The sequence below is a fragment of the Cydia amplana genome, chromosome 14 (genome assembly GCF_948474715.1).
Source record: "Cydia amplana chromosome 14, ilCydAmpl1.1, whole genome shotgun sequence".
In the NCBI taxonomy this organism is placed as follows: Eukaryota; Metazoa; Arthropoda; class Insecta; order Lepidoptera; family Tortricidae; genus Cydia; species Cydia amplana.
In genome coordinates, this window is record NC_086082.1 from 13,110,967 (window position 1) to 13,232,862 (window position 121,896).

Genomic DNA, 121,896 nt, shown 5'->3' on the forward strand with positions numbered 1-121,896 from the left:
GGTCCCTCATTGCTGTTACGCCGCCAAAGAATTCGGTTAACTTGACGATTCTGCAATAACAAAATAAGATAATATCCCGTAATAAGGGATTCGTTTAGGGGCAGGCGTGGCTCTAAATGGCGCTAAATGTACCAACAAGTAGTACATGCGGCCCACACCAATTTTGGTGTTTAGCCATAGTAGTTGCCGCGCACCGCTACGGAACGGACGCCTGATCGCGCTTGCGCCACCTAAGAGTGGTCATATCTGTTCTATCGTAATAAACGCGTTTTGTTAGAGAGTGAATCTTCTGTACCTAGTACTATTATTTATTCTGTGATAGGGGGTGCGAGCACGTACTGCTTTAGAGTTGGTCAAAGGCGCCTAGCCTTTTTAAAATGCATATACTCGACAATTTGTGACTGAGTGGCCTAGTGGCAGGGCGTTAGCCGCGTAAAGTGCATGAACACACCCGTTCGATTGCTCCATTCCTCGGCCACGTCTGTGGTCGTTGATCACTTTTTCTTTAGCATTATGACATCTATTTCAGTTTATCATTTACTAGCGACCCGCCCCGGCTTCGCATAACAAATTATATATATAATATAATATAATTCATTTATTTCGAGTAACGAGGACTCATAATCACAATAATATACAATTAAATTAAAATTACATTAAACAAAATAAATAACATTAAACATACACTATTCTAAATACTACGCACAACACAACAAAAATTATTTTAAAACATGCCGGTCGCAACAATGCCGCATGTAGGGGCAGTCGACTCTGTCGGCAATCATGGCCAGGACGGCGTTGGGGCTAGCTCGCACTCTACGGACCAAGGCGGCGCCGCGCGCGCGCATGCTCGCGGAGAAACACGCCGCGCGCGCCTCCGCGAACATGCCCGACGCGCTGCAGTAGCGAGGCAGCCCCATCACCGCCCTGAACGCATTGTTAAACTGCACACGGAGGGTGTTGTAGGCTTTCTGAGTGTAGTTCGCCCACAGGCTGCACGTGTACAGAGACGTGCAGTACGCTCTAAAAAGCGTTACTTTCACGTCCCAGGAACACCTTGCAAACCTCCGGGCAATCATGTTAGCTCTAACACATAAGGCCCTCCGCTCACGCTCGATGTCAGCACTGTCCTTGAGGTCGGTCGTAACGATATGGCCAAGATATTTAAATTGTTGTACTCTTTCCAGAGGTACGCCATTCAGATATATAGGGGGCACGTCCAGTACTCGTTTAGACCCAACCTCAAAGACCATATACTGGCTTTTAACGGCATTGTACATTAAACCGTGGTCACTAACGTACTCCTCACAGGTTTTAAGTAAGGTGCGAAGGCCACATATTGACGCACTCAGCAGGACCATATCGTCTGCATAACTCAAGTTATTTACGCAAATACCATCCACATGACAGCCGATATGCCGACCGCTGAGCTCGACAATAAGTGCAATCATGTACAGGTTGAAGAGTGAGGGAGACGTTAGACCTCCCTGTCTCACACCACACTCCAGCCTGTACTCCTCCGACATCTCTCCTGCCCATCTGACGCTGTTGACCTGGTGTCCGTACCAGTGCCTGAAAATGTTAACTAGTTCCTCCTGAATCACTCTATCTATTAAAAATCCGCATCAAAATTCGTTGTGTAGTTTTAAAGATCTAAGCATACATAGGGACAGACAGCGGGAAGCGACTTTGTTTTATACTATGTAGTGATTTAGCACTTTAGGAAGAACTCAAAATCTCGAACATACTTGTCGCCCGCGAAGACCTTAGTGCTCATGTATCTCGGATACTTCGGACAGGTGTAGAGGATCCTAGGGTCCAGCGGCAGTAGGTCCACGTCGTGGAATATGAAACACTCCCAATAGTCCTTGAGCTGGTCGAAACCAGCGTTGAGCAGCCGGCCCTTGTTGAATTTCTCTGTCCCTGTGAATACAATATTTGTTAAATAGCTTTAAATAGTATAAATAATTAATAAATATCTTAATTAGAATTCGTAAATAAACATTATAACTCCTTCGACATCTTGACAATTCCTCCAAATGTAAGTGTTTGGGGTATATACTCGTAGTCTCTAATATATGATTTCATTTTCGCCAATAGAATCAATAAGCCGTTAAAATACTGTTTCATTTGAATAAACATTTCTAGAATTTTGATCAAACACTATTTTCTTAGTATCTGAAAAACATTGTAGCATCGATATTTTAATTCGCTTTCCCTCCACGTAGCACTGGCTGCCAGCTGCGTAGCATAAATATATTGAAACGAACCGTAGCAGCTACGACGTGCTACGAACTTTATTTCGAAATCGCTACGAATTTATATAAACATAAACAATAATGTTGAAGTTATTACGAAACGAACCTGTAATATTTAGACAAGCTAACTTACGAACGAGTCGAACGTACACTAAGGGGCTACCGCGAAAACCGAATTTCGCAAATAGCGTGCATTTTTCTCTGTCACTCTAATTACGCCTTCATTGGAGTAAAAGAGAAAGATCCCCGCAATTTGCGAAATTCGGTTTTCGCGGTAGCCCCTCTGATATCAGAATGACGTCTAAAGGGGCCCACTGATTAACAGTCCGCCGGACGGTATCGGCCTGTCAGTTAGAACAAAAAGTTGACGGTTCCGAGCAACTGACAGGCCGGGGTGTCATTCTGAATCCCTAACAACGTTTGTCCTAAAGTCACTTGCCGATATTATCATGCCGCGATCAGAAAGGGATTAGAAATAACAGATTTCCATACACTTACGTCAAAATCAATATGGATTGACAGCTATCTCAATCCCTTTCTAATCGCGATTCAGTAATACCGTCCAGCGGACTGTTAATCAGTGGGCCCCTTAAGTGATCTCCTTGTCCATACATAATTATGTTTTGGCGCGGGTGAAACGCACGATAATTATCATTCTTATGTTGAGTCTCTGGCGGCACAATTCCTGTGGAGTCATAAGATCTAGTCAGATTTCCATAGTTATTCTAGTTAGTTGTATAAAAGCGACTCAAAGCGCCCAATGGCAGTAGGGCGGTACGGCAATAATACAATCCCCAGACAACGCAGGACGTGTTAATGCATAATATTATTGTCAGATACTCAGGTCGGCAATAGTCAGCTATTGCTCCTGTCGGGTTACACTTGCTTGAGTCAAGGTATTCCCAGGCCAATTTGTGGTTCCTATTTCGATTCGACACAAACATATAGAGCGAAGTATACGAATACAAAACCGGCCAAGTGCGAGTCGGACTCGCGTTCCAGGGCGTTTTTTTTTTGTTGTCCCCTACACTTTTTTTTTCAAATTTGGGATTTTTTATGTTATTTCTACTCAGAATCACGAGCTCTTTCTATCCTAACAGGAGAAAAAATGTGTCCCAAAATTTCCATACATTTTTCGATCTTTCCATTCCGCGACCGCCATACAAAGTCTATGAAAAATGGTGACGCGTAATCGAAATAAAAACCTTAGGACACTTTTTTTCTCCTATTAGGATAGAAAGAGCTCGTGATTCTGAGTAGAAATAACATAAAAAATCCCAAATTTGAAAAAAAGTGTAGGAGATAAAAAAAAAGCCCTCCAAGGGTCGCGTACATTAAGTCCGACTCACGCTTGACTGCACATTTCTGGGGAAAATGATCGGACAGACAGACAGACAGACGCACGAGTGATCCTATAGGGGTTCCGTTTTTTCCTTTTAAGGTACGGAACCCTAAATATTAGAAGTTTGGTCTTCTACTCGCTCTATTTTCTTTGTGTAACATTTTTTACAAAGAAAACTAATACCTTAATATAGCGTAACTTTGGTACGGGAGCGGCTTTTGGCGGTTGGTTCGTGTGAAAGAGTTCTCGGCGTTCATCAAAACTTACCACTTTGTTCGATAACGAAGATTCGGTATTCTATCTGTTGGTTCATCAAAAACTCGTGGATGTTTGTGAGAAATATTGCCAAATTTTCTTCACGGTGCCTGAAAATATAAACGAATAACTTATTATGAAATATAATATACTTATTATAAAAGATATAATTTTCTTTCAATATCATTTATTTCATGTCAAACAAGGATCAACTTACAAATATTAACATACATAATTACATACGTAACTACTAGTCAAACCCGTTCCTATTATAAAATAGTAGTTTATCTGACTCTACATAGTAACAATAATAGTTATTTGTTTTACAAGGGGGCAAAGTTGTTGTTTAACCGCTAATATTGAAACCCGAGCAAGCGAAAGATTCCAAAATTGAACCACGAGCGTAGCGAGTGGTTCGAACAATGGAATCTTGAGCGTTTCGAGGGTTTCAAAGCACAGTGAAACACAAAATTGTTCACCACACCAACCCGAAGCAAATATTAAATGTAATATATCAAACAAAATCAAATCCAAATGAATGTTATTAAACATCTATCATCCAAAATCATCATTTAAAAGTCACTTCTACCAGCAAACATAAGAAAACAACTCAAAATTTGCATTTGATTACTTTGCCTCACATGTGAATAAAATGCAACTTTGCTATCAGTTTTTGAAGTGCAAAGTAAGCCTTAGTTATCGAGCTGGTGTAGTGAAAAGGATATTACCTACCTATACGGAACGAGGATGGCAATCCTCTGCCTTGTCTGACATTTGGAAGGTTTGTAGTAACCCCCCACAGCAATGTGAGGGTTCTGGAGAAACGCCGCTTCCTCGGTCACGTTGTAGTTTATTGTAAGGTTGCCTGCTAAAAAGTCTATGAATATGAACACAGTTTATGTGAATAATGAAAGACAGTAAAACACGAAACTATTTTTTTTCAAGCGGATATTATAGGGTAAAGGCACCAGTAGTCAGCCTTATAACGACTTTTTTAAGTTTGAACGTTCGGCATTTCTACAGGATTAGTCGGATAATTAAACAAATGACATGGTTAGATCAATTGTTTATCATAGTTTTAAAACAAAATATTTAAAAAAATAACAACCCTCTTTATAATATCTCTAATTAAGTTTAAACAAAAAGTGGCACTTTTCTCCAGTAGTCAGCCTCCAAAATCCAGTAAGCAGCCTCAGTGTACCCAGTACTCAGCCTGCATAAGCTATTCATAATAATTAGATCAAAATCACTAATATTTATATCAAAATCAACGATATTATAATATTTATTTTTTCTTTATAATTTTTGTTATCGTTATTGTAGTTAGTTGTAGTTTTTAATTTTAGTTTATAATTTTTTGCATATATCAAAATCAACGATGTTATACAAATATCTATTTTTTATTACTATTTTAGTTATTGTTATTGTAGTTTTTAATTTTAGTTTATAATTTTTTGCATATACATATGTATTACTTACCTACTTGTTTACTTATTTAATAAATAAAAAATCTTATAGGTACATACAATTCTTATGACACGAAATTTGTTGGCCATAGGTACTTAATTATTCTTGCAAACTAGGAATCGCAATATTTATTTTCTATTAATTAATCCATCAAAAATTAATGAGGTAAATCTGGTAATATATAATTACGTTCCTAGTAGGTATTCGGTAAAAAATAATTAATCGAGTCTATGCAGATCTAATTATCATTAATAAACAAAGTCAGATACCGACCAGGAAAAAGCAAAATGATAGTTATGTATAGTTAACGTCAAAAATATGTATACACTTTTGAACCTTATTTCAATGAGATAGGGTTTAAAATTTGTGGTCATATTTTTGGCGGCGACGTACCAAGCAAGGTCAATGGCTGAGTACTGGATCCGCGAAACCCAGTGCTCAGCCGCATTAAAACGTTATTTCAAATGCGGCTGACTACTGGGTTTTACTTTAAATTGACTAGGGCATGCCTAACTAAATTTGAAAATGTAAATTTAACGGTCCTAACGGTCGCATTGGCTCGAAAATAATAAAATAAACGAATAACCCAAAGGTCAGCCGTGGGGGGCTGGGCACTGGATTCTTTGGAAAAAAGTGTTATCCAGTGGCCAGCCCCGTCAATTTATAAGTGAAAAATTGATATTTTCATTCATATATAATGCAATTTAATAGATACACTAATAAATAAACCAATCATTAACAAAAACATTAACTTTTAACATTAAAACATAGTTTTTCTTGCCTGTTAAGAGAACACCACGTGCAGTAAAAAATATGGCGGACATGACACTATTGCACTCGTCGACAAACAGCACCTGTATGAACGAGTATATTTCTTCCCCCCGTTCCCTCACCGCACCTGTCGTGTGACGTATTAACCAATAAGGAATCAAAGCTCCTATTTGAGTACTCGCGATTTGTTTAAACGAATATACCAGATATTTATGACCAATAAACGGCTCAAAAGGCTGACCACTGGTACCCGGCTGGCCACTGGTGCCGTTACCCTACGTCTTCGAGCGATAAGTACTACACATTTGATACATAAAGCAAGGAATGGAAAGATTTGCGCGCTTCAAGTAGGCTTCCATAGCTCAGTTGTTTAAGACCAAGCTAAGAGCGATGCACGGATTGCAGAGTGCGCGGGTTCAAGTCCTGCCGGAAACAATGAATCTTTAAACTTTTCATGTAAAATCAAATTGAAATAAAAGTGTAGATTCAAGGTTTTCTTTAATAAAAAAAATTGTATCGCTCGCAGACGCATCTGCTTGATAAAAATTAGTTAAACTACAGCAAAACCATAAGTAAGAACATCCATTTTATTTATTCTGTATCCGGATATCGGTAAACGATCACTAGCACTTGTAGGTATATTTTGTCGCAGAAAAACTGGGCTATGGAAGTACATGTTTGTGATACAGGATGGTCCAAAAATACGTTGAAACTGTTTTTATAATTATTTTATTAAGTACTTAATAAAAATTAAAACTACACTGTTTTTTTGCAACAAAAATTAATTGTCTTCAAAATAAGAAAAAAAAATCCTTTCGCTTTGATACACAAACGAAAAAGTTTGTTAAAATTTTCAACGAAAGAAATGCCGCAGCTCCTCCAAGGACATTTTGAAGACAATTAATTTTTGTTGCATAAAAAGAGTGTAGTTTTAATGTTTAACTTATTTTGTACTAGTTATGTAAGTACATACTTAAGAAAATAATTAGGAAAAAACGTTGTCAACGTATTTTTGGGCCATCCTGTATATTAAAGTAGAATTTAATACTCTTTACTTACCTTTGGTGTCCGCAGAATTAATCTCACATTCTGGCATACCACGTGGTAGAATTCCTGAAATATTTAACTTAGAGTTGTCCAAGCCAGTATCTGTAAATAATACATTATTATTATGTAAATACATGCTCAAATGTGACGTTCCACGGGAAAAGGTACCTTATGGCACTTGGCGCTTACGTCGCATAGCACCGCAATTGTATCGGAGCGGCGTTAATAATAGCGTAGGCGCCAACCGCCATAAGGTACCTTTACCCGTGGGACGTCACAAATAGTAAATACTGAAGTAGGTAATTAAAAAATAGGTTGTTAATTATTACCTTCAGTCGCATCCTCAAATACTTCGCTGCTGTCGTTGAGGTCATCACCTGTAAAGAAATAAATTAATTATTCATAACACCCCGTTATTAATGTTGCATCAATTCATTGCAAAAAACGATTAGCAAAACTACGTTCAGTCAAAAGACCTGTCCGCCCTCGGAATACCCAACTGGCGCGAAGTGGCGCAGAATAGGGCAGAGTGGCGTCTCGTGTCAGAGGCCTACTGCCGTATTCGTACTTCAAGATATTCACAAGAGACGACACGTACTAGATCCATATTCTAGATACGTTATAGTTTAGATCTCAACTAGTTCTCTTTTGCAGCGCAATTCGGGTAACCAATGTCACATTTACGTTAGTTAGAGTTATATATCTATTAGATGTGAATTGGATCTCTAAGCCATATCTTGTGGAAATCGTTCAAGAGTATCTCCAGAACCGCGCAAATGTCAAATTTGACAGGTTAGATCCAAAGAGTATTAAATCACTACGTTTTAAGAGTCGGCACTCTCGAACAAGCCTTAAACCGAATTAAGAACGTACATTATGCCAACACACCAAATACATGTCAATACTGCCAACACAAAAAAAAACAACGCTAGGGCTCGACACTTCCGGTACCTACTGTTTATCGATATCGATAAATGTGTGATACGTGCTGTTGTACTGTACTACTGTAAAAGTAAATATTGAGAATCAGGTGGAATAATAAAATAAATGCAAAATATAAAAGTAATTTTATTTTACATAATAAAGATAAGATATAGATAGTTTTATATTTACGTAGGCATATTACAATACGCTTATGAACGTAACTAAAGCTACAATCTACTTTTAGATCACTCATGCAAACACTGAGTCTTGCCTGTAAAGGCTGTGAACTCCAACTTCCCACAAAGGGAAAAAGCTGTCAGGCTTATTTACATTCACTTGTAGATATTCAGAGGTTAGAGTTTCATTCAGCCTTTGTATAGGTAAATATTCCAAATCCTCATTACCTGTTACCTTTACCCATAGTCGATATCTGAAATAAAGGGATTATCGATAAGTTGATCGCACACTATTCGTGTCTTAGGTTACCTAGTTTTTTACAAGAAGAATCTATTCACAGAATGTTTTCGTTTTAATCAGGGATTGTAAACGATAAAAACTACTCCAAACGAATTAAATTAGTATCTGGTAACGACTCAAAATGAAAATATCGCACAAAAACATCAGTTTACCGACCTGTTCGAATCAAGGGGAAATCTTGCCAAAAATATATCAGAAGTAAGTTTCCTTACACGCCTGACCCCACAAACTTCACATTTTCTTAAAGATTTGCCCCCCATTTAAACAAAAGCTAAAGTTATTTAGTCTAAACACAAAAATAAACACGTAACATTACCGCTTTCACGACAATTTAGAATGACGGTAGACGTTTTACCGATCATACCAACCTAAAGAAAAGTAGGTATAATACGTCTATGTTTGAAAGCAAGTATGGTATGTGCTACCAAAATGCAACAGCAGTCATTTTAATTCGATAAGATTATTTACTATGCCTCAACGTTGGTAACAAGTACGTTCCTAAGTTATCATAGTATGGGGTGTCGATGGGCTGGTTAGATCTTAAAACATATCATTATCGTATCTTGGCGATGTCTAAAAGATATCTAACAGATGTCTATTTCATAATCCGAATTGGACCCCAAGATCCTCTTTGGGTCACTGAGCCAGTGATGATGATGATGATGATGACGTACAGTCAAGGTATGAAGTATGAACCAAGGTAGGTGTTATATATGTTACCGTAAAATTGTAAACACTCGTCGGTATTTTAGGGGTTTTTATCAATAAATCTGAGGGCCTACCAAGAATTATGAAAACAGAAATTTCGTTATCTGCTCTTTATCACTCTTGCATATGGGAGCGAGTGAGGCAGGTAACGAAATTTCTATTTTAAGCTAAAGTATTCATGATACCTAATTGATAAACATGTTATAATTATAATCACCTGTTTTATTTGTGGGCGCCTGAAAGCTATTCAAACTGGCATCTGTAAAATAAAATTTCGTGTGTGTTTAAAAAACGAAGGATTTATTTATTATATTTATGTATTATTATCATTTATAATTATCACCAACGTATATATTTTTACCTTTATCAAATACTTCCATAGTTTTATCGGTAGGATCGATACGACCTGCAAGTCCTGCAACGTCGGATATTATTAGGTACCTATAGCTACTTAACCCTTAAATGCATGATTTTTTGTATAATTTCCTAATAAATTGAAATGATTTTTTTATTTATTTTTCCCACAATATACAACATTACCCATCTAATGTTGTATATTGTGGGAAAAATAAATAAAAAAATCATAGTAAGTAATTAAAAAATAATATATGCACATTGAGCCACGGGCCATCAATATATACGATGTAGATCTACATCATAATGCATTTAAGGGTTAAATACCGCATAATAATAACTAATTATAAATAGTAGTAAGCAAAAAGTAGAATAAACTACCCCATGATTGGCTCCTAATTTTACAGGTTGAAAGGGCCAATCATTGGAGGGGGGGACCGTCATTAGAACAGTTTAATCCTGTTTATCACACCATTGTCATATATTATAGAGTCTGTGCGGAAAGAGAAGAGTCGTAGAATGTATGGGGCCCAATACATTCCACGACTCTTCTCTTTCCGAACAGACTCTAACAATGACATTTAAGTATTTAGTGAAACTAAACAAGTGACTGTCAAAAAAAGATTTCGGAGACACACTTTTATTGCTGATTGTACTTCTTCTCATTTGCAAAGTCTATCAAGAACTTCTCTACACCTTTCTAATTAATCCAAATTTTGATTTCCCAACTAGCCCAAGCCGTGCAAGTGTTATTTAAAAACATCATAATTTCATAGAAGTTTGACATTTAAAATAACACACTTGCACGGTCTGGGCTATCAAAACCGTTGCCGACTTAGCTTGGTCTAAGTCTATTTAAGATTAGAATAAATTTAAAATTGGAAATATACTGTCTTGGGTGAGACTTGAAACCCACGGCCTCTGGATCGATACTCCAGCGCTCTGCCATCACAGCCTAGGTACTTGTTTTGAAGTCGGGTTTTTTTGGAGGCAGTAGGTATATATTGCCGATTGTATATTAACCTTTTAACCGCCAGCAATTTTTGATCGAGCGTGCTCGTGTCGCCACCGACAGTAATTGTACCACGCAGAGTAAGGTTGGCATAGTTACGGGAGTTATAAATGTGCTGTAAAAACCAAATCAGATCTTTGTCTTATTTATCAGACTGTGGCGAAATGAGCTGGATATGTAATGTCTTATATATCAGACTCTGGGGTTAGACAACTTACCCTTTGTCTGTTTAACTACATGCGTATTATTTAACGACAAAACAACTCTTTTATCAGCATTCATCCGATACTCCGTCCCGTTAATGCGGTAGAAGTAGAAGACTAGAGGCAGAAAGAAGATAAGCACTATAATTGGTCGGTAATAGCATGTGCTCGGTGCTGGGCTCTCGATGCAGTCGTGTAGGGAGCTGGGTAGTCGGGTGTATTCTGAAAAAGACATTAAATTGCTTTGTACCGAGCTCAAAAATATCTGAACGCGAAATGTAGGCATCGGTTGTAAAACGGTCGTAAAGAAAAACCATATTTCCTTCACTATGAATTTCAGATACAATTATTTTTTAGTGTTCTGTACAAAACTTTGTTCACGTTTTACACTTATAGGCATATGGGATCACTTCAGTGACTTCAGTCTTGCAAATCAGTTAAGACGAAACAGGAGCTGAGATTTAAATATTTTAGGTAAATATACCCGTCTCGCTAACGGAAGCGGCTTCTAAAACTAGTGCGATAAAGACAAGGCGAAAAATCCTGCGTAAAAATCTCAAAAATCGAGGTTTCGTACTCGACTGTTTCCTCCTCCAAAACTTAACCAATTGTAACCAAATTTGGAAATCTAAATGATTATGAAATTATCTGTGTCGGACCGTTTTGCTTTTTTGGCTAATTGATATCAGTTTTGAATACCACGCCTCTCATTGCGGCATAGTCAATTAGGCCATTTTGGCCATTTTTGAAGGGCTCTAGCCACTGACTTAATATAAAAGAAATAGACACACAAAGCAGAACAAAAACGTCAAGAAATGTGGATCCCAATGACGTTTCGCACCATTTGCATTGATGATAAAAACGCTTACGTAAATTTTGAGTCAAGATAAATGTTTCGTACAGAAAAGAGCTTAATGTCGTAAGCATTAAGTGTCAAATTTGCAAACATAAGTACCAACACTGTTAAAAAATTTAGTCCGATGGCACTAAACGTAACGTATTTACGTCAAACAACGTCAAACGAGAATAATGAACGAATGGAGTCACTTTGGTACACTTTAATATGTATTACTGTACAGGAAAACCAATTGAAGTAATAAATAAAACAAATTTAATTTAATCGGGAGCTCAAATAAAATTAATTCGTGGTTCAAATTCAAACAAATTAAATTTTTAATTCGTAAGTATACGTCTTTAAATATTAATTTCCTTGAAATAAATTCTACTTATTAAATAACTGTGTATCTAAGATCTACATTTACTCATAGCGCGGGTGTACGGGGACATTTAGATACTGATTGGATTTTTTTTATAAAGTCTACCTATACTTTATAAAAAAAATCCTGTGGTTGTCACTGTGTTCCGACAAGTTTAGCATTTACAGTTAGTCGATATAAGCCCTTATTGGTGGTGTATATGTCGGAAACAGGGAAATGGCCCGAACACACAAGTGCCGTTTTGCCTTGCTTAAAACTGCATCACCCCTATCTCTTGCTATAATTAAATAGCAGTCCACTTTGCACGTCGCATAGGTTTTCTTGGAAATCTTGAATTTAAACATAATATTATTTCTTATGAATTCCATATAAAAATATAAAAAAATATTGACCTCACATCGACTCATTAGATTTTTGTTCCTTAACATCCCTTCTTTGGTACTAACAAATTAATTTATTCAAAACCATAAAATTACCACCAGATTACATAAATTATGTAATGCTATCCAAAGAACTAACCGAAAGAAATACATTCCATCCTTTTTCCTTGTTTTATCATTGTTATTTTTACATATTTTAACGGCACATTTCGTAATTGTTGACAACTTCACATTTGAGCGTTTCAAACAAGACTAAACGAAAAAGTAATGCATGATCTGTTTTGACATCACTTTTGTGGGGCCATTTTTGGCGGCTGATTGGGTATCCAGTTCTTTATACTATATCAATGGCTCTAGCGCCTTAAAAAAAAATATCAAAAAAAGCAAAACGGTCCGACACGGATATTGACAATATCTGTGTTGAAAAAATCATTGCTCTAGCTTCAAAACCCACGGAGGAAACAGTCGAGTACTACGTTTGTATGGAGATATGAGCACTCCTGTTGGCTCTTAAATGCGTTTTTCTCAGAGACCGTTTGAGACGTAGATACCTATAGCAATTACCACCACTAATACTTTTGTATAAAAAAATATCTTAACATGCGCCCTGAGGTTTCACCTCAACCTACATTCAAAATTTCAAAAAATGACCAATACTTACTTTTATGAGGCTTCAATAATAAGAAAGGAGACACTTTCCTTAATGGGAACAAAGCACCCAAGGAATAATTGAAAGTGCCCATCGCCGCTTCCAGCTGCGAACTAACACTGTATGGCACAATGAGATGTTGACTGTTAGAAAATGAGAAATTTTGTTGTTGAATTCTTTTACTGCCTCCAAGATATTGAGGAATGTTCGATAATCAACATGGGAAAGAATGAATATATATTATGTTAACCACATGCTCTGAGATGTTAACGGATTGGGTAAATTTCAAAATTGAATCGAATCTACGGATCGTGTGTCAAATTCACCTCTTTTATAGGAGCTTTTGCTGATTAAAAATCATTTAAGAGCGAAAAAATATATTTGTTTTCGTATAGTGACAGCCAAAATGCCGAAATATAACGCATACATCCATCTAAAGTATCATTCTATGGAACTTGCTATGTAAACATGATGTAAACAAACCGCCATATTGAATGAAACATTTAAAACTGTCAAAAAACATGAATTTATTAGTGACTTTTGTTTATATATGTCACCGTAAAATTGTAAACACTCGTCATATTATAATCTCGCTAGTTACATTATAAACTGATGGTAGGGAGATTATAATCTAACCTAACCTAACCTACGTTAGATTATAAACTAACGGGTTCAAAATCTTACGGTGTCATATACCTACTTGGTCAAGCAGAGGGCCTACCGCGAACCACGTTAGACGTGTTGCCTCTCCGTCGCACTTAAGTCGTCGTACGTAAGTGTGACAGGGAGGTAACAAACACGTCGAACGTGGTTCGCGGTAGGCCCTCAGATCTTGTCAGTAGAAAAGGGCGGCAAATTTGAAAAATGTAGGCGCAAAGGGATATCGTCCCATACACTGACTTAATATAAAAGAAATAGACACACAAAGCAGAACAAAAACGTCAAGAAATGTGGATCCCAATGACGTTTCGCACCATTTGCATTGATGATAAAAACGCTTACGTAAATTTTGAGTCAAGATAAATGTTTCGTACAGAAAAGAGCTTAATGTCGTAAGCATTAAGTGTCAAATTTGCAAACATAAGTACCAACACTGTTAAAAAATTTAGTCCGATGGCACTAAACGTAACGTATTTACGTCAAACAACGTCAAACGAGAATAATGAACGAATGGAGTCACTTTGGTACACTTTAATATGTATTACTGTACAGGAAAACCAATTGAAGTAATAAATAAAACAAATTTAATTTAATCGGGAGCTCAAATAAAATTAATTCGTGGTTCAAATTCAAACAAATTAAATTTTTAATTCGTAAGTATACGTCTTTAAATATTAATTTCCTTGAAATAAATTCTACTTATTAAATAACTGTGTATCTAAGATCTACATTTACTCATAGCGCGGGTGTACGGGGACATTTAGATACTGATTGGATTTTTTTTATAAAGTCTACCTATACTTTATAAAAAAAATCCTGTGGTTGTCACTGTGTTCCGACAAGTTTAGCATTTACAGTTAGTCGATATAAGCCCTTATTGGTGGTGTATATGTCGGAAACAGGGAAATGGCCCGAACACACAAGTGCCGTTTTGCCTTGCTTAAAACTGCATCACCCCTATCTCTTGCTATAATTAAATAGCAGTCCACTTTGCACGTCGCATAGGTTTTCTTGGAAATCTTGAATTTAAACATAATATTATTTCTTATGAATTCCATATAAAAATATAAAAAAATATTGACCTCACATCGACTCATTAGATTTTTGTTCCTTAACATCCCTTCTTTGGTACTAACAAATTAATTTATTCAAAACCATAAAATTACCACCAGATTACATAAATTATGTAATGCTATCCAAAGAACTAACCGAAAGAAATACATTCCATCCTTTTTCCTTGTTTTATCATTGTTATTTTTACATATTTTAACGGCACATTTCGTAATTGTTGACAACTTCACATTTGAGCGTTTCAAACAAGACTAAACGAAAAAGTAATGCATGATCTGTTTTGACATCACTTTTGTGGGGCCATTTTTGGCGGCTGATTGGGTATCCAGTTCTTTATACTATATCAATGGTCCCATAAATTACTTGAATTTCGCGCCTTTTTTTACTGACAAGATTTGCTTGACCATCTATAGTTAGCCAGTTCCATAGAATGACACTTTAGATTCCTTTGGTGTGTTGCAAAGAGTAGTAATTTGAGTACAGCACCAGATTTATTTAACCTAAGACACAAACAGCCCAAGTAGGCAGTGTAGTTGCAAATAATCAAATCATATATCATATAGGTACCCGTACCCGCCTTTGTATTAATTACATTAAAACAATACTCAAACCCAGATTAACATTACACGGTAAATCCAATCTCAAATATCTCGAGCAAGACAATTTAAACATTTCCGTAATTTGTTCCTACAGAGCAAAGGCTTTATATAGGCTGATAATAAATTACAGTGATTAGCTGAATGCGCAAATCTGAAATTTAGACGAATTTCGCACTGATATTAAACAATACAGTTAAAAACCAGAATATCTTGGTATCTACCTCTCAGTAAAACTAAGGGGATCTCACGGTAAAATCGTAATGGTTGTGTTTGAACCATTATCTATTGTGACGGTAACAATAGAGAGGTGGCTAGAAATTATTTGCAAATGTTATTATTTGCTAAAAGGTTTCCTTGAAATGTGATTATATTTCAAACGGATATGAAATAACTACGAAAAATTTAATGTAATGTATTCAGAATAAGAAAGATAAAATAAATGTTAAGTCAGCGATGTTTTACATTGGTCTTACATAGTTTATACATATATCCTGCATATATCAAATAAGACCAATCATAAATATGTAAACAATACGAGTAACTGCAGCCGTGTTGCTAAATGTTTTCAAACTCAGAACTCAAAAATACTCTTTAAAATTCTGTTAAGTAAGTATATTTTTACCTACTTACCTCTGAAAATTATAATTGTATTACAATACCATTTTACGCACTTCTTCCAGCAAGCTCATAGCTGTGAATTTTTTCGCTTTATGCAATAATTTGCAAATGACCGGTTCTTTGAGGAAATGGACGACATAGATGTCTCCATTGTCCGTCTCCACTTCGAGACGCTCCAAGATTTCCCGCACTTGATCCTTGTATGGAGTTACCTTTTCTTCAGGAAGCAGAACGAAGTGCCAAGGCAAACAAATCTCTAGCACATTCCAGATCACTTTCTGGCTCACGGCGTACGCTATATTAGGATCTTCCTCAGGCAACATCTTTTCTTCCTCTTCGACTTTTAATTCCTGTGGTTTCTCGTCCACGGGCTCATCCTCTTGACAAGGTGGACATATATACGTGTATCGCACTTCAACCGCTGATTGCACTTTGGCTGTACTCGCTATGTTTAGGTTATTTTCTTTGGACAAACGAGCGCTTTGCGACGTACTTTGTTCACCTTTCTTTAATTTTGAGGCCGATCCCTTTTCCTTTCCTCCTTTTTTACCTTTCTTACTTTCAACTACAGGGTCATACTGCAACTCTGTTATAGTAGTGCCCACGCATATATCAATTACATTGGATATAATTTTATCTAGTAGACGATTGGTGCATTCTAGAGCGCATGCGCGACAAGCATCTCGATATTTTTTATCTTTAATTAAATGGCAAACGATTTCGTTGCATTCTTCATACGAGTGACAAACCTTTTTTCCAACTGCCACAGATAGAGCTGCAGCAAAACCCTCAATTGGATCGGGACTTTTGCATAAAGCTAACAGAAGTGCTGAATAATTCATCGTATCTTTTGAGGTTTCATAAAGGCTAAATAGAAACTCTTTGATTAGGTTCTTTCTCAGTTGCTCACATGGGTCTTGTGTGTCAAAGTCTCGTTCGAACCATAGTTCTGTCGTAATGAAACCTTCTTTTTTGATAAGCTCTGTCGAATCCCGATCAATACAGCGGAATTCATGGCGCAAATCGAGTAGTTCTTCTACAGATGGAAATCTTAAATTTGTACAGTAAATCAGGAAATCTCTCCAATCCACGTAAGCAGTGTCTCCGAACATCTGGAATACCAATTTTGGCACTTGTTCGGGATCTAACCGCTTCCATTTTTGTGGAACTAGTGAGCCGTCACATGTTTCGTGGCCAAATATTAGAAAGTCTTGTACGAGATATATAAATGCCTGCTGTAGTGCAATTCCTGATGGAGCGACAATCTTGAATTGAGACCTCAAACGCTCCAATTGAGCAACTTTAAATTCCATGTCAGACACGTAGTCATCAATTGGAGGCGTAGCAGGCGGTGCCGGAGGTGGAAACTGCAGAAGATTAGGATCAATAATGAATGTGTCATGCTCCAAAATAAGACTTTCTGGAATTCTCCTACTATCTTCAACAGCTAGTTGAATATATTTACAAAGGCGATCTACGGATTCAATTTCGTTCAAATAATATGTATTGATTTCGTTTTGCACTAGCATAAACGTTTTGTAAATTATGTCATTGAATAACTTCATGTCCTGGTAGCATTTATACTGGAGGGCTAGTATGCGTAAGCTGGCCCTGTACATTTCACCATTGATACCCATTGTCCATTCATCAATACATTTTAGTACATTAGCCTTGAATATTTCCTCTGATGTTACTGATTGGTCGGAAGATGACTCTTCTTTTTTCTTAGGAGCTGACACTAGCTTAGCAAGTTCAGTATATTCCTTACTAATGAGAGAGCGATAAGAATCATTAGTCTCTTTGATCACTTTTAACGCAAACTTGGCATTATTGTCCAAGATAATATTAAATGGATTGTTACTATAATCAATTTGGATATTCTTTATCTGTAGGTCAAGAAATGCTGTTCTTAACTGTCTGAAAACTTTGTCTTCTCCACTGGATTTCTTGGTTGCTGCGGATTCGGCTTCATCCGATAGGTCATAATTTATTTTAGTTAACTCTTTGCTTGACAGCCGTTCGTTCGGAGGCAATTTTTTGAGTTGAGCAAAGTAAAAGTCATGAAGAGCTTGGAAAGATAATATTGACCTGGAATTAAAACATGGTTATGGTAGAGTCAGACCAAGACAAGTCTGCATCGATTTTGATAGTACACGCAGTGCGTGTTATTTTAAACGTCATACTTCTATGAAATTATGACGTATAGGTAAATAACACACAGTGCAACTGAGTGTGCTATCAAAATCGATGCAGCCTTGTAGGTATTGGTCTTTGGTCTGACTGTAATTAGGTACAATTTTACATGCAGCTTCGTAGCTGCATTTAATAATGCATTTAATGTTATCTTGCCTTGGCAATGACAAAATACTAGCTTTAAGAAAAAATCTTAAGTACGATTCCCACCGACCGGGCGGAGTCGAAACGCATTTCACATTTGTATAGTTCCGCGCGGACGCGGACGGCTCCGGAGTCCGGACGGCCTCCATCGCTTCCGCCATACTTGTACATAATGCATAGGCAATTAGGCACATTAAAAATGCGATCCGGTGCAACCCAACTCCAGCCAGTCGGTGAATTGTAAATTATGGGAATCGCACGGGCAATACTTATAAGGTACCTTCTTAACCTTAGTAGGTACCTATTGTCTTAGGGCTTACCTATTTACTTCCGCTTGCATGCACGAGATGTACGAATTAGCCATAGCAGTAAGCTCTTCCATTGCCCAATTATCCAAAATAAAGGTATGTCTTTTTTGTTCCGCGTGTAATTTTCTTTCATCGCAAATATGGTAAAGTTTACTCTGTAAATCTTTCACTCTGCAGTGCCATTCATTTTTTGTAACACCGACGGTTCTCCAATCGCTTTCAAATTCATTATACTCCTTTTGAAATTGGCTTACTATATCCTGTTTGTTTGACGGCAGTGTGATGATTTGAGTCATCTTATCTTTGATGAATCTGACGTAAAGCGCTAAACTATTCATCTGCAGGCGAATAGCAAAGAATAGCTGTTTTATGTCGTTGAGATATATTTTTTCTACTTCTTCCCAACAGGTAGCTAACGCTGTTCCGATTGATTGTGAAAAGGGTATATTACCGTAGTCCCAGTCTTCCTCTCCAGCCAAAACTGTTACTTCTTCCGCAAGTTCATCATTTTCGGATTCTACTGAGACTGGCTCTTCAGCTTCAATCGCAATTAAAGTATCTTCTTGCGAAATGTTTGCAGAAGACGGGTTTTTGACCACGTTCAGGCCTGATTGTGATATTGACTGTTTTGAATGATTCGTTTTAGATTTACCTGCTAAGTCTCTTGATTTGCCTCCGGCTATCTCGGGTTTTAGAATTTTTGATTTCGTTCTTTTATCAGTAGAAGACGGAAAATTGAGATTACTTAATACATTTTCACCAAATAATATATCAGAGTTTGACGTCACAGACGCAATACAGTCCCCTATTATGTATTTGCAGATTTGTGCCAAAAAATCTTTTTCGATGAATTCATAGTACATACTGTAATTAATCCCTAAAACAGAGTAAAATCTTTCTATTAGCTCCGAATTTTCTTCGATTAAATCCCAAATAACTAGCTCTTGAAGAATATCTTCTGTTTCTTTTAATTGGATATAACATGTAAAGTAGCTTTCAAATGGTTTTTCATTCTGTCTTTTATGGGGATTATTTACAAGCATCGATTTACGTATCTCTTTATATTGATCCTTTTCAACTTTGCGATGGTTTGCAATCGCTTCCTCTAAGTAAATGTCATCTTTATCTGTTAAGCTTTCTTCACCTGGAGGAGCACATCCGGAAAACGTCTCTTCTAGAATTTGGGCTGTTCTATATGAATTAGGGTAGTTTATTATAACAAACCCCTTTATATCATCTTGGGCTTTTATATATTCCACAATCATAGCGGCCAACAAGTAATCTGTTAATGCGTCACCACCGCTTAAAACCTGGTAAGCATATTTTCCTAATTCCGCAGGTGTAGATAATACTATTTCTTCCTCGGGTAGTGTCTTTGGTGTTTGTGTTTGTTTAGTGTTAGGAGGTGGGGTACCAATGACAGGAAGAGGTTCTAGACTTTTACTCGTTCTTTCATCATCCGATTTCATTAACCTGATTAGCTCTTTCTCGGGCTCTTCTTGAGCGGCGAGGACAAATTTATCGAATGATAGCTCAATATCTGTGCACCCTACCATTTCAGTTTTAAATTGTTTTAGACAGTAGTTAATAGCAGCCTCGATACGAACTACATGTATACGCCTATAGTCCAGTAATGTTTGCATTGCAGTGGTTATGGCTCTGTCAGGTAGGTTACGCAAAATAGCCTTAGATGTAAACTCCGGCAGATCGGCAGGAAGTCTGGGTGGCGGGTAAGGGTACTTTATCTCCAGTAATGTATACACAACGTGACCTAGTACACGCGTGCCGAGGTATTCAAATTTTCTTTCCTCGGACTCTGGGTCAAAATTAGGAATCAAATGGTCCAAATTCCAAGGTCCAGTATAATTATGATACTCCAAGAATTCGCCATCGTTCATTGCCTCTTGCCTGTCCAATTCTAGCCTTATGATTTCTTCAACTTCTGGAAGCACCTCCTCTTCAAGGGCAGGTTCGTTAAGAAGGTCTTCTGTGGGTTCTAATATTTCAAAAATAGGTTGTTTTTTTAAATACAGCATTTTCCACTCATGAATGTAGTGTTCAGGAATATCATCACCAATAAGTTTTTTGAAATAAGCATACCTGGTCGCATAATCAACAATTGATAGCATAGTTTCATAGCATATCTCGTAATAGTGTTGTCGTTTTCTTTTCATTTTTTCTGCATATAGTCTCTTATGCAGCATATCTTGTCGAGATTTCTCAAAACCTATTTCGTCTAGGGCCGAATTAATGTGCTCTTTGATATTGTCAAGATACTGATCAAATTGTTTTTTCCTTTGCTCGGCAAACTCATTTTGAGCTCTGACCCTGTTTTGAAACAAATTACGAGCTTGTTGCTTAGTCTCCATTATTTGTGTACACATTTGTTTTTCAAACTGCGACAGTTTCAATACTTTCTTAGCGAGTTCTGTATCAAGGCTGGTTTCTTCTTCGTTGATCGTCTGGTTCCACATTGAGCTGCTGAGCGCGCTGGTCATTTGTTTTTGGAATTCCTCAGAGTCAGCTTTTCTGTGCATCCTAGTATAAAGATTTTCCATGTAATTTTGAGCCCATTCAGAACTCATCAGCGATTTACTTTCTTCAGCAGCCTTATTTTCCATTTCTAAAAGTTCCTCGTACGTATAGTTTTTGGTTTCACAAGGAAATTTCTTTGAAAATATTTCCATATCTTTTTTGTCTTTTTCAGTAAGCTTTTTGGGTTTTGATGTGGGGTAATAACATGGCGTCTTCTTTTCTTCTATATTCTGCAGTGCCTTAACATATTTATGACGTAAATATGCAAAGGTCTCCTTTACTTCTTCGGCTTTCTTTCTCTGCCACTCAATAAAATGCTTCTCGTTTAGTAAAGGTTTTGACAAAAAATCGACGGTAGGCCCCTCTTCTTTTTCCTCAATTTTATCAACTTTGAATCTAGTGTCCATTTTTTTCACCAAATCGGAAACCATTTTTCTTTCGCGTTTGATAAAATCAATACGGTCCATTTTATCCAAATGAAGAAACAGTTGGTAGAAAAGCCTTAATAAAACGGTTCCTTTGCCTTCCTTCACATTCGCAAGATCAGTTGCGGTCAAATTAATTTCTAGTTCATGTAACCATTCCTGTAAATATTTCCAGTTGTTATCGATGTCTACCGGGGCGTTACTAGACCTGATGAGGTAATGTTTCTCCTCATTGATAATATTGTAGCTGAGCAGAACGCTTGCAATGATGTGTCCATTTTTCATCATGTTACCAAATTCTTCCGCTTTCCACACAATCTCCCGTTGCAGCCTCTCCGTCAGCCATTCTTTAAGTATTTCTGCCATTATTATAATTATGTTTGATAAAATATTATTAGTGCATTGTATCAGAACTCAATAAAAAATCGTCAATTGTCAACAACAAATCGATAAATAGTCAGTTAGGCAGAGAACTGTCAATTACTTTATGGCCATATTTACCTTTTCTCTAGCCCTCGAGCCTTTTTTATTTACAGAATACATTTTTACACTTTTCCGCCTTTTTTATATACATAGTAACGGAAGAGTAAGTACCTACCTATACCTAGAAAGTATATTAGGTAAGCCGAGGGCATGACAAGCAATGACGAGGGCCTCAGAGGGCCTACCGCGAACCACGTTCGACGTGTTGCCTCATACATGTCACACTTTACGTACGAATTTACAAGTACGACAAAGAGGCAACACGTTTGCCAGAGTATAGTATAACTTAATTTTGACATATAGATGGTCAAGCAAATCTTGGCAGTAGAAAAAGGCGCGAAATTCAAATTTTCTATGGGACGATATCCATTCGCGCCTACATTTTTTTTAAATTGCCGCCTTTTTCTACTGACAAGATCTGCTTGACCATCTATAGTTTGGCAAGCCATTTCCGTTACCTAGTAGAAAAAGGCGCCAAATTTAAAAAATGTAAGCGCAAAGGGTTGTGCTCCCATAGAAAAAAAATAGACAATGTGATGTTCGCGCCTCTTCCTACTGAGAAAGTGGGTTTGCCAGAGTATATCTCGTAGTTTAGTTTGTGAAAGGACTGTCTCATTTCAAACATAGACAGAGAGAATCAACCTATCTTTGTCTTACACTAGTACTAGCACCCAAAGGAAAGGGATGAGTTGTTGTTGTCTTATTTAAGTACTGATAAATTGGGTTTGCCAGACTATACATCATACTCACAAAAAAACAACATTCAAAACTTTATAGTATCGACTTACATAAATAAAAAAATAATTCAAAATATCATAACGCAGATTTTCTATCCTCTAGCCCATACGTCAAACGTTGCCAAGTAAAATGAAATTTTAATTTGTCAACACAAAGTTCAAATTAGAATGGAACAGGAGACCTTTTTTAGGGTTCCGTACCCAAAGGGTAAAAACGGGACCCTATTACTAAGACTCCGCTGTCCGTCCGTCCGTCCGTCCGTCCGTCCGTCCGTCTGTCACCAGGCTGTATCTCACGAACCGTGATAGCTAGACAGTTGAAATTTTCACAGATGATGTATTTCTGTTGCCGCTATAACAACAAATACTAAAAACAGAATAAAATAAAGATTTAAGTGGGGCCCCCATACAACAAACGTGATTTTTGACCGAAGTTAAGCAACGTCGGGCGGGGTCAGTACTTGGATGGGTGACCGTTTTTTTGCTTGTTTTGCTCTAATTTTTGTTGATGGTGCGGAACCCTCCGTGCGCGAGTCCGACTCGCACTTGGCCGGTTTTTATAGGTCTCTGGGGGGGCTAGAGGCTATACATAAATTCGTAGATAGAATGCGGGATTTGAAATTTGCTTTTCTCTATTCTTATTTCTGTAAATTTCCTTTGCCTTTCGTCCTTGGTGGTGGCGTGGACCTTTCGGCCACGTCACCAACCTTCTCCAAAAAAAAAGTAGTCGCTGGTCATAATGTCGACCAAACCACGGATTTAGAGTTAATAAACTGGATCGAGTACATTGACCAAAAAGTGTGTCCACATGAGAAGTCAAACTAGAGCCCTGCATCTCGTTCTAATTAGGGTGACCATAAGACATCTGTATGTGGGATATTAGGATAACATAACATGGAATATATCAGTAGGGTGTGTCATTTTGTAAATAAAGTGAAATTGTAAGTAGTCAGGGTTTTTTTTCATTTGTAGTCGGCCTCTTTCGCACTCACTCATGGTATGTTCATAAAGGTAGGCTTCCCTTTTGTCCACTTCAGCTTTTTGAAGTGAAAACTTCTTTAGCGGCACTGGGCACTTTTTGAGGTGAGGAAAAAATGATAAACTCGAGACAGCGTACGGCGATCACGTGACCGTAAGGGGCGTAAGGCGATCACGTGACCGGAAGCCCCGTAAGGTGGCCACTTATAATTTAAATTGCATTTAAATCAATAAAGAAAAACTCAATGTTATTTGACATTTATGTTGCGGACTCCTTTTCAAGACTCTTTACCTATGTTCAAATAATTTGACGTTGTCATGGCAGTATGTAAATAAACATGTCAATGAAAAAAGTGTGATCTTATTTGAGAATGATAATAATATATAATAAATAAATAGAATACCTCCGCTAAACGTATGTATCGTTTTACCGGGCGTCGGTAACATAGTGAGGTGAGTTTTCATTTCTATCGGCACTCCCGGAGTGCAACCGTTGTTGCTTGTTTTAAGTGTAAGCGTCATTGAAGATCTGTTTAGCAAATATGACGTTTTTTTAAAGTTGGTGCCTTTTTTCTATTGACGGAAATGTATCCTATCTATAAAGAATCGATTGCATATATTATATTAATTATATAAACAATTTGACACACCTTTTCCGTAACAAAATATTATGTATAAATGAGAGTCTGTAATATTTAAGGAGTTATGCACTTTGGTTTTAAATTTTGGCAATTTATTCTATAACAAATCTTAAATTAAACATGCCGAAATAAAGACATAATACCTATTAAGTTAAACTTACTTTTACATTACCTACGTTAATAATAAGAATTCGGTGAGACCGATTCACAACGTGCCGACATCATAGTCACCCTAATGAGTTTGACAATGTTGTCTTGTATTTTTATAGTAAAATGTAATAATTGTGGCTTTCTTGTGAAACAATATTCCACAATTAGCAATTATTTCACTCCAACAACCTTTAACACAACATTTCTTCACAATTTTTAAGAAATTTCGCATTCACGTGTTTTGAAGAAATGTTATCAAGTTGGGGATACCAATTAATATTTAAAGTTACTACAAATTCTACCATACTAAAATTTAGGTTTTTTTTGCTGTGTATGCGCTTGGTTTAATCAGTTAATAATATTGGCATCATAATTATTTACAAATTACTTAAAAGATATCAGAACTGTAATCTGAATAAAGCACTAAAATTGTATAAGAAGGTAATTATACTTGGTCAACCAGATCTTGACAGTAGAAAAAGGCGGCAAATTTGAAAAATGTAGGCGCGAAGGGATATCGTCCCATAGAAAATTTGAATTTCGCGCCTTTTTTTACTGACAAGATTTGGTTGACCAACTATAAATTCAGTAGTTTATTGATATAATTTCTACCACTATGGTATCTTTTTAACATTGGCAACATGTGCGAGTGAGACACAGGGCTCGGGTTTTTCTATCTCAAGTGGACCGTTTTCTCTAGTCTGGTACGAACAACTTTCTGTCTCGGTGATAAGGTTCAAATTAGTATGGCAAAAAAAGTGACAACTCGCTCCAGTTTAAAAAATATAACTTCATGGACCAAACCGTGTACTAATTAAAAAAAAAAGGGATTTGAAATCCCTGGCATGGCAGCCCCATTAATATTATTTTACTTGCAACATTGCCTTTTTATTGTCATTCAGTCGTTATTTATTATGACTTTTTTGTGATGTTTATTTTGTAAAAAGTAATTATAAATGTATATGTTACGCCATTGAAAAACTGAAAAACAGTATGAAATACGAAGGCATTGAAAAAAGTGTGTGTAAAAGTACATAGCTGGGATTAAGATAACCTTGTCGCCAACAGCCTTGGTAATATTGCTGCGTCGTTTAGAGAATCCTCGCTGCCACATGAATCTAGACAACTTGGATAAGGCGCTGCACGATTTGGGCATGCTGAGCGCTATAACGGAGGCCCGGCGGGACTACTTACACGAGTCCAAATCTAATTACGGTATGATGCGACTGAACACGCGCTACGTCTCTAACGTCACCGTGGGGTATTGTATGAAGCGAGTTACCAACAAAAACAGACTATGTCCTTACGTGTTGCCGATGCGACATAGAACGAAGAGCGAAAACTCGGACGCGATCGCCACCGATATGGCTGACAGCGGGCGCGATTACTTAAACACCCTTCTGGAGCCTTCTACGAGTGGATGCAGCACCACGTTCGACAGCACCAAGTGGTCCGCGAAGCGCTGCCAGTCCCTCGAGAACCTTAACATCTCCGTGGAACCCCAGCCTAGTCCGGACACCCCAGAACTGGATGGAATGTCAACACGCATTCAGAAGCTTCAAGTTGATGAATGACACACCTCCCCGCCACATTGTCGTGTGACGCCACTTAATTGTAACATAAAATAAGTCGGAATGACCGTGGGTAGCAAATAGTATTTACAAGTAGTATGAAGTGATGCAAGTAATTAATGTTAAATTGTATTTTCAGTGTATTTGTATGATAGCATGGATGAGTAGTGGATGTTGTTAATGTTCCTAGTAATTTCTTGGTGTAATTGGTTAATTTTGCATGGTATTGCCTCAATGAGTTTATTATATTGTCAAGGAAGTCTGTTTGAGTCCTCTCTCGTAAGCCATTTAACTTAAATTTGCTCAAATAATTGGAATGGGTACAAATTATAGGGATATGAAATGTAAATTATTTTGTATCCACTTTTAGGTAATTGTTTGATAAAAGTTATTGAGTTTGTTGACTTTGGGAGTTTGTGATGTATTCTAACAGTTTATGGTTACCTTCAATAAGTACCACCTATGAGAGTTGTTAAGAACAAATATTTTGTGTTCTTTCTAAGTCACAGATGCACTTCCTACTACCATGCACTTGCAGCTTATTTTATTATAAAGATGGGTTTGGTGTAGTGTTAAATCTAGAGATACATATATTAGAAATATTATTTTTTGGCTTATACTATAAACAAAGTAGTATTTTCTAAATAATCTGATTATACCATAAGTAACCAAGTCTATGTCTATGAATTTCACATTTTTTGTGAACCCACATTGCATTCTTTGACCAGTGTTATTATTTCTTCAGTCCTTATGTCATAATTCAGTCTTTTGTTAATAAACAAAAGCATTGTGATAATGACTATGGCGCATCTGAAAAGTACAAATTTAGTACATTTTTTCACTTTTCATCACAATAAAGAAAGCCTACTGTTAAGATGCTCTAACAATGGATATAATATTACAGAGTGGAAGGGAATGTGTCAAATAAAGAACTTTCGCCTGTATAAAGGTTTTAATGCTGCCTTTCCAGGCAGAGATGAGAGGAGACATGCGAAAGTCAACCAAAGGTGTTGATTGTAATCCAGCCGAGCGGAGAAGACAACCAATATGACTATACAACATGTAATATGAATTATTATGAATATACGAATATGAATATTAATGCTATTGGTTGATTCCCGCATGTCTTCTCTCATCTCTACCTCAGTGGAAAAGCAATGTAATGTCTGTATTGATTAGTTATTATTCTCGCAAGCTAGGCCGAGTCAATAGCAGTGCATTCATAGTCTCGGGATACTTGCTGACGAATCTCTGAGGGGCTACCGCGAAAACCGAAATTCGCAAATTGCGGGGATCTTTCTCTTTTACTCTAACGAAGGTGTAACAAGAGTGACAGAAAGATGCTCGAAATTTGCGAACTTCGATTTTAACGATTATGGCACTCTTTAAATGCAAAAATAAAGAACACAATATCCAAATTATTTTAACAAAGCGGAGTTTTATTATAAGACTGTGTAGATCTCATTTTGTTACACAATCTTTAAAACATTATTAGCTAAGGCATAACTTGTGTGAATATTTTATATACATAGATACCCACATTGCTTTTGTGACTTAGAGATACTTAACTTTGTTAACAAATTTTGTTATTTTTTTCTTATTTAATATTTGAATAAATATTGCTTTAAATAATTTATATGCATTTTCATTAAAATTTTTGTGATTTTCAGATAATAATAGGTAGGTAGTTGACAGTAAACAATTTTTGCATTTCTAACTTGGCGTGTCTTGGACTTAACTCCCAAATTAAATAGATAATTATAAATTATGATGATTGATTAGTTAAGTTATCGTATTTGTCTTTAAAGAAAGAGAAATCAAATCTTACTTCCCTATAATTGCTACCTATTTCATTGCATATTCCGTCTGCCATTTCGAAAAGTTTCTGATTGATTGATAAATTGATCATCTATAGGTAGACTAACAATGAGCAATGTCTAGGTAGGTAGTTTCGCAAATGTTAAACTAATTTTATTATAGATATGGATAGCGTGCGAACTAAGGGGCCAAGCATACAACACGCATCGCTCAAACTAGATGGCAGATGGTAGATGGCTCTTGAAATAAATCTTAGAAATGTCAGTAAAAAGGGTAATAAAAGATAAACAACAATATAATTGCAACTTAAATTCATTTAATCGAGCTCACTGAGTAGGTAAGTAACACTTAGAGGTAAATAAATAACGAAAATGTACAGTCAACCACAAATAAGTACTTTTACATTGAATATGATCAATTGATCAGACCGATGGGGTTAGTTATATTTCTAGATAAAAGTACCTACTGGCCATAGTCCAACGACCTCTGAAGCTGACTGAACTTTAAATAATATTGCATTTGACACATCACATCGGTAATACTCGTGTTTGAGAAACACTACAATACTTCCACACAAACCAATTTGCCATTTCAATTTTTAATGAATAATAAAATACTTATTAACAATTATTTATATGACTTCATTTAATATGCAGAATAAAAAATGATTAAAATAACTAGAAGTACCATAATAATTAGAAATTCTTTTTTCGCTTATGAATTAACAGTCCCAAAAGGGTTAATAATTTTTTTTTAACAAGACAATAACCTACGAGTGTATTGCTCTTAAGGCCCCTGTACACAATGGGCCAGCGTGGGTCATTCTGGGGGACGCATTTATGCGTTAGAGGGAGCAAGTGATATTGCTATATCATTCTACCGCATGGCTGCGTCCCTTGGACTGGCCGGCGATGGCCCATTGTGTACAGGGGCCTTTACAAGTCGCGTGAATGAAAATTGACACAATAAAGGCCTGTGCACACCGGCTGCGTGTGCATGACGTGCACTGTTGGATGTTGGAGCCGCACACGCACACGTCACGCAAGCGGTGTGCCGTCTCTCATAAGGATCTGTATACTACAACGCCGCACGGGCACGTGCACGTCACGCACACGCAGCCGGTGTGCACAGGCCTTGAAATAACATTTTGGTCAACACACTCAATCAAAATGCTTATTCGAGAAAGTTTTAATCACATTTATTATCGATGACAAAAAAGAGGTGGCAAAGAATTTTACGGTCTACATATTCTGTTCCTTAAACAATTTACAAAAAAAATCACAATAAGTTACATACATTGATCATTTATTTACAGATACTGTCCATTTCATTTGTAGATAGCGATATGGTAAAGACACTGAAGTACAGATATAGTGCATAATTATTTTCCATCGTTTTTTCGCGGGAACGTACGAACGTGTCTTGCTATTTCAGTCAGTTTCAGTACAAAAAGTACTGGTTGATTGAAGTAGCATGACAAATACGAATGTTTCCGAAAAAATACGATACTAGTTGCACTCCATACTAAAATTTGATCGAAATGGCAAAGCGGGGGTAAAGATATCGCGGTTGAAAGGGTTGCAGTCCTGGCTCGTAATAAGCAACACTCAAGACCAAACTCATACACGGCGACTTAATATTGTTTGTATGCTTACTATAGTTCGTTTTTTTAGCAATAAATAGAAGATAAGCGATCTTGACGGTTATTTAAATTGAAAAACGCTTTTTAAAAATCAGTAACTATTACTTATGAAAGCAAAATAATGTAAATAACCGTATACGTATATGATTAATAATTGTTACATATATTATTTGCGGTGACTTATTTTTCGAAAGTGTTTTTCAATTAAAAGACACGTCAAGATTGTTTACCTTTTTTCTAATGTAAAAAAACGAACTATAGCAAAGATAGATTTGATCGTTTAAGATGTGTAAAATCTAAGTCAAATTCGTGATTCGATTTTGATGGCCGATGTATATGACGCTGTACACAGAGCTGTAAAATTGACTGGAAACATTATAAATTAGTTCATTCATAAAGTGGCTACGCAATTTTGCGGCTGGGTGTACCTACGAGCTACGGCTCCGTGTAACTCTGTTTGTCAAAACGTTTGACAATCCAGCCATCACGAAACGTATGGCGCAGTACAATACCAAACTATACTCTGGCATACCCATTGTCAGTAGAAAAAGGCGGCAAATTAAGAAAATGTAGTCGTGAAGAGTTCTCATAGAAAATTTGAATTTCGCGCCTTTTTCTAATGACGTGGAAGTGTTTGAGTATAGAACGCACGATTTGTTCTTAGTTCTCTTTTACAATCATTACAAACAATAACCGTTATGCTTAGTGTAAGGCCTGAGTGGACGCTCGGAGCGGAGCGTTCGGCGGGGCGTGCAGCGTGGCGTCGGGCTCACGAGTGATGTGAGCAGCGTGCACTAAGGCCGCTCCTATACGCTTGCATTTGTTTAACATGCACGCCGCACGCCCCGCCCCGCTGCACGCCCAACTCGAGCGTCCACTCAGGCCTCACACTTAGAGTTGTATTCCGTCTGTCCAATATGTTTGTCCAATTTCATGGCGTCTCACTCTCTCTCAAGCAAAATGTGAGTCAAAATACACACTGGACAAAGAAATTGGTCACGTGGAATATAACCCTAACCCCAAAATTCGACTTGTATTGTATCTGGAGTGTATATTAGTACGGGCTTAGAGCGCCTTGACTTTGAGTTGCTTCATCTTGGGGGTCTTGCGCTTCTGTTGGCGTTTCTGCTCCTTCAGCTCCCATCGCCGCTGCTTTTCTGGGTCGTCCTCCTGTGTATTAGTAATAATAAATAAATAAATATTATAACCTCTAGCCGCCCATACGTCAAACCTTGCCAAGCAAAATGAAATTTTATTTTGTCAACACAAAGTTCAAATTAGAATGGAACAGGAGACCTTTTTATAGGTATCTGGGCGGCTAGAGGATAGGACATTCTTACACAGATTGACTAAGTCCCACAGTAAGCTCAAGAAGGCTTGTGTTGTGGGTACTCAGACAACGATATATAATTAATTATATGTATATAATATACAAATACATAAATACATAGAAAACACCCAAGACTCAGGCACAAATATCTGTGTTAATCACACAAATAAATGCCCTTACCAGGATTCGAACCCAGGACCGCGGCTTAACAGGCAGGGTCACTACCCACTAGGCCAGACCAGTCGTCGATGAAGTCAATAAAGCATACATTAATATTATAAATGTATCAATCAGAAAACTTTACAAAACACAATACTTCAGTCTTCATCTGGATCGTATAGTCAGCAGCAGAAGTTGCTAAGCGGGCGAGGTGTTCAAAACTACCTTGACGCGCTCTTATTCTCTGAACAATAAAGTCGCGTCAAGATCATTTTGAACACCTCGCCCGCTTAGCAACTATTGCTGCTCACTGTATGTCGCTGTTACCGAGAGGAAATGCACAAGTTACTATAAAACATCGGTTTCCAGATAGGTTAAGTTAAACCATTCGCGAGAAATTGGGGATGATCAAAGTAAAGTAAGCAAAATGCCATTTGGGTATTTATTACAGTTCATTTACTTTTAGTTACTGTAAATAGTTATTTGTTTTACAAGGGGGCAGAGTTGTTGTTTAACCGCTCGTGCTAGGATTGATACTCGAGCAAGCGAAAGATTCCAAAATTGAACCACGAGCGTTGCGAGTGGTTCGAAAAATGGAATCTTGAGCGTTACGAGTGTTCCAAAGCACGAGGTTAAACAAAATTTGCCCCCGAGTGAAACAAAAATATTCACCACACCAACCCGAAGAAAATATTAACTGTAAGATATCAAATATTTATGATTCAAAATCATCATTTATAAGTCAATCCCATCAGCTAAAATAACGAAAACAACCAAAAATTTGCCTCACATGTGAATAAAATGTAACTTTGCTATCAGTTTTTGAACAATCAAGAGCTTTTACCAGTTGATGTAGTGAAATAGTTATTTACGATACAAGTGCGGAAAAGAGGAAATTCGAAACGAGTGGCGATAAATTAAAACACGACTGAGGGGAGTGTTTTAAATCGACACGAGTTGCGAATTACCAGTTCGCACGTGTATCGTACAACGTTTTACAGTATATATGCATATGCCCCTTTAAATATTTTACATAGCAACGAAAAGTGCTTATTTACGCACTAGTGCGGGAAAGTAGCACCATATGTACTGTAACAGTTATTTACGATACAAGTGCGGAAAAGAGGAAATTAGAAACGAGTGGCGACACGAGTTGCGAATTACCTATACGCACGTGTATCGTACAACGTTTTACAGTACTGATGGCACATTAAATAAATAAATAGGCACGGAAAGTGCTTATTCCCGCACAAGTGCGGGAAAATAGCACCATATGTAAGATAAGATAAGATAAAAGATAGTTTATTCAAGTAGGCATAATTACAATGCGCTTATGAACGTCAAATAAAGCTAGGTAGACCGGCTCCAACCCTACACCTCTGCCCCGAGAAGATTTAAATCCCCCCTCAATTGGAGAAGGGTATCCCAATATGGGACCGGCAACAAACTCGGCGGGACACATCTTTTCTAAAATAATTACATCTTATAATTAACATGCATTACGAGAAAATAAGGGAAAAAATACAATTTAAATTACTATAGAATTCATGCAATTATACACATAAGGTGTGTAGTGTAAAGGTATAAGTACACTCACAGCGAGTATCTTCTCCTTCTCCTGCTTGCGTTTCTCCTTCTGACGACGCTTGTCGCACTGGGCTAGGGCCTATACATATGTACTGTAAAGGTATAAGTACACTCACAGCGAGTATCTTCTCCTTCTCCTGCTTGCGTTTCACCTTCTGGCGACGCTTGTCGCACTTGGCTAGGGCCTATACATATGTACTGTAAAGGTATAAGTACACTCACAGCGAGTATCTTCTCCTTCTCCTGCTTGCGTTTCTCCTTCTGACGACGCTTGTCGCACTTGGCTAGGGCCTGTACATATGTACTGTAAAGGTATAAGTACACTCACAGCGAGTATCTTCTCCTTCTCCTGCTTGCGTTTCTCCTTCTGACGACGCTTGTCGCACTTGGCTAGGGCCTATACATATGTACTGTAAAGGTATAAGTACACTCACAGCGAGTATCTTCTCCTTCTCCTGCTTGCGTTTCTCCTTCTGACGACGCTTGTCGCACTTGGCTAGGGCCTATACATATGTACTGTAAAGGTATAAGTACACTCACAGCGAGTATCTTCTCCTTCTCCTGCTTGCGTTTCACCTTCTGGCGACGCTTGTCGCACTTGGCTAGGGCCTATACATATGTACTGTAAAGGTATAAGTACACTCACAGCGAGTATCTTCTCCTTCTCCTGCTTGCGTTTCTCCTTCTGACGACGCTTGTCGCACTTGGCTAGGGCCTATACATATGTACTGTAAAGGTATAAGTACACTCACAGCGAGTATCTTCTCCTTCTCCTGCTTGCGTTTCTCCTTCTGACGACGCTTGTCGCACTTGGCTAGGGCCTATACATATGTACTGTAAAGGTATAAGTACACTCACAGCGAGTATCTTCTCCTTCTCCTGCTTGCGTTTCTCCTTCTGACGACGCTTGTCGCACTTGGCTAGGGCCTATACATATGTACTGTAAAGGTATAAGTACACTCACAGCGAGTATCTTCTCCTTCTCCTGCTTGCGTTTCTCCTTCTGACGACGCTTGTCGCACTTGGCTAGGGCCTATACATATGTACTGTAAAGGTATAAGTACACTCACAGCGAGTATCTTCTCTTTCTCCTGCTTGCGTTTCACCTTCTGGCGACGCTTGTCGCACTTGGCTAGGGCTTATACATATGTACTGTAAAGGTATAAGTACACTCACAGCGAGTATCTTCTCCTCCTGTTTGCGTTTCACCTTCTGACGACGCTTCTCGCACTTGGCTAGGGCCTATACATATGTACTGTAAAGGTATAAGTACACTCACAGCGAGTATCTTCTCCTTCTCCTGTTTGCGTTTCACCTTCTGACGACGCTTCTCGCACTTGGCTAGGGCCTATACATATGTACTGTAAAGGTATAAGTACACTCACAGCGAGTATCTTCTCCTTCTCCTGCTTGCGTTTCACCTTCTGGCGACGCTTGTCGCACTTGGCTAGGGCCTATACATATGTACTGTAAAGGTATAAGTACACTCACAGCGAGTATCTTCTCCTTCTCCTGCTTGCGTTTCTCCTTCTGACGACGCTTGTCGCACTTGGCTAGGGCCTATACATATGTACTGTAAAGGTATAAGTACACTCACAGCGAGTATCTTCTCCTTCTCCTGTTTGCGTTTCACCTTCTGACGACGCTTCTCGCACTTGGCTAGGGCCTATACATACGAGGGGTGTTCAAAATATTCTCGGTATGAGAATGAAAACAAACAAGTACGAAAAGTTTGATATTTTTATTTTTCAATATACTCCCCCCCTATGTTCATACACTTAAAAGATCGATCAATTATTTTTTTTAATCCCTCGTAAAAATATTTTTTATCTTTCGTGGAAAAATGCTCCTCCACTGCCGCCTTCAATGCTTCATCGTCAGAAAATTTATTTCCACGCAGATCCTTTTTAAGATTGGGGAGCAAAAAGAAGTCGCTGAGGGCTAAGTCCGGACTATACGGTGGGTGAGTAACAGTTTTAAACCCACATTCAACAATAGCTGCCTTGGCAATATGAGCAGTATGGACGGGGGCGTTGTCATGCAGAAGCAGAATACCTTTGGTTAACTTTCCTCGCCTCTTTTCTTTAATTACATCCTTTAATTGACGTAGAATGTTAGCGTAGTACTGTCCTGTGATATTTACACCTTTTTCTTTATAATCGATTAGTAATACTCCTTCACAATCCCAAAATATCGTGGCCATGACCTTGCCAGCTGAAGGGATGACCTTGAACTTCTTGGGATGAGCTGAACCCTTAATGTGCCACTGCATGGACTCTTGTTTACTCTCTGGGTCATAATGATGAACCCAAGTTTCATCTCCAGTAACTATTCTTTGCAGCACCTCATCAGGATTTTCACCGCACAGGTCAATAAAATCGGAACAACAAGCTACACGCATGTCTTTTTGAAGCCGAGTCAGCATTCGCGGAACCCATCTTGCACTTACTTTTGACATATTAAGATGGTCATGTATAATATCATGTACGGTACCAATAGAGAGATTGGTTACTTGTGCTATAGATTTTACCTTCACTCGACCATCTTCCAATATAAGTTTTTCCACTTTATCAATATTTTCTTGTGAAGTAGCTACTACAGGCCGGCCAGGTCTAGGGTCATCTTCAATACTCTCCCTTCCGCGTTTAAACTCGCTTGACCACTTTTGAATGGTAGATAAAGAAGGAGCAGACTCACGGTAAACACAATCCATTTCCTCTTTTATGGTTTTTTGATTTTTACCCTGTTTTGTCAAGAATTTTATCACGCATCGATGTTCTAATTTAGTTAACATTGTCAATTCGCACATGATGTTCATGTTTGTTCAGCAATTGCAGAAAAACAAAAGACCATCTCGGTTCGAATTATACTTTTTTTTAATGTCAATGAATAAACCTTAGCGGCCAGTAACGAAAGAAATTTTAGAAGAGGTCGTAAGATATCAATACCGAGAATATTTTGAACGCCCCTCGTATGTACTGTAAAGGTATAAGTACACTCACAGCGAGTATCTTCTCCTTCTCCTGCTTGCGTTTCACCTTCTGACGACGCTTGTCGCACTTGGCTAGGGCCTATACATATGTACTGTAAAGGTATAAGTACACTCACAGCGAGTATCTTCTCCTTCTCCTGCTTGCGTTTCTCCTCGCGGCGCTGCGCGGCCTGCTCCTGGCGGGCGGCGTGCGCGCCGCGCAGCCACGCCTCCGCCACCTTCTGGCGACGCTTGTCGCACTTGGCTAGGGCCTATACATATGTACTGTAAAGGTATAAGTACACTCACAGCGAGTATCTTCTCCTTCTCCTGCTTGCGTTTCTCCTCGCGGCGCTGCGCGGCCTGCTCCTGGCGGGCGGCGTGCGCGCCGCGCAGCCACGCCTCCGCCACCTTCTGGCGACGCTTGTCGCACTTGGCTAGGGCCTATACATATGTACTGTAAAGGTATAAGTACACTCACAGCGAGTATCTTCTCCTTCTCCTGCTTGCGTTTCTCCTCCCGGCGCTGCGCGGCCTGCTCCTGGCGGGCGGCGTGCGCGCCGCGCAGCCACGCCTCCGCCACCTTCTGGCGACGCTTGTCGCACTTGGCTAGGGCCTATACAAACAACATATAGGTAAGTGTACAGTATCTACTAAACACTGATTGAATTTTCATGGTTTTTACACATTATTAAATTGTACAACGGGACTTAATCGCGTATTCCACATTATTAAATGTAAGCGTAAAGCACAGACAAGACATCCTCTAGACTGAGCATAGTAACGCTAACCCCTCTGCCACTTATACGGTAGTTTTACTCCATCTTCGAGTCAATCCCGTGCCGTGATTGGTCCGTGTCTTTGAACGGACCAATCACGGCATGGGATTCGCTCACCTCGTCCCCCGCACCCCTGTATTTTTGGCAGCATCGGTTTCATGAAATAATTGCTCTAAACTCAGTCTAGAGGATTCCTTAGTCTATGGCGTAAACGAATATCGACAGCCGAATATCGTTAGTTTTGTGTGTCGACAGAGTAACATCCCTAGTTTGAAAAACTCAAGCGGCTAGATGTTGATGTCAACTTTAGCCAGTCTTCTCCGAGACCACGGGGACAACGCCGTCCTCGAAACGTCGGAGGTAAATCATAAAACTTAAATACGCGATTAAGTCCCGTTGTACAATTTAATAATATCTACTAGATTTAGTTTTTGGATAAATTCCACATCAAGGTATCCTTCTTAGTGCACCTTCGCACTAATAAACCCTTGTTAAACCATGTTCATACTCGTACAAGGATTGTACACTGCGTTTATGCTCATAATACGTACCTCTTTGCTAAGCCGGGTGCGCTTGACTTTCTCCAGTAGATGGAACACGAGCAGCAGTAGAGGTCGGACCTCAGCACCGCCGCCGTCTGGACCCAACGCCAGGGAAACGATCAGCACGCGCTCAGTGTCCGGAGGCTTCGTGGCTGCACTCTCCCTGAAGAAAAAACAAACTTTATTAGACCTACTTATAAAACAATATCTGGGAGACCGAGCAAAACTCGGAAAACGTATAAAATCTCAAAAATGCGCGTCATCCCAGGGATAAAACCCAGCTAGATCGATTTTTCGCCCCCGAAAACCCCCATATAGCAAATTTCATCGAAATCGTTAGTGCGGTTTCCGAGATCCCCGAAATATATATATAAATAAATATACAAGAAATGCTCGTTTAAAGGTATTAGATATACAAACTTACTTAATTTTTGACTACTTAATGCTGTGACCACTTATTTTGTTTTTATGTTTTATTTATTTATTTATTTATTTATTTATTTACATATTTTCTTGGATATTTGTGTCATCTAGTTAGATTTAGTGTTAGTTTTTACCGGGCCTCACTGAAAACCAGCGTCACGTTGTGTGTGTTAACCCGTGCGAAGCCGGGGCGGGTCGCTAGTAAAACATATACAAACTTACTTATCTTTTGACTACTTAATGCCGCTTATTTTGTTGGTATGTTTTCTTGGATATTTGTGTCACATAGTTAGATTTAGTTCTATTTTTAGTTTTAGTTTTTACCAGGCCTCACTGAAAATCAGCGTCAAGTTGTGTGTCCTAGGATTCACTTCGGCACATCAAGCTGAGTGAGGACCTTTTAGCACAATTATTTATGTTCTGTTAGTCTAAAAGAATTTATGTATTATGTTATTTTTTGTGCTAATAAATATTTCTTATTCATAAACTTCTAAAAACTATCCAAACATAAATATAGCATCTCAAAATGGCGACCAGTTGAAACAAGATGGCGGCCGTAGCCTCGCGACGGAGACATCTGACACACAAGTGTAACAACAGTATACTCACTCCATCTGCTTGACGCCGGCGTACTTGTCGGATATGTGTATGTACTGTATGTAGTCGTGGTACTGCGCTAGGGCGGCTGTCACCCTAGCATCCAAGATGGCGGCCGTGGCCTCGCCGCACTCGGACATGACGGAGACATCTGACACACAAGTGTAACAACAGGATACTCACTCCATCTGCTTGACGCCGGCGTACTTGTCGGATATGTGTATGTACTGTATGTAGTCGTGGTACTGCGCTAGGGCGGCTGTCACCCTAGCATCCAAGATGGCGGCCGTGGCCTCGCCGCACTCAGACACGACGGAGACATCTGACACACAAGTGTAACAACAGTATACTCACTCCATCTGCTTGACGCCGGCGTACTTGTCGGATATGTGTATGTACTGTATGTAGTCGTGGTACTGCGCTAGGGCGGCTGTCACCCTGGTATCCAAGATGGCGGACGTGGCCTCGCCGCACTCAGACACGACGGAGACATCTGACACACAAGTGTAACAACAGTATACTCACTCCATCTGCTTGACGCCGGCGTACTTGTCGGATATGTGTATGTACTGTATGTAGTCGTGGTACTGCGCTAGGGCGGCTGTCACCCTGGTATCCAAGATGGCGGCCGTGGCCTCGCCGCACTCAGACACGACGGAGACATCTGACACACAAGTGTAACAACAGTATACTCACTCCATCTGCTTGACGCCGGCGTACTTGTCGGATATAACTCATAATATTATGTAACTCATAATATTATCCAAAGTGATTTAGATCGCATAATTCAGTGGACCAAAGACTGGCTTATATCACTAAATGCTGACAAGTGCACAGTTCTCCACATAGGTAAAACAAACCCTAAACTAAATTACCACATTGACTCTGTTCCCCTCCAAGCAGTAGCTGGTCAAAGAGACCTGGGTATCACTATTTCACATAATTTGAAATGGGACACGCATATAACCAAAATCACCAAGAGAGCAAATTCTGTGCTGTATATGATCCGCAAAGCATTCCATGTAATTACTAAGGACCTATTTATTAGAATATATAAGTCATACCTTCGTCCTTTACTTGAGTATGCTTTTCAGATATGGTCCCCCTACTTTAAAAAGGACATCACATTGCTGGAGAAAGTTCAGCGAAGAGCAACCAAAATGGTTATTTCATTGAAAGACAAGCCATACGAAGAACGGCTTCAGGAATTAGGTCTTACAACATTGGAGGACCGAAGGAAGCGAGGCGATCTTATCGAGACATACAAAATCTTGTCTGGACACTACAATGTTCCTAATATTATCGACCTATACACATCAAGCTAGAATGTAAGGTTAAGAGGACACTCCAAAAAACTTGTCAAACCTCCGTGTGCTAGTAATCCTAGAAAACACTTCTTACCGAATCGTGTGGTAAATGTGTGGAACTCTCTACCAGAGACTGTTGTTAGTGCACCATCGGTCAACATTTTCAAAAATAGACTGGATGCACATTTTAGAACTTTAAAAAGTGCAAAATAAAATAAAATACAAGTGCTTCGATATACACGCATCAGCTCCAAGAGCTGCTAGTGTATCAAATAAAATAATAAAAAAAAAAAAAATAATAATAATAATAATATGTGTATGTACTGTATGTAGTCGTGGTACTGCGCTAGGGCGGCTGTCACCCTAGCATCCAAGATGGCGGCCGTGGCCTCGCCGCACTCGGACATGACGGAGACATCTGACACACAAGTGTAACAACAGTATACTCACTCCATCTGCTTGACGCCGGCGTACTTGTCGGATATGTGTATGTACTGTATGTAGTCGTGGTACTGCGCTAGGGCGGCTGTCACCCTAGCATCCAAGATGGCGGCCGTGGCCTCGCCGCACTCGGACATGACGGAGACATCTGACACACAAGTGTAACAACAGTATACTCACTCCATCTGCTTGACGCCGGCGTACTTGTCGGATATGTGTATGTACTGTATGTAGTCGTGGTACTGCGCTAGGGCGGCTGTGACCCTAGTATCCAAGATGGCGGCCGTGGCCTCGCCGCACTCGGACATGACGGAGAGCGAAGATGGCAGCCCGTGCTTGTCGCCAGGCCGCCGCTCGGGGCAGAACACGCTCTGAGGAGAAAGGAAAGTGTGAAGAAAATGTTTCAATGTCACATCGGTAAACTGTGTCCCGCCGAGTTTGTTGCCGGTCCCATATTGGGATCTCCTCCAATTGAGGGGAGATTTAAATCTTCTCGGGGCAGAGGTGTACGGTTGGAGCCGGTGTAGCTTTATTTGACGTTCATAAGCGCATTGTAATATACGTACTTGATTATTTATTTTATCTTTATCTTTTATAAGAAGAGTCATCCGCAGTAGAAATGGTTACTTTTCGGAACTGCAAAGAGCCACACTTTTTGATTTTTTGGGGACTCGAAGGCCCACTTTTTGGGTGACTCGAAGGCCCGTTTGCCGCCATCTGTCTTAGAAAAATGTTTGTAAAATAGATTGTGCTCAGTGTGACGTTCGTACAGATGCAAGCGTTCATAGGCTACGGATAACCGCTTACCATCAGGCAGCCCTTTGCTTGTTTGTAAGCGACATGGTATACAAAAAAGTTTGTAATTAATCGCATCCGTAATCGATCCTTAGGTAACGATCGCTTTACAAATTAAGATACCGCCGGTTGCAGAGTTCTATCCAGGCCTGGAACCGGGCAGCTGTCCATTATGGGTGTGCTGTCCAATTTCTCCAATTTCTTTGTCCAATGTGTATTTGCGTCTCACATTTCGCTTAGTGAGAGAGTGAGACGCAATGCACATTAGACCAAGAAATTGGACAGGTGGAATACCAACCTAACTCTTAAACTAGTGGCTCTGTGAGCTGTAGACCTCGCGAGCATAGCTTATTGGGACCGTGCACGATGACAGCGCCACACAGCGGTTTGATCAATCAACAATACAAAAATTTTAATTTATAAAAAAAAATACGAAGTTTAAGTGAAAAAAAATAATACAAAAAGTTATGTCTTACTGGGGATCGAACCCAGACTTTCTGTGTGCAAACAAAAAAAGCGATTGTTTACAAAATGCGCCATGATAGTTCTTAGCTAAGCTGACGAAATTCGGCTCCTCATTCTCGAGTACAAACTAAATATCTAAATACCGCCTAAACCAGCAATACAATTTTTCTGCATTTTTTGCCATTTACTATGTAAATATGTCTCAAAAAGAAAATACTCTTATGATATCGATACGACTATTTGTTTAAGCGCGAGGTATCACAACTCCTCCATTTTTGAAAATTTCCAAAAACGGGATCGACAAAAAAAAATATTTACTCATAGAATCTGGTCACAATATTTCGCAAGAATCGGTTGAGAATTGTGACCTGTAGAGGAGAACATCCGGACATACAAAAGCAAAATGCCCGAGTCAAAACGTAGACCTTCGCTACGCTTCGGTCAATAAGACATCTTACACAGATCAATCTAGCCCCAAACTAAGCAAAGCTTGTACTATGGGTGCTAGGCCACGATATACATACTTATATAGATAAATACCTACTTATATACATACTCGTAGAAAACATTCATGATTCAGGAATAAATATTTGTGTTTCACACAAATAAATGCCCTTACCGGGATTCGAACCCAGGACCATCGGCTTCACAGGCAACTCACTAGGCCAGATCGGTCTTGATACTGTAACATTAAGTTTCATGATACGTACCAAGTCCTGCATCTCCTTGGCAAGGCGCGTGGCGACTTTCTTCTGCGCGATGCACAGCACGAAGGGGTCGGTGTCATCCTTGCCCAGCTCGATGCGGGCCTGCAGCGTGTCCGGCGGCTTACGGAAGCTGCCCAGGATCACGTGGACCAGGTCTCGATACTGTAACATGATACGTACCAAGTCCTGCATCTCCTTGGCAAGGCGCGTGGCGATCTTCTTCTGCGCGATGCACAGCACGAAGGGGTCGGTGTCATCCTTGCCCAGCTCGATGCGGGCCTGCAGCGTGTCCGGCGTCTTGCGGAAGCTGCCCAGGATCACGTGGACCAGGTCTCGATACTGTAACATGATACGTACCAAGCCCTGCATCTCCTTGGCAAGGCGCGTGGCGATCTTCTTCTGCGCGATGCACAGCACGAAGGGGTCGGTGTCATCCTTGCCCAGCTCGATGCGGGCCTGCAGCGTGTCCGGCGTCTTGCGGAAGCTGCCCAGGATCACGTGGACCAGGTCTCGATACTGTAACATGATACGTACCAAGTCCTGCATCTCCTTGGCAAGGCGCGTGGCGATCTTCTTCTGCGCGATGCACAGCACGAAGGGGTCGGTGTCATCCTTGCCCAGCTCGATGCGGGCCTGCAGCGTGTCCGGCGTCTTGCGGAAGCTGCCCAGGATCACGTGGACCAGGTCTTGGCACTGGAACATGATACGTACCAAGTCCTGCATCTCCTTGGCAAGGCGCGTGGCGATCTTCTTCTGCGCGATGCACAGCACGAAGGGGTCGGTGTCATCCTTGCCCAGCTCGATGCGGGCCTGCAGCGTGTCCGACGTCTTGCGGAAGCTGCCCAGGCTCACGTGGACCAGGTCTCGATACTGTAACATGATACGTACCAAGTCCTGCATCTCCTTGGCAAGGCGCGTGGCGACTTTCTTCTGCGCGATGCACAGCACGAAGGGGTCGGTGTCATCCTTGCCCAGCTCGATGCGGGCCTGCAGCGTGTCCGGCGTCTTACGGAAGCTGCCCAGGATCACGTGGACCAGGTCTTGATACTGTAACATGATACGTACCAAGTCCTGCATCTCCTTGGCAAGGCGCGTGGCGATCTTCTTCTGCGCGATGCACAGCACGAAGGGGTCGGTGTCATCCTTGCCCAGCTCGATGCGGGCCTGCAGCGTGTCTGGCGTCTTACAGTAGCTGCCCAGGATCACGTGGACCAGGTCTTGATGATACGTACCAAGTCCTGCATCTCCTTGGCAAGACGCGTGGCGATCTTCTTCTGCGCGATGCACAGCACGAAGGGGTCGCTGTCGTCTTTGCCCAACTCGATGCGGGCCTGCAGCGTGTCGGGCGTCTTACGGAAGCTGCCCAGGATCACGTGGACCAGGTCTCGATACTGTAACATGATACGTACCAAGTCCTGCATCTCCTTGGCGAGGCGCGTTGCGACCTTCTTCTGCGCGATGCACAGCACGAAGGGGTCGGTGTCGTCCTTGCCCAGCTCGATGCGGGCCTGCAGCGTGTCCGGCGTCTTACGGAAGCTGCCCAGGATCACGTGGACCAGGTCTTGATACTGTAACATGATACGTACCAAGTCCTGCATCTCCTTGGCAAGACGCGTGGCGATCTTCTTCTGCGCGATGCACAGCACGAAGGGGTCGGTGTCATCCTTGCCCAGCTCGATGCGGGCCTGCAGCGTATCCGGCGTCTTACGGAAGCTGCCCAGGATCACGTGGACCAGGTCTTGATATTGTAACATTAAGTTTCATGATACGTACCAAGTCTTGCATCTCCTTGGCGAGGCGCGTGGCGATCTTCTTCTGCGCGATGCACAGCACGAAGGAGTCGCTGTCATCTTTACCCAGCTCGATGCGGGCCTGCAGCGTGTCGGGCGTCTTACGGAAGCTGCCCAGGATCACGTGGACCAGGTCTTGGCGCTGGAACAATGTTTAATTTATAAATTTTACCCAAGGACGACTATACAAAAATATGTGTTTTATGATCTTCATCATTTGTTACAACACCAAATGTCAGTTTCCAAAATAAAATTCATGAGTAAGGAAAAAAGCCCTAAAAACCAAAATTGAAGAGGTTTTTCTAGGTTCCATTATGAGATCCTGACCTGATTAGCTTCAGCTGCGATTTTTGCTGCAAATTGTTAGTTTTGAAGGGCTGAAGGCCAAATCAGGAAAAGATCCCCAACAAGACATTCCGATTACTTAGATAAGGTTGGAAGGAATCTTTGGGTAAGGGCAACACGTGACCTGTCTTTTTGGGGATGCTTGGATTGCCAGCAGTGGACACTTTTCGGTTGAAATTATAAGGGTACCGGTAAAAAATACCTTAATAAGCTTAAGTGTGAGCAGCATTCCCTCGCAGCACACACGGCCGCTGCACCACATAGTGAAGCAGGCTACCGTCTCCCGTCCCGCTCTGGCATACCTTAATAAGCTTAAGTGTGAGCAGCATGCCCTCGCAGCACACACGGCCGCTGCACCCCATAGTGAAGCAGGCTACCGTCTCCCGTCCCGCTCTGGCATACCTTAATAAGCTTAAGTGTGAGCAACATTCCCTCGCAGCACACACGGCCGCTGCACCACATGGTGAAGCAGGCTACCGTCTCCCGTCCCGCTCTGGTATACCTTGATCAGCTTAAGTGTGAGCAGCATTCCCTCGCAGCACACACGGCCGCTGCACCACATGGTGGAGCAGGCTACCGTCTCCCGTCCCGCTCTGGCATACCTTGATCAGCTTAAGTGTGAGCAGCATTCCCTCGCAGCACACACGGCCGCTGCACCACATGGTGAAGCAATGTTCCGCCTCGCGCCGCCAGCCGCGGTCATCGCCTGCGCATACAACGTCGCTACCCGTCTCACCTGCAAAAACGATAATATATGAGTCAGAACTAGAGCGCAATATGCCATTTTCCAACTTCATTATGCTACATCATACATTGACGTCCCACCTTGAGTGCGCTTTGGTCAGCATACTCAAGGTGGGACATCAAGACCTTGGAGGATACAACTAAACGGAGTAGCCATTAACAGGCTTTCCCCTCTGTCGAAAATAGGCGGCCAACGGTCATACACAATGTATGGACTGACGTTTATCTGACATGGCTATTTTTACGTTACGCATACATTTGACGTTCCCCTCCCCCGCAAAAATCGGCAGACTGTTTTGTACAGAAAATTACAGACATGGCGTCTCCGTTTGATTATATCCTCCAAGATCAAGACAGATGTGAAACTTGTGAAAGTATCGGAAATTTTCATACCGGCTGTACACACTCGTCGAGAGTCCCCGAGATAGGCCGAGAACGAGTGTACTAATAATGCTCCCTTCTCGTCTCGTATCGCTTCTAAGATTGGGTCGGAGAGGTTCTCGACGAGTGTGTACATCCGACAAATTGACAAAGCTCTCGGAATCTAACTACTGAACCTCGGTGTTCTATCGGATACATTCTGGGGAGTGCGCAGAAGAACTGCATGACCTGATTCCACCTTCCCCCTTCCATCATCGGACGTCCAGGCGCAGGGAGCGAATTCAAAAAACACCCGTTCGCTGTTAATATTCCATTTGTCCGCACAAAACGATTTGCCTCGTCTTTTTTTGGTAAGAACGGCTAGGGAATGGAATGCGCTCCCGTCATCTGTATTCCCTGAGAAATATGACCTCGGTCTCTTTAAAGCAAGAGTTAATAGGCTATTACTGAACCGGTGAGCTCCATCTTAGGATCTGTTTTCACTTTCCACCAGGTGTGCCAATCGCCGATCAGTTTATTATATAAAAAAAACCTATTACTGTATTATTATTGTCCGCAACAAAACTCACCGACTAGAGTAAAGTTATCATCTAGTAGCGGTTTGTGCAGTTTGAGGAAGTTGGTGGCGATGGCTGTGTTCTTGGCGCGGCCGACGGCGTACGCCAGCGCGTACCCGGCCAGCAGGCAGCACAGCGCGCCCTCAAGCCAGTACGCGTCCCAGCGGGGCCGGACCGTGATTGGGACCTGGAAAGATCAAAGATTAAGTTTTAGCCCGTTATTCATAAAACTTTACGGGCCCGATTTAGTTAAATTTGACGTTATCTATGAAAAGGAACCTTATTGTCGATGGCGGTTACGCTGCTCCAATATAAATACAATGCCGCGCTGTGTGGCGTAAGCGCCATCGACAATAAGGTCCATTTTCATAGATAATGCCACAAATTATGTTTTATCCCTTTTTTACAAATACATAAGTCAAAATGACGGATAAAGACAAACGCTCGCTCGGAGCTTTGCTGGCAAAAATGCGGATTTTCCCAGATATAAGACCTAGCTAGATCGATTTTTTGTCCCCGAAAACCCCCATATAGCCGGAGTATAGTAGTGCCAGATGATAAAAATCGATAAAAATACTTGTGCGCCTGTAGGAAGATCACGAGCAAATTGCACCTGACTCACAATCTTCCTTCAAACGTCTTTTAACTTTGACATGTATTTACATCCTAGAGCTATGTTTATTCATAAAAAGTCAAGCTGCATATTTTGTAAATAAGTCATCATTAAAAAACAATATACGAGACCAATACAAATATGATCTTTACCTTCCAAGGGCCAACAACTCCATGTACAAAAAGAGCACTTTTATTATGGCTATCCGTATTTTCAACCATCTCCCTCTAGACATGAAAGCGCTAGACGGAATTATGTTCAAACGGAGGCTCAAGAACTGGCTAATAGACAAAGTATTTTATGATGTCAATGAATTTTTTGCAAGTTAACAGATACCAAACATATACAGATAACAATGTTATTATTATAAGCTTAGTTTTAAGATAGGTAGGTTGCCTACCATAATTGTACGCCCTAGCAGGCAACTGTTGATACTCATTTTGTAAATTACCACCTTTGTATGTACACAGTTATACAATAAACATTTATTCTATTCTATTCTATTCTATAATCTATGCGTAAAGCAATTGTGAGTATTTCCTGCAGGCGCACAAAGTGATTGTGTATTTTCATCACCTGGCACTATTTTTCCCCCAAATAAAACGCCTGGCATTGTTATATTTGAATTAAATACATAATTAGCTATTATATCACACCAAACACAGAGCTCTATAAATTGCACACCTTCAATTGATTTTACAACCACTTTGTTGCCCATCCACTCCCACACCCACCGCTAGACAGCTGCCAGGCGCCCGGATTAATTAACAATGATAGTATGGCATACTAACTAGAGGGATTTCGTTGCTCTATAAATTGCATACCTATTTCCGTGGCTAGCTCTTAGACCAATATATGTACCTAACAAATTTCATCGAAATAGACCCATTTCGGAGATCACAAAAATATATAAATAAATATACAAGAATTGCTCGTTTAAAGGTACATATAAGATTTTTGACACATCGCCACTTATAATCATGCACATTATAATCTTAAGTTTTTTTTTAGTAGGTACCTATTGTTGTTGAGTTAGTATTGAAAATAAAACTTACCTTAGATATGGTAATCTTTGGCTGCTCAGTGTTCCGGGGAACGTTGTCCTGGAACCCTTCGAACTCTTCCGGGTCTTGGAAGTGCTCAAACTCATTGTCTTCATCCTGACAACAAAATAAACGTCTTTGAATGTACCTCTAAAATATCCTTGATTTTATTAAATTAAATAAGCCTTTAATCCATATAAGATACACTTGTAAATACAGATTTAGGTATTTGTTTTGTGAGATATAGTACATTGTTTATAATATAGAATGTCTCTTAATGTGGTGTGCATACGCTGTGCAGTCGGCATAGGCCTCTTCCAACTCTCTCCAGTGCTGTCTGCCCAGGGTTACTCTGGCCCAGTTTGGTTCTAGAGTATATTGGATGTCATCTTCCCATCTGGTTATTTGTTTACAGTTTTTACAGCCAAGTAGGTACCAGTGCGTCACTTGTTTGCTCCATGATTAATTTTCCTATTTATTTTGACGTTTTTGGCATTCAAAAGGATAAGAGTTTAGATAATTCCATATTTACCTCAACAACAAGCTCATCTTCAGTCTCAATTTCTGTCTCGAATTCTTCATTCAAAGTCAGCTTTGGTTTTTGAGCCGGAGCCTCTTTTTCTACATCATTGAAATCTGAAAACAAAACATAATTATGTTATATGTCAAACAAAAGAATACTATTTATAAACTACATGTATTTTAATGAACAACACAGTCGTGAATAATAAGTATGTTATTTACAATTTTTTGGCACCATACATATAGGGCATGCTTCCGGGAATTCCCGGTTCTCAAATTCCCGGGAATTCCCGGGAATTTTATAGTGTCGAAAGAACCGGTTCTGAAGACCCGGTACCGGTACTTCCCGGTTCTCATCATTATGCGTATTTATTGCCATTTCAATAGTAGTTATGTTTAGTACTTTTTTTAATAATGGTGCTATGAAACGGGGGACCCAAATAATCCGACAAACTAGTACTAGTAGGCATTCCAATCGGTATTATGGATAATGGTAAATTGTAAAAATTCACCCAGTTTTCTATTTCAATTTTTATCTGAAACATAATTCAGTGTTTGTTTTTATCTGAAACATAATTCAGTGCTTTTATGCCGGTTACATAAATTAAGGACTATGATATTAGCATTATATGTATATTTTTGTCGTATGTCCCAATGGAGCCTTAAAGCCACTAAATTACACCTATTTAGATGAATTAGATGATAGACATCTATACCTACATTTTGACCCGAGCGACTTAAGCTATATCTTTAAACAACTTTTAAATCTTAAGTAGGATATTATATATTGGAATATTCTTCTTCTAGGAAGTTGGGTTTATATGAAAATATAATATAGTGCTGAGTATCGACTACGGTCATGTTGCTCGCAAACCTAAACCCAGGCGGAGGCAAAGTGCGCCGGTTAATTTCGTAAAATAGGTTGGAACGCTAATTAAGGTGTTTTTTTAAATAAAATAAGCCATTTATTAATACTTGTGAAATTATTTATATGAAAATAGTTCATTCATAAAGATTGTACGCTAACACAAACAATTTCTTAAAAATAATCATAAGATGCCTTGAGAACCGAGAAGAACCGGGAATCCCGGTTCCGGCCATGCCCAGAACCGGGAAATGAAATTCTTGGTACCGGGACCGGTACTGCATGCCCTACATACATATTTCATAATTTCATAGGGCATTGGTCTACTACCCAACAATTAGGACCATGACTGATACAAGCCTATCAGGCCAAGTTGTTAAAATAAATTGACTTTAAACTGATGGTAGTGAAAATTAAAAAAAAATATACACCCATTATAAAATGATAAATTTGAAATGAATGGTCCACATACGTCCTATTGCACGACTTGAAAAAAAAAAAGCTATTAGTAGCACTCATACTCATTTAATATGTTGTTAATGCCATTTCTCAATCTTCTTAGATACAAAACAAATCTTTGGGTGAAAGCTATTTACTGTTAAGTAAACAAACCTGCCTGTTCTAGCAATAAACCTATATTATTGCACCCTGGCCATATACTACATTTAATTTTCTTTACAAGGCATAGGCATAATCATTCTCCGAAAAAGTACTGTACAGCAATATTCTTACTAGGTACCTTGAAAACCCTGGTCTCCTCCTGGAAGGTCATCCTCGGCATCAAACTGTTCGAACTCCGCAAAGTCATCGTCTTCAAGGTTGGAGTCCTCATAAGCCCGAGCAGCGAGCACCCCCCAACACAGAAGTGCCACAAATAGCACTGGACGCATTATGGCCCTGTCAATTAGGAGTAAGTTTATATACTGCTTTAATTCTTCTGTGTAGCGTACAATAGTAACTAAGGTTTATGATCTAAATACACAGAAAAGCTAATTAATATTTCAAGAGCTTGTTTACACATTAATTTAAACGGCAAAATGTTTCAAAAACTGTAAAACATGAAATAATCATAGATGTACCTCAGCAAATATAATACATACTTTGAAGAGGATTACGTGATAACGGTGTTTATTCTTAAGACAGATGTAAAAAATCTAGGCTCAACTTTGATAAGTCTATAATTAACTATATAAAGGTTATATACTTGCATATACTATCAGTAAATTATACGAACTGCAAATTACGATCGCTGTGAATAAATACCTACCCTTGGGACTTGAAACTGAATCTTTTTTCATAAATCAGGGCCAAGTAACCTGACAACGCATTTATTCGTTTTAATAATGTATGAAAGTAGAAAGATATAAAATAGCATATTAAGACATTACCCGTATTTATTTATCCTAAATTCAAATAAGATCACTTCATTTATCTAATTAGGTTAGTCTTAATATAAAAAATCTGTACTAATTCTTCACGGTTTCCTTCAACACTGATTGATATGATATTTGATGTGAAGTATGTGTGAAATGTACAAAATGAAATGTCACACTGCAATGAAGTTCAGTTACGTTCATATACCCTCAAAAATACCTCAGGTGTTAATATTTGTTGCAATTCAGGGTAGTCAGAATGAAGGTAATTTAAACTACGTGTTAGTTATAAAAAAATATTACATAGTTATAGCAGTTTTTCACCGTTAGGCAACTTTATTTTACTCGAAATTATCCCATTATAAAAATAGCGAGACCTACTGTAATCATGTATCCGAACGAGTTTGGAAACGTCATTACGTCATCGATTTGAGTCAGTGTCATGTGTTCTGTGGTTTTATTTTACAAATTGAACACTTTTTTTTAGAACTAAAAAGAATCAACCATCATAAAACATATATATAATTTTCATCTAAATAGAAAAATAAAACATACAAATTAAAACAATAATTCAACGGTAAGTACAAGTACGGTAGTACAATCCTGTTTAGTCTAATCCATAATAGATGGCGCTATGAGCTATTCTATAATTAGTGTCTCTATTTACCACTAGAGCATACTCAGAGAATACTACCATATACTCATAGATGGTAGGATTCTACATATACTACACACACGTAGAGTGGTTATATTCTCTTTGAGTGCTACTAGTAGACTAAACTGTTGGCTTTGCTGTTAGTTAAACAAAAAGTAGTATCAACTAGATAGGATGACAAGCGGTTCATCAACTTATAAGCGATCATCGTACTGAAAACTTACCGCACGGACTGAGAGTCCATAATCGCACGGCTTTCAATCAAGCTTAATACCTAATCGGCCATGAACTTCATTCAATCGGATATCTGTGGATTGCATCGCTAGTAAAGTACCTTAAGTACAGCTAGCATACATAAACATAAGTAGTGTTGAGTCGCTCACTCGTGAGGCACCTCATTTGTACCACTCATTTTGTTAATTTGTCGCAGTACTTCGTACCGCAAAAATGTCTTACTTCACTCCTCTATTCATTTTACTTGATTCTAAAATTATCTTTCTCCTAAAAGTTCTATTCTTAACCTCCAGAATTGCACTCCAATTAAATGTTACTATTTATTTATTTATAAAGGAAGTGATGAATACATAAATATGTATATACATTAAATATTTTTGTCGCCGTTGGAATTAATGGAATAGTCGACGCTGAAAATATGCTAGTACCTCACCTCATTTGAAGTAAGACATTGTAACACCTCATTTTAGAAAATGAGGTACTCATACAAACTCATTTTAAATTGATGTCCTACCCATCACTAAACATAAGTTTTTTTTTTATTAAAATAGGTACTTACCTAAGTATTTTTGTTTTACAAGGAAGTAAAGCGTTTGTTAATTAATACCTCGTCTTAACCTGCGTTTGTTAATTAACTCTCGTCCCGAGTTTGCCCTCTGGGTTGTAAGGATCAGATGGCATTGGCACTCGATTTCGTAAAAACTAGCGTCAATTCTTCCAGAGCGGAACCCAGGCTCATGTGGCCTCATCCTGGATGAATTTAACTCTTATTTATTCATCAGGGTTGTCCTTAGACCATAATTATAAAAGTGATTCTGCTGCTGACGCTACACATAGTGCTTTCCATATGGTGGTCCTGCATTTTACATTTTATTTTAATACCTATGTTGTATTACTTTTTTGCGGATCTAAGTCTAAGACGGGATAACGCCTGTCACAAATTGATTTGAAAGGACGACTTTGCACTCTTTGTAGATAGATGTTTTATTTAAAATACCTACATGAAATCGACTTATAGCGACAAAGATGGGACGTTTAGTCGGCCGCGGACACTAATGATCCACCTATAAGTGAGATCGAGATTAATGTCAAAACATTATCATATAATGAAAATCTGAATATACCCCCTTGGAACTCAAGAATACATGTATACATAGTTATTGCAAGTAAGTAATGGTAGGCTACTTGTCGTGTTATTATATTTACCGCCCACTCAGATCAAGCCATACACGTTAACGTGAAATGTCACCGACACTCCATGTAGTAAGGTGAGTTCGACTAAGATCGGACACCGGGTAAGATCGTATGATTCAAATTTCTGCCTGTTGCGGGGCTTTTTTTTTAATGCTGGCAAGGTGATGCAATGCGCTGTTTTGTCCCGGGCATTGCATCACCTTGCCAGCATTAAAAAAAAGCCCCGCAACAGGCAGAAATTTGAATCATACGATCTTACCCGGTGTCCGATCTTAGTCGAACTCACCTTACGACCAAGAGGCCTTTACTAAAGCGTTTAGCGGATATCATTTCAAACAAAACATCACTTTATAAACAATAATGGAACGAGATGAAGTAGGCTGAATAGTACAAAGAAATTAGGGCAAGTAAATGTTTTACATAAAAAACTCAGAGACTAACACCTTCTCTGCTCTACCCCTGCGTGTTCCCCCGGCAGGCTTCAAGGAACCCCGCCGGGTCTGGTCCGCTCTTAACCGCCTAAGAACAGGAGTTGGCAACTGCGGCCACCACTAGTACAAATGGGGCTGGAGCTCCTCTCCTGTCTGTAACTGCGGGCACCCGGATCAGACCATCAACCACATCATTCTGGAATACCCTCTTACTAGATACACGGGCCATGCATGTAGACGATTTTAACCTTTTGGACGCCAATGACCGATATATCTGCATCGTAGGTTCAACGCCAAAGACCGATTAATCGGTCACAGACCACAGAGCAATATCGACCTACGTGCATATAGGTACATAAAGTTCAATTCAACTTCAGTTTTGACACTTCAATGATGTGGCGTCTGAGTGAGAGCTTTTGTGTTTGACACGGCGTGGAAAAGGTTAAGATCCTGTCAGAAGAAGCAATCGCGTACCTGGGAAGGGCAAAATTCTAGTTATAAGTTTTCTCTTTATATGTAATCCAGTGGCATGTACATATGCCATACGATAAATAAATAACTTAGATTGTACCTATAGGAGCGGCTTTTTGGCTGCGGGTTCCTGTTACTCTTGAACTTGTTAAAACAGAATTAGGTACACAATTCTATTTTCCTAATAGAACGAACCTAAGCCCCGCTAACTGGTCCACTTGTGGCCTCAGCCTAAGGACCAGAGATGCGTCAGCAAGTATCCCAAGGCGAGACTTATGAGCGCACTGCTATTGTCTCGGCCTAAATGGTATGCGGATTTGTACTTACACATATGACATATGACGAGCGCTTTGAACTTTGTAAATACATAAATACTTACTTAGTGTAAGGCCTGAGTGGACGCTCGAAGCGGAGCGTTCGGCGGGGCGTGCAGCGTGGCGTCGGGCTCACAAGTGATTTGAGCAGCGTGCACTAAGGCCGCTCCTATACATTTGCATTTGTTTAACATGCACGCCGCACGCCCCGCCCCGCTGCACGCCCAACTCGAGCGTCCACTCAGGCCTTACACTTAGTGTAGGAGCGGCCTTAGTGCACGCTGCTCAAATCCCTTGGGAGCTCGACGCCACGCTGCACGCCCCGCCGAACGCTCCGCTTCGAGCGTCTATTCCGGCCTTACACTTAGACATTAATTGAACACCCAGAGCCGGATCTAGGGTAGAGCGAGTGGAGCGGCCGCTCTAGGCGCCGGATGGCAAGGGCGGCGCCAAAATGGCAAATGAGAAATAAATCGTTTTAAAAGACGCGAGTGTGGCGAGGGGGTGGGGGGTGGAAAATACGCTTGAAAACTTCAACGAAGGGCGCAGAACCCGTTTTCGCTCTACCCTAATCAAGGGCTCGGGCCGGCACTGTGAACACCTCGCCCGCTTAGTAACTATTGCTGCTGACTGTAGTCTACCTCCTTATTAGATATTAGAGCTTTTATTAATTTTGTAATTTAATGTGACACAGGCACGACACAGGCTTGACCTAGTGTGAGGGCTACTGTTAATCCTGTAATGTAACGTGTGTATTATACATGTATAATTACCTACTTTTGTCAATCTTGCTAGCTCTACTTGGTCAATAAAGAAATTTTGTATTTTGTATTGTATTTGTATGTAAGTAGGTATATTAATTCCTATTCACAGTCGCATCTGGAGACTAGTATATTATATATTGATGATTGAATATAATAATATTGGATTATTTATATGACGGGTCTCCAAAATACGGCCAATCTAATCCAAAAAAAGTACAAACCATACTTATAATAATCTGAAGTAAACAACTAAACAAAACAGTTACTAATATAATATTGTGGAAACTATTTTCTGAAATAAATAATTATTTAATTTTATTTTATTTTATTTAAAAGACGAATACCTATAATAAAATAATACAAAACATAGAAATAAATTATTATAAAGGTTCCGTCACATCTGGCGTGTTTTCCGGGCAGGGCGTGAGCGTTTTATGTGCAAAAGCGGCGCGCCCCGCTCACGGCGCTCACGCCCCGCCCGGAAAACGTGCCTGTGCGACGAAGCCTTAGATAAAGATAAGATAAAAGATAGTTTATTCAAGTAGGCATAATTACAATGCGCTTATGAACGTCAAATAAAGCTAGGTAGACCGGCTCCAACCCTACACCTCTGCCCCGAGAAGATTTAAATCCCCCCTCAATTGGAGGAGGGTATCCCAATATGGGACCGGCAACAAACTCGGTGGGACACATCTTTTCAATAATAATTACATCTTGAAATGAAACGATAGAAATGACAGATGAAACTCGTATCCCGGATATGTGAGATATTTTTACATTAATTCAAATCGACAGGTGATACCGCTAACCGCATCCTCCACAGACCGATTAGGATCTCATCACGACATCTGTGATATATTGAATCGGACAGCTTAACATAATCATCTTAGCATATGTAGCGGTATATCGTTACATATATTTATATCTATACATACATTAACCTTAAGGCTACGAGCGGGCGTTTATACATTTTGATAGAGTTCAATGTATGAACGCCAACTCGACGCTCGCTGCCCGCTGGCATCCGTACCGCGGCAAAAAAAAAGATTAAGTATTTAATTTTACAGTTTTTCAGTGGCCAGTCAAAAAACTATTTTTTGACACAAATTTCCATCTCCGATGTATTGTATTGAAATGTGAACTCGTCAAAAAGGGTCAAAGGAACTCAAACTCAAGAGGTTTAGGTATGCTTGTAATTAGGTATAACAGTCGAAAAGATCCACTATCTATCCACATGCTCTTCCTAGTTCGATCTTCAGAATGGACATCATCGTACATCGTGAGTATTTATTACTCTTTACATGTCTTTACTAATACAGGAAGACTTATAATAATAATATTAAGTATTACTTAGAAATAATAGAAATATAGAATATCAAATCAATTCAACATCAATTAAAATGCGATTTCGATTACGGATGCGAATCGCCTCAATAAGTTCAACCTTTTTTTTTTAAATTAACAGTAATTAGATCTATGGTTCGTAAACCTCGCATTCTCAAAGAATCCGGTAGCTCTATTCATTTAAGTGCTTATTTTCTACAAGATAGAGAACTTAGTTTTTATATAGGTATGTTTCCCGATTTTCAAAAACCACGGGGCCGAGTTGGATCTTTTTTGTAAGGTCAAGGTCTGATAACATTATCCTGGAGTAATCGAGGGAACTCTTCAACTATTATAGGCATACCTAATAGTGTTTTTTTACTCGTGCATTTTTTGTAGGTAGGCGACATTTGCATGGCATGATATTATGGCGATAGGTACTGTTGTTCGAAGTCTGTTGAACCTTTCAAGTCTTTCAACCTCTTTTCTTTGACACTTATTTCATGTTTCTTAATGCATGCATTCTAATCTTTATTTCTAAGGCCACTGCATGTTTATCATAATTACGCCAACATAATTATATTACTAAGGTAAACAAGCTAATTATGCGAAGATGCACTGTGAAACACTATAGGTAGGTGCCTACTAATTAATAAGAAAGGCATGTCTATGTCGCGCCGTCAACCTTAATACAACATTATTCATATATCCTTTAAGAAGTTTAAGATAACTGAGATAAAAGTGGCCGGAGTTGGTTATTAATAATCCTTCTTGGATGTGCGAATTGAGCTATAAAATAAAATAATTAGTATTTAATAAATTAACTATTAGCTAGCTAGATAGAAGGCTAACTTTGCAGATACCTACTTATAATGCAGGTTTTCCTTCACCGAAAAAAAGCAAATTAAAAGGTGTGTATGGTGATGAAGTCCCCAATCCACAGGAGGCCGTTGTTTACTACTACTAGCTTAAAAACTTAAGTTCTTTGGTACACTTTTGTTCATTGGGTTGTGCAATATGAGCTGACATACATATTATGAGGCTTAATATCGCGATAACGTCTTCGCTATTTTAATCAGCACAATGTGGTGGACGTGTTCAGTTATATACATGTGTTTAAGGTAAGTTACAAAGAAAGCTGCCCTAAGATTATTCCCAGCGGGTCGTTATCGATGTTTCCGCTGGAGGGCGACACCAACATCGCCGCGAGTGCGCGTTTCCCACGAGAAGCGGGGAAAATTTCCCGCTAGCGAATATGTGCAACCATGTTAGGGCTCAACGGGAGTGACGAATCGATTTCTAGCGATTTACGATTGTCGACAAGAGATGACTGTTAGAGTTCATTCAGGTAGGTAAAGGTACTTGACAGACTTCCTGAGTTGCAATAAATCTAGAGAATTCGATTCGAGAACCTCATATATTATAATGACTAGTCCTTTTCCATGTAAATTTGACTTATTTGACGTTAATGACCAAACTAATTTATTTTTTAATAGGGGACGTAATTATGTGTTTACCTCTATTACGTATATTATTTAATACCTACTTACCTACACATAAATAGATGAACAATTTTACTCAGAGAACAAGTAAACGTAATTTCTGAATTGGTTGCATTGTCTCGTCTGGGATTTTTGGGGCTTCGACATCAATCAATAAATGAGAATTATAACAAATTACATATATATCTACCTAAGTATTTAAACGTAATTTAAGTAATTTGACCGAACTTCTTATGGTCTCAAGTTACAAATATCTAAGAATTCATTGTTTGTTTCGTTTTGTAATATTCAGCATTTTGCGGTTTTAATTAATTCGAGTGACCTCAGCTTTTTGCGGTTTTATTCCTACAAATGTAATTAATTTTTAACCGGAAATTGGCATGATGTACCTGTTACATTATTTACAAGAAGAGATCCCCATATATTTTTTTTGTAAACTTGTTCATATTTTCGAATTCGCTGGCGAAACTCCCTTCTTATCCCTCTAAAGGCAATTACGACCTCCACGCATTGAGCTAGGCTCTAAGTTTTTAAATTTAATACGTCGTCCCAGCTGACCGGTTCTTCGCCTTCGGCTCCGCTAATAATAGAACCAGTGTCAAACGATAGTTATGGCCATTTAAAACTTATGTATGTACACTGGACAGGCGGTTAATCCCACGGGAATTTGCTATAAATTTGCTATATAGTCTTTCTGATTAATTTCTAAGATGAAATTACTCCTGGTCCATAGCTTTTTCATCCAGAGATTTATGTGGATTTAGGAGTTCAAAGGAATACCGAAACACGATGATAAATATTATTGGCGTATTTTTTTCTAGTGAAACTCTAAGCAATCTAAGCTATGATTTTAAATCCCTAATGAGTCAAAAACGTTTTTATTATTGGAGTAAACCAATTCCAATGCGATTTTTTTTTCGTAAATGAGAGATCACTCGGAAAAACATTGGATACTTACTTTGACGACCGGTCTGGCCGTCGGTAGTGACCTTGCCTATGAAGTATGGTTCTAGGTTCGTTCCTGTTCCTTATATTTGTTCTTAAGTCATGGGTGTTTTCTATGTATCGTTGTCTGAGTAGGTACCCTACCTACCTACCCACAGCACAAGCCTTCTTGAACTTACTGTAGGACTAAACCAATTTGTCTTAGCCAATTATTTATTTTTCTTACGTTGTTATTATAATTGGATGATTGGTTACCGAAAAACCCAAACCTTATAGAAATCATGGCAAGAGGACAGCCCTACTTTGACTCAATAACAACTTAACAAGCCGCTGTCCATCAAATTCACGGATCTTCTAACACATTAATGTATGTACTGTACATTGGAAAACCCAAGTTCAAATTGGCTCAGGAACTATTATCATTAGAATGTGGAGTTTTAGTAGATCTTTATCAAAATTTGCATATGCAAATGCGTAAAGTTCTAAACACCATGAATACCATGATGCAGTGACCATTTCTATAGATCTCTTATGTTTTTCTTTTCTTTAATAGTTGTAAATCTTATTAAGCTCCTGAACTCCTGAGTATTGGGAACGAACAGACAATTCCATAGGTCAGAAAAACAAAACATACTGTGCGGAAAGAGAAGAGTCGTAGAATGTATGGGCTCCCTTACATTCCACGACTCTTCTCTTTCCGCACAGACTACGTACTACTATACTACATCGTACAGATACGTACGTAAATACGTACGCTACTTGCTACAGACACATTTCCTACCTACTTAAGATCATGTACTAATGGTATGTACAAGATACTCAAAAGATTTTTAGTGTCTACTTTGTGGTTAGTACTTAGTAAAATTAGATTTGCTTAAATTGTTGGTTAACTGGTCCTAATTTCCTCGGGTTTTCATAATAAATAGTCTGTTATAGTTAAAATTTATACATCCTAATACCCAGTGCCGGCCCGAGCCCTTGATCAGGGTAGAGCGAAATCGGGTTTTGGCGCCCTTCGTTGAAGTTTTCAAGCGTATTTTGGGGCCCCGTCACACTCGCGTCTTTTAAAACTTTTTTTTTCTCATTTTCCATTTTGTCGCCCCCCTTGCCATCCGGCGCCTAGAGCGGCCGCTCCACTCGCTCTACCCTAGATCCGGGCCTGCTAATACCTGCTGAAAAATCGATGATCTCACCGAGGAAAACTCACCTCAGCAGCTCCTATTCTCAAGCTTTCGTTAAATTTCAACGGAACGTTATGAATCAGCGGCCCGTCCATATAAGCGGCTCTAAGGCCAAGACCAATGCCAGTCAGTTGCAGAAGCGCGGGAACGACCGACGCTTATAAATTAAGTTTTTTTTAATAAGTTTTTTTAATCCGTCGCTATGGCGTCAGCCGTGATGAAGTTCAGTGCCATATTGTTTCTGGTTGCCGCGTGTGCTGCTGATGTTTGTTAGTATTTTTTTTTCATGTCTATTAGTGAATAAGTTATACCTCCTCCATCCAGCTTATATTTGTTAATTATATAGGATACTAGCGACCCGCCCCGGCTTCGCACGGGTTAACAAATTATACATAAACCTTCCTCTTGAATCACTCTATCTATTAAAAAAACCCGCCGTTGCGTAGTTTTAAAAATCTAAGCATACATACACACAGACAGACAGGGAAGCGACTTTGTTTTTTACTACGTAGTGATACTGAAGTAGGTATAAGGAACAACAAAAGTGATTCGTGACTCGACTCCACTTTATTACTAATTCACATCAAATGGAGCAATGTCAAAAAGCTTTCTGTCGAGTGATTGATTTACCTAATATCTTGTTACATAAATTAAAATAATTGAAGTTTGACAGTTTATAAGTTTAAAAACCAACGAATATAAAAAAAATCTGGTCTTTTTTACAACAAAAATAATTTTAATATTTTTTATGGAAATTACTCAAAACTAAAACTAGGTACTATATAATGTAATTGTCTGTTTCAACTATTAAGGAAGAAATAATTAAATATCCAGTGATATCGCGATTTGATACCGAAAACAAATCTAACTCTATTAAATTAATTTAAATAGGTGTCTAAATATAAAAACTGGTGATGAGTAGACGGCCTTAGAATAATAATTAATTACGATAATAAACATGATCCTTCCGCAAAATGGCAAGTAGATAGATGCCATCAACAAATGACGAATACCTATAAATCTCACACTACAGATGATTCAGTATCCAGCTAGGTATTTGAATTTTTAAAAAGTGTACTTTATTTTTGGACAGTTTTTTTTAACCTTTTAACCGCCAGCAATTTTTTATCGAGCGTGCTCGTGTCGCTACCGACAGTAATTGTATACCACGCAGAGTAAGGTTGGCATAGTTACGGGAGTTATAAATGTGCTGTAAAAACCAAATCAGATCTTTGTCTTATTTATCAAACTGTGGCGAAATGAGCTGGATATGTAATGGCTATATATAATATCAGACTCTGGCGGTTAAAGGGTTAAGGATGCTCGACATAACCTTAAGTCATGTTTTGAGCATTTTTGAGTCATAGTTTTATGTAACTGTATTAAATATATTATAACAAGTCACTCATGTATATTAAGCCAAATATAGCTCGCTATGATTCGCTCCATAACGAGTAGCTTTAACAGGAGCACGCGTACGCGTTTTAATATTTTAAATGACTGTGTCCTACGGAAATTTTGTTGTGATGACGATCATTTTGTGATGGTGTTTGACATTGACCGTCAGTTTTGTGATGACAGCTAACCGCTCGTTAAAGTTAAATAAAAACAGCGTTAGTTAAATGATAATGTCAATTTAAATTCCTTTTAACACCGTCACTGAACGCGAGCAACTGACAAAGACCATCTTGTCGTAATGAGACATTGATTAAAAATTAATTTGCCGTTATATTAATTGATCTATAATGGTTATTGGATATTGTTAGATAATTAGACTTCATCGTGGTCGTTAATTGAAAATTTCCCGATTAACACGAGGTATTTTCTTCACTTCTCATATTCTTGGTTACCATACTCGTAAGAAGTGGCGAAGCAGGTTTAAGTCATATCATATCCGAGTTTTTTTTTTAACTCTACCTGTTCAAGCATTTTTAACTTGGAGATTCGGCCGAATGTTCTCAATTAAGTTCACATTTTCTTCTGTTTCAGGATTTCTTGTCAGGAAGCACATAAATTAATATAAGTATTGTTATTTTGTCGAGAACTTTGGGCTTTGTTTTGTTTAATTAATGTCATTTTGAGCTTTAGGTACTTATCACGTACAAATATGAAAATCTCTATACAGAAATAATGTAAAGATACACACCAGTTTTAATAGGCAGTACCTATTTTTAATCAATACTGGAATAGGGACCAGGTCTAACTAGTTGAACAACATGTGCATAGGACGCGATTTTCCATTAGTTTTAAAAGTACGTTCCCATAATCTTACTTTGATATCGATAGTACTTCAGTCTGGGGACTGACATACAAAAAAACAACCTACAGGGTATTTTGTATTTTTTTACATATTTATACAAACCATGATTTTCATATAAGTACAATATGAGGGGTTACAAAACGAGGTTTATAATTAAATTAAATCGATGAAAAGACGGACATTCCCCGGCAATTAGCACCTACGTGTAAAACTTGCTTAACAATAATATTAACACATTTAGACAAAACACGCCCGATTCATGCTACTCCGGCCTATTCGAGTTTTTAAAATCTTAACTAGATTTGTTATTAGTGATTTTACTTTTTTATAAATTATTAACGGAAGGACCTAAAGAGTTACCAGGGCCTTATTATAGTTTGAATAGAGACATTTGATTTATTTTACGTCCATGAAATATTTCTTTGTTGTTAACTGGGTTATCTCCTTTATTGCGGCAATAAGTATAACGCATTATTGACGGGTCAAATTGATCCCGTAAGAATGATTAATACATTTCAGAATACTCTTTATCTTCAGCGTGTATGCGCCTACAGTTGGACATGCGTCAATTTTCTTCAATAAAAAAACTGCGTCGAGACTAATAATCCACAAGTAAATATAATATGTATATGTACCTACATATGTATGTTTCGCTTTTGCAATGTTTATCTTGGGTAACAACAAGTTCGCACTCTTGACCTCAGGGTGTCTGTGTCATCTGTCATCGAACACTTGACACAGATTTTTTTATTTATATTTGTTTTGCGGATGAAGAAAATGTCAGAAAAGAATAACGGGTGTATAGGTATTTTTCAGTACCTATGTATATGTATATACCTATATAGGATGTGCGTGGCACGCTCACTGCTTCCTAAATTTCCTATGTGATCGATTGATAGAATTAGTTGTATCTCAAATTGCATTAGATCCATTGCAAGGTCTGTAGATTAAGATTTATAAATTTTATGATGCAGTAGTGACCTCTAGAGGGTAGAGATAAAATAAGGCGTGAAGTAAACTGATAATAAGAGCAAAGCTATACACTCTTTCTCTACCTAAAGCATATCTAGAATCGGTCCAAGCTAATTCTGCATGACATTAGTGTGGCAGTGTCATCATTAATGTCTAATTTCGTAAAATATGACGTTTATTATGACACTCACTTTGTTCTGTTTAAGTCGGTTCAAAATTAACTTAGACCGACTGTATTTTTTTCCTGTGGTTTTGAAATAAAAGGAACAAATGTTGATCCTGCAGACCATGTAATCGAAGTAATTTCCAGATCAAAAACATCCGCGTATTTATGAACGGGCCCTGACATTGATATTTCACGTTAACCTTTTCGATGCGACCGGTCTAGGACTCGTTTGACCGCATGAGCGCGCGTGTAGGATCTCTATGTAGGATGAACGGTAGATTTAGTGTTTAAATTTCGCTATATTATTGAGATTTGGTGCAACTTGATTTAATGAGGCTAATGAACCGGTGCAACCCGTATAGTAAATAACGATAAATTAAGTTTTTATATTTTCACGATACACATAACAGGATTTAATTGGTTTTAATGCGTGGCCTAAATTATTGACAAATATGTATACTATTTATTATTTTATAATATTTCTCTTGAGATCCGTTATTTATTGTATATACCTACTCGTACGCAGTATACCTAGTAATTACAAAAAAAGCTTCTTGTTATACTCAGTTATTCCTAAACTTACTGGGCTGGGCTTCATGGGCTAATAACCTAAATAAGCAATATGTAAAGAAACTTCATTTTTGGAAAAATTAAATAATACATTTATTGATAAAAAATAACAATATACTTAAACATAGGTAATATATGAATCTACGAGTACCAAAGAATGAGTCACAAATCACAATCACTAGTTTTCACTAAAACTATAAATTAAATACCCACTAATTATTAATAATACAGGTATTTTCTGGAAATGTAGATGTTACAAAGTAGTATACATGAAACAAAAAGTCGACAAGTCTTCCGCATTCCTACCACGGCAGTAAACCTATAATGAATATTAAGAATCCTTTGCTTATTTATTGAAGATTAAACCAGTCCTTTCTCGGATAGTTGCTCAGAATGTGTACAACCTCTTATAGGTATGGATTATCATTTGATTTTTACAAGATGATCACCATAGTTACATCAGTCACCATTAAAATGTAATTATGATTAATATTATATGAAGAAATTAGCTGCTAATATACAGGCTGATTCAGGAGACGTGAGCAGGATCAAGCCTACACATACAGTAAGTTATAAACAGCAGTTTCGTACCAGTATTTGCGAGATTAAGTTTAATTTATTTTATACTGTTTAAAAAAAAGTTTTAATTTATTTACGACATTTATGGTCACCCTCTTGGTTTTATCCATAACAAGTGCCAAATTGAATGTCATCAGAGTCTGGTTACTTTTGAAAAATCGTATCTCACTCAAGTGTGACGTTTTATTTTCTTCATAATCAAGAAGCGCGACGGTTTTACTTAAATATTGTGGTGAACGATTCTTTTACATGTACTGATTGTGTATGCTTAGTCCTGCTCACATCTCATGAATCACCCTGTATATGATGTACTTAATACTGACTATGTGCGAAGTGCGACTTAGAAAAAATATTATGTAGTTCGTTGACGCAAATGTTCGTATCAAACTGACTTCTGTCAGCGGTTAAATGACCCATAACTCCCATAAGTCCCATAACCAGATGGCCTATCACGAACACCGACGTTCGCAAATTGCGAGGATCTTTCTCTTTTACTCCATCATTGGCAGTCCTCTTTTATTCCAATGAAGACGTAATAAGAGTGACAGAGAAGATGCAATAAAATTTGCGTACTGCAGTGTTCCCGGTACCTAACCACTATCGACCTGTCACTTATACAGCCAATTAGTAATCGTAGCAAAAAATCATAATAACACAATCATATGCAAACGGCATAATTACTTATCTATTTGACTCAGTGATAAAAACTAAAAAAAAACACCAGTATATTTTTTTTTTCTGAATCATTACGTACAACTTAACGAGTAATCTCCGTCCCATTTCCGTTTCCATAGTTTTTACACACGCTAATAGTTCAACTATCTTTACATTAATCTCCGACTTCTAAAGAACAATCGTGTTCAAATTATCTCGTACCGTTCACACTGTTAACTGTTCATTCGTAAACCTTATTCCAAAGGTATAGAGTCCACATATGGTGAGTTCAGACTTTCAGAGTGTTGCTTGTTAGTACTTATGGCGTAATGGATAGTAATAGACCAGCAGTACTTTACGAGCCGGAACTTACCCGTACTGGGAATATACGTCAACATAGTTATTTAAAATTCCCAGCCAAATATTTTTGAGAAAAACCCTGCGAAATTAGTTGTAGTATAAAAAAGTTGACTTAACAATTGCAACAGTAAGCGTTTTTTGCGGATAGAACAAAATTACCTATTGTCTATTATAAAATGTACTTCGTCATTTTATTTATGTAAGGCGCAAAAGCACTTCATACTTCGGCAACACTTACGCTATACTGCCTTAGCTTAGATACTAAGGCATATACTATACCTTACGGTTGCTACAGGAGGAAGTGCTGTGTGTAGTACTTATACTTAGATATGTATTTGCAATATTTTTAAATTACACGTATAAAAGTAGAGTTTTTTTCGAAGGCAACCGAATTTAGTAGCTTTATTCAGGAAGTTTACGGGTTGTTTAACCCCATTAATCTGACAATTGGCATGCACATAGTTCTTAAATAATTCTTATTCTCTACCCTTATTACTTCGAAGTGTTTGCAGCCCATGTGACATGAGAAAGTGACAGAAGAATGACGTGTATGCAGAATATTTGACAACTATAACGTCGCATACTTACATGGTTATTAGCAATATTGTAGTCATATTCAGCTGTTACGATCCTCGAGTCAAATAGAGCCCCAGACTTAACGTATGTTGTATGTGTATCGAATTAGTGGCCTCTGTAACTATGCCTAATGTGAGGGCATTGTCGTTTGCACTAACGACTTAAGTAGTATTAGTTTTTTTTTTTTAAGTATTAGTACCTAATTAGGTACCTAGGTATAGCTGAGTAGGTTCTTTCGGAGTCTTGACCTAGTAACTAGAAACGCATAAGCGGTCGTAACCTATGTTTATTGTGATTGTGAACACGTTATTACGTAATGTTGGTTATTTCAAACAGTCCTTAATGATTAATTTTATTTACCTTAACTCAGGCCCATCTGTCATTGGTTACATCAATTAAGCAGTAAGATAAGAAACTGACAGAAAGTTCATTCTATTTTTAACCGACTTCAAAAAAAAAGGAGGTTCTCAGTTTGACCCGTATGTATGTATGTATGTATGTATGTATATTTGTTCGCGATTATCTCGCGTTTGGCGGAACCGATTTTGATGCGGTTTTCAGAAAAGTGTTTGTTACATTCTGGAGAAGGTTTTAGTATACATAGATCTGAGCTGATGCTGAACCCTGGCTGTACCTAGTGGAACTCAGGTTTGGTACAACCCGTACAACATAGGCCCACGCTGTTTTGGTCATCCGACACGCCTTGATGAGCACTTGGGAGAGCAGTACCCAAGATAGAGCTGATGCTGAACCCTGGATGTACCTAGTGGAACTCAGGTTTGGTGCAACATACGCACACGCTGTTTTGGTCATCCGACACCCCTTGATGAGCACTTGGGTGAGCAGTACCCAAGATAGAGCTGATGCTGAACCCTGGATGTACCTAGTGGACCTCAGGTTTGGTGCAACATACGCACACGCTGTTTTGGTCATCCGACACCCCTTGATGAGCACTTGGGAGAGCAGTACCCAAGATAGAGCTGATGCTAAATCCTGGATGTACCTAGTGGAACTCAGGTTTGGTGCAACATAGGCCCACGCTGTTTTGGTCATCTGACACCCCTTGATGAGCACTTGGGTGAGTAGTACCCAAGATAGAGCTGATGTTGAACCTTGGCTGTACCTAGTGGAACTCAGGTTTGGTGCAACATAGACACAATCTGTTTTTGTCATCCGACTCGCCTTGATGAGCACTTGGGTGAGCAGTACCCAAGATAGAGCTGATGCTGAACCCTGACTGTACCTAGTGGAACTCAGGTTTGGTAAACCATAGGCACCTACTGTTTTGGTTAACCGACTCGTCGTCGTGTGCCTATGTTGCAGAGTTACCTAGAGACACCTAGGTATGGGTCGATCGACTTTTTTTTTTCTAACCGCCTTAATAACTATAGGAAACAAAGTCATATTTTAGCTCAAAACCTAAAATAAATGAGAATGAACCTATCACTAAAAAGTAAAAAATAAAAATAAAATTAAACAAAAAAATAATTAAAAAAAAAAACAACCTAAATAACTTCATTTTAATTCTTTTTAAAAAAAAAGGGAACCGCCTTCAAAAAATCAACCCACTGAAAAGCACAAAATAATTTTTATATACCCCACCCCTATCCTTGTTCAGTCCCTATACCGTCGTTAAGCAAATTTCTGCCAAAAAGTAGTTAATACCTAATAATAAGAAAATTAATAGCCATCCGGGTAATTACTTAGTTTTTGAAGTCGGTGCCAAACCAAAATTTTAGTCTTACTAACTTAGTTCTTGCATTAGGTACTTACTAACAACTCGTTTTTTATTCTGTTTGGCAGCAAAGAATATTTTTGTTGGTTTGGCACCGCCTTCAAAAGCTAAGTAATTACCTGGATGGCTATTAATTTTCTTATTATTAGGTATTAACTACTTTTTGGCAGAAATTTGCTTAACGACGGTATAGGGACTGAACAAGGATAGGGGTGGGGTATATAAAAATTATTTTGTGCTTTTCAGTGGGTTGATTTTTTGAAGGCGGTTCCCTTTTTTTAAAAAAGAATTAAAATGAAGTTATTTAGGTTGTTTTTTTTTTAAATTATTTTTTTGTTTAATTTTATTTTTTTTAAACTTTTTCTTTCCTAGAATCCGATTCAGAGTTGACAATTTCTTACGGTTTTAATGTTATTTTGAAACGGCCTTGAAAACCGCTCATACTGATTGGTGCATATGAAAATGAATTAAATTCGTGCGTGAGATGCGCGCCAACATTAATCGTCATGGTCGTATCAAAACCATTTCAAAACCGTAACAAGCTGTTAAATTTGAATCGGGCTAATAAAGTGTCATTCAATAGAACTTGCTAACTATGTAAACAAACCGCCATACTAAAATTGACACTGAATGTCAATTTACTAGTAACTTTTGTTTACATAACTAGCAAGTTCTATTGAATGACACTTTAGATGCTTTTATTTAACCTCTTACCGCATACATAGGCATATATGGCGGATATAATATTCAACTCTATTGACAGCTATTAAAGTTCAAATTTCTTTAGCGGCGCTGTGCACTTTTAGTGATGGGGAAAAAAATTTAAACTCGTGAAATATTAAAAACAGGTGTCACGTGACCGTAAGACGTAAGACGGACACGTGACCTGATCGAAAAACTGTTACTTCAATGTCATTGAGTTTTTCTTTATTGATTTAAATGCCATCTAGTGAGTTTCCCTCTAACTGGTATTAATATAACTCGAGTACTAACAGTGATGTGCTTAGGGGTTTCAAGTAATGCGACGAAATAACGCTAGATGGCGTTAACCTCAATCATACATAGTGATGCAGACATTTTGCAATAGTGATTGAGTTTTCACTTCTGCCGGCACTCCCTGAGTGCAAGCCGTTGTTTTTTTATTACGTGCATTAAGGGGTTAAGAGCTTCCCTGCACGGCTGATCGTATAACACATAGGTATTATAAGAACGTATGTTCTAATAGGATCCATCTCAAGAATTTGTAAAACAAAGGTTCACCGACCTTAAATAACTCTATGCACATAGGTATGGGACTGGTCGGGACCATAATAGGACTAGGGACCACTTTTTATACTAATCATGATCCATTATACGTACTTTACTCTTTGCATAAGTTGTTTACGGACCATAATATATCTGTTTAGATAAGATGAGGTATAACCAAACAAGTGCCTTGACCTTATACAGGATTTATCGCTATGCCACTTTAATGCATTTGCATTCAATTATCCTCCAAGTGCAACATGGAAGGAATACTCAAATAAGTAAAGTCAATAAAAACTTGCATTTCGGGGAGAACATTGACGTGTAATCTTATCTTATCTTAATACCTTTAAACGAGCAATTTTTGTTTATTTATTTATTTATATGTACCTATATTTCGGGGATCTCGGAAACGGTTCTAACGATTTCGATCAAACTTGCTATATGGGGGTTTTCGGGGGCGAAAAATCGATCTAGGTCTGGGAAAACGCGCATTTTTGTGTTTTTATATGTTTTCCGAGCAAAGCTCGGTCTCCCAGATATTTAAAATACTAATAGGTATATGAGCAGGAAAACAGTTTTAGGGATGGCGAAAACCTTTTATAGCGGTTGTGTAGTAGCGTTTTTAACCGAACCGATTCTTTCCATAATAGGTACATTTTATGATGTGGTGATTAAACCTTTAATAAAATAGTAAGTAGGTAGTAAGTGGCTTGTGTTCAACCTTATCTTTAAGTAAGTCGATTTGGAAGCTCGAAGGGATAAATTATATACTATACCGGTAATAATTAACCGATATTTAACAATGTTTTAACAGGATCGGTTTCCCTTTTCAGCGGAGCTCGTTGGCGACAAATCAGCTCAGCCGGTGACGGAGGTGTGCCTCGGGTGCATCTGCCAGGCCATCTCGGGCTGCAAGCAGACCCAGACGTGCGAGGGAGACACCTGCGGCCTGTTCCGCATCACCTGGGCGTACTGGTCGGACGCCGGCAAGCCTACCATCAACAACCTCGCGCCTGACCACCCTGATGGTAAGCTAGCATGATGGAGCTGTGCCAGCTTGGCCATCTCGGGCTGCAAGCAGACCCAGACGTGCGAGGGAGACACCTGCGGCCTGTTCCGCATCACCTGGGCGTACTGGTCGGACGCCGGCAAGCCTACCATCAACAACCTCGCGCCTGACCACCCTGATGGTAAGCTAGCATGATGGAGCTGTGCCAGCTTGGCCATCTCGGGCTGCAAGCAGACCCAGACGTGCGAGGGAGACACCTGCGGCCTGTTCCGCATCACCTGGGCGTACTGGTCGGACGCCGGCAAGCCTACCATCAACAACCTCGCGCCTGACCACCCTGATGGTAAGCTAGCATGATGGAGCTGTGCCAGCTTGGCCATCTCGGGCTGCAAGCAGACCCAGACGTGCGAGGGAGACACCTGCGGCCTGTTCCGCATCACCTGGGCGTACTGGTCGGACGCCGGCAAGCCTACCATCAACAACCTCGCGCCTGACCACCCTGATGGTAAGCTAGCATGATGGAGCTGTGCCAGCTTGGCCATCTCGGGCTGCAAGCAGACCCAGACGTGCGAGGGAGACACCTGCGGCCTGTTCCGCATCACCTGGGCGTACTGGTCGGACGCCGGCAAGCCTACCATCAACAACCTCGCGCCAGACCACCCAGATGGTAAGCTAGCATGATGGAGGTGTGTCAGCTTGGCCATCTCGGGCTGCAAGCAGACCCAGACGTGCGAGGGAGACACCTGCGGCCTGTTCCGCATCACCTGGGCGTACTGGTCGGACGCCGGCAAGCCTATCATCAAAAACCTCGCGCCGGACCACCCAGATAGTAAGCTAGCATGATGGAGGTGTGTCAGCTTGGCCATCTCGGGCTGCAAGCAGACCCAGACGTGCGAGGGAGACACCTGCGGCCTGTTCCGCATCACCTGGGCGTACTGGTCGGACGCCGGCAAGCCTACCATCAACAACCTTGCCCCTGACCACCCTGATGGTAAGAGCTTATGGAGTCTCTTCGACATCTCTCTCTCTCTCCCTCTCATTATTGTAGTTTAATTCCGCTTGCATTCTCAACTATACTTGGTCAACCAAATCTTGTCAGTAAAAAAAGGCGCGAAATTCAAATTTTGTATGGGACGATATCCCTTCGCGCCTACATTTTTCAAATTTGTCGCCTTTTTCTACTGTCAAGATCTGGTTGACCAAGTATACTTAGTTTTATTTTAAAGAAAAGTCATAAAAATGCCGATTTTTTTTTTATTATATATAGTTTGTTGTTTTTAGCATTAGAAAAAAGGTAAATGTGTCTTTTAATTGAAAAACACGTTTTAAAAATAAGTCACGGCAAATATACTTGGTCAACCAGATCTTGGCAGTAGAAAAAGGCGGCAAATTTGAAAAATGTAGGCGCGAAGGGATATCGTCCCATAGAAAATTTGAATTTCGCGCCTTTTTTTACTGACAAGATTTGGTTGACCAGTCAACCAGTTATATGTAACAATTAGGGTAACATTCCATTTCTGACCGGTACTGAGTACACTACTGGTACTGAACGCGTCGCTGTTACTCTCAATTTCCATAGTAAAATGAACAGTAGTGCAGCTGCGGTTGGAAATGGACTGTCACCATTAAGTATTAATCTAATACGATCATTTATATTCTTCAACGTTCAGCTTTCATAAACAATAGTTAGGTACTGATTTTCAAAAAGCGTTTTTCAATTAAAAGACATGTCAACAACCTTCTTTCTAATGCTAAAAAAACGAACTATAGGTACTCGTACGTTAAAGTTTTCCATGAATTGCGAAGGACGAAATACCTTTTAGTTGTTAACGTAGCTGATATTCGTATAATTATGGCTGTTTTATTTAAATAACCATTTAATTTTATGTAAACGACACAATATTTAATGGTTTAATAGATAAGACAATATCGATTTATTGAAAACATCACAGGAAAGGTCAAAAGTCAATCTGCTTGGTTTGTCACAGTCTCGATTAAAACATCCTTTACAAAGGTCGAAGATTATTATTTTTACATTTTTTTAACACATAAATGTTGTAAACAACCAACCGGCATTCCAATCAAGGTCTGTATCAAGGAAAAAGGTATTCGGAAAAAGGAAATAAAGTAGATTTATATCTTATAAATCGTATTCATAAATGCACATTAATTAAGTAATGGTGCACATACATTTTAAATCCTAGTTTATTCTAGTTTATTTCAGCAGACAATAAGAAAATAATTATTTTTATGTCAAGTTGTCAGCGCGGCGCGCTCATTCTTTCTTCCGTGTTTTCAACTGACGAAATCTTCAAACATGAGTTTTATGGAGATAATTTTGAGCTGGTAAACCTATTTACTATGTATTTAATTACACAAACGGGTCTACCGCGATATAGTTTCATTGTTGAAACGTCGGAATTTAAGGTAAAAACTGAAAAATGAAAAATGAAACTATATCGCGGTAGACCCGTTTGTGTAATTAAATATGTGTAGGTACAAAACGTGAGAGTTTAAAGTGTTCTATTTGCTATGTAATTATCACCTATTATTTATTTTCTACAGCGTACCGCACCTGCGTTGTGGACCCGTACTGTGCTGCCCTCACTGTCCAGGGATACATGAGGAAGTTTGGACAGGTAACTAACAAAGCTAATAAATCACTAGCTCTAGCAGAACAGAATTAAGAATTGTTAAAGTCGATTATTTTGTTTGTCATTTAAAGTCTATCACATACGAGTAGATGTATTTAACTACTTACTACACGGAAGTGGAATTACATCCGTAATACTTAGGTAGGTACAAAATAGTTATTTACGATACAAGTTCGGAAAAGAGGAAATTCGAAACGAGTGGCGATAAATTAAAACACGACCGAAGGGAGTGTTTTAAATCGACATGAGTTATAAGTAAAATTAAGTTAGTTGAGTAATAGTTATTTTCGATACAAGTGCGAAAAAGAGGAAATTCGAAACGAGTGGCGATAAATTAAAAGTAGCCCCATATGTACTGTAAAATTATTTTACAGTACATATGGCCCTATTTTCCCGCACTAGTGCGTAAAATAGCACTTTTAGTGTGTATGTCAAAAGTTTAAAGAGCCATGCATATGTACTGTAAAACGAGTGGCGATAAATTAAAACACGACCGAAGGGAGTGTTATAAATCGACACGAGTTATATCGAGTCGATTTATAACACTCCCTTCGGTCGTGTTTTAATTTGTCGCCACTCGTTACGAATTTTCTCTTTTCCGCACTTGTATCGAAATAGTTATTTTCGATACAAGTGCGAAAAAGAGGAAATTCGAAACGAGTGGCGATAAATTAAAACACGACCGAAGGGAGTGTTTTAAATCGACACGAGTTGCGAATTACCTATTCGCACGTGTATCGAACAAAGTTTTACAGTACATATGGCACTTTAAAGTTTCGACATACGCACGAAAAGTGCTATTTTACGCACTAGTGCGGAAAAGTAGCCCCATATGTACTGTAAATAACTATTTCCGAATAAGTGGTGTGAAAATAATATTGTAACAATAGCAAGTGATAACGAGTGAAATACCAAGAAACAGAATCTTACACGCGTACGAATAAAAAAACCTAATAAAATGTAGCGAATTAAAAAAATCGAATTATCATTCAAAATTATTGCCTTTTTTTGCCCTGCGGTCATAGACAATGCCATTTTTTTTTTCGATTCGTCGGCTTAGTGGGCGCGTGGGCGTGTATGATGTTGTTGTTAATTGAATTAATACGATGACAATGTCAGTGCATGAAATATTTAGCGGTGCGCCTGCGCACTGACATCATCGCGGCCTTGGCTTCATGTAAATTTTCTAAGGCCGTAAAATCTGTATTCCGTATCAAGTTGCTTGACCTACAACTTTGTGCGATATTAACCGGTGAGTTAGGTATTTTTAGAGAAAATCACTCGCTTGCGGGTAAATACCCGGGGTTAATTTTCCGAAAAGAGCAGTAACACATAAATTTTCATTAATAAAACTTAATACATACATTGGATTATTTAAGACTAGCCAAAAATATGAACGGGACAACCTAAAGTAAAATAATTTACTTTTTTTTTAGGTAATAAATAAGTACGTGTGTCAAGCATTAGAGAGTTTACACCTTAACCATTTGACATTCCTTCATTCAAGCAGATCTTGTCAGTAGAAAAAGGAGGCAAATTTGAAAAATGTAGGCGCGAAGGGATATCGTCCCATACAAAATTTGAATTTCGCGCCGTTTTTTACTGACAACATTTGCTTGACCAGCTTTATAACAAAAATCTTAAATCATATACTCGTACAGTCGACATCAGATATATCGGAGCGGTCAAGGCGCTCACAAATATCTGAACACGCGTCTACTGTCAAGGCGTTAGAGTGCGTGTTCAGATATTGTGAATACCATGACCGCTCCGATATATCTGATGGCGACTGTACTTCCTTCCTATATCAATCATAATCATTATATTAAACATATGGTGCATTGACCTTCAGGCAAGGGCGAGAGATTCTAAATCCGCGCCTACAGTTTTCAAAATTACCGTTTGTTTACTGACATAATTGGTTAACTAGACTCACAGGCAGGCTAGATTAGGTAAAGTTGGTCACACCGGATTTGTCAGTTAATAAGAACAATTTAAAACTAACTCATCCTTTTTTTTGGTATTAGTACCTACTAGTCTAAGACAAAGATAGTATGATTCTCTCTGTCTATGTTTGAAATGACACAGTCCTTTGACAAACTAAAGCTGGTCAAGCAAATCTTGTCAGTCAAACAGGCGCGAAGTTCAAATTTTCCATGGGACGATATCCTTTCGTACCTACATTTTTCATATTTGCCGCCTTTTTTTACTGACAAGATCTGCTTGACCAGCTATATGTATATATAATATTACTGCACTTAATACTGGACGATCATTGCAGGACTGCAATGGCGACGGCCAGGTGAACTGCTACGACCACATGGCGATCCACAAGAAGGGGGGGTATGGGTGCTCAGGCGACCTTCCTTTTCAATACGTCAACGTCTTCAACCAATGCATAGCCGCCGTGGCCGCCCACCAAGGGTGAATAGCCTTAGTTTTAAGGCCTCAGTAGACGCTCGAAGCGGAGCGTTCGGCGGGGCGTGCAGCGTGGCGTCGGGGTCAGGAGTAATTTGAGCAGCGTACACTAAGGCCGCTCCATACGTTTGCATTTGTTTAACATGCACGCCGCACGCCCCGCCCCGCTGCACGGCCAATTCGAGCGTCCACTCAGGCCTTACACTTAGTTTTAAGCCCGCTTGTAACAGCTAAGGATATACGTATTGGTGCCCATAGGAAAAGTCTAGTGATCGAATCCATAATATCCATATCCGTCAAAATATGGCAGCCCCTGCTTCACCGTAGTAATGCTTAACATCTTTTACACTAATTTTTGGTTCGTATGAAATGTGTGTATGTGGTACAGTCACCTACACTATGTTACTCTTTGAAGGCCGCAATAATGTGACACGCTCTTATGGCTCTACAAATAAGATCGTGTCAGATATTTTTGCGGCCTTCGTTGTGTAACATATTATTGCAGGTGACTGTACAAGAAGTGTGCAATTGGTAGCGTATGCATGCTTTTTAGCGCATGTAGATTAATTTTATTAATATACAAAGCTTTAGGCTACTTAAATAATTGTCCTTAAATAGTTACGTAATGTTTAAAAATCATAGAACACGCTGTGCCAAATCATATAAAAGTAGACTTTATTAACCTATTATATATGTTTATATGTAGGTACGAGTTTGGTCCAAACACGCACGTCATACGTATATCTCAAAAAAAACCTGCTTGAGTTGTTTAGGAACAATAATAATATTATTTCCTTAAATATGGGTACAAAAATATGTACCTACTAGTCTTTCCGGATTGTTGTTAAGTTAATTACAGATTCTTGATTTTAATCCTAAATGTGACTGCTCAAGACTTCTTATAATAAATAGTTTTACTACAACATAGTGTTTTTCTTTTTCTTACTACTATAGGTATTAAAAACGAGGAATAGGAATAATATTTTATTTTAGTCTTATTATACACGGTGTTTAGTCCATCGTTTGCCAAATTAAAATGGATTATAGGTTACGAGAAAATATCATTAGGTAAACAATTAGTTTCGAAGGGGGAGGTTCTAACCCTCCCTGATAATCGATGGATATACTTTCGATACCAAAAGATATCTTTTAGTCACTTTGGTCGTTTTTCCTTCGCTTTTTGTCGATCCTACTAGTGCTTTCATGGCCCCAGCCTGAAAAAGTGTGTTAAATGAGTTTATTTCATATTAACAACGGAAGGACGACTCGCGCTAGCACGGTCTGCCCTAGTAGCACGGTCGCATTTTTATCATTTATCACCATGCCTGTCACGTTCTAACAAGTAAGTAAGTGCGAAAGTGACGGGCATAGTGATAGTGGATAAAAATGGATCCGTGCTGAGCCCGCTGGATCAGAGGGCCTTCCGCGAAAACCGAAATTCGCAAATTGTGGGGATCTTTCTCTTTTACTCCAATTAAGGTGTAATTAGAGTGACAGAGAAAGATGCCCGCGCCCCGCAATTTGCGAACTTCGATTTTCGCGGTTATCGGGTACGGGTAATCGGTGATCAGTGATCACGTGAGTAGAAAAAGAAGCGTCGGGCGCCTCGGCCCGGACCTGGACCGTTCTAGCGTCAGCCAAACTTTAAGGTTTAGGTTTAAGGTTAATGTACCAATAATACTTATCATCACAAATACATAGGTGAGAAAATGACTGATACAGAGAAGCACTGAAATCTTAACCCGATTTTGATATTAACGGCCGATTCTGTTTTAAGAATTTAATATGGCTTTCATCTCATAAACCGTAAAATTACGTAGGTATTCAATGTTAGTATGTACCTATGTCTCACACCACTTTAAATTCGATTAATGATGAGGCCACACTTTGTTCCTTGTTTTTAGTTTGCAGAAGTTAACAGCCTTATGGTAGGTTAATTATAGGTAGGTACTTACTATGTGTCTCAACGCGTGTTGTGTTGACGATACTCCCTCAAAGTTCATTTGAGTGCTCCCATGCCCATCCACCGGATCCGCTCCAAATGCTTTAATTATAGTGTGAAAAACTTCCCTGAAAAATCCGTTCAATATAATATTTTCCACGGTAGAGAGGTATCAACGAGTAAAGTAAGTATCGTGTTATGGGTGGCTTGTCCACATGATAAAATAAGTGTCACTATTTAACACCAATTACAAGGGACAGAAGGGGCAAAAGTGTATGTCAAGTGGAATACCACCCTTAGCCCTCATTCGCACGAGCGCTTCTTCAACGCGTTTTAAAAAATCGCTTGAATCTGTCCACACGCTAAATTCGATTTAACATCCAACGCTCAAAGTCGAAAATCCAACAACGCTTGATAAAAAGCGCCACCGCCATCGTGTGAACAACTACCTACACATGTTTCCATTTGTGTCATTCAAACGCTTTTTAACGCGCGTTGAAAAAGCGCTCGTGCGAATGAGGGCTTAGCAACGTGGTACCCATGTTATTCTTAAATCTGTAACAGACGGGCGTACCGGACTGCGACCTTGGCCCGGTCCGAGGCCTGTTCGATCGTATGGAAAGTAGACAAAGTGGGCCGCCGTACATCCGTTAAGGACGCAACTATAAGTGAGAGCGAGAAAGAAATGCTGACCGGACTACAGAATACATAATAGTACCTACTGCCGTACAGAAAGGACACTTCCTACAAAATCGAAGTTTGACAGCGGTTCAGGGTCGAATCGTGCTGTCCTTTTCTAATATATGGCACTATCCCTATTTCGGCTATATAGGGTTGTCAAAATTCAAGTAATTATCTTATATCTGTGGTCGTGCCCGCAGAGGGACGTCAAGTTGTGCCAACCCTAATAATTGCTCGGAGCAATGCTGAGCCGAACGGAGCCGAGTTTGCCCGAAGCGAGCAGTTTCGCACCCCTGACCGGACCCAGGCCGCGGTTATGAACGTTTGTTACTATGCTATGCTACTGAAATACCCAGCGTATTCGAACGCGAGGCTCTTAAAGTAGTTCCGCTCCGACACGGTCAGGTGGGACTTCAGGAAGGGGTGTTCGTCAATGTGCTTCACGTTCCTCATCGACTTCTCGGACTCCTTGCCTTCAGCTTGACGGCGCCCGCTCAGCCTTGATTTCAACATGCGGGCTTTGGCTCTGTAATTATAAAAAATAAAATAATAAAATAAAATAAAATGCATTTACTTCAGACAAAGATGGTCCATATTTTGTTAGTAGGTACCTACATCTTAACAATTATAGCTAAGGTTAACTTAAAATAAACTTAAATAACTATCTTAGTGTAAGGCCTGAGTGGACGCTCGAAGCGGAGCGTTCGGCGGGGGGTGCAACGTGGCGTCGGGCTCACAAGTGATTTGAGCAGCGCGCACTAAGGCCGCTCCTATACGTTTGCATTTGTTTAACATGCACGCCGCACGCTCCGCCCCGCTGCACGCCCAACTCGAGCGTCCACTCAGGCCTTACTTAGGCTGCGGTCGTACTGCAGACGCCGCACGCAGCCGACAACGTCACGTCGCACGCAGCGTCTGAATGGTGTTGGCGGGGGGACGCCGCACGCAGCGAGCGAAAACGACCACTCCCGAGCATTCTCGAACACACCATTCAGACGCTGCGTGCGACGTGACGTTGTCGGCTGCGTGCGGCGTCTGCAGTACGACCGCAGCCTTAGATACTAAAGATAAATGCAGAGAGGACCAGTGCCTTATCAGGCCACTGTCCCATCTGTCAGCATCGACGGCCAGGAGACTGTGGCGGCTGTCGCGCACCCTGCGGAGCGTCGCGGCGCAGCGCTTGCGCAGTGTCGGGTGGAATCCGTCCACATGAGCATCAGCGAACATGCCGGACGCACTGCAGTACCGAGGCAGCCTATACAATCGTAGTCCACATTTTCCTCTAGCTTTTTTTAAATTATAATTTGATGTAAGTATATCAGGCAGGTACCTACTCGTACAACAATTGGCGGCTGGCCGGAACTGTGGCTGACTTTTCCGGTGGTGGACAGGTTTTTTGTGAGGAATTCCCAGGGATGCAAACGGTGGTTGCTCTAGAAAGTCGACATCATTATTACCATCAGTCCACACAATTCAACTGGGCCCATGATTTACGCATTCAGTCAGTATGCATTCTCTAATGTTTAGATAAATCACCTACATTCTAGAAGATGGATGGTATCTAGAACCTGGAGGGTGAATAAGTACTACCCTAACCCAAACTTTAGATACAACTAAACTATAGATATGCTGGCTCCCTTTAGAGAACTTAGAGTATGGAAACAACTCTCTAGGTCTAGGTGGTCTATACCTAAACTTTAGATATGCTTAAGCTTCAGAAAGACCACCTAGCTAGACGAAAGGTACTATTCATACTCTAAGGGCCACTCGAGCCATCCAGGGTTAGCCACTAACTCGTTAAACCCGGAGTTACCAGTACAATTTAACCCTGTGTTAACGGTTAACTCCGAGTTAGTAGCTAACCCCGGATGGTGCACGTGGCCCTTAGTGGTAACACTCTTAACTATCCATCGGTGGACCTTATGCCATTTGTAATAAGGGTTACCGATGGACAGAACAGTGTGGGCGATGGTACTACGTTTAATATCATGAGTCAAGGTAGTGCCCGGTCATCTTGTGTTTCCCATTCAAAATCTCTACCTCATGGTGTCTCTGACCATGGGACTTTAAATCCAGGGTTTGATTTTACTCGCTAAACTGAGCTACTTTTACTATGGGACCAACCCTAAAATCGGGGAATATTTTTTGGCTTTTCCATTGCAAACGTCGACATCTGATCAGCCAAAATGTATGATAAAGTAAAAAAAAAATTCGGGATTTCGGGGTTGGTGCCATAATAAAAGTAGCTCAGTTTAGCGAGTAGAATCGAGCCCTGGATTTAAAGCCTCATGGTCAGAGACACCCGTATCTATAGGAGCATTAAGCTAGGTGTCCAATTGGGTGACATGATGTCAAACCATAACGCAGCGCTCCGTCTTGGAAACTTTTCAACGTGTAGGTATAGCGAATCCATCAAGCGTTAGAAAACCAAACCAGCAAGCAATGGCATCATGCAACGTTGGTGGTAACGATAACGAAACAGATATGCAGCCGGCCTAGCCAAGGTTACAATCGCTATCGCTTCGACAACGAAACGCTTTGTGTCTCTCTATCACTCTTCCATTTTGTGTGACAGTGACAGTTGCGTTTCGATCGCTACGGAGCGTAAGCGATTGGCGTGTTGGCTATGCGTCCTGGTTACTTATACAACTGTAGGCTTCGAGTAAGCTTGAGATATTATAAGTACCTACACATGCTACAATGAAGAATCCGGTACCTACTTGTCCCTGATTATAAAAAAGTACCAAAATCAAACATTAAATATGCAAAGTGGCATGCCTAAATAGGTACGGCCACGCTCAGTGATTGGTAACCCATTTTGGGGTTCTATCTAAACTGGTTGTTCAATACTTACGCTATGGAATGACTAATTTAGCTAGAATCCTAAATCGCTCAACAACAGTATAGGTAGTGTATATTATTATTGATTAATAGGAGTCGCGAGATATGTCCTGAACTGTCAAGATTCGCCCTGGAGGGTGAATATTGACTGGATGCGTTAATCAGGGGTCCAACTGGACTGGTATGGCCTGATGATGTTGATGACGTCAACTTTTGGTCTCTTAGTGTAAGGCCTGAGTGGACGCTCGAAGCGGAACGTTCGGCGGGGCGTGCAGCGTGGCGTCGAGCTCCCAAGGGATTTGAGCAGCGTGCACTACGGCCGCTCCTATACGTTTGCATTTTTTAACATGCACGCCGCACGCTCCGCCCCGCTGCACGCCCAACTCGAGCGTCCACTCGGGCCTTACACTTATACCTACCAATGCGCCGATGTTTTCAGACAGATAATTAACGCATGGTGAATTGTCAACAAATCAACTAACAGTCGATGTCTATCATGATGCCCATTACGTTTCCGATTGAGACCGATAAGCACATGAGATTGACAATTGCGATCGACTATCGATATTTAACTTCCTATTCCATAAATAACGATACTTTTGCCTAAATTGTTAATTGAAAGTACCCTCAAGAAATACTATAAAAAATTATACTTAATCATGTTTAAAAAAAACACATGCTTTTCACTTTTCTCGTATTCGAAATGAAAATTAGAGTGTTTAACTCGGGTGAAAGGCATCATTTCAGCCTTGGACTAACCTCGGCAGAAAAGAAATGAGTGCCTTTCACCCTTTGGTTAACAATGTACAGTCAGTGTCAAATAGTTGATGTCAATCATACCGTAGGTATGTGTTGCGATACTTGCGATATAAGACTCGGCCACTTTAACAGTCACTAACTTTAATTTGATGCTGATTTTACGTCTCTGCTTGAATGCGATGTTTTAATTTAAATGACCTTAAAGCTGGGTTCTCCACATTTTATGTCAAATAAAGCGGCATGGCATTTGGTTTTTCCGCTTCATTTCAGCGAACCGGCCACGGGCCGTAGCTTGGAGGTCCCTACTTTAAAGCATATTGTAAACAAGATATCTTTATGCCCAGAAGTCCTAGACAAGATGACAATCATACAACGACAAACTAAAAGAAAATGATATTGTAAACAGTTTTTCGATCGTAACCTGTCGCGAGTTTAACATTTTTTCCCCACCTCAAAAAGTGCACAACGCCGCTAAAGAAGTTTTCACTTCAAAAATTATCGGGATGAAGGAAGCTATGAAAAGTCACGTGACTATTTCCATAGGTACAATATTTAAGATTCAATTGTCATTTTTTATTCAACGATTGTCATCTTGGCTAGGCATAGTCTTAAAATAAGAACAGCTCCACAATTTCTCAAAACTTACTCTGTTTTTAGAGTGGTTGTTGATATTTCTGCAGGGGTTGTTGATTTGTTGAGGCCAAATGAAGCTTCTATCTCCGCTCTCATTTTATTATGATGCCAATCTATGGCCTGAAATTTTACGTCCTCAAAAAACACGTAAAATTCATTTGTCTAGAACAGAATAAGATTTCCAGATTAACGTAATAAGCTTTTGTGCATCCATTAAAGGACCACGCACAGGTTTTTTCTTATGAACTGAAATAGGTTGTGAAATAATTGGGTCATTCTACTCTCATCCCCCTGGAATCTCATTCCCCTGGCTATACCTATTCGATTCGCAAATTCCCAAGAGATTCCGCTTAGGTTTTGGTTGTAGATGGAACTTGGCACGAATTACAATGTCACCAAAAATTAGATGCTAATAAAGCGAAATTTACTGGGATTTTCCGATATAGGTATGGCCAGGTTTTGACGCTAGAAACTTACCTATACGTACTTGTGTGGGGTAAGGCTCGAAAAACTTTGTGAAGAACTTTACAAAACATTATAGGTACTTAAAATCTACCATAAATAATAATAGTTTATAAATTCATAAAAATACTTACATATAAATTATAAAAATATAATATATGTAAATATCCTATCTTAAAGTAACTTACCATCTTTGAACCTAGTTAAGGAAAGAGTTTTTTTATATAATAAAGCGTAATGTGAAGGAAGAGGTACGCATGTGTGCACCCTTTGACCTCTAGTCGCCCTTGCACCATATACCATATCGAAGCACACACGTGTACCATTCGCTCGCATTTTTGGGAATTTTCGACTAAAAATCTATCTTCTCATTCCCGCACCGTACCTACATTTGACAGCAAGGGGAATGAGGTTTTTATAGAATGACCCAGTTGCACAGATTAGAGCCATAAGAACGTAGGTACCTATCACATATTTATGCGACCTTCAAAGAGTAGGTAACATATTATTCATATACGTCAAGTGTCAAGTGACTACAACTATATCCGTAATACATCAGTCTCCCCAACAAATAACAAACATATATATATAAATAAGCAAATCATTAGGCGTTGGACCAAGATTTTACCCTCTTTTTCAATATTTTGACATAATCGTCCGATCTTCGAAAGTGTCGCAAGAGGGTTTTGAAGTCGAGGCCATACGCCTTTTTAGATTCTTCTTCAATATCGAATCTCTTATTGTCCACCGTATTAATAATAGCTAAAAATAAAAATATGCACTCATAATATTTTTCAAATAAATAGTATTATTTATTGACAAGATTAAACGAACAGCGACATATAATAATAATCTACCTAGTACAGAATCCTCGAAATACGGTGTGTGGCATGTCTCTATTCCAGAAGTTCGCGCTCGAGATGAAATAAAATTAAATAAAAGCCAGGGATCTCATATTATGGTCAGTGTGACAAAAACACAAGACTCGAAGTGGCACAGAATCTAATTCCTTGACCATACTTACAAACATGTCGAACGCACATGGATACTAAAATGATTTCCGTACTCTGTACTCTGCCGGCCTAGCCAAGCTGACAATCGCTATCGCTTCGACAACGAAACGCTTTGTGCCTCTCTATCACTCTTTCATATTAGTGCAACAGTGACAGTTGCGTTTCGATCGCTACGGAGCGTAAGCGATTGGCACGTTGGCTACGCGGCCTGTACATCCTGTGAGCTACCTAACTAAGTATAGTATCTATCTATCTAATCTATCTAATACCTTTAAACGAGCAATTCTTGTTTATTTATTTATTTATTTATTTATATATATATATATATTTCGGGGATCTCGGAAACGGCTCTAACGATTTCCATGAAATTTACTATATGGGGGTTTTTGGGGGCGAAAAATCGATCTAGCTAGGTCTTATCTCTGGGAAAACGCGCATTTTCGAGTTTTTATATGTTTTCCGAGCGAAGCTCGGTCACCCAGATATTTAATTATATATTATGTAACAGGTATACTTCATATTGTCAACTTACCAGCAATGATACAAAATAAACATAAATCGAAGTGATACATTTCGCCTATACTGCCACAATAACGTTCAGTCGTACTTATTTCACAATCAGCTTTTTATCATGGTTTCTATAATAAACTGGCAACTACCTTATACATATTATTTGATCGTAAATATTCGCAGTTTCGTACACAATTACTAGGTATATACTACCTACTTAGTGTTGGTACTGTTGGTAGTAACTCGAGTCTTTTGAGTCTACATTTGAAGTTATGACTGATATCACGGCGATACACGACACACGACGTCTCATGGTAAACAGTAATTTACAAAATGGCTGCATGTGTTTTCTAAGATATACTATTTAATAGTATAATAAATAAAATATGACAGGTAAATTATGTAGACATGATTGTAGAAACCTTAAGCAGTTATATATAAGTTAATATGTATGACATTAAGATTTAGTTTAGTTTCGTAGCGACAGGTAGGTACTTATGCCTAAGATGTGCTTACAGGCAATACACTCTTTTTAGGCGTGCGTCTATTCAACGTTGTATAAAACCATATGACTAATTTATATTTAATTTTTAACATAATTTAGTTGAATTTAAATTATGAAAGAAAATAGAAATTAAAAAACTAAGCTTGCAATTATTATTTTTATGACTTTTTTAATAATTAGGTGCCTACACGGTTACTTAGTTACAGTTACCTACTTACTTACACTTATTTGGCTCTTTAATATGTTTCGAAATAAATTAATATGTTGTTGTTGCTGTTGTTGTTGTCTTTAATATGTTGTTGTGGTTGTTGTTGTTTAATTAGTTTTCCCAACATTTTGATCCACTTAAGTAAACTCCGGGGTAGGTATTTATCGAACGAGCGAGCGAAGCGAAGCGAAGTTCTTACATTCGACTTTGAACACGCGGCTGGCTAGCGGCACGTCTCGGCATTTCGATGTTTTTAAGCTGAACTGTCAGAAGATAGTTTGATACTCAATAACTTAAGTAAATTTGTTCTAATTTAAATGAAATTGGGTAAACGTGTAGTCGAGGGCATTATATTTTAGTCATTAAATTATGAGCAGGCCCGATCAAGAGGTTATTGAGCTAGAAGAGCTTAGAAGGCCAAAAAGCTGTTTGTGAGAGGTCTTGCTATTCTGGTCATTTTTTTGCAAGAAACATGGTCGAGTTTAGTATCAAATGAAAGTGCTCGACTTACACTTTTATAATATCGTTTTTAAATTTACCATTTTGAAATAATTAGCAAGATAAAAATAAAATAGAATAAACATAATATATGTATTTGTCATTTGACAGGAAATATTTCGGGTTAGCACAGATACAGTTTATTTTAATCTCTATGGTGGTGACTTAAATCCAGGGGAGGGACAGCCGTATACGAAGCCCTTTATTCGAAAAAATAGCGCCATCTATATTACTTAACGCTAAACTTGTAAATGGCGCTTCAAAATTGATGCAAAAAAGCAAATCTTGTCAGTAGAAAAAGGCGCGAAACCCAAATTTTCTATGAGACCATATCCCTTCGCGCCTACAATTTTTCTACTGACAAGATCTGCTTGGCCAACTATATTATACATACTACTCTTTGCTTAAATCAATCAGTTAAGGGCTCCACATACCTTGCAATAAGTCCACGCGATCTTTGATCCATTGCCGCCTATAGAACGACATAAAATAGTAGAAATTAAATAAAATGGAACTCAAAAATGTCCATACTAAATTGTTGCCATGTGTAAGCATTTTACGTCAAAAATGTGACAGTTACGTAGAAAGTGGCGCCCTCATTTATTTTCTATTATTTTATGTCGCACTATACGAGTACCAAAGTAGGTGCAACAAAGTCAATCGCTATATAATTTTTTGTTAACCGCGAGTTCTCAGTTCGGGGCGAACTACTAGTTATAGTCCGTCAACCAAATCTTGTCAGTAGCAATGTAAAGCAAACTAAAGTAGGGCAACACTCAAAGAGCAGTATTGCGCTAAGAAAAGCAGCAATGTACATCGAACCACCAGTTTTTTTTTCCGCTGAGCGCGCCCTGCGTACGTCAATTCAAATTGTCACTCGCGGTTTATTGAAAAAAATTGAAACATGGACGGACAATTTAAAAGCGATGTTAAAACAATGTTAATCAAAATGATGAACAAATTTGAAGATATCAAAAACAACTGCTTATATTCTCTTTGTTCCCTATCTATGTCTTCTAAGTTTACTAAAATAAAATCATATCAAAATGCAGATAATTAGATAGTGCATATATTTGTTATTTACAATATAATATGCCACTTGTTAATGTAAATTAGTGTACTGTTCTGGATGAATATGACATACCTGTGTAATTTTTTTGATTGGTATATATTGTACAATATACATATTAAAAATAAAACAACTGATATTTGGGTGTTTATTTAATTTAAAGGTAAATAAGATAAGGGTCACTTTTCGACTTGGTTGCGTTGTACACGTACATAAACCGCCATAGGTAAGTATTGTCTGAAAAGATACTACCTACTACGAACGCCTTATATTGGGCAAGATTTAATCCTGCAACAAACATGTATGGATTAGGTAGATATTGCGAAAGAACGGCGATATAATCAAGGCTCTTAATACTGTTTAAAAGGTTTACCTTTGTAAATAGTCACAACTGATTGCTGAAAATATTAGAACATGTGGGCCTATGGACGGTTTCAAGGACACAATTTATGGTCTTGTTGGATAGATTTAGGCATACGTTATAATTTTATTTATGCCTTTTAACCCTAAAACAAAAAAACTGAACATAATCTTAAAAGTTCGAAAGAGTTCTTCCAATACTTATCATAACCTCAATTTTTAGTAATGTTTACCATCAACGAACATGATTGTACATTGTAGGCCCCTTAGCTTTGCTTATTCTTATTTAATGTATTGGTATTTAATGGTGACTGCAGAAATATCTCTTGAAACAGAAACGATTCAGAATGAAAACCAAATGAAAACAAATAAGGTGACGGCTGTCATTCACTATCCACATTCCACAGATAAAACACAGATGACACGCGTTTTGGAATTATTTGAACACAGTGTTGCTAACCCGCGATTTTTCAAATTTGCCGCCTTTTACTACTGACAAGATTTGGTTGACGGACTTTATTTTTACACATCCGGATTGGCTCAAAGGGAAAATGTAAAATTCTCGTAATTCCGAGATGTTTTTTTTAACAAGCTAAAGTTATATACCAAAGGATATCATGAATATCACATTTCCTACACGAGTCTCTACAAAAAATCTACAGCTAAGCCTAGTTTCCCCTCTATGTAGGAAGATCAGATGGCAGTCGCTTTCGTAAAAACTAGTGCCAATGTCAATTCTTGGGATTAGTTGTCAAGCGGACCCCAGGCTCCCATGAGCAGTGCTGGCAATTAGCCGGGATAACGCGAGGAAGATGATGAATTTCATTAACCTAATTGTACAATTTTTGAGACTCAATTGTCTATAAGAAATAAAGCATTGTTTCCACAAACGGATCAAGCGGATGTCTATTAATTATTGCAAAGTCTGGCATAACATGAATAAAACATAATCTCGATTCGCAGAACATTGTCAACAAGACTCGTGAAATCACGTGCGCCCATAAACTAATAACATAAGTAAGTATATAACCTCATGTTAATTGTTATGCTATTGCGAAAACGTATTATTCATTAAAATTAAGTACAAGGAAACGGAAGAGAATCAAAATCGTGCATCCGCCATTTAAGTATGACGCAGAACATTGCCTACTCGACACATTTTTTATTGTTTTATGAAAGGCCTTTACAATAAATAACATCTTATCTTATCATATCTTAAATTTTTTATTCGGGATATACGCTGTTACCTAGAGGTTAATAACTGATGAGAAAGTTGCATTTTATCCAAAAGAGTGTGTTTAGTTTGATGACCAAATTTCATAAAAGATGGAGAGCTGTTACAAACGCAAACTAGGTAACACTAGTTCATCGAATAAGTAAATAAAAAATAAAAAGGTTTGGTAACGATAGCAACTTGTTTCAACAGTGTGGCAATGTACCTAACTTGATACAAATTTTGAGGTGGTTTCACTCGGTATCAAAGTTAGTTTAACCCTCGGGCCTTGGAACCCTCCCAACGCTTAAGCTTCCACTTTATTTAAAGATTCACTATGCTTGTGCCACAAGTCTTGTGGTTCAACTTTGGAATCTTTCGTTTGCTCGAGTATCAATCATGTATCAATCGTGCTATTAATTAGCATTAGCAACAACTTGTAAAACATTAGTTATTTTCTAATCCCGACAGTAGGCACTTCCGCAAGTTTATTTAATTGGTTACGCATCAATAACAGCCAAACTTAAAGTTGAAGATACCTACTACGTAATAGGTCGTGTTCTATCTGACAATAATTTATGTAGAACACTCGAGCACGAGAAAACCCACAGTTGTTGGCTACTCTTCATGAGACAGTGACGTTAAGGCCAGCCAAACAGCACTTTTTACCAACGCCTTTTTTTATACCAATTATCAACAAACGAACATATGAATGTAGTTTTTTTGTCGAAATAAGCCAGTAAAGCGTCGGTGTGGTCTAAAATGGTCGAGCTATCGTCTCTTCTAGAAAATTAATAAATAGCTTAGGTATATTTAACATAATGAAGTTATGTTTTAGGATATTGTGTTTAGTGGTTATGTTATGTTCCAACGCTCTTGGTAAGTGCCTTTCTGATATTGTTTACATTTTCACCACATCCGGCTCACGACATATTTTAATAAATGTTCTTAATGCTAGTGTGATGGGCACCTTTGCGCCAGAGGTAGCGCGGGGAGGCCTATTTCAGTAGTTTTTATATTCCTTGTTTTATTTTAGATATATCTAGGGTTGTTAGTTTTAATTACATATATTTAGTTCATAAGTTATATATTGGTCTTTTTACTGTATATTTTTCAATGAAATAAATTCGTTTATCTATGAATAAAACTAAATTAAGTATTAACTTAACTTATGTATACAAAATTAAATTATATTATATTCTTATATAATTATCTCAGTCCTATCTAACTTCGATCAACAAAGCTATCTAATGATGAAACTTGGACTTGTAGTTAATGTATTTATTTACTTATCTTATCAAATGTACTTGACATTATTATTAAAATAAACTCATCGTCTACATACATACGAGTAGGTTTATTACTCGTACATTACGAACTTTTAGCATATTATCGGGGCCCCTATTCGACATGTGCAACTGTCAAATTTCGCGTCATTTGAAATTCAACTGTTGAAGTTCATTTGAAGTTCATCAAGTGCTGAAGTTCATTTGGTACAAACAATAATTTAACAAAAAACAACTTTGTTTTATTATTACTTTAAGGTTTATAATGGTTTGGTTTGGTTGTCACCTAACTGTGGATTGCTAATGTCAAATTTTGACAAGTAATGATTCCAAATGTAGACTTTTTTCTCTATGACCTTCGGCTCCATCTTGGAGTTTTTGACGTGCGAAAGGGTAATTTATAGCAAAGAGTAAAGCTTTTTTTTTTCAGTACGTAAGTTTACATGAATTAATGACATCTTGTGAGCGATAGACTAACGAATGCGCTGTAGGCGATGCGGCGGCGAGTAGTGGAACTTACGTGACAATTTCCATCAATCAAAAAGGGACTACATTGCTGATGGTCGATAAAGGCTATTAATAATTGAATTTTAACAGCAAGAATGCCTTATTGACAAGCGATCTTTTTGTTGAACCCATACCTACACGTCAAATAATGCTTGCTCCACACATTCTCCTATAAACGCTCAAAATTGTAAAAAAATGAAACAATTTACTCATCACCTCTCTCAACTCAAGCTGCCTATTTCTAAACCACGTTAATAAACCACAAGTTGTACCTTAACACAGACACAGAAACAGAAAAGTCCGTATTTTATTACTAAGTGGAACATGAATAGCTTGTATTACTTTTTTGGCATAAAAATAATCTAAATTAGTCAAAATATTTTGACTAAATATTGCGCTACTGCTACCTACTATATAGGTAGGTAAGGTAGTAACCTTAGTAACTTGGTAACTTTGTCAGTCACCAACTATTTTGATGCTACCTACAAAGAGCATCAAAATAGTTGGTGACTGACAGGTCAGGCTCCGGTCTTGGTAAGTAATATAGTCAAATACAGTAGGTCATAAGACCTAACATTACTACCAAGACCTAAAAGTACCTATTGTTTAATATGTATCTACTCAGAGATGATTTTTAATTAAAGGAGATTAAATACATATATGTTATTCAACTACAAATAAAAAAAATTGATCTATTTCAGTTTACACATTTTTTTTCGTTTAATTTTAATAAAACAATAAAGTTTTTAAGCATTCAACTTTATTTAATTTTCTTCACTTTATTATTTTCTGATATTTAGGTAGGTATGGTGTTTCAGGTTGGTAACAGGAAATAAGAAAACCACATCTCTCCAAAAACTCTGCTGGTGATTCACATCTGTAAGTTTAAATATGAAACATGATAAAAACACTTAAATTAAAAACTTAATGTCTGGGAGACCGAGTTTTGCTCTGGAAACATATAATAACCCAAAAATGCGCGTTTTCCCAGAGATAAAACCTAGCTAGATCGATTTTGCGCCCCCGTAAACCTCCATATAGCAAATTTCATCTAAATCCGTTTAGAGCCGTTCCCGAGATCCCCGAAATATATTATACATATAAATAAATAAATAAATATACAAGAATTGCTCGTTTAAAGGTATTAAAAACTTATAAATAAATGATTAGCTCTAAATCCTGGTAGTGAGTGTAGTGACCTACCAAGTGCGGTAGGGTGCCCTTCTCAGGCTGGCCGCTTGCCCCGCTGGATAAGAATGCTGATCCGCATCATCAAAAGCATACAGATATAAAGCGCTTTGACAGCTCCTCATAGAGGCAACGCGCGCTAGGCCGCACGCCATAAATCTAAGCTAAAGTCTTAAATTCGAGATCATGAACATGAAATATTGTTCGCTATAATATTAAAATCATAGGTATTAGACCTATGATTTTACTATTATAGCGAAAAGTTAGCAGGAGACGGCCGTGCCGTGGTCGTGATAGGTACAGCATGCGTGGACCAGACAAGCAAACCCTGAATTATGTCCCTACCTATTTTACTATACATTTGTTCACCATTATGTTCACCTATGTATATTTACTCTTCTTTCCAAGATAATCATCTTTTTCAAAATGTAACCCGTATAATCGGGCTGTATAATTGCCTCAATTTTTTTACACAAAGTTGTATGTAATCTTAATTCGATAATTAATGATGTTTTACATATTTATCATATACTATTTTGCAAATTTTTCTTGGATATTACGTTGTTTATTTCGATTGACGTGTTTATTATTTTCGTTACTATGACAGCGTTTTTTTTTCTTTTTTGGCATTTACTACAGTAGCCAGTGTCATGTCGATATAAAAACACTTTAAAAATGAAAAGGTTGAGTCCTCAATACAGTGACATTATAACTCAAACAAGAACCATCCAAAGGGGGGTGGGGGAAATTTCGTTATCTGCCTCTCTATCACTCTTGCATATACGAGCGAAATTTAATGGTGGCAGATAACGAAATTGGTTTCGCGGCAGGCCCTCTTTAAACAAACCGCCTTGATTCATCAATGTTATATTTATTAGGAACAAACGTTGACTGCCGACTGTCCTATACTTGGAGGATACAACTAAACGGAGTAGCCATTAACAGGCTTTCCCCTCTGTCGAAATTAGGCGGCCAACGGTCATACACAATGTATGGACTGACGTTTATCTGACATGGCTATTTTTACGTTACGCATACATTTGACGTTCCCCTCCCCCGCAAAAATCGGCAGACTGTTTTGTACAGAAAATTACAGACATGGCGTCTCCGTTTGATTATATCCTCCAAGGTCCTATATATTATACTACTCTTTGCTGCCCACTTCTAGCGCTGGCGGTACACCGCGAAAATCAGTAAAATGCTGCAAATGGTGTTAAAGGTCTGAAAATCGGTACGATTGATCTTTAGGACATTTGAAACAATTTGACCCGAAGCGCCAACAAATAAAAAAAACGAGAGGAGTTATGACGTCATGTTTTTTTGTATGAAATAAAAAAAATTGTTTAGAAACCTATCGTGTATGGTATTAAACGAAAGGGCTTTCTGAGCCAATGCTAAAAATATATCACATAGTTACATTTCAGTCATTTTGTTTAAATTATAATAAAAATAGTTTTCAAAACATACCAAGTTTGGGCTTCTCCAGATACAATACCATATTTTTTTTTTTGTAAAATATACCTCAAATTATCCCTAATATCCTCATATCTAACCCTAATAAAGCAATTTTGAAATTATTTACATTTAGGTTTTTTTTTAATTTTTCAATTTTACAAAGTGTAATAATAGCCCTGCCGAATTACTCAATACGAGTAATAATGTCATTCGGGTAAAATAAGAGTATTGAAACTTGCTTTTTCTACTCCCGTACTTTTATTTGTCATTTAAAGGGTCGTGCACACACCTTTAAACCCCTAACTTATAGTTATCAACACAAGTCTTTAGTCTATTCCCCAAAAAAATATTTGTGCATACACGCAGTATCTTTTTGGCACTTTTACGATACTTCGTGTAATCACCACTTAAAAAATATTGTATGGAATACATTGTTTCCAATCTAATTTTAATTGTCATTTCTGACAGATGAGTAAACCATATACATGTTTTGGTTAATGGTACGATTATTTTCATCTTTATAGGGCTGTATCTCCTAAACCGTGCGTCGTAGCACAAAAATAATCAAATTTTCGTTCCCCTTTGAAACTCCTAAGTAATATTTAGAAAACACAAAAAACAAAAAAAATAAAGATTTTTTTTATAGGGTTGTATCTTCTAAACCGTGCGTCGTAGCGCAAAAATATTAAAATGTTCATTCCTCTGTAAGAAACCCTAATTAATATTTAAAAAAAACACACAAAAAAGAGATTAAAAAACACAAAAAAAAAATGTATAATGCTGTATCTCCTAAACCGTGCGTCGTAGCGCAAAAATAATCAAATTTTCGTTCCCCTTTAAGGAACCCCTAAGTAAGATTTAAAAAACACAAAAAAAGAAAAAAAAAGAAAAAAAAAGAAAAAGAGGAAGAAAAATATTTATAGGGCTGTATCTCCTAAACCGTGCGTCGTAGCGCAAAAATAATAAAATTTTCGTTCCCCTTAAGAATCCCACGCACTGAACAACCTATCACATTAGGACATGAAACAATCATCATCATCCATTTTTATTAATATTTCATTGCATTTCAAAGTAAGTGCTTGGTCGTAGAAAAAGTATTGTATGCAACGTTGTTTAACTGAGTCAAAAAATACTAATGGCGTCTTTATTAACAATTTTCGGTTGTTGTTTGTTGTTATTGTTACTCACGCCACTCGCCTTTTTTGACCTCTCTTAAACAACAGTTGCATAAAATACTATTACATGTTCCTTTGGTAATATCTAAGCTTTAAGTAAGAAAAAGTTCTGATGAGTGGGGGGTGGAGAACTCGGGAAAGGGGGGACGTTAAAGGTGAGTTTTTTCGGTTAATTCTTTCTTAATTATTACATAGACAATTTTTACTACGACTTATAGATTCCGAGATATAAGCGACTTTCTGAAAAAAACCGTTATATATTAATTTTATGCTTTCTTTTTAAATATTTAATTGAGAGATTCATAGATCACACTATGTAAAATTGAAAAATAAAAAAAAACCTAAATGTATATAATTTCAAAATTGCTTTATTAGGGTTAGATATGAGGATAGTAGGTATAAGATTAGAGGTATATTTTACAAAAAAAAATTACCGTATTGTATCTGGAGAAACCCAAACTTAATTGGTATGTTTTAAAAATTATTTATATTATAATAAAAAAAAAATACTGAAATGTAATGATGTGATATATGTTTGGAATCGGCTCAGAAAGCCCTTTCGTTTAATACCAAACACGATAGGTTTTTAAACAATATTTTTTTATTCCTTACAAAAAAAGATGACGTCATAACTCCTCTCGTTTTTTTTTATTTGTTGGTGCTTCGGGTCAAATTGTTTCAAATGTTCTACAGATCAATCGTACCGATTTTCATACCTTTAACATCATTTGCAGCATTTTACTGAATTTCTCGGTGTACCGCCAGCGCTATAATACGAGGGGTGTTCAAAATATTCTCGGTATGAGAATGAAAACAAACAAGTACGAAAAGTTTGATATTTTTATTTTTCAATATACTCCCCCCCTATGTTCATACACTTAAAAGATCGATCAATTATTTTTTTTAATCCTGCATAAAAATATTTTTTATCTTTGGTGTAAAAATGCTCCTCCACTGCCGCCTTCAATGCTTCATCATCGGAAAATTTATTTCCACGCAGATCCTTTTTAAGATTGGGGAACAAAAAGAAGTCGCTGGGGGCTAAGTCCGGACTATACGGTGGGTGAGTAACAGTTTCAAACCCACATTCAACAATAGCTGCCTTGGCAATATGAGCAGTATGGACGGGGGCGTTGTCATGCAGAAGCATAACACCTTTGGTTAACTTTCCTCGCCTCTTTTCTTTGATTGCATCCTTTAATTGACGTAGAATGTTAGCGTAGTACTGTCCTGTGATATTTACACCTTTTTCTTTATAATCGATCAGTTATTTACTCCTTCACAATCCCAAAATATCGTGGCCATGACCTTGCCAGCTGAAGGGATGACCTTGAACTTCTTGGGATGAGCTGAACCCTTAATGTGCCACTGCATGGACTCTTGTTTACTCTCTGGGTCATAATGATGAACCCAGGTTTCATCTCCAGTAACTATTCTTTGCAGCACCTCATCAGGATTTTCACCGCACAGGTCAATAAAATCGGAACAACAAGCTACACGCATGTCTTTTTGAAGCCGAGTCAGCATTCGCGGAACCCATCTTGCACTTACTTTTGACATATTAAGATGGTCATGGATAATATCATGTACGGTACCAATAGAGAGATTGGTTACTTGTGCTATAGATTTTACCTTCACTCGACCATCTTCCAATATAAGTTTTTCCACTTTATCAATATTTTCTTGTGAAGTAGCTACTACAGGCCGGCCAGGTCTAGGGTCGTCTTCAACACTCTCCCTTCCACGTTTAAACTCGCTTGACCACTTTTGAATGGTAGATAAAGAAGGAGCAGACTCACGGTAAACACAATCCATTTCCTCTTTTATGGTTTTTTGATTTTTACCCTGTTTTGTCAAGAATTTTATCACGCATCGATGTTCTAATTTAGTTAACATTGTCAATTCCCACATGATGTTCATGTTTGTTCAGCAATTGCAGAAAAACAAAAGAACATCTCGGTTCGAATTATACTTTTTTTTTAATGTCAATGAATAAACCTTAGCGGCCAGTAACGAAAGAAATTTTAGAAGAGGTTGTAAGATATCAATACCGAGAATATTTTGAACGCCCCTCGTAGGTATACTTGGTCAACCAGATCTTGACAGTAGAAAAAGGCGGCAATTTTGAAAAATGTAGGCGCGAAGGGATATCGTCCCATGGAAGATTTGAATTTCGTGCCTTTTTTTACTGACAAGATTTAGTTGACCAGCTAGGCGGGGGAAGAAAAAATTTTGCTTGCATTAATTCGTACAGTTTCGAAAGCTTTTTCTAATCAATATTTAGGGTTTACAGATGCCCACGATACGATTATCTCCAGTACCGTAATTGAGCTCTTCATGAAATTAATGACCCTAGGGTCAATATCTAGAACACTATACAGACTAAGTCATACAGTCGGGATAATGTATCAATTATATGTCTTAAGTTAGTTCATGATTAATAACAAAGAAATCCCGAGAGTTTCCTGTGAGCTGTGTACAGTAAGCTCAATCTATAGTTTTTTTTTAAATAATCGATATAAATGTAACTTAAAAATTCCTACACAATTCGAAAATTTGATGATTAGGTCATAATATTAATCTCAATTGATATGGAAATTTGCACCACTCGGATACCGTGAGATCTATTTATTATGATTTTTTATTTTTTATTTTATGCTTAAAAAATATGTTTATTCATCCTACACTCGAAAATTTTATATTTCTACAATTATCTGTTTATTTAACACGTGTTATCAAAAAAATATTGGAATAATAACAAGTGCTTTGCGAGAAATCAAAATAAATAACAAATAATTTGAGACCAATACTTTTAAAACTGCTACGCTCAAAATAGCTACGTTCAAAAAGCCTAATGACAATACTTTGAAAGTCAATATTAATAAAAAAAACGTCACCTTTCTCACTTGTTTGACCCTGACATATCCCATCCATACAAGTGTCAAGAGTGACGTTCCTTCAAAAACGTCACTTTTGTCACTTGTTTGACACTGCCATAGCCCATCCATACATGTCAAAAGTGACGTTTCTTCAAAAACGTCACTTTTGTCACTTGTTTGACACTGACATAGCCCATCCATACAAGTGTCAAGAGTGACGTTTCTAAAAAACGTCACTTTTGTCACTTGTTTGACACTGCCATAGCCCATCCATACATGTCAAAAGTGACGTTTCTTCAAAAACGTCACTTTTGTCACTTGTTTGACAACGACATATATCCCATCCATACAAGTGTCAAAAGTGACGTTTCTTAAAAAAAAAGTCACATTTCTCACTTGTTTGACCCTGACATATCCCATCCATACAAGTGTCAAGAGTGACGTTTCTTCAAAAACGTCACTCTTGTCACTTGTTTGACACTGACATAGCCCATCCATATATGTCAAAAGTGACGTTTCTTTAAAAAAAGTCACTTTTGTCACTGACATATCCCATCCATACAAGTGCCAAGAGTGACGTTCCTACAAACGTCACTTTTGTCACTTGTTTGACACTGACATAGCCAATACATACAAGTGTCAAGAGTAACGTTTCTAAAAAAAACGTCACTTTAGTCACTTGTTTGACACTGACATATCCCATCCATACAAGTGACAATAGTGACGTTTCATAAAAAACGTCACTTTTGTCACTTGTTTGACACCGACAATCCCATCCATACAAGTGTATTAGTGACGTTTCTTAAAAAAATTTCAGCTTTCTCACTTGTTTGACCCTGACATATCCCATCCATACAAGTGTCAAGAGTGACGTTTCTTAAAAAAACTTCACATTTTCACTTGTTTGACCCTGACATATCCCATCCATACAAGTGTCAAGAGTGACGTTTCTTCAAAAACGTCACTTTTGTCACTTGTTTGACACTAACATAGCCCATCCATACATGTCAAAAGTGACGTTTCTTAAAAAAAAGTCACTTTTGTCACTTTTTTGACACTGACATATCCCATCCATACAAGTGTCAAGAGTGACGTTTCTTAAAAAAACGTCATATTTTCACTTGTTTGACCCTGACATATCCAATCCATACAAGTGTCAATAGTGACGTTTCATAAAAAACGTCACTCTTGTCACTTGTTTGACACTGACATAGCCCATCCATATATGTCAAAAGTGACGTTTCTTTAAAAACGTCACTTTTGTCACTTGTTTGACACCGACAATCCCATCCATACAAGTGTATTAGTGACGTTTCTTAAAAATATTTCAGCTTTCTCACTTGTTTGACCCTGACATATCCCATCCATACAAGTGTCAAGAGTGACGTTTCTTAAAAAAACGTCATATTTTCACTTGTTTGACCCTGACATATCCAATCCATACAAGTGTCAATAGTGACGTTTCATAAAAAACGTCACTCTTGTCACTTGTTTGACACTGACATAGCCCATCCATACATGTCAAAAGTGACGTTTCTTTAAAAAAAGTCACTTTTGTCACTTGTTTGACACTGACATATCCCATCCATACATGTAAAAGTGACGTTTCTTTAAAAAAAAGTCACTTTTGTCACTTGTTTGACACCGATATATCCCATCCATACAAGTGTCAATAGTGGCGTTTCATAAAAAACGTCACTTTTGTCACTTGTTTGACACTGACATATCCCATCCATACAAGTGTCAAGAGTGACGTTTCTTCAAAAACGCCACTTTTGTCACTTGTTTGACACTGACATAGCCCATCCATACTTGTCAAAAGTGACGTTTCTTTAAAAAAAAGTCACTTTTGTCACTTGTTTGACACTGACATATCCCATCCATACAAGTGTCAAGAGTGACGTTTCTTAAAAACACGTCACCTTTCTCACTTGTTTGACCCTGACATATCCCATCCATACAAGTGTCAAGTGACGTTTCTAAAAAAAAACGTCACTTTAGTCACTTGTTTGACACTGACATATCCCATCCATACAAGTGTCAAAAGTGACGTTTTTATTTGAAGAAACGTCACTTTTGACAGTTCATGAACGACCAAAAATCGTGATGTTAAATAAAATTATCAGTTTCGTACGGTAGTCCCCATGCTAGCCCAATGCGGATTGGGGACTTCACATACACCTTTGAATTTCTTCGCGGTACGGTAGACTTTTTAAACTTAGGTCAGCTAAACGTGGGACACATGTCGTTACAAGTTTCGCAATTTATACATTTTAAACTTAGGTCAACTGGACGTAGGAAAAAAGGTCGTTAGTATTTTCGTGCTCTAGCAGACATTTAATTGCTGGTGACTGTACGCGTACGCTCGTATAAAACGCTACTCTGTAACCGCCCTAAGATACCTTCATCCTATCCAATCCGTTGCTTTGCGGCCGTGCGGCCTTGAGGTATCGCCATCGCTTCCCCTCCCGCCCCGCGCCGATCATTTAAATAATTTAACGATAGCCATTTTTACAATTGTGACAAAAGCTCATTGTATTAATAGGAGATTCTTTGACGTTGTGATAACATTAATTACAGGCTGTATGGTGCATTAAAAAAATATACTGTAGAATTAATGCGCGTGGGGTAAAATACGTTATAATTGTTTAAAAAATAGTAAAAATAAAATCCCCTGGTTTTTTATTTTATTAGATTGAGTAGAATAATTGGCGTAACAATATAGTGGAAAATCACCAAGTGTTTAATTAATGTTGTATTGTAATTATTTATTTCAAACATTTTTATTGCTCGTGACGTATGCACCACTAAAAAAGTGGTGCATATTTTACTTACAGTGTAAAATATTTAGTTATGCCTTTTGAACAAAAAATCGCTACTGTAGAATTTGATGTTTACATCTTTTTAAAAACTAAATTTTTAAATTTTTTTTTTCCAAAAATCTCAATATATTTTTTAGAGATTACTTTACACATACATTCACAAAATAGTGTTCTATTATATTCCAAACACAAATATACTGTAGGATATAATGTGATGCTCTCGAACAATTTAAAGTTTAGTAACCGGCCTAAGCTATATACATATTATACTACTCTTTGCCTACGCCTTTGTTTTAAACTTTTTTTTAACAAGTTTTCACAGACAATTAATAATTTGACATAGACACATCAAGGCGGTTTGTTTACAAAGGGGCCTATCGGGAAGTGCGAAAATCGAAACTCAGCTATTTGCCTCTTTATCGCTCGAATATGCAACAGTGATAGAGAGGTTAGATAACAAAATTTCTAATTTCTGACTGTATTTTTCTTTAAATATTTTCAAATATAATTAAGTTGCGTTGTTTTATCACAAAGTTAAAAAGACTTAAAAGACCACTGTCTGTATCATCACCATCAGATCAGCTCGATGGTAACCATAAAAATATTGTATTGTCACCCATATTACATATTATGTACTTATGTAAATTTTCAGCTTCATTGAACACCCGAGAAGTGGGTCAAATCTAGACACGCGGTAGCGTGTCCAGCCAAGTTCAAAGAAAAAGGAACTGGCGACGCAGCAACCGTGTGTAATATTACACGAACCATTTCGAGCTACTTTTGACCCCTTCACAACTTGAAACCTACTTAACCTACACACATGAAATTTGGCACATGTATTCAAGTCCCTTAGCTTGTTCAAAATACACTATTTCATAAACATAGCTCAAACAGTTATTGATAAATTAACCTTTAAAAACCGGCATTTTTGTGACTGACTGACATATAGATCAAAAACCTAACCCACTTCCAGGTGACCTAGAAACTTGAAATTTGGCATCAAGGTAGACTATTAGGTGTATATAGAAGGAAAAATGTGAAAATTGGAAATTATTGATATTTTGATGGAAAAAAAAATAATTAATACTTATAGACCAAAAACCTAACCCACTTCTAGATCACTTAGAAACTTGATATTTGGCATCAAAGTAGACTATTAGGTGCATATAGAAGGAAAAATGTGAAAACTGGAAATTATTGATATTTCGATGGAAAAAAAATAATTAATACTTATAGACCAAAAACCTAACCCACTTCTAGATGACTTAGAAACTTGATATTTGGCATCAAGGTAGACTATTAGGTGCATATAGAGGGAAAAATCTGAAAACTGGAAATTATTGATATATCGATGGAAAAAAAAATACTTATAGACCAAAAACCTAACCCACTTCTAGATTACTTAGAAACTTGATATTTGGAATGAAAGTAGACTATAAGGCGTATACAAAAGAAAAAATGTGAAACTGAAACTTTTTGACAATTAACCGCGCGTTAGCGAGGGTCTCCTTTTCAGCTTAGGCAAACTGCTTTCATGATGAATACTATAGTAATTTCTGTACAAAAAGTAATGATATCCCAACAAAAACATAAATGTGAAATGAGAGCCAAGTTCAATATTGAGAATATGTGTCGTTGTTAACTCGCCGACAAAAGAATTGAGATCTATATGGGTGCCAAGTTCTGTGCTGTGTAGAAAATCCTGAAATTATAAAGGATTTGTCTTGGCTAGTTTTTACGTATAGGCATATAGGTAATATATATTTTTCTGTTAGTTTTTCAAAAACTTGGTTTGTTGTTAAAAACTAGCCAAGACAAATCCTTTATAATTTCAGGATTTTCTACACAGCACAGAACTTGGCACCCATATAGATCTCAATTCTTTTGTCGGCGAGTCAACAACGACACGTATTCTCAATATTGAACTTGGCTCTCATTTCACATTTATGTTTTTGCTGGGATTTAATTTGCATGATTTGATTGGAACCACATTGGAACAGACAGACAACCAACGGGACAGATGAAACTAAGTAAAAGCTTGAAAAATGTGGCTTTTTCAATTTCTATTGCAACTTCAGATGAAAACGGGGTCTCTATTGTTTCCCAAATAGTTTTAAGCCATAATGTATTGTTTGCTCGAATTTTCGTTAGTCATAATTAATTTGGTTCAGAAACGCGTCACTTTTCAGGATTGCCATAAAACAAATCTAACCTAACCTAACCTATCTATAGGATAACCTAACTAAAATCTTGAAATGTTAACGGTTTCAGTTTTATGAGTAATGATAATATGACAAACAATACATTATGACTTAAAACTTTATGGGAAACAACGGGACCCCATGAAAACGTCCTTATTGAAGCATAAGGACCCTTAATTTATGGAAAGCCACATATAACAACCAATTCGAGGCTACTAGGTGGCAAAATACGACTCAATACGAGTAGGTAGGTCAAATACACGAGAGTAAGGATTTATATTTGGCCAAATATTCTTGTGACAAAGTTATTCTTCCTCGCGTTATCTCGATTTTGCCACGGATCATGAGAACCTATTGTTCGCTTGACAATTAATCCCAAGGATTGGCGTAGGCACTAGTTTTTCCGAAAGCAACTGCCATCTGACCTTCCAACCCAGAGGGTAAACTAGGCCTTATTGGGATCTGTTAGGCTGTTAAAGTTTAAAGTTACCTACTCGTAAGTCTCGTAACACAACATATAAGTTTCACATAACAAAATTACTTACATATATATATATATATATTATGTACCTAAACATATTACTTTTCTAAAAAAAGGACTGAAATCTAGTGCTGCGAAGAAACGGTATTTTTGTTCGGCTTTTTTGTTGCTATTTTGGCATACGGATACATGGTAGAAGAAGTAAGTATGGAATCCTCCTCCGTTTTGCGTGGTCCGACGCACCTGGCCGGGTTTTCGCGATTTTCCGTCAATGTCTGTCAATACCTTATTTCTTACGAACACCTAAAATAATAAGTTTAAAATTAATCTCAATGTCTCCAGTTTGCTGTTCATTCAAACTGACAAAATCCAAATTTCTGAGGCAATATACGACCGCTGTCTTATATAAGCCATTAAAATTCATCATGAATAACCCCACGTTGCGTTGTTATAAATTTAATTAAATAAATAATTATTGTATTTAATTTATAACAACTAATTAGGCATAGCGTCCAATTTAGAATATGACACAGGCACTAGTTCTTACGAATTTTACCTTAATTTATTAATCAAAGGACCTGAGGTAAAAGTGAGAAGAGGTTAATAAGCAGATGCACCAGCTAGTCGCCGACGCTCCGCTTCCCCCGGGATTAGCCCTTAAGCCTGCACCTAACAGACTGGCTCATAGGGGGCTATGAGCTTGCTGTTGCGTCAATTTTCATTTTTAGAAAAAAAACTAGTCTACTAACTACGAACAACACAATAAATGCTTATTTTGCCGCATTCTTCACTATCTCTCCCTATTTCACTGCCATCTAACCCAGAGGACAAAAATATAGCTTATTGTGGCTACTGGCTACTCCGTCTTCCTCATGACTCATGATATTTTACTTCACCATAAAGTAATTGGTGTAATATCAAATGATATTTTTCACACAAGTTACAAGAAGTTCATTGCTAAGAGCCGGGGTTAGGACCCACGACGATTGGTTTAAAATTTAAACTTTATATATAATTTGTTACCTAGTAATTATACTAAATCTGTTTTCTTTTTGACATTTAGTGGTATATGTATTGCTGTATGTTTATTGTCAAGTTTTTTTTAATTCTGGACAATTGTCATATATTCGTTTTCATGATAGATCTACACCAACGCAACTGCATGTCATGTTCTTGCGGTTTATTTTTATAACGCCATGATCAAAATTTGACTGTTAACTCCATCTTGCGTCGAGTAGGGGAATCAAAAAACTATAGAAAATAGAAATGCAGTTTACTCTATGCCATAGAATCCCCTTTTAAATGTCATAAATCCAAACATGGCGGCCATACCAATAGACAACCAAGTCTAGCGATAAAATGATTTGTTTACATGAGATTCACTGACAGGTGACACACTTTACCTATTCGACAACCCATGATTGTTCAGATTCAAATGAACTTCAACATGCGACGTCAAAAGTGGCATGTCGAATAAGGCCCCAGGCCCTGGCATAATACCTATACTTTTCTTGGTACCTTTGAACCAAAGGTCCGACGAAAAGGTAAATGTAATATTTTAAATGCCCCATCGAATCCATAAGGGTTCCGTTTTTTGCCATTTGGCTACGGAACCCTAACAAGAAGTTGCATATTTATTTGTTACAATCTGACTCCAGGCGTCTACATCTCCAACTTGAACGAAGCCTGCTACCGCTGCCTCTGCCATGTGGCTGGCTGCAACACGTCCCACACCTGCTCCGGGGGCTACTGCGGACCCTTCTACATATCCAGAGTGTACTGGGTGGATGCCGGCAAGCCCACGCTACCTGACGACGATCCCGTGAGGGAACAAGGTAAGCACTAATATCCCTGGTCCCGTAGGCAACTTGCCAATTGCTATCGCTACATAGCGAACGAAACACAAGACGATGGAAGACTTAAAGAGATACACAAAGCGAATCGATGGCGAAGCGCAAGCAATTGTCACTTTGGCTAGGCCGCCTGGCCCCGTAGACATGCTAATCGCTTACGCTCCGTAGCGATCGAAACGCAACTGTCACTGTCACACTAATATGGAAGAGAGATGGAGAGACACAAAGCCATTCGATGGCGAAGCGACAGCGATTATCACCTTGGCTAGGCCGCCTGAATACCCAATATCCCTGACAACTGTTGGCGTTCTTGATTAGGTAATGCCAAAGGGCCAAATAGCACACCACCTCTTAGCACCTCTCCTGTGGCCTGTGGATATGACCAAAGTTAAAGGCTTCAAAACCCTGTTCTCTATAATAAATTGAGGAAAGATTGAATCTAGTAATGGCATCCGGCGACCTTAGCGCAATCTCATTGCGAATTTTGGGAGTACTTAGAAATGAATGATGTCATGAATCGTGCTCGTTTTTTGCAGCGTTCGAAGACTGCGCGAGGGACTACCACTGTTCTTTAAAAATAATTGAAGGCTATATGGCGAAGTTTGGAAAGGTAACTAAACTAACTAACTAGTCTAAGTCATGAATAATGTATTATGTGGATAGGTACTGTCCAGCTGTTCTAAATTATGTTGCATCTATATGTAGGTATAGGTAATCAAAAAATCAAAATCAAATATAATTTATTGTCAGGCAACTAAGATACATACCTTACAAACTAACATACATACAATAATAAAAATGTAAATATAAATATTCTGTTCCGGTCAAATTTTTCCACTAGTGTTTTCGAACTTATTGCGAGGAAAGTAATATGCATAGTGTTTGTTAAAAACATGACTAAGTATACATTTTTATAGTATTTCTTGACTACTTTCAATATATACCTACATAACAATTTAGGCAAAAGTACCTATCGCTATTTATGGAATGGGGAGTTAAATATCAGGATGGAAATTGTATAACAAATCCATTTAAACCCAAATTTCAATTGTATGTCGTAAAAAAGTCATACTTGGAACGTAAAATGCTCTAGTGCAGAAGCATATCATTTTCTGCACACCTTTTAGAACAACAATAACCCTCTTTCAGAGCATGAGAAATAAATAAGTTTTTGGCAAAAATTTCATTTTTGTTACACGCTTTTATCGCTGACTGTACTTTTCTTACGACAGACAACTAATACTCATGGAGACAATTCTAAAAATCCCTAACACAATTAGGTTGCGTTGTTCATCACAGAGTTCCTATGGCCACCTCCTGTCTCCATCATCAGATCAGCTCGATGGTACCATAATATTGCATTGTCACCCGACTTACATGTGCATGCAAAATTTCAGCTCAATCGGAAACCGGGAAGTGGATCAAATTTAACTTGCAAGATTCCATTACAATTTAGTTACATACAGGTCGACCTAATAAAAGCGTGTTAAAAATAATATGAATTTCACCGCAGGACTGCAACGGCGACGGCGTGACGAACTGCTTCGACTACATGATGATAAACCACCATGGTGGAGGCGCCTGCCACTTTCCTCTGGACACAGACCCGCTCGGTCGACGCAGGCTGGCACTCTTTAACCAGTGCCGCTTCTAACAAACCTGAAACTATAGTGCAAAATATTTGAGCCGCATTAGACGGCTGAACTGAATAATACGAGTACAGAACTGTATCAGTAAGCTGCAGCGGTATCATGGTCGCGTTTTTATCATCTGTCATGTCATGCGTCACTTTCGCACTTACATACTTGTTGTTGGTATGTAGAGGGTGTATATGCAATCGACACTGGCTTGACACATTTAATTTGAATACAGAAGCTCAAGTTTGAATGATATTTAATTCAAACTTGAGAATGTCAATTACTCTACTTCCAAACGCCGTCATGTAATGTTGTGTTTATAAAGTTTATAAATTAAATAATAAATAATGTATTGACAAACTAAAGTGCCTTCCAGTATTTATAATAAACCTCCAAAGACCTCCTGCAACCAATTAAGACTTGTTAAAACATGACAGGCATGGTGACAAATGATAAAGAGCGGCCATCTTAGCCCTTCATCTAATACCTTGGAGGATACAACTAAACGGAGTAGCCATTAACAGGCTTTCCCCTCTGTCGAAAATAGGCGGCCAACGGTCATACACAATGTATGAACTGACGTTTATCTGACATGGCTGACGTTACGCATACATTTGACGTTCCCCTCCCCCGCAAAAATCGGCAGACTGTTTTGTACAGAAAATTACAGACATGGCGTCTCCGTATGATTATATCCTCCAAGTCTAATACAGAGTAACAGTTTACTATTATTAGCTCTCGTCTCGTCATAATGGCATTCTCGCAATAGAACACACTGACGTTGGTTAAACTTTACAAAATTATAGACAGTCGTCAGTACTATGAAAACCTTTCATTGCCGTCGCATCATCTATCTACATTATTTTAAATATAAATTGGTAGTCATTGCGATACGGGACCCCGTACATATATATAGATATAAAGTCGCTAGGAGAAGATAAACAAAAGTGTATTTAAATTAACTTTATTCTAATACATTTTTCTTACATCAGTCGAAATATTTATATCAAACCTTATAAATAATAGTAATAAATTGTACCAATTTTTTTTCCTTGTTTTACTATACTTAAAATACATACTTAATATTATCATTATTACTGTAGGTAAGTTATTTTATGAAGCATGCTACGAGTTGAAAATATGAGGAATGTTTTTGGAATGTAGTTCTTCTATAGGTACAAAGGTAATTGCTAACATATTGTTATTTAATACCGTATGTTAGTAATTTTATTACCGTATGAAGCCGTTTACCTACATATTTATCAGTTGTCAATCATACTATAAAGTATATTAATTTTAAGAAAATTATTTATTTGTGAGCTGTACTAACAGCAACACTTTAAACTGAAAATCCGTAGATGTCTTTGTTTACGAATTGACAAAACTACCACTGTAATTTCGTAAATTTTACAAACTTAAAATTTTTCGCTGCTGTACCACTTGCGTACCACCCATAAGTCCCATAACATAATAGACGTAACAGCGATTGAAGATTCATTTAGAATTTGGAATTTATCGCGCGAGAATACCAATTGAATGAGTTTTTCAATCGCGGTTATGACTATTAGGAGCGATGGGGCAGTATGATGCTTGCACTTTTATCGTCTATCGTGTCACATTATTGTCAGAAAGTGAAGGCGACAATGACACATGATAAAAACAAATACAATTTTAGGCCGGTGTTGGCACGAGTACTTTTGTTCTAATTGTTATGGAAAGTTTACGCGAAAGTGACCAGAGGAGCCTGCGCCTGCCACTGCTCGTCTTCCAATTCTTCTTCGTCGGACTCTGGAGGAAACCGCTCCTGAAACAGATGTTAATAATGTAGTCATTTTATATTTCGAATATTCTCTGCCGGTGACTTATTTAGTCCACGGCATGCTCATGTAAAAGCTAGGTACGCTACGCTACGCTCGTAGAGCTCGAACTGACCTCTACCCAATCCCTATCAGCTATAGACCACGCGTCTGTCTTTCTTTGCATCGACGAAAAATCCATAATATTATAGAGTTCGCACACAAAATTCCATGAGAATCGGCTGAGAAAATTCCCCCCAGGAATTCAAACTTTCATTAAAATAAAGAGATTTTCTTTGATAATTGAAACAAAAGCAGTTTATCTAGGTACCTATGTTATGTTTGTTAAGTACAAATTTAATTACCCAAGGTGATGAGCGTTTGTCGTTGCGCTGTAAGGAGTTGCCTTGGTGGTTATTCTGCCATGCCTGAAATTATAACGTGGTTCTAAATTAGTTAGGCTACCTATTTCTGTTAGTACCAGGTAGTTTGGACTTAAAAGTTTTATAAAAATTTGACAATCGACACTCGTAAATGCGAATATAGTATTTTTCTCAAAAATGGACGGCAAAGTCGACGTTGCCGGTTAAAAAATAGGTCGCGAAGTGCGTAGTTTATGGTCATTCAAAAAATTAAAAAGTTAAAAACATTGCAGTCTCGATTTCGGGACTGCAATGTCGCATACAAATTCCATTATTTAACGAGTTCCAAACTTTTTAAAACTTCAAATGGCCATATCAAATGAAGGCATAGGTCCCTTAAACAGCCAAACAGATGATCAGCACTTATTATTATAAAGCCTATAACAGACTATCGCACCGCACCGCGACCTTGGAGCGTCGCTCCCATAAGAGAGAGATATCTGTTTCTCGCTCTCACTTATGGGTGCGACGCTCCAAGGTCGCGGTGCGTTGCGATAGTCTGTTACAGGCTTAATGTTGGTACCGCGACTATTTAGGTGTCTCAAATAGGTTGGCGTATTTTCAGCAGAAAATACACTTCTTTTTTTTTTTAAAGGCGGCAAGCTAATTTTTTTAATGGTTGTATTTTTTTCTGTGAAAATTAATGGAAAATTAGAACGTTGCTTCTGTAAGTTCTGTAAAATATTTCTATTTCTTGCACCATTTTTGAGAAAAGCACTATATATGACTCGGCTAGAAGGCTACTTGCTGGCTTCGGATTCAATTAAACGGACTCCCAAGGTCGTCCGTTTAAAACGAATCCTCAGCCTGCAAGTAGCTACTTCCGAACCTCGACAATAATGTACTATTACACACCTCAGGGAAGTCAATGCTCTTCAAGCCGCTCTAGGGCCCGGTGCAATATTAAGCTTACTAGCCTATAATGTGGCTTTTGACTCCGACGTTATTCTGTCCACCCAGCGCATGGCCATTACCTGATAGGCGTCGTTAAAGGCGTGCGCAAGAGCCAACGCAAGCGCGCGAGCGTGCCGGCTGCGCGGGCACGTGAACACGTGCGCGACGTGCTCGCAGCCGCGCCCCTCCACCACCGCGAACACACGAGCGTTAGCTGCGTCCGCTGAGCAGTACGAGATAATCTAACACCTCTTCTACTTCTGCCTTCACCTGGTAGGCGTCATTAAAGGCGTGCGCAAGAGCCAACGCAAGCGCGCGAGCGTGCCGGCTGCGCGGGCACGTGAACACGTGCGCGACGTGCTCGCAGCCGCGCCCCTCCACCACCGCAAACACACGAGCGTTAGCTGCGTCCGCTGAGCAGTACGAGATCCTGGAAAAGTGGAGATCTTCATTAGTCTCGGTTTCCTGATGGTCTCGATTTATAGGAGCTCAGGTCCAATGATATTTTAACCTTTTGGACGCCAATGACCGATATATCCGCACCGTAGGTTCAACGCCAGAGACCGATTAATCGGTCACAGACCACAGAGCAACATCGACCTACGTGCATATACATAAAGTTCAACTTCAGTTTTGACACTTTAATGATGTGGCGTCGGAGTGTTTGACACGGCGTGGAAAAGGTTAACGGCCGATCTAGGATCTTAGGCATTATAGCTCATAGGTATAGATAGAATAGGTATAATATTATTTTATTTTTATAAGCAAGGTTCAAGTTATACGGGATTTCCTCCTGACTCGGGACTCCTGTTTAAAGCCACTGGTGGTAGCTGTAGGTAGGTAGATGATATCAATGCAATGCTGCCCTATTAGCACGGTAGCATTTTTATCGTTTATCACCATGCCTGTCACGTTCTAACAAGTATGTAAGTGCGAAAGTGACGGGCATAGTGATAGTCGATAAAAATGGAACCGTGCTGAGCCCGCTGGTGTAATTAATCATTCTCAGAAAATGTACGTCTGCTGAAGTCGCGGTAGGTAGGTATTTTTACTACCTACTTAATAGCAGCTTAAAAGTGTCATATATCCGAACAAATCGTGCTATTCCTAGAATAAAACAAGTAACAAAATAATAATTTTACAAATCAGTTCAGAAATGACGGAGTTCTGAGGTAAAAAAACCGGCCAAGTGCGAGTCGGACTCGCGCACGGAGGGTTCCGCACCATCAACAAAAAATAGAGCAAAACAAGCAAAAAAACGGTCACCCATCCAAGTACTGACCCCGCCCGACGTTGCTTAACTTCGGTCAAAAATCACGTTTATTGTATGGGAGCCCCACTTAAATCTTTATTTTATTCTGTTTTTAGTATTTGTTGTTATAGCGGCAACAGAAATACATCATCTGTGAAAATTTCAACTGTCTAGCTATCACGGTTCGTGAGATACAGCCTGGTGACAGACGGACGGACGGACGGACGGACGGACGGACGGACGGACAGCGGAGTCTTAGTAATAGGGTCCCGTTTTTACCCTTTGGGTACGGAACCCTAAAAACGGTCGAATTGATAACCGCCTCCTTTTTTTGAAGTGTTAATAGTTAAATAGAGTTTCCATTACCCCTATATGATCCCCAACGACTAAGTACTATGCGTAGGTAATCAAAGGTCAGATTTATACAGATTTCGCCTGTGGTGCGTTCGATAAACATTGACCTGTGAATAAATAGCCCAACCACATCAATAACGTAAGAATAATGTACGATAAACACAAACTAAGATAATTGAGCAGTTCATTACTGTCTCCTTTGATTTATTACAATATTTTAATTACCAATCGCATCCAGAGACACCCGGCGATATCTCGGAATGGACCCCGTTCTGACTTCAAGTCCACTTGCTATTTATTATCAAGGAAAAAAAGTTGAGTTGATTGACATGTGCAAGAAGAGTCATTTTTGTGAGGTTGACGATCGCGCTGTCAATGAAGGAATTGCGCAAAACGATAAATTTTATCAGTCACTTTATTATCCTGTGTCTTTAGAAAGCTCGCAGAAAATTCTACTCCAAAGAAAACACCTTCTTAGGCTGCCTTTCCACCCTTATGCTGGTCTGTCACTTTCCTTGGGAAAAGAGCTTATAAGAATTACCTCACCGTCTAGTAACTATGTGTAGTATATGTACCTGTAGATGGATATGCTAAGCACATTGTCGTGAGTGTCGGCATCAGTGACCACGATGCCCTTTGAGCTAATGTCCAGGCTCACTCGCTGCAGTTTTTTGTTCAGAGCTGGAACAAAATTCAGCTGATTAGATGCATAATTAAGCTATTAATTGAGGCATCCACCGAGGCATATTTTCTGGATGACTCCCGAGCCTCGCGCCACCAACTCTTCCTCGTCGCTCTCGCATTCGGCTAGCTCTGAATATAATGTGCTTACTCTTGGCGGAGTGTAAGGCGGAGCGGACCGCGATGGCGGTAGCGGGCGCGGAGGCGGCTCGCTCGACAGGCACCATGCCGGCGTACCGCACGTCCACCGAGGCATCTTTGCCGGTTGACTCCCGTGCCTCGCGCCACCAACGCTCGCCCTCGCATTCGGCTAGCGCGCATTCTTCTAGTACTGAATATAATGTGACTTACTCTTGGCGGAGTGTAAGGCGGAGCGGACAGCGATGGCGGTAGCGGGCGCGGAGGCGGCGCGCTCGACGGGCACCATGCCAGCGTACCGCACATCCACCGAGGCATCTTTGCCGGTTGACTCCCGAGCCTCACGCCACCAACTCTCGCCCTCGCATTCGGCTAGCGCCCATTCTTCTAGTTCTGGAACACCAAACAAAATTTGTAACGTATTTTCAACGAATCGTAAAAGTTCTGTGAATAGTCCGGTTCTGTGACTATTTTTGTCCTGTAGGGGCCCTATTTGACTAGCGAAGAACAAATTAAGACAGAAGTTAAGTTGTGACAGAAGTTGACGTGGTCATATGGTAGCATAGCTTACATCGCACTAAACTATATAAGCATTTGTCACCTGCTCTCGTCAAAAAAGGGGTCTACTTTTCCTCGTGTAGGCCTTTGTCTTATCTGAAGTAGATTTTTTCGATATCGAAATGTTTAAAATGATGTGTTACACGAATGTAATATTAGTCGCGTTTTTATTGTAACCTACAACGTCGTGGATCCACCACATTCGTCGACTGTGATGATTCGACTTATAAACAGCAGACTGATAAACATTTATATTTAGACGCGACTATAATAGATTTACTGCATGGAAGTATATTCATAGATCATAATAGGTATTCATAATAAAAACTGAAAAATATTAAAGTACTTTTTTTAATATACCCACTTAACTTTGTAACGAAATAACATAAAGTGTTACCTAAATACCTACTGAAGCTAAATCATGATTAATACACATATCAAATCAAATTCCATAACCTCATAATTCCATGCCCCGCGTGATTGAATTGAATCAGGTAATAGATACTTAGGCTTGCCAAATTGCCCTTATTATTTTTGCTCTAGCCTAGCTAAGATTTTGCAATTACCTATGTCTAGGTTTCGACAAGCATTCTCGGTTCCAAGTTTAGCTGCCTAGGTTGATGTGTCATGTTCTAAACATGGCGAACCGGACCGGGCGTGGTGGCCCTAGAAAACTTTTATGACAGAATAGATCTTTCTCCTGGTCGTTTACGGGACATTTATAAGTATACCTACTTAATATAATTATTAATTACACAAAAGGCAATATACATATAACAGGGTGTGTAATGCTTAATATAATTATAAAAAAAAATCATACATTTGTTATAACGCCATTTGATATATTATTATATGTTATAATGTAATTTTTATTATACATTTCCTTTGTTATATTGTGATTTCATCTAAACTGTCATTGATATAATGCCTATTGTAATATAATTTTTAAATAATATATACACATGTGCTATAATGATATTTGTTTTATTAATTATTATATTTTTGTATAACGCAATACTTTATACAATTTCATCAAGTATAAATACATATATTGTATAACATTTTTTGACATATTTCATTTAATAATAACATAAAAATTTACATATTTTTCATATCTAGTACGCAGACCCAATAATTAAATACAGATTATCATAGTGTAAACACGCTGACGAAAAAAATTTGCACCCTACTTCTTTTGCTACATATTTTATTCTAGGGGAGTCGCAGTTCTAACCTAACCTAACCAATTTTTTCATGGTTTTCGATTCTGCGGGGGCCGCAGTTCAAACCTAACCTAAACCACTTTTTTGCTAGGTATTTCATTCTACGGAGGGTCAACGTTCTAACCTAACCTAACCCTCCTTTTGCTATTAGGTAGTTATTCGTTTGTGTGGAGTCGCAGTTGTAACCTTTTTTTTTTAGGGGGGAAAATGCATTCCGCATACCACACGGGTGCGAGGGGTAACCCGAGTGGTTATGTGAGACTCCCGTCTAGGCTAATGAGGCCCACGGTATATCCACTAAAAAAACCCCCCATATGCCACCTCGCCGCCCTATTGGTGGGGTTACGGGAACGCTTGCGTACGCATCCGCGACCCCACCGGCGGCAGCCGCCTACGAGCGGCTCCTTCGCGAATGCCCGAAGGCCCTTCACGTTAGGCGCGCCAGATGGTTCGACGCGCCTTCCTCCTCGGCCTCCGTTCTGCACTGTAGCGGACCCCCCCGAGCCCGCCACAAGGAAGCCACGGACGCCAGAAAATTCCCCGGCGCCCGGCGACAGATCAGGTCTATGGTTCTGGCGCAAAACCACAACTCGGCTGCAGAGGATAGGGAGAACGGCACATCGTAACACCGACACTCCTCTTCCTCTGCAGCCCCACCAACGCCGCTACAGCGGAACGGCCCCGCCAAGTTCGCAGGGGATAGGGAGAGTGGCGTATCGTAATACCATCACGCCTCTTCCCCTGGGATCCCACCTCGGCCGCCGAAGATAGGGAGAACGGCTCACCGCAATACGGACACTCCTCTTCCTCGACGGTCCACCTCCAACGCGTCACAAGCGGGCTTAACAAGCCCACTTGGAGCGTCCTCCTCGGGCCAACCCGCACCTCAAACAGGCCGGCCCTGGTTGCTTCTTCGCTTCACCGTGGGTGAGCAAGCCACGGTTACTAAGCCCCTCCACCACGACAAGGTGAGCGGGGGGTCGCAGTTGTAACCTAACCTAAGCCATTTATGTCATGCAACTATTATGCCACACAAATAATTATGCGATATCACTTGTTATAACAAATAATATGCTTTAGAGTATGTAATAATTATGGCAATGTATATTAGACGAAGTGTAAATATACCCTATGACCATTATACCAATAATAACATTATGTGTAACGTTAATTAGGTATTACGGTAGTATGCCATTCATTACGTTATTCGAAATAACGATATATCAAACTATAATATATAAAAAGTAATTATAAAAAATGTAATGCACCCCATATAACAACAGCAAATAAAAGTCATTCAATTGTTTACCATAGGTATCTATTCGCGCCTTAAATTCTTAAGTCAAACTGATTTTCCAATGGCGTTACAGCCGTTAACTATATTTGGTGAGTTAAAATACCGAGTACCGTAGGTTGATCTGAAATAACGTACCTATTATATTGATAATAATATTTTACTACTAGTCGACTTTCGAGTCGAAATTCTTATTTTTATATTTCGTATAGGTACCTAAACTGTAATCGCATACTTTTCACTCTTTTCAATCTCGTACCTTACTTAGGCCACTCAGCAAACTTTGTTGCCTTAACACGTTGCCGATTAACTTAGCAGACGTTTTTGAATAACGCCGTAAATCTCTACGGATACCGTTTAATTTCAAACGACGATAAGCAATCAGGCGTTTTGCAAATCATCTACATCCATCAGACATATATAATGACCCACTTAAATAAATCACGTTCCTCTCCTTCCTCACTAATGTACATTTCCCTTTCGCATATAAAACGGTCATTGTCACGTGCGTTATCTGCGACTTATAGGTATTATTTAATTTATACGTTCATAATACAATGTGCATTATGTTTAAATAACACAATTGCTATTTTTTCTGTCAAGGAATCTTGTAGAGGTAATATGTAGGCAATCCTATAAACTCTTCTATAGTTTGTCAAAGGACTGTCTCATTTCAAATATAAACAGAGAGAATCATACTACCTAGACACTAGTACTAGCACCCAAAAGAAAAGGATGAGTATAGTTTTTTTTTGTTCCTACTTACTGACAAATTGGTTTGACCAACTATACTTATAATAGTATGAATTCGGTGAATATTAATTCTTAACGCCACTTGCACCATCCGGCTAACCTGGGGTTAACCCGTTAAACCATTAACCAAGTGTCAAATTTTAGTGGTAACCACGGTAACTCTAGGCTCCAGGTTTAACCGGTTAACCCCGGGTTAGTGGGATAGTGCATGTAGCGCTTACACATTTAACCAAACTCTAGAGGAACTACACAAATTACTCAAAAGAACATTGACAAAGATATTTAGCGAAACTTTATAAAAGACGTGTAAGTAAGAAAAATACCTTTAAAAAAAATACTTACAGCGTATTTTTGGCCCATCCTGTAATAAAATAGCTCATACCTAACAGTAATAGACAAGCATATAGAGCGGACGTAGACGGTTATTACTGATAATTTCAAACGCGATTTTCCAGGCATTTAACTAGATATTACGTCGATCTAGTTTCGCAAACAGGAGTGGCCATGTAAATCAAGTAATAATGATCCCACGACCAGAAATTACGGCGGCATTATTTTAGTGAAAATCATAGGTTATCGTTAAAGCTTAATCGTAAGTTTAAGATAAAACTTGGTGACATTTTCCTGGTGTAAAACATAGCTAATCAGCTGCACAAATCAGCTGCAATATCAATATACCTACCATTCAGTTATTGCTGCCACGTGCCAGATATTTTGCACAATAAATCGCCCAATAATATACGAGGTTCGCGTATGACCTATAAATTTACCTAACAAAATAAAAACATCCTGCGGCATATAGGATGTTTCTTTTTCTTTCGAGTTATGTTGTTAGGAATTTCATATTTATAAAAAAAAAGCAATTCACCATGCTAACTCAAAAAAAAAGACATTGCAGTAACAAGAGTGTCAATAGTGACACCATAAACGTAAAGTTACTGTGGGAATACGTTTATAATGGCACTTTGTCGCGTCAAATTTGATGCTAAAAAAACGAACTATTACAGATGGACTGTGAGGATGAACTCAATGTAACTCTCCATTTTCAAATGACACATACATATATAGTTACATATATATGTACATACCACATACGTATACGTACGTCAGTGGGTAACGCTTAAGATTATTCTGTTATCGTGTTAAGTGGGTACTTATTAATTGCGATTAACAATTAGAATTACAGTTCAAGTGTTATCAAATCGCAGCGTTAATGTATTAACGTAAGCTGTATAAGAGCCATTCCACACTAGCCACTCCCGAGCGTCGACGTCTAGTCGACTTTATGGCTGCTGCCCAACGCAACGCTGGCGCAACTGCGCAGCGACGCTGTTTTCCATAGCGATGACTAGACGCCGACGCTCAAAACAAGCCAGTGTGAGGTGGCGCGTGGGTGGCGCTTACCTATAGTTCGTTTTTTTTTAGCATTAGAACTTTTTCTAATTTAACCTTTACTTTTTTAATTTTACCTTTGTAAACAATCTTGATGTGTCTTTTAATTGAAAAACATGTTTAAAAAATAAGTCACGGCAAATATGTAACAATTATGAATCTAATATGATCATTTATATTCTTCTGCTTTCATAAGTATAAGTTACTGATTTTTAAAAAGCGTTTTTCAATTAAAAGACATGTCAAGATCGCTTACCTTCTTTCTAATGCTAAAAAAACGAACTATAGTCTGCAAACGAGGTCCGAGAAATTATAGGAGGGATGGAGGGGAGTTCATGCGCATGGAGCTTCTAAATGATATATTTGACTTGTTAACCTACATTTCCTTATCATTCGCGTTATTTTTAGTCGCACAAAGATAGCAAGAACTCACTTTTTTTTTTTAATTTTATAAGATCTTTTATCAGGATTTATTCAGCGTCTTGGCGCCAAATCACAGTTTCATAGAGGATCACTCAGCTAAGCCGCGAACAGACCGAGAGACAATCGATCTACTCTATACCTACTCTAAGTAACTAAAAGCACCTCAACAATTTAGTGTGCGAATAACATCGCTATACCTAGATTACCTTGGGTTTCAGGGTTCCGTACCTCAAAAGGAAAAAAACGGAACCCTTATAAGATCACTCGTGCGTCTGTCTGTCCGACCACCCTTCCCCCCCCCCCCCCCCCCTTATCTCCGAAACTACTTAGATCTTTTTCTATAGATGACAGGAATATTTATTATAAATGTCCAGTCAAGCGTGAGTCGGACTTAACCCTTACAAGGACAAGGAACCCTTGGAACGCGAATCCGACTCGCACTTGGCCGGTTTTTATTACGTATTTTCTATCATCGCCTCTTCATTATGGAACCCTATTACCCTAAACATTTACATACTCGTGCATACGATAGTATTCGGACAGACATACCTAGATCGGCCAGATCAGACATAAAATAGGAAGACGAGGCGTAATAAGATAACAAAACACGAGTGAAACAAATGTTTATCTGTTTTTAATTACTTAATTAGCTTATGTTTATGTATTATCTCGGAAATCGTCTGAGAAACTACGCCTAATATTGCTCCTTGACCCGCGCTCAATACTCCTCTTTGGCCTAGATATACACTGATATGACTGAAATAGACTCTGATATGCGAATATTGGTCCAGGGTCCTTTTCTGACGTAAGTAAATAACGTATTATTCATTTACAAGCACCATATGAACATAGTGCGTTTTAGTTTTACACTCCATTTTGTTTAGAGCAAATAATATAAATTGGAATCTACATATTATGAACATTGTGTGTTTATGTTATAATCAGATAGGTTATGTTTTTGTTTTGAATTATTTATGATTATGTATCTACGTTATGGTTAATTTATATTAGATTTGATTAAATCCTACGTAGGCCATACGTTTACATGGTATGTTCTCGCGTAAAGTAAAAAATAGTGTTTCACCTCACCTCTAACTTAGCAGCAAAGCTCTAAAGCTTTGAAACTCTCGCAACGCTCAAGATTCCACTTTTTAAACAAATTTTGAAGCCTTTCGATGAGATGCACCTATAAAAGCTGACGAAATGATAAAAAAATGTAAGTATAAAAGAAAATCAGAATATAGGTTGGTAGGTATATAGAAAACATATGTTGGTGTTGGTACTTAATCAAAACTTATAAACATACATTTGTGTAAAAATATCTACAATTATGGTACCTACAGCAAATTGGCAGCCAATTAGGTAGGTACAGTCAGTACCAAAAGTAACGATTCAGACTACGCGTCAAGAATATCTACCATTCTCTAATTACTAATTAGATCAGGGGTCTCCAAACTTTTTTACCTGAGGGCCATATTGCGCCTCAGAAACTTGGATCCCGCGGGCCGGACGCTTTGGGTGTCGGCGGGCCGGATTGAAACGCGTCGCGGGCCGCATTTGGCCCGCGGGCCGGGGGTTGGAGAGCCCTGAATTAGATTAACAAAAACAAAGATCCTGTTTGGAAATGTATTCCAGGATGGCAGATACTTTTGGAGCATTGTTTCGAGTGTTGATGCTGACGGTACTACGTTGGGGTCGACGGTCGATGAGATCCAACCATATAGCCTCCAGCCTCCAGTATATTTTACTTTCGGAAAGAGAAGATATTTTTTGTGTTTCTTCATATTGGCACTCGCTACCTACAGCAAATTACAATATGTCCTATTTTCACTCTCCGCATAACTTACGCATATCAACTGTGCCCTATAAAGAGGTATTATTAGCATCATTGTCGTTGGGTTAATTAATAAACATTGTCAATATTCAGCAAAACAAAAGCTAAAAACAGGACGAGCCATAAATACCTATGCATTATTTAGGAAAATCGAGAGAGAAAAGACCGGGTAAGCGCGCCGCGGGGTCGATTTCCAATTATTGTCTATTTTCTTTCATAACTTCAAAATTATCTACCGAAAAATTTATTTAAAAAAATCCTTACAACAATCCCTTTTGTTTGATGTCACACAAAATAGTTTATTTTTCTTTTCTAAATTACCCCTCCTAGAGTGTGGACGCAGTAATGCCAGTAATAAATAAGCAGAGGCGAGATCTAACTAACGGCGCGATTCGGGAAATGAATTAGACATTCACTAGATATGAAATAGTAAAGATATGTGACGTTCCATGGTAAAAGGTACCTTATGGCGGCTGGCGCTTACGCTATTATTAATGCCGCTCCAATATTCAGCCGGGCCATGGTACCTTTTACCGTAGAACGTCACATATCTTTACTATTTCATATCTAGTGAATCTCTAAATCATTTCCCGAATCGCGCCGTAACTTATAGTTCTGTTCCTGTCATCAGTTACTGAATTAAGTAAGTTGTGTGAAGAGCACTTTGATTTGTTATACTACATTCCATGTTCAATTTCAACTAAACGCCGCTTTCTTTCTTACGTCTTAGTTTGTTCCAATAAATATGCCACCGTTTAGCTGGAATGCCGCCCTGCAGGGCAGGAACTTGGCGAACAATCTCTCTTTTATTAGACGACATAAAAGAGAGATTGTTCGCCAAGTTCCTGCCCTGTATCAATAATGTATCACCTTCGTAGAACGGATGTGGGCAAGAGACCGCGGTCACCACAGCTATGACAATTGTCAATTGTTGGCATGAAAATTAAACCACTAATTTGTTTTATAAGGGGGCAAAGTTGTTGTTTAACCGCTCATGCTAACATTGATATCCGAACAAGCGAATGATTCCATCACAATGATTTCGCATATTTTCCTTGTTGATGATAAGAAAAATCAAGCGCATAATTTTATTATACTAACGTCTAGAAATAAGTATCTACTTAATTCTAAAATCCACCCTCACTAGCGTCTTTTGAGCGTTGGCGTCTAGTCAGCGCTATGGAAAATGACGTCGCGGTGCAGTTGCGCCAACGTGGCGTCGAGCGGCAGCCATAGAGTTTGACTAGATTAGACGCCGACGCTTGGAAGACACTACTGTGTGGTGGCCCTAAATCATTGATATAGAATAATCAGTGCCCTAAATAAATGTATATCGGACTTTTGAATTTGAAACGTCAAGGTAATTTTTTGACTGACAAATTTAAATACCTGGAACTATTCAAAGACCAAATTACTCTATGATTGGTTGTAATAGCCGTATGCCGTATCTATTCCTGAGTTAGGGGTCATCCATTAATTACGTCACACGTTTAGGGGGTGGGAGGGGGTCAAAAAAATGTGACATGTTGTGACATGGGGGAGGGGGGAGTCACAAACATTGTGATGTCACTTTAACTTCATCAGTAACCGAAAATTAATTTATATTTTTTTATTCGCTGTACAGTTAAATAATGAGATTTTGGATGTAACTTTCGTTGTGTTATAAAATTACTAATATTTATATATCTAAAATATTTTTTTATTAAAAAAATAATGCCGAGTTAATATTGTCGATTTCGTTGAAAACAAAATTGCCTAAAATGTGACGTCACACCAGGGGGGGAGGGGTTTGCAAAATAGCGCCTTTTTTTCACAATAATTTGGAAAAAAGGTAGAATGAATTTCCAAACTTGCACAAGAAAGCAAAGCTTGTGCAAGTTTGTAAATTCATTATGAAGCAAACCAAAATTCTAACTTGATTCTAACGCTTAAGAATCTCATTTCTACGATTCATAATTGGAACTTGGGTGACTGTCATGATTCATGAAAAGCATTTAACCACATACACTTTCTAAAACATTCCCATAAACTTCGCTTTAGTTTGCCTTCTCATAAATACAATTAAGGAAAGCGCCAGGCGACATTGATTCCGCGAACAATCTACTCTACATCGATCACATACACTCGAATTCTATTTACAATGTTGCCTTAACACCATCCATTAAAGAAGACGTTCTTAAGAAGCGAGCATTGGATAGATTATAAAATCGAGTTGCGTTCAGAAACCGCCTGGATTAGTTTTTCTAGCCGCCATGTACGGCAGGCAGCGAGATCTCCTAATTCCTTAGTAATTAGAGAGAAACCTGCACCCGGAGATAGCTGGCTGTATAAGCGTAGGGCCGTGGAGCCGTGGTCCATAACGGGGACGTTTAATGAAGACATAAAAAAAGTTGCGTTGAAATAAGAAGGGGTTAAAATGGGTGAAGGACGGAGCTATTCAGTGCCAATATGTTTCTAATTTGCTATGATCATGACGATTATGTTTTTAACTCGTTAAAGACAGTTGGTTGGCCGTTGAGTGTAAAAGCTCCGGAGCGTTCGTACCTACGACGTTAAGGACCTACGCTGCTACGTACAGTCAGCATCAATAATAGCGGATGAAACAACGTGCCAAAAGTAAGTATCTGCCACCCTACTTTTCCAAATAGAGAGAAATGTCTACAGTTCGCGATCAAAAGATACCTGATACAGTCGAATTATCGTACCTACATATATTTTTGTTAAAGCTGTTAAAGAACTTTTGATGCTAACTGTACGATGTTAGTACGTTTAGTAAGTACCTATAGGTACCTATATAGAAGAAACGACATCAACGCGCCTCACAGAACAAATTCTGCACTTGAAGTACCTACCTATTTCAAGATTTTCAATAGATTAATTTAACTCGTACGAGGAAGGCGTTGTATACATACAATATAGTGACATACAAATTATCTTTTCAAATTGCGTGTCTTGTTTAGGCCACTCAGCAAGCTTGAAAGGTAGGTAGAGTAGAAATAATATTTATTTATTTATTGCAGTCAATTGGACTATAAATGGAATTCATGCATAAAGCGGCGGCCATGCACTTTTGCAGCTAGGTGTACCTAGTTATTTTACGATTTTTAAATATAAGCACATACTTACCTACTAATTAAATCGCCGTCACATCAGTAAATTATATTTATAACTTTTATAAGGAAAGTTTAGGAATTAAATATAGGTACAGACAAATAAACCGACATATATATGCATGTACATAAATGTGTACATATAAGGAAATTATCATAAATACAAATTTAACGTATACGACAAATTGAGGACTTATCTCAAATATTTAGTACCTATAATAATATAGTTTAACCTGTCAGCTCCCAAGGGCTCAAATTTGAATAAATAAATAAAAATTAAACAAATAGGTAGAATAAAAAATATCTCCGAAATAGCAGTGTCGTACTCAGAATGTGACGATCTCAGAAAGCGACAAAGTCAGAAAGTGACGAACTCAGAATGTGACGTCCTAAGAAAGTGACATACCTACTCCGCCTGAACCGTTATTTTACACTTGACCCAATTAAGCACATATAATGAAATAATTTTAGACTATAATCAAACACTTCTATCTAATATTATGGAAATTAAGCAAAGACATTAAATTTTGGAGCTAAGAAAATAAATAATGTGTATTTTTGAAACTATATACCTATTATATGTTTTTTACTATTTTTAGGCGTTTTAAAAATCTAATAAGGAAATAGGTAAATACTTAAGTTTGTACCTACTAGGTACTACCCCACCGTAAAAAAGGGTTAGGTATCCACAGAGTTAAGTTCTAATGTATCTTTTTTGTTCTCAAAAGCTTAATACCTACTTGAAACAAATGCCCACAATATTGATACAAGCCAAAACATAGCCTTCGGGAGTCTTATGGCCTACTTAATACGACCCAATGTCTCTGCCCGAATCTAGACTGGAGTAGATTTAGTAATTTTTCTACTTTCGAAACCTTTTGTTTTTTGTATATATGTGGTAGGTATGTATGAACCAAAAATATTAATTATACACAAAAATACTCACTTTTATGTTTGGAGCGATTTTTCCACATTTTCCTTATGAACGTCGTCATCTTAACTTTTTTAAAGTTTCGCAACTCAAATCTTTACATAAATGGAAAATTAAAACTGGCTGTTTACAAAACTTTTTTTAATTAATTTTACCGCGGCAAACGCGTGCGCGCTTCGGACTACCCTTCGCGATATGAGCGCGGGAGCTATACCCAGTTTACGTATGATAGCGAACTACTACTAAGATATCAGGACTTGTGCGTAATTTCACTGTTTTTCACACACTACATGACATATATATATGTGTGCGAACGTAAGTACCAGGGACCCAAGGGTACCATATATATATATATATTATGCACTGGTGTCCGAAGTCCGACCGGCTTCCAGACTAGAGAGGTAGTTCGTGGGTTCGTGATTTCGCAACTTTATGCCTAAAGTGGGCAAAGGTGTTGTTTAACTTAATCCCTCGT

At 38.5% G+C, this 121,896-nt stretch overlaps 7 protein-coding genes across 7 annotated transcripts in view; 3 read left to right on the plus strand and 4 right to left on the minus strand.

The window, feature by feature from the left end:
• The window catches only part of LOC134654359 (beta-1,4-N-acetylgalactosaminyltransferase bre-4-like), a 12,254-nt gene extending 2,625 nt beyond the window's left edge, over positions 1-9,629 (minus strand). The window contains exons 1-7 of the mRNA XM_063509824.1: positions 9,611-9,629; positions 7,470-7,517; positions 7,153-7,242; positions 4,588-4,732; positions 3,868-3,965; positions 1,749-1,917; positions 1-50 (exon numbers count right to left, since the gene is read on the minus strand). The exon at positions 1-50 is cut by the window's left edge and continues 76 nt beyond it. Coding sequence (XP_063365894.1) covers positions 1-50; positions 1,749-1,917; positions 3,868-3,965; positions 4,588-4,732; positions 7,153-7,242; positions 7,470-7,517; positions 9,611-9,629 — 619 coding nt within the window. The remainder of the gene's footprint in view (positions 51-1,748; positions 1,918-3,867; positions 3,966-4,587; positions 4,733-7,152; positions 7,243-7,469; positions 7,518-9,610) is intronic.
• Positions 9,630-16,006: 6,377 nt separating this feature from the next.
• LOC134654150 (sperm flagellar protein 2-like) lies at positions 16,007-22,069 on the minus strand. The gene is made up of 2 exons (XM_063509594.1): positions 18,670-22,069; positions 16,007-18,100 (listed from the first exon to the last, which is right to left on the minus strand). The coding sequence occupies exons 1-2, from the start codon at positions 21,981-21,983 to the stop codon at positions 16,045-16,047; spliced, it is 5,370 nt and encodes a 1,789-aa protein (XP_063365664.1). The 5' UTR covers positions 21,984-22,069; the 3' UTR covers positions 16,007-16,044.
• Positions 22,070-25,487: 3,418 nt separating this feature from the next.
• Positions 25,488-26,767, plus strand: LOC134654151 (uncharacterized). Its single transcript, XM_063509595.1, has one exon. The coding sequence runs from the start codon at positions 25,719-25,721 to the stop codon at positions 26,178-26,180; it is 462 nt and encodes a 153-aa protein (XP_063365665.1). The 5' UTR covers positions 25,488-25,718; the 3' UTR covers positions 26,181-26,767.
• Positions 26,768-30,676: 3,909 nt separating this feature from the next.
• Positions 30,677-50,105, minus strand: LOC134654153 (PAT complex subunit CCDC47). The gene is made up of 11 exons (XM_063509596.1): positions 49,989-50,105; positions 49,340-49,497; positions 47,746-47,849; positions 47,226-47,330; positions 45,570-45,744; positions 44,478-44,611; positions 43,514-43,672; positions 39,954-40,144; positions 37,015-37,168; positions 36,166-36,300; positions 30,677-30,807 (listed from the first exon to the last, which is right to left on the minus strand). The coding sequence occupies exons 2-11, from the start codon at positions 49,488-49,490 to the stop codon at positions 30,703-30,705; spliced, it is 1,413 nt and encodes a 470-aa protein (XP_063365666.1). The 5' UTR covers positions 49,491-49,497; positions 49,989-50,105; the 3' UTR covers positions 30,677-30,702.
• An 8,984-nt stretch (positions 50,106-59,089) lies between these two features.
• On the plus strand, positions 59,090-74,205 carry LOC134654242 (lysozyme-like). The gene is made up of 4 exons (XM_063509712.1): positions 59,090-59,256; positions 68,941-69,135; positions 71,682-71,755; positions 74,052-74,205. The coding sequence occupies exons 1-4, from the start codon at positions 59,190-59,192 to the stop codon at positions 74,196-74,198; spliced, it is 483 nt and encodes a 160-aa protein (XP_063365782.1). The 5' UTR covers positions 59,090-59,189; the 3' UTR covers positions 74,199-74,205.
• Positions 74,206-87,583: 13,378 nt separating this feature from the next.
• Positions 87,584-104,403, plus strand: LOC134654222 (lysozyme 1-like). Its single transcript, XM_063509692.1, has 4 exons — positions 87,584-87,761; positions 102,535-102,711; positions 103,266-103,339; positions 104,243-104,403. The coding sequence occupies exons 1-4, from the start codon at positions 87,704-87,706 to the stop codon at positions 104,381-104,383; spliced, it is 450 nt and encodes a 149-aa protein (XP_063365762.1). The 5' UTR covers positions 87,584-87,703; the 3' UTR covers positions 104,384-104,403.
• A 1,669-nt stretch (positions 104,404-106,072) lies between these two features.
• Positions 106,073-121,639, minus strand: LOC134654216 (low density lipoprotein receptor adapter protein 1-like). The gene is made up of 6 exons (XM_063509685.1): positions 121,437-121,639; positions 110,117-110,296; positions 109,660-109,765; positions 107,749-107,908; positions 106,528-106,590; positions 106,073-106,170 (listed from the first exon to the last, which is right to left on the minus strand). Exons 1-6 carry the CDS (start codon positions 121,483-121,485, stop codon positions 106,087-106,089), a joined length of 642 nt encoding a protein of 213 aa, XP_063365755.1. The 5' UTR covers positions 121,486-121,639; the 3' UTR covers positions 106,073-106,086.
• Between the last annotated feature and the right edge of the window lie 257 nt (positions 121,640-121,896).

Bases quoted from the DNA above. Each gene is read 5' to 3' on its own strand.
- LOC134654150 (XM_063509594.1), bottom strand. From the start codon at position 21,983: ATGGCAGAAATACTTAAAGAATGGCTGACGGAGAGGCTGCAACGGGAG. The intron at 18,101-18,669 runs GTAAGCCCTAAG...TTTTAATTCCAG, and splicing joins ATGCAAGCGGAAGTAAATAG to GTCAATATTATCTTTCCAAG.
- LOC134654151 (XM_063509595.1), top strand. From the start codon at position 25,719: ATGAATCTAGACAACTTGGATAAGGCGCTGCACGATTTGGGCATGCTG.
- LOC134654153 (XM_063509596.1), bottom strand. From the start codon at position 49,490: ATGCGTCCAGTGCTATTTGTGGCACTTCTGTGTTGGGGGGTGCTCGCT. The intron at 47,850-49,339 runs GTACCTAGTAAG...TTTTGTTTTCAG, and splicing joins AGGAGACCAGGGTTTTCAAG to ATTTCAATGATGTAGAAAAA. The intron at 36,301-37,014 runs GTACGTATTATG...TTGTTTGTATAG, and splicing joins GCACCCGGCTTAGCAAAGAG to GCCCTAGCCAAGTGCGACAA.
- LOC134654242 (XM_063509712.1), top strand. From the start codon at position 59,190: ATGGCGTCAGCCGTGATGAAGTTCAGTGCCATATTGTTTCTGGTTGCC. The intron at 59,257-68,940 runs GTTAGTATTTTT...TTCCCTTTTCAG, and splicing joins CGCGTGTGCTGCTGATGTTT to CGGAGCTCGTTGGCGACAAA. The intron at 69,136-71,681 runs GTAAGCTAGCAT...TATTTTCTACAG, and splicing joins CGCGCCTGACCACCCTGATG to CGTACCGCACCTGCGTTGTG.
- LOC134654222 (XM_063509692.1), top strand. From the start codon at position 87,704: ATGAAGTTATGTTTTAGGATATTGTGTTTAGTGGTTATGTTATGTTCC. The intron at 102,712-103,265 runs GTAAGCACTAAT...CGTTTTTTGCAG, and splicing joins CGATCCCGTGAGGGAACAAG to CGTTCGAAGACTGCGCGAGG. The intron at 103,340-104,242 runs GTAACTAAACTA...ATTTCACCGCAG, and splicing joins ATATGGCGAAGTTTGGAAAG to GACTGCAACGGCGACGGCGT.
- LOC134654216 (XM_063509685.1), bottom strand. From the start codon at position 121,485: ATGACGACGTTCATAAGGAAAATGTGGAAAAATCGCTCCAAACATAAA. The intron at 107,909-109,659 runs GTACATATACTA...CCACTTTTCCAG, and splicing joins CTTAGCATATCCATCTACAG to GATCTCGTACTGCTCAGCGG. The intron at 106,591-107,748 runs GTGAAGGCAGAA...TTATAATTTCAG, and splicing joins CCTTTAATGACGCCTACCAG to GCATGGCAGAATAACCACCA.